At 42.3% G+C, this 141,462-nt stretch overlaps 15 protein-coding genes and 1 long non-coding RNA gene across 20 annotated transcripts; 9 read left to right on the top strand and 7 right to left on the bottom strand.

Annotated features, from left to right (window-relative positions):
* Window positions 1-2,270: 2,270 nt before the first annotated feature.
* Window positions 2,271-3,221, bottom strand: LOC134179589 (uncharacterized). Its single transcript, XM_062646525.1, has one exon. It carries the CDS (start codon window positions 3,219-3,221, stop codon window positions 2,271-2,273), a length of 951 nt encoding a protein of 316 aa, XP_062502509.1.
* A 2,404-nt stretch (window positions 3,222-5,625) lies between these two features.
* LOC134180437 (uncharacterized) lies at window positions 5,626-6,604 on the bottom strand. The gene is made up of 2 exons (XM_062647583.1): window positions 6,191-6,604; window positions 5,626-6,108 (listed from the first exon to the last, which is right to left on the bottom strand). Exons 1-2 carry the CDS (start codon window positions 6,587-6,589, stop codon window positions 5,872-5,874), a joined length of 636 nt encoding a protein of 211 aa, XP_062503567.1. The 5' UTR covers window positions 6,590-6,604; the 3' UTR covers window positions 5,626-5,871.
* A 9,131-nt stretch (window positions 6,605-15,735) lies between these two features.
* LOC134180426 (uncharacterized) lies at window positions 15,736-19,650 on the top strand. Its single transcript, XM_062647572.1, has 5 exons — window positions 15,736-15,902; window positions 16,519-17,064; window positions 17,354-17,450; window positions 17,512-17,574; window positions 18,964-19,650. Exons 1-5 carry the CDS (start codon window positions 15,816-15,818, stop codon window positions 19,431-19,433), a joined length of 1,263 nt encoding a protein of 420 aa, XP_062503556.1. The 5' UTR covers window positions 15,736-15,815; the 3' UTR covers window positions 19,434-19,650.
* Window positions 19,651-27,239: 7,589 nt separating this feature from the next.
* Window positions 27,240-27,980, top strand: LOC134180601 (mucin-19-like). The gene is made up of 2 exons (XM_062647789.1): window positions 27,240-27,385; window positions 27,450-27,980. Exons 1-2 carry the CDS (start codon window positions 27,245-27,247, stop codon window positions 27,675-27,677), a joined length of 369 nt encoding a protein of 122 aa, XP_062503773.1. The 5' UTR covers window positions 27,240-27,244; the 3' UTR covers window positions 27,678-27,980.
* Window positions 27,981-31,433: 3,453 nt separating this feature from the next.
* Window positions 31,434-32,520, bottom strand: LOC134179588 (WAP four-disulfide core domain protein 3-like). Its single transcript, XM_062646524.1, has 4 exons — window positions 32,287-32,520; window positions 32,104-32,224; window positions 31,837-32,022; window positions 31,434-31,655 (listed from the first exon to the last, which is right to left on the bottom strand). The coding sequence occupies exons 1-4, from the start codon at window positions 32,518-32,520 to the stop codon at window positions 31,510-31,512; spliced, it is 687 nt and encodes a 228-aa protein (XP_062502508.1). The 3' UTR covers window positions 31,434-31,509.
* An 8,965-nt stretch (window positions 32,521-41,485) lies between these two features.
* Window positions 41,486-41,998, top strand: LOC134179587 (uncharacterized protein K02A2.6-like). Its single transcript, XM_062646523.1, has one exon. It carries the CDS (start codon window positions 41,486-41,488, stop codon window positions 41,996-41,998), a length of 513 nt encoding a protein of 170 aa, XP_062502507.1.
* Window positions 41,999-45,115: 3,117 nt separating this feature from the next.
* Window positions 45,116-46,044, bottom strand: LOC134180582 (uncharacterized). Its single transcript, XR_009970019.1, has 2 exons — window positions 45,864-46,044; window positions 45,116-45,368 (listed from the first exon to the last, which is right to left on the bottom strand). It is a non-coding gene; the product is annotated as an uncharacterized LOC134180582 (long non-coding RNA).
* A 3,842-nt stretch (window positions 46,045-49,886) lies between these two features.
* Window positions 49,887-58,758, top strand: LOC134180336 (uncharacterized). Its single transcript, XM_062647471.1, has 2 exons — window positions 49,887-49,983; window positions 57,601-58,758. Exons 1-2 carry the CDS (start codon window positions 49,939-49,941, stop codon window positions 58,636-58,638), a joined length of 1,083 nt encoding a protein of 360 aa, XP_062503455.1. The 5' UTR covers window positions 49,887-49,938; the 3' UTR covers window positions 58,639-58,758.
* Window positions 58,759-58,805: 47 nt separating this feature from the next.
* On the top strand, window positions 58,806-61,316 carry LOC134180337 (uncharacterized). The gene is made up of 2 exons (XM_062647472.1): window positions 58,806-58,914; window positions 60,206-61,316. Exons 1-2 carry the CDS (start codon window positions 58,880-58,882, stop codon window positions 61,146-61,148), a joined length of 978 nt encoding a protein of 325 aa, XP_062503456.1. The 5' UTR covers window positions 58,806-58,879; the 3' UTR covers window positions 61,149-61,316.
* A 411-nt stretch (window positions 61,317-61,727) lies between these two features.
* Window positions 61,728-63,444, bottom strand: LOC134180290 (uncharacterized). Its single transcript, XM_062647417.1, has one exon. It carries the CDS (start codon window positions 63,420-63,422, stop codon window positions 62,013-62,015), a length of 1,410 nt encoding a protein of 469 aa, XP_062503401.1. The 5' UTR covers window positions 63,423-63,444; the 3' UTR covers window positions 61,728-62,012.
* A 1,359-nt stretch (window positions 63,445-64,803) lies between these two features.
* LOC134180179 (uncharacterized) lies at window positions 64,804-65,959 on the top strand. Its single transcript, XM_062647271.1, has one exon. The coding sequence runs from the start codon at window positions 64,912-64,914 to the stop codon at window positions 65,887-65,889; it is 978 nt and encodes a 325-aa protein (XP_062503255.1). The 5' UTR covers window positions 64,804-64,911; the 3' UTR covers window positions 65,890-65,959.
* Window positions 65,960-70,181: 4,222 nt separating this feature from the next.
* Window positions 70,182-76,898, bottom strand: LOC134180217 (deoxyribonuclease-1-like). 2 transcript variants are annotated; one of them, XM_062647321.1, is made up of 3 exons: window positions 76,481-76,898; window positions 72,620-73,199; window positions 70,182-71,153 (listed from the first exon to the last, which is right to left on the bottom strand). In XM_062647321.1, exons 1-3 carry the CDS (start codon window positions 76,893-76,895, stop codon window positions 71,141-71,143), a joined length of 1,008 nt encoding a protein of 335 aa, XP_062503305.1. In that variant the 5' UTR covers window positions 76,896-76,898; the 3' UTR covers window positions 70,182-71,140. The 2 variants fall into 2 exon arrangements, with proteins under 2 accessions (XP_062503305.1, XP_062503304.1); XM_062647320.1 differs by lacking the exon at window positions 70,182-71,153 and having other exon boundaries at window positions 72,365-73,199.
* Window positions 76,899-77,127: 229 nt separating this feature from the next.
* LOC134180140 (universal stress protein Slr1101-like) lies at window positions 77,128-88,517 on the top strand. The gene is made up of 5 exons (XM_062647230.1): window positions 77,128-77,218; window positions 77,287-77,362; window positions 83,175-83,270; window positions 83,322-83,419; window positions 88,080-88,517. The coding sequence occupies exons 1-5, from the start codon at window positions 77,207-77,209 to the stop codon at window positions 88,281-88,283; spliced, it is 486 nt and encodes a 161-aa protein (XP_062503214.1). The 5' UTR covers window positions 77,128-77,206; the 3' UTR covers window positions 88,284-88,517.
* An 8,324-nt stretch (window positions 88,518-96,841) lies between these two features.
* LOC134179586 (transient receptor potential cation channel subfamily A member 1-like) lies at window positions 96,842-110,423 on the top strand. Its single transcript, XM_062646522.1, has 24 exons — window positions 96,842-97,085; window positions 97,159-97,385; window positions 97,448-97,555; window positions 97,879-98,009; window positions 98,784-98,814; window positions 98,863-98,983; window positions 99,054-99,187; window positions 99,255-99,385; window positions 101,975-102,023; window positions 106,093-106,281; window positions 106,351-106,449; window positions 106,516-106,598; window positions 106,654-106,812; window positions 106,875-107,007; window positions 107,070-107,236; window positions 108,605-108,704; window positions 108,778-108,828; window positions 109,011-109,094; window positions 109,153-109,223; window positions 109,295-109,436; window positions 109,493-109,549; window positions 109,752-109,847; window positions 109,904-110,100; window positions 110,170-110,423. The coding sequence occupies exons 1-24, from the start codon at window positions 96,842-96,844 to the stop codon at window positions 110,276-110,278; spliced, it is 2,913 nt and encodes a 970-aa protein (XP_062502506.1). The 3' UTR covers window positions 110,279-110,423.
* Window positions 110,424-122,566: 12,143 nt separating this feature from the next.
* On the top strand, window positions 122,567-126,946 carry LOC134180232 (transient receptor potential cation channel subfamily A member 1-like). 2 transcript variants are annotated; one of them, XM_062647334.1, is made up of 7 exons: window positions 122,567-122,852; window positions 122,918-122,986; window positions 123,052-123,390; window positions 123,447-123,515; window positions 123,572-123,682; window positions 125,654-125,763; window positions 126,466-126,946. In XM_062647334.1, exons 2-7 carry the CDS (start codon window positions 122,969-122,971, stop codon window positions 126,671-126,673), a joined length of 855 nt encoding a protein of 284 aa, XP_062503318.1. In that variant the 5' UTR covers window positions 122,567-122,852; window positions 122,918-122,968; the 3' UTR covers window positions 126,674-126,946. The 2 variants fall into 2 exon arrangements, with proteins under 2 accessions (XP_062503318.1, XP_062503320.1); XM_062647336.1 differs by lacking the exon at window positions 122,567-122,852 and having other exon boundaries at window positions 122,867-122,986.
* Window positions 126,947-127,248: 302 nt separating this feature from the next.
* Window positions 127,249-137,345, bottom strand: LOC134179810 (equilibrative nucleoside transporter 3-like). Of its 3 annotated transcripts, XM_062646774.1 has the most exons (13): window positions 136,994-137,345; window positions 135,743-135,824; window positions 135,425-135,558; window positions 135,260-135,354; window positions 135,144-135,194; window positions 134,997-135,082; window positions 133,389-133,437; window positions 133,197-133,321; window positions 133,009-133,125; window positions 132,757-132,934; window positions 128,921-129,006; window positions 128,655-128,845; window positions 127,249-127,691 (listed from the first exon to the last, which is right to left on the bottom strand). In XM_062646774.1, exons 1-13 carry the CDS (start codon window positions 137,161-137,163, stop codon window positions 127,550-127,552), a joined length of 1,506 nt encoding a protein of 501 aa, XP_062502758.1. In that variant the 5' UTR covers window positions 137,164-137,345; the 3' UTR covers window positions 127,249-127,549. The 3 variants fall into 3 exon arrangements, with proteins under 3 accessions (XP_062502758.1, XP_062502759.1, XP_062502761.1); XM_062646775.1 differs by lacking the exon at window positions 127,249-127,691 and having other exon boundaries at window positions 128,660-128,820; XM_062646777.1 differs by lacking the exon at window positions 127,249-127,691 and having other exon boundaries at window positions 128,660-128,817.
* Between the last annotated feature and the right edge of the window lie 4,117 nt (window positions 137,346-141,462).

Here is a 141,462-nt window from a genome sequence, read left to right as displayed (position 1 = left end):
TTTTTTGATAAAGTACTTACTGTAAATATTTCAAAAAAGTACCAGAAACTGCAGTGGACTATAATTTTTACACCTGTTGTAGCAAAGTTTTCAGTATTCAGAGCCTTTGAAATGACCACAGTACTAGTTTTGTTGCCCTGAACAGCATGAAAGATTGTCACTTTATATATTTGTAGGAGTAGATTTTGTTACTATTTATAGTTAAACATTTTTGTCTTGTGAAAACAAGGACAGTTGATCTAATTAGGCATCAAAAGAGGGGAGGAGGGGAGTAACAAGAGTTTAGACAACACACACACACACACACACACACACACACACACACACACACACACACACACACACACACACACACACACACACACACACCCACACCCACACCCACACACACACCCACACCCACACCCACACCCACACACCCACACCCACACCCACACACACACACACACACACACACACACACACACACACACACACCCACACCCACACCCACACACCCACACACCCACACACACCCACACACACACACACACACACACACACACACCCACACACACACCACACACACCCACACACACACCACACACACCCACACACACACCACACACACCCACACACACCCACCCACACACACACACACACACACACACACACCCACACACACACACACACACACACACACACACCACACACCCACACACACACCCACACACACACCACACACACCCACACACACACCACACACACCCACACACACCCACACACACACACACACACACACACACACACACACACACACACACACCACACACACCCACACACACACCACACACACCCACACACACACACACACACACACACACACACACACACACACACACACACACACACACACACACACACACATTTAAATATAAACACATATATTTGTATATAATACAGATAACACAGATAACACATATCCGCCCTAAGGACGGAAGCACAAAGAGTCTAAGTCATAATAATTAGGTAGATAGTCACTAATCAGTCTTGAATTATACTGCCATAAACGAACAGATAACTGTTCGTGAAATTGCCTGGAAGCTTGGCCCAGAAACAAGCCAGATGATAGAAGAGACTTCTTGACAATTGATCTCAACACCTCCAGACTATGTGCAGCCCACACTCCGTATGATTCCACCACAAGAGGGTAAAACAAACAGCCATAACTTGAAACGTTAGCAAGACGGCGTTCATCTTTGTCCACTTCCCCAGCCTCAGCAGCAGCACCAGCTTTTTATGGCAGCATTAATAAGGTGAGAGGGAGTGAATGAATTCCTCACGGAAACGTCGAAATAAGCAGCCTTGCCTAGGGAAAAGTCGGGATGGAAAAAGTCACCTGGTCTTGTCATAGAATGAGAGGAACAGTGTTGTTCTCGACGTACATTGGAGTTGTCTAAGAGCAACCAGTGGAAGATGACGTCACATAAGGCATCATGTCGCTTAATCTGAAGAGGACCACAGTCAAGAGCATGGTCACCAAAAATGTCCAATTCATGAAGGCACGCACAACGGACTGAGTGTGGGGGTGCTGGAAAAACCGGAATTCCCAAACGCAAACACAAAGAAGTCACAAATTCACGCGGAGACATGGCCAGGCCTAGACTTGAGTTGGGGATTGCCCTCAACCAAGCCCCCGCATGAGGATATGCGACAGCACTGAAACGTGCCTGTTCTCGCAGACTAACAAAGCTGACTTTAATGCTGGATCTCAAAGCATCATCCAGAGCCTTCTGGAAGGAATGTTGTGTAGAAGAAACAGAGGATGAGACAGAACTAGTAGGTGGTAAAAGACTTGCAAGATGTTGCCGGCATTGCACTTCATCAGGGAAAAAGGAAGAATGCTGAGTCCAATCATTTTCTTCATGTACCAGCATGAACGCTGAGCCATTAAGAAGACGGAGAGACAACTGCCAAGAAGAGTTGCAGCTGCCAACGAAAGCTGCAGATAAAGATCTAGAGGCCTCACGAAGACCTAGACCACCCAAACGAACTGGAAGAGTTGCCTGTTTCCATGCCAGGTCAGAGACCGAAGAAGAGGATAAAGCCTCTAAACTGTGATGAAGACCACTGTCAAACTGCATCAATACATCATTGATCTTGAAGCCAGGAACCGTTCTAATGATGTGATTCAGCTTGCAAAGGCTCAAACAGCTGCGGAGAAGATGAAGCTCCACCTGAGGATCCTCTAAAGCTGTCAAACGGTCCTGCCAATCCAAAATCTTGTCCACTCATTGGGAAACAAATTCAGTAACGTATGAGGAAGATCCATATACAGGACAACCAAGGAAGTCAACACCACCATGAACCTGAGCACTGCACTGAATTTCAGTAGCAAATTTGGGAAAATTCTGTTCTCCAGAGGGCCAAAAGACCTCACATTTGTTCAAATTGATATGAAGACCAAAGGAGGGACCCTTTGATAACAAGACATCCAAGAGACAAGCAACTGAAGCCCGCTGGCCAAGGAAAGAGCCATCGTCCAAATACCATAACTTCAGCTTCAAATCTGGCAATGGACCCAGGTCATCCAAAAACTCCATAAGAACAAGGGAGAATAGTAGGGGACCAAGGGGATCCCCTTGTTGCACTCCTGCAGATGACTTGATCCAAGAATTCTCAAAATGCAATATGCCTTCACAATGGTAACACCACGAGGACCACCCAAACAAGGCTGGGAACTCTTTACGTAGACAACTCAAAAAAGAAGCTCGAGAGCATTCGTTAAAGGCATTTGTCATATCAATTTTCAGACAACACAAGTTGGGATCAGATCCATATCGAGCAATACAAGCTGATAGTGTGTGCACAGCAGCGTCTAAACCTCCTGGGACACTGACATCAACCTGGCCATAAGACAAAAAGGTGTCAGGTAAGTCCTCTTTCACAGCAGAACAGCACAGACGGCTGACAAGTCGACGTAGGACCTCACCAACAGCTATAGAGCGGACACCACCATGCTTCTTCAATAGAGCAGTGAGACGTGCTCCACGTAACCAAGGGGCTATCCTAGGGTCAGTACGACCAGACAAAAGAAAATTTACGAAGTTCTCCAAACACTGCTTGGCTGAAGGAGTTGTAGTACCAAGAATAGCATCAAACAAGTGCTGAGACTTCAGTTGAGAAGCACCAGGGCTGGATGCTCGAGGAAAAGCTTGAAGTGAAGCCAGAACTGAATCCATACTGACAGATAGTGAAGGAGGGATATCACCAGAACAGTTGGCAAGACATGCTCAGGGTGGCGTTGATAGATGTCTTCAAGAACCTTGCTGTCATGAGGGCTGGCTGTACCCAGAGAACCAAGGCACCGCATGGCATCTCTGTAACGACCTTCTCTGGCATAAGCAAGCACCCGTTTTCAATTAATCTGATCTACAGGCAAAGACTTGCAATTAGAAGACTGTTTACAATCAGCATGCAGTCTAGCCTCAAACCAAAGAGACTGAATATCACCAGAAGTCCACCGTTCTAGACGTGATAATAACAAGGATTTGACAACAACACGTTTCTTCCGTCCGCCTCTTGGTGGGCATCTCAAAACAGCTTTAGGGAACATGTGAAGACGAGCATAGCCCCATAAACCATGGTATGTGGCATTCCTGAATTCTGTGGCAAGAACTTCCGCAAGAACAGGACGAACAGAGCGTGGAATATGACAAGTAGTCTTGACTTGTAGCAGAGAAACCTGTTGCATCAAAGACTCAAACAAGACAGCCTCCAGGTGAACGGGACACGCGAGGCTGCATGCTGCCTTGATTGCTTCAAGAACTGGGTCTTCAAAATGGCTGATCTGATCAGTGAAAGGACAAGATGAAGAACCTGAGGAAGCACCAGACGCTGATTCACCAGTTACAGAATGACGTGAAGTAACGTCTGTAGGCGCGCTAGCCAGATCGTGAGTGGACGCCATTCCGGAGAGCCAGGAAGACAGAAGAGGATCTACCATCAAACCACCACATCTAGGGCGACCAGGGCCTTGAGACCGTCGACAAACTTTCCAATGGGCAGAATAGACGAAGCCACATTCAGAACAGAGACGCCGTTTGTGAGCAGACAAAAAAGACGCGGATGGAAAACGAGAGCGAGAGACGTGTTCCAAATTAATATGTTGCCAAAGGGAGTTGCTGTTGGCGTACGAACAATGGCATAAGGGGCAAGAGCAACTCTCCAACTCTGACTCACAGGTGAGTGCAGAAAGGAGATCGCGACGCTGACAGCTATCCGTCCCCCCCCCCCCCCCCCCCATCATCCGCTTCATCATCATCACTGTCAACTTCCTCAACCAACTTGCTGGACATATTGCTAGAAGCCAAGAAAACGAAGGAAACGGAGGAAACGGCAGACCAAATCCAAAAGATGGGCGCCGCCATTGCAAGGTCCCGTATATATATATATATATATATATATATATATATATATATATATATATATATATAGCCAGTATATTTGTACCATTAATTCGCTTCTCTCAAGAAACATTCTTGAAACAAACCCTCAACAAATGTCATTATCAATGAACGCTGCAAGACACTGCTTTTGTGGAACATGTGGCCGGTTACTTAGTTAGAGACAATTTATACACATTACATCAAATTTATTAATTTTATTGAGTAGTTATGACATTGATTAGCTTTATCCTTTCTTCCTCTTGGTGTAGAGCTAATATTATTATAATAACCACTAATGTAAGCAAATAATACTGTATGAAGGGAACTTGTCGTTTTTGAGACTGCATGCTTTCTTATTGTCACCAAGTCATTGAATCTTGTGTTGATGTGCCGTTAAACTAAACACTGAATTTTACATTGACTGTTCAGCTCCTCCATGCATGTACTTGCATGTTGTTATAGTGTCTTGTCTGCTCGCGGGTTGATCAGGTAGCGTTTGTTTACCCGTCTGTCTGTCCGTTTTTCTTTACTATCAGACTGCAATTTCTGTTTTTCTGTGTCCATCTATATGCCTGTAAAATTTTACTTTTTATACTTTTATCTTTTTATAGATACGGTATTGTCATAGTTACACATACTCTATAGTGCCATTACTGTTATGTCGTTCCTACATGAATAGTTGGTCGCACAGATTTTTTCTTCTTACGTCTGTCCTTTACAGCTCGTGGGTTAGTTACACTGCGGCTCTTTCTAATTGATTAATGAGCAGCTAAATCGTCAGTATGCACATGTTATGTCAAGACTGTTGTCCTATTCAGGCAATTTGTGTTTTAATAGCCTCGTGTATAGCGTATGCATCTAGTAGAGTAGCATACACATCGTTCACAATACGAAGTATTCGACTCTGTTTGATCAGAGCGATCACTCAATGCTTAATTAAACGTTATCGCGTTGCGGCAATAAAGGTCAGGCCGACAAACCCTCATATTCATACAATAACTTCACGGTGTTGTCAGCTTGTCCGTCTAATGTCGTATACACAATCCGCGCGTTTCGTCGCGCCAGTGATAAGCTGATTTGCAGATGCAATACCGTGCAAGCATTTCTGTTTGGGGGTCCCACGAGTGCCTAGTTTAGCAGTCTACTGCACAAATGTTGACATTGATGTTTCGAAATTTGTGTAATCCGTCAACAGCGAGTGATTGCTTATAATTGGAATCGACCGGTGGTCAAACAATCGAATGGTAACTCTCTGAATCGGTTATACATACAGAGTTACTTGCATTTACTTGAATTTTAACGTTCTCACTAAAACTGTTCAACCATTAAATATATCCAGACAATACATACTAAAGAATATGAAAGCTAAGTTTGCAGAAATTTTTTCACCAACTTTGATAAGATTTTTGGTCCCGTCCTCTCTGACGTTCGTTTTGCTCGTGGATTAGTAGTTGACGACGCACTGTCTGCACTCGCATGTCTTCGCAATCGGAACGTAGAAGGTCTTTTTGCTCTGCTCTCCACCAATGTCACACGTCACGTCGTGAGGTGCGGCCCTCGTCGCGCCCAACCGTGCCGTGCAGCACTGACACGCGTTGGCGAGGCTGTGCCGTGCCGTTGCCGCCGAATGAAACGCCTGAGAGACGGGAAGAGTGTAACTCTTGCAAAAACCGTAGCACATCTACAAGCAAGTGTATAATTAAGCAAACGCTATATAAGTGCTCGCTTTTAGTGCATGCGCATGCAGAGGCGAGAGAGCGTACCGTCGTTTCGACGATGCGCGTGCAGTTGCCGTGCCGCAATCTGACAATGTAGCGTTCCGGAGAGCAAACGGTCTCCATGGTAAAAACGGATCGAGAGGTGTTTGCCTGACGATTTGCGTTTATGCTCGGCAGTCTCGGTTTGCTCCTTTGATCAACTTTGGGTATCTTTCCCAAACTTTGGGATTGCGATATGACGGTGCTGACACGTTCGAGTGTAGGTTTCTTCTCTAGTGGCTTTATGAAACTCTTCTCGGCGTGTTGGTGCTTGTCCTTGACCAGATTCCATCTACTTTTTCCTGATAGTTGAACTGCTGGTTGGATGTCGTCCCCGGTGCTCTTCGTCGTCGCTTGACGGCAGCAGAGAGAGACGAAACCGACGAACAACCAGAGAGAGATCATTCTGAGAGGAACGTTGTTGAGAGACAATTAAAGAATGACGTATAGTACTCGTCTGGCAAGCTTTTCTAGCCAGTTTAAAGTGCATACAATGCTAGGTAACGGATGTACGTCGAGTAATGTCAACAGTACGTACATATATTAAGTAAACACGCTTGGCTTCGTTGGGTCCGTCTGTGTCTAGACGGTCTAGACGAGCGACTTTGTCAGCAACGAACAAACTAATTCGACAAAAAACTGTCTACAAATGGAAAACCTTTCCACTTACGCAATTTCAAAACGACCTCTACATCGTTCGATCGCATCTAATCAAACCTTTATTAGTGTTGTTTGCAAACAGCTAGATGTTAACGTTGATGCACTTGTGAATGCACCTCCCACTGTGCACTTAGATTGCACTGAAGCCAGATCGTATCGCTCTATTGGCAATTGCGAGTGCTGCCGCACAACGTTAGGTTTCTTTCGCTACAGAAGCCCGACACCATCAACTGATGCGTCAATATCGCTGCTGGGCTAAGCGGTTCGGGTTTCGTCCCTAGAGGATTGAAGCCTGCTTCTTGGAAATTTTGCATGATGGAGATTAGTTAGAAATCGAGCACTGCGTTAGTATATGTCTAGCATCTGTCACTAACCGCGGTAGCACTTGCCATTTCTGAAAGCGGCCGTCGTCTGAAATCTTGCATGAATACTTACTTGCTACAAGCAGTTAATATTTTTGTACTTATAAAGCACTAAAGTTGGTCATATTTATCAGGTCCTAGGCTCACGTTCTCCTTTCAATGCATATCGCTTAACTGATTAATTGATGCTAAATTAGAACGAATATTCATGCAAGCAGCCTAGAGCCACTACAGTAAGATCATTAGGCTCAGCTGGAAGAAAATGTTTGATGACGTAAACAGGTTAAATTGACTATATAGCTGCAGATCTATTTAGAATTGGTCCTGATAGTGATGATCAAGGGAAGCTGGGTATTGTCTAATCAGTATTCATTCCCTAGTAAGCATAACTCAGGTAATGGAAGGAGTCACTGCGAAGACTATCTGCATTAGAACTTTCGCATATTTATGAAGTTTTCATGCAAACATCATATACTACACTATACTACACACTGTAGGGTTATTTTCTCAATGGTTTAGCTTGGCATTTCATGAGAACTCTTGATATTGTTTTTGTTGTGGTTCACTTGATGTTTGACCGCTGCCTGCATGTCTAGCATTTTGTAAAAATGTTTATATACAAATCAATTGTGCATATTTTTTATCAAGAATGTAGCTGTTAAAGCAATTTGAATGTACGTTTTGATATTATGTTGCTCAAAATGAACAGGAGCGTTGGCCGACCTTGGAAGCATTTGGCATTTGGCGTCAGAAGGTCTAGAGAGGATTTCAACTCTAATTCTTTTCGTAAAATCAAAAACCTATTTATTTCAATTAAGATGCTGTTTTTCATATAAACGTAAGAATACTGTCGTAACACGAGCTGCATATATAGCTATACAGTACAGTCACATGCATTTGTGTAGCCTCGACGCTAGCCCATTTTCGCCTGACGTGGTGAAGTAACTCGCGCGATAATGCGTAGGGTTCACATGACTGAAAACGAAGTTGCCGCCGTAAGGCGAAGGTTGGCCTAGGGTCACATTATGACACGTGACAAACAATAATAATAATATACCGTAATAATAACAATATTTATTTCCATCACATCACACACAGTGATGCAGTTCCCACTGGAGGCATACTAATAACACACGTACAACACACAGCTAAATACAGTAACAAGACAAGACAAACTACCTCTCTTCAACCCTTACTAACTGGTGATGTCTTCTCATGTTGCGATTGGTTGTTGACACATTATGTATGCAATTTAATTAGCTTAGTTAATAAAGTCAGTTAGTTAATTAGCAATAGAATGGCGGACATATAAGAAATGGAGCGTGACATCGAAGCGCGAGAAAAATGAACGAAAACCTACGTCTGTGCGTGCAGACAGGACTGGTGCCGTTTTGTGAGTGTAATTTTACCTGTGCCTCCAAAGATTCTGTGACGAGACGTCCTCTCAGGACCTCTACAATCCACAGAGTGGCGCATGCACAGGCGCAGACTACATGTCTATAATCGCCGATAGCGTAGCAAGTGTTTGTCGATTCTTTCACATCATCCTTGCAGTTCAACGGAGTTGTAATGTTTTGCTGATCTGCAGCCGGCTGTCGTTTGATCTGTAGCCTACGCAGCTGGAAACATTTTTCCCAGGTTGCGTAGTAGTTACGGAATGAGAGGCGATGATGAAGAACCAGGAGGAGCTTACTTCATTAAAGTAATTGAAAAACGATTATTGATTAATTGGATAATGAGTCACGTGATTGTATTTATGCATAATATGTCCCTAGGCCTTTCGGTGGCAACTTTGTTTGCGGTCACGCGAACCCTCCGTGTCATCGCGCGCGTTACCTCCACCACGTAAGGCGAAGATGGCCTAGCGTCGAGGCTAGCATTTGTGCATGTTTAATTAATTAAACAAGCACCAAGGTGAAAACTACGCGCGTTTAGGAATAATTGAGCTATGATCTCCGTCCGTGTCCGTCACGCTAAAACAGTTGCCGCGGCCACGGTTTGCGTTCGATCTTTGCGGAAACTGCTACACGCGCCTACGACGGCCATCGGCACGTTGCGTTGCAAAATTTGGGTTCCCGGTCTCCTATCGAGAGATTGACTCTGAAGCGATTTGCCGTATTCGAAACGTCCGAATGTAGTGCTCGCCCCTTATAAGCAAGAACTTACTTGATGTCTGATGGCGTCGTTACTAAAAATAATGGGTCATAGGTATACTAGGGCGAGAAATATTTGTGAACATATCGTACGGGAACGTTGACGTTATAAGGACGTGTCGTCGCGAAACGTGGCACGTAGCTAAACGAGAGCTGCCTTGACGTTTGACAGCGTTGTCTGTTAAAGGGAATGAGCAATAGGTAGATCTATGTTTGCAGACGATGCTGCTGACATATTCATGCATGCATATATCCCCCACGGAACTTTTAGTGATACTGTTCAAATTGGCTATTCCATGCAGTAACTCTTCAGCAGGGGTATGGATGACATTTTCCAAGGAAAGAGGAGATATGGATTTAGTTTAGTTTAGGGAGACAGGGAGGGAAGGCAAGTGGGAGATAGGAGGGCAGGCGGTGGAAGAGAGAGGAGGGCAGGCGAGTTGGGAGAGTGGGATGGCAGGTAGGGGTGGGAGAGAGGGAAGGCACGCGGGTGAAGAGATAGAGGGTAGGCGGGTGGGAAATAGGACGAGCAGACGGGTGAGGAGAGGGGCGGAGGGTGGGTGAAAGAGAGAGGGGGATGGCGGGTGGGCAAAGGGAGGGCAGGAACGTGGGATAACAGAGGGCAAGCGGTTCAGAGAGAGAGAGAGAGAGAGAGAGAGAGAGAGAGAGAGAGAGAGAGAGAGAGAGAGAGAGAGAGAGAGAGAGAGAGAGAGAGAGAGAGAGAGAGAGAGAGAGAGGAGAGGAGAGGAGAGGAGAGGAGAGAGAGAGAGAGAGAGAGAGAGAGAGAGAGAGAGAGAGAGAGAGAGAGAGAGAGAGAGGAGAGGAGAGGAGAGGAGAGAGAGAGAGAGAGAGAGAGAGAGGAGAGGAGAGGAGAGGAGAGAGAGAGAGGAGAGGAGAGGAGAGGAGAGAGAGAGAGAGAGAGAGAGAGAGAGAGAGAGAGGAGAGGAGAGGAGAGAGAGAGAGGAGAGGAGAGGAGAGGAGAGAGAGAGAGAGAGAGAGAGAGAGAGAGAGAGAAGAGGAGAGGAGAGGAGAGAGAGAGAGAGAGACCAGGCAGATAAGAGAGAGAGGGGATGGAGGCCAGGAGGGTGGGAGGAAGGAGGCTAGGCGGGTGGGAAGAGGGAGGACATGCAGCCGGGCGGGTGAGACGGAGGGCTGGCGGGTGGAAGAGAGAGAGGAAGGCGGGTTGAGGAGGGAAGGCAGGCGGGTTGAGGAGGGAAGGCAGGCGGGTGGAGAGAAATGGTCGCAGGTGGGAGCGAAAGATGAGAGGTAGGTAAAAGCGAGGTACAGCAAACGAGCTCGAGCGTCTGGAATTATAACCGAAAACTTTTCGCAATACAATGACAGCTCTGGTGTCCAAACAGTTTCTAACTATGTACACGTTATCATCAGCTCTCAACATAGAGATGTGCGTAAAAAGGAATGATTTATAGTCTGCCCTATATGTCATGGGCAGCATGTTGGGATGCTACAGTACCTACATTTAAAGAGTCTCTTTCTCATGAAAGAGTATGTAACGGTGGACTACGTTAATAGGATTAATAGGACCTTTTAAACACAATGAATATAATAAAATTGGGGTAATTATTGGAAACTTGAGAGAGAAAGGAAGAGAGAAAGAGTAGAGGGGAAGAGAAGGAGAACAGACTGGTGAGTGAGAGGGATCTGGGCGGGTGGGATCGACAGAGGGCGGGAGGAAAGGCGGGCGGGTGTGACAGATGAAGCGAGGACAGGCGGGTGGGTGTGATGGAGGAAGGGAGGGCAGGCGGGTGGGTTGAGGAAGAAGGAGAAGATGAACAATCATTAGTTTGCAAGGTTTTATTGACTATTGCAGAATTTCTGAGGTCCTGGCTAGTCTATATACAGTAATTGCTCTATGGTACCGGTGTAGTCCGTCCAGCGTCGTCATGCTAACAAACGACCGTTCCAGCCACGGTTTGCATCCGATCCGATCACGGCCAAAATTGCCATGCGTGCCTGCAAACGGCCACTGGGACGTTGCGGAGCAAAAATTGGACACCCCGGATCCCTTTCGAGGGGTCGACCTTGAAGCAATTTGCCGCGTTTGAGTCGTCCAAATGTAGTATTTTTGTGCAAACTGAGAGATGTTTTGACGTCTGATTATGGCGAGAAAGTGTGAACATCGTGCGGACATGGACATTGCGTACAGTCTATTTGCGAAACATGGCATGCAAGTACCTAATTAAGTGAGAGCAGTCTTGATGTTTATATATATATATATATATATATAATGATATTAGTTAAAGAGAGTGGGCCATAGGGGAGGTCTGCTTTTGCAAGCGATTGTACCGACTGATATTTGGGAGCTTGTCGTAATAATACAAGTGCGCAACTTATAATAAATCAACTTATAATTAGGCCTAATGCAAGCATGCAGTGACCGGTTTGCTTCAGATGTTGAAATTGCACAAGAAGAGAAGGAATAAGACAGTGGTGACTGTAATCATGTCAATGAAAAACTGACGGTACATACAAAAGGATATTTCTTGGCAGAGAATTGGGACTTGCTCGGTCGACGACTGACTATACTGGTTCTTCTCTCTCATAACAACATTGTTTTAACGTACAACCTGACACACAGTTCAGTGACAGCTCTACTCTCTCTCTCTCTCTCTGTTTCACTTTAGTATTTTGATTCTGAGTCCAAACGATTCCAGATATTAATGATTTCTAACAAGTAACTATACACGTTAGCATCAGCTCTCAACATGACAATGTGGCGTAGAGAAGAATGGTCTTTGCATAAACTTATGTGTCATGCTGTTCAGCCATTGCAACTCACACTCAATCATGTGCAGCATACTGAGATGCTATCTACTGTCTTATGGGCGCGGGCGCGAGCAATGTAATGGTTCACTTCTAATTGAAAAACAGCTGTCAGGTTCAAACACAACACATATACAGTAAATTCAAGGGAATGTTTGTAACAGTTCTAAGGAGCCGGTCATTAGGTGTCTGGTGGGGCTGGCAAGTTTGCCGAGGTTCGCATAGCTTGATATGTGACCTCTGCAAAATATGCTTGCTAAAACTTCTGGCCCCACTGTCTGTCGGTTAACTTTAGATGACCTCATTTTGTGCATATACATGCAGTATATATAATCATATAGGTTTAATTTGTACAATAATGGTAGTCTATTTCAGGGTTCCAGTGCGGCCCAGGTATGATTTCTAACGTTGGTCATTTCCATTCAACCCACTGACAAAACAAGTACACAAATTTGCCAGCCCCTTCGGACACTTAATAATGACTGGTCTCTAAATTGAAATCTCCCACATCGCCAAACGCAATAGTGCTGAGCTATGTTAGTGGGATTGATAGCTGGATCCTTTCAAACACAATGATGAACAGAAAATGCTGTATACATTCTACACACGGGACAATCATAAGGTACGTCGTTTAACTAAAGAGGGCAGCAAGCACAGCGACAAAGGTTACATAGAGTACTGGTACCTTACGGATGCTGAAAGAGAGAGGGGGCGAAAGGGAGGGAGGGCGGAGACAGGGAAGACGAAGGAGGGTGGGAGAGGAAGAGGGAGAGGGAGGGAGAGGAAGAGGGAGAGAAAGGGAGAGGGAGGGTAGTCCCGTCAAGCTCTGAACTTTGAGTATTCATGAGCTAAAACAGTTGACGAGTGCGTAGCTAATATGCGGGACGAATATTCAGTGTATCACGTCTCAAGTATGCAGTGGGAATATTAATGCCTCGGAAACAATACGATGGCACGAAGATAAAGGATAACAACAATGAAGTCTCCGCAACATTTCTGCGGCTACTACTATAGTGTTATTTATTGTTGTGGTTACTGTTGTCTAATATAAATGCTTTTAGTGGGAGTTGGTGAGGTAAAAACTATTGTAATCATCATCGCCGCCACCATATACCATCCACTATACTATATAGTCTCGCGTGCGCAGCCATTTTCTTTCCTCTGTTATACTTAAGGCGGAAAGGATTGTGGAGTTGCCTTTGATGTTGCTGTTCTCCGCTCGTAAATTATCGAACGGCATTCCGGTAGAGTGAAGACGAGCCTCTAGTGCATGGTCTTTGGTGGTCCGGTTATCAAAATTCATGGTACACACCACAACACGCATGCAGTGCATATGCATGCATTGTATGTCGCCGCTGCTGTTTAACCGATCCCCGCATATCCCACCAGAGACAATTAGACACTATAGGCTGTTCCTACACCCTTTTCCGCTAGAAATATAATGGAGGATCCGGGCTACGCGAGACTACACTATCACTACGGTTACCATCATAAATTATAACCACCGCCACCACATCACCACTACCACTACCACTACCACTATCGCCGCCACTAACACCGCCAGGGCTACAGTGTACCTCCCGCCTCTGCAATTATCATCAATCCCTATCAACATTTATCTTTTGCAAAACTGAACATGTCTTGCTAGCATTTTGATGTCGAGGAAACTTAAGTTGCAATGCGTTTGCCCTACTACATGTACACTATCTAAATTTGATAACTTAAAGTGTTAATATTAGCAAATTAATTGTATATAATTTATATAGTTGCGAAGTTTGTGTACTTACGTTCTAGTCGAATTTCCATCCTACGTCAATCTAATGTAAAAGGTGTTGTCTAGATGCAGCACTACCAGTTAGTAAACGGTTTTCAATTCCCACCAGGAAACTGTTATAAATGACAGAGATGATAGTTCAAAGTTGTCGTACGAAGTTACAATCAGAAGACATCTGCTTAGTACTATGTTTTCTACTACATTCGTTTTCCTTTACACGGTACTAGAAATGGGAAAATTTCCATATTCACTACCGCTAAAGGTTAGTTAAACGTCGGTGTTTTGTGACGAAACATTGTATGCATATCAACATAAAAACTGTAATACAGTAATAGCTTTGTACAAGACCGTCTTGCTGTCGTATGGGTTTCTGTATGACACGAAAACACTGAAACTTATAATATATAGTTGTTGTACCTGCTGGTATGTGTTTGACATGGGTAGAGCAGCTAGTGACTTGTTTGTGAAACGCTATTGGATTTTAGCTCACCGTAGCAGAGGGTTTCTGTCCACTTTCTTGGAAGAGATTGTGTGAGTACAGATTATGTTTACTTCTAATTAGTGGGACAATGTTATTGCTATGTTAGTTTAGAAACTCTCGCCAGTCTGAGCTATGGTAATCGGCGAGCACATAACATCGATACATGGTTAGTCAACGTTTCGGATGCTTTTTCATTGTTTAATTCCAACAGTTGTAACTGTAACGTGTCGTCGTAAGTTGTGATTTTTGCGATAATATAATAAGTAACATCTTGCCATTAAACAGATTGTCAAAACTTGATTAATTTGGTAACACAAATACTGAATTAGGGAATCGATCTTTAGCTAAATATTGCTGTAAAAATGGCAATAGGTGATATCTAGCTATTCGATTTTTAGAACATAGACATACTTTGCCATAGTTTATTTTTAATTAATCTGAAATTATTCTCAACAACGACTAATAAACCTCTTGAGTCACAAGATCGAAACCACGATATGCATGAACACAGGCAGATTTAGCCCTTTGGCCAGCTAGAACCCGCATGTGATGACGATTTGACTTAGAGGGGGTTTGAGTGGAGCTATACGGAACAGAGATCGACGGGTCTTTATACAGTCATTGTAAACTACAAGAAATCCTCAAGTTCTTACAATGACATGCACGTTTATGATGTAGAGTAAATGTGGTTTTCAATTTTACGCAAACGTTGTTATTTTATTTCTTACCTAATTACAAATAGATCTCACGTGGTCACTTTGTAAATCTCTCTTTTCAAATCTTGGCTACACTGACAAGCTGTCTGTCAAATTTATAATGTACATCAGAGCTACAGCAAGACACACGATAAACTAGTTTAGATAATGTAGTGGAAACGGCAAAACCACAGGCACGACGTCAGGATCGAGTGCCTATTGGAAGATGCCTCTGCATGTACAGCGTATATACGTATCACGGTATGGGATAGAGGATTTCTTTGAATTATTTGTCCGAAACTCGTGGTTGCATGACGTCGTGCTTAGCAAATGTTGAAACGTACGTAAGATAAATTTGGGGCTGGAAGCCTGAATTGGAAGCTTCTAGAAAGAGCTTCAAAAGACAATCTCTATATACTATTCATGAGTACGATGTTGTATACATCATATTGACCTTCACGGCGTCGACACGACATGCAGTATCTAGACACAGTATTGTATACGGTTATTTAAGTTATTTAATTAATAAACTGATCAATAATTACAAAACCACAACAAAAGTGTTGCAAAAGTTTTGACATGAATCGAGTATACATAATAGGTCACGTGCAAACACAAGCCAATGTAACGCATTGGCTAGCGCCAGTCTCGTGCACATATAGCCGCTCGTCCATAGAGCCTGGCCGCTCGTGGTGTCCGCTGATTCGGCTTACATTGGCACAATGATTGTAAAATTCAAACATCGCATTGTTCTTGTATCTACGCTACTTTCTATGCTATACGTCGAGGGAGCAAAACCCAAACAACAGGTAAGTATTCTCTAGACTAGAACATTCAGTACTCGAGCCTTATTTTGTTTGAATTAACTCCATACTGCTTGCTATACTAATTAGGTAACGTAAGTTGATTTGTGTAGTGTTCTTCTAGCGAATGTAAAAGTCTTGCGTACAGAGAGGGAACAATGTACCGGAAGAAAAGGTCGAGAGAGACAGTAGAACTATTGTTCTCACTCAGTTTTTGGAAACGCCCATCACGCGATCAAAACCGCAATTGGAGATATTAATAATTAGAATTGTTGCGGCAAAACGAATTAGAATAAAGCGTGTACGTTCAATTAATGAGCATAGAAAGTCACTAAATTCTCTGAATTCTGCAGAGCTGCTGTATGCATTCCATTTAGGTGTGCATGTATATGGTAATACGTTTTAGCTTGGAACACGGCAACTACTTACAATATGTATACTTACTGTTGTCTCTTACCGCAAGAGATTTTTAGATAAAATATGTAGTAAGTAGACTTGCATTGGCAAAGCAACAAACTGTATTAGTAAAATAATTACGTGAAATTATAGACACAGAACTACTTTTCTGTTGTTTGTACTCTAGTGAATATTATATGCAATTTAATTGTCTGTTACGAATTAGGAATTTTCATCCGAGCATGACTCACTTACGCAGACTGTTGGTCGTCTCACGAGCGACCTTACCAATCTTCAAATGGCGTTTGCTGAGCTCAACCGTACGCTTCAGACCTTCATCGAGGAAATTGTAAGCAAGAAAACGTCTTTCTTCGGCGACGGGTCTTACGGATCTTTCCTAAGCGGTCCCACTACTGTCGTTATTAACGACTACGCTAAAGTGATTGGCAAGGCTGAAAAGGGATCGAAGCATTTTGCGGTCGATTCCATTGCGTCACTGTCGTCTGGTGTCGAAGTTCTCATTATCCAGATGAAGGGAAAAGAGGCTGGGAAATACATATTTGCTCGTATTTTCAGCGTCGACAGAGCAGAGCAGATCGTTTATGTCACGACGGGATTGAGCTTTAGGTGCAGTTCTTTGGGAAGTGAGAGATGCCAGATTGTTACCGTTCCTCACTATAGCAACGTGTACGTTAACAGTGGCGGAACTATAATGGGTAGTGAGTGGGATGGAGACAAAGGTGGAGTTGTCGTATTACGAGCAAGCATAAAGGTATATCAAAATGAGTACTGTACCATTTTCTCTTGATCTTTTATCTATATTTTGTGTAAGCCTAATGTCATGTATACACTGTAGAAACTCACATGCACGTACGTACACACACACACACACACACACACACACACACACACACACACACACACACACTCGCGCCCACGCACGCACACACACACACACACACACACACACACACACACACACACACACACACACACGCTCACACAAACGTACAGACGCAAACACACGCATCGTCATACATTAAAGGTCAAAACCAATTCAGGTGGAAGTTGCAACTTCTTCAAGCAAAATTTCTGCGTGTGGCATTGGATATCGTGGTGGAGCAGATGGTAAAAAACTGAAGCATCCAGGACTTCAGGGTCATTCTTTGATCGTTCTGGTCTTGGATCACATATTAAAGATATAATTGTACTGTTTTAGGAGAGAGTTACAATGGCACAGTTGTGGCAGCTATCCACTCTAACTATGGCGGCGGAGGAGGCGGTATGGTGAGTCCGGGTTCTTGTTGCATCGGACAGGCGCGTACCGTGGCATGGGCTAAATGGGCTATAGCCCCCCCAGTTTTTGTGGGCGTTTCCCATTTTGTCAGGTGAAAACTAGCGTTACGTCGCTTTTTGTAAACGTGCGCGTCTGTTTACAGTCTGGATGTTCGAGGCCGAGCATGCGTGTCTCACACTAGGCTGCAGACATCGGTTTCCGTGATCAACACTACTTCACTGACACCATGTCGTCTCATCAGCAAAACCAGAAGTACAAAAAACAGACGCGCATGGGGCTGGAAAGGGTCTTAGAGACAGCTATCCAGAAGTTTTAAGGCTTTTGCAAATATATCTGGTAGTTCCAGTCTCATCAGCAGAATCTGAGCGTTCCTTTTCTACTCTCCGTCGTCTAAAGACTTGGCTTAGGAGTTCTATGGAAGAAGAAAGACTTGCAGCTCTGGCCTTACTAACAGTTGAGAGAGAAGAGGTATTGAAGTTAGAGGAAGCTATTGATGAACTCATAGAAGAGTTCTGTGCAAGAGGAAACCGCAGGATGATTTTTCAGTAAATAGGTGCTTGTTTAGTCTGCTCCATACTGTATATATGTATACGAGTAAACGTAATACTTTGTGGTCTGCATTGTTGCTACTAATACAATTTTTGTCAAAGGGGCGTGTCAGTGTTCGGGTATTTCAGCCCCCCCACTTCCAATGGCCACGGTACGCCCCTGCATCGGAGGTGGCGGGCAAAGGTAATCAATCTCAAGCGACCATCTCAATCGATTATATTAGTGGGGTTTTAACGGTTGTTTTACCTAACTAGCCGCCCGAGCTCCCATTCATAAGGGAAAGAGAACTAGGCTAGCTAGACTATTTATGCAATGGTTAGCTATAACGACAGTTCAGTAAACACACAAGAATAAATAATTTGCCAGATTTTGTATGGATAAAAAGACTCCACGTGTTATTAATGTAATTATCTGTTTATCCTATACCGAGCTTGCTTATTAAAACTAAGACGTTTCAATTCAAGATTTGGCAAGCCAATTTTCGAGAATTTCCTGTACAAGGCTTGCAGAGGAAACTACCTCTATTAGACTAAGGTAAGACATTTATAGGCGACTTCGGTCCATTACAGATTGCTGTGGGCTATCGAGTCTCTCATTATGCACTGACTAAGTGCTCCTAGACAAAGAAACCGGCCAAAAACAACCAGACACGTATAGCAAAGCGTGTCGCGGATTTGCTTGAATTTCGTCATCAGATAACACACAGCCTAGAGCTATATAAATTTAGAAGGGTATTCATGCACACTGGGAAAACTTTCACATACTTATATGCCTCTGAATCTATTGTATCAATAATAAATCTATTTTAAATAACTATGTGATTAGGAGAAACTCCTAGCACACACAACTATGGCGGCTTGCAACCAGCACACGGTGGCCAGGCCTATGGAAACTGGGTTTCTCTTCTGGATCAGATACTGATGGGCAGCGGAGGTGGAGGAGGAGCTAGAGACCAGGATTGCTGCGCCAACCCTGGAAGAGGAGGAAACGGAGGTGGCATTGTCATGGTATTCACTCCGTTTATTGCTGGGAGCGGCGGGATTGTCACTGCGTGCGGCGAGAACGGGCTGAATGCTGGAAACAATGGAAAGAGTGGTGGTCAACAAGGAGGAGGCGGAGGAGGAGCCGGTGGTTCCGTACTTGTTGTATCTAATCCATCAGGGGTGTCTACGAAAGGGAGTGTTAGTGTCCAGGCGCCGGGTGGTGCAGGAGGAAGTTCGAGTGAATCGAGTTACGCAGCTCCGGGTGGGGCAGGATCAGAAGGAATAATATCGTTGCACTCCGCTACTGCGTAAACAGATCTCGACACTCTTTGAACTTCTTTCAGTTAGAGTATACGAAGCACATATAAGTACACTTTCATTTGATTGCGTATATGCTGTCTGCTCTAGAGAGGACTGTGGGCTTAATTAAGGAATGGCGTTCAGACAATGCATGCATGCGTTGTTACTACAATGTACTATCGTCTGTCACAAAGTCTAGATGAGTAAATGCTAGATTGCAATGTTATAAGTTTTTCTCTCGTTTTGTTTTGCTTGTACTCCCACTAAGAATGCACTCGCATTATGTTCTGTAATTCTGTTGCAAACTATACTTACATTCAGTTTAGCAAATAACCAGCTTCTTTGCCGTCACAAATTCAGAAAAGAGAAGAAGCTGGTCAAGCAATGCTTAGCATATAGAACGCCATGAAGACGTTGACGTTATTATGTATTGTTAAGCCAATCATACATGTATATATAGTTGCTAAAATGATTTTCATACAGATTTTTGATGCTTCTTCCGGGATATCACTAAAGAAATAAATGCTTAAATAAAATTTTTGTAAATTGCAATCTTTACATTTGAACTACGCTACGTCGATTTTACATCTTGCTGCTAATAATAGCAAATGTAACTAACTGCCTTCGACTAGAGAAACGTTGCAATGAGCATGTCACCGGCGTAGCGTCGGAGGCTGGGGAAGGCTATAGCCCCTCCAAACATTTTGGACATGTCACATAGCTTTAAGCACAACTATAACTTTAAGTTACTAAACAGTGACAGTCCGCTTAATCTCAGAGTAGTATGTTGACGACCGATGACGACGTTAACAATATCTCTGTGACAATAAAGACATCATCATTTCTGTTTGATAAAACCAGAGTCGAGAAGTCGTGGACACTTAAGTGCGCATGAACATCACTTATTTAAGACGTCGCTATCTGGCAATGGCAGAGTCAAAGAAGACCGCATCAAAACGGCATGCAGAAGCCTATCCATCAATTCTTTTAAATAATTCTAGTCAATTACGGTCCACAACCCAATTGACTGAAGAATGGAATCTCCTGCGGCTCCGCTACCTAATGATTTGCTTGCACTCCACGGTACTTTCTCTACAGGTTTGTTCTATCTATTAATTAAAACTATAGCTAGGCCTATATTGCTCGCTAGATTACGAAATGATAAAATTGGTCAACGTCGTTTGCACTGAATTGGTCTTCTAGATTCTATTATCATCGAGATGCCATTTCATTTTGAAGATTGCAGGGAGCCATGAAAACCTTTTGGCACGAACGGTAACAGTGTTTTCACTCTTTTATACGCACACTGACGGTACTCAGTCCCACAGTCTATTTGTACCCTAAAATTGATACTAATTTACTTAGATGTCTACAAACTGCGAGCTAGAAAAGTAGAAGATGGGCGTGGCTTTGCGTGTGAGAAATGAGCGTGGTTTGCGGTCTAATTAATCAGCCCCCCAAACTTGAGGACCACTCTACGCCAGTGAGCATGTCACGATCCGAAGACGTTGATTTTAATGCATTTTCCTAGTAGTGTAATAGTAAAAAAACTTGTAATTAGCTATATACCGTATTTCCTCAAGTAGTGCCTTGTGGGATAAAATTTTTTCGTAGTTCTAAACCTGGGGCGCATGGGGCACAATTCTAGCACGGCGCATAATTATTATTTCGCAAACCTAGAGACTGCTGCATTGTTCGTTTGCATAACATCACACTACACAAACAAACTACCTAATCTATCTTACAGTTACACTCCCTGGCTCTTTTCGCTATCACTTGAGTCGTATTCCTGTTCTGTTGCATACGTTGAATCCTCATCGTCACTCAGTGGTTCTATCTGGATGTTCATTTCATCACAATTAACCGCACACACACTAAAAGTGATAGACGCCCATGCATTTGACTGGGTTAGAATACTACCCCAGTGGGGCACTAATTGAGCATGGGGCATTATTATTATTTTGTCTATAGGCTTATCATGGGGCATTATTTGAGCATGGCGCAAAATTTGAGCATGGGGCACTATTGGCGGAAAGACCGTAGTCTAGTAGAACGTAATTTTATCTATGGACACGAACCAAGAATTATTACACTTCCAACTGTAGCTGCTGCACAGAGGCGTAGCAAGCACAGCCTTAAAAAATTGCCCAGCAAAAATTTAGCATTATTAATATCAATATTAGTTAATATAACCTATTCCTTTTTAGCAACATTCATGTCAATATTAGTTACAATTTGGTCTAAAAATGTCTGTTTTAATTTTGAGTCATGTATTGCACGGACGTCGAGACAGATGCAGCGCAACCACTAAGTGGGAGTCCATGAAAATCGAGTAATGTTAATTTTGGCGATTCACTCGTCAATGACCAAATCGCCAATTTAAACAGTGTCCAGAATTTCTCGTTCTACGCAATCATTTCACTATAGTTCATACTCTCAACGTAATAATAATGGCCATTGTTGATGATGACGGATCAGGATGCCCGGAAGCTACGTCAAGCCTTGGTACAAAAGATTGTTTTGGATATCGAGGTCTGGGGGCTCATGAGGCTGGCTACATATTCTTGATAGCTAAATTTATTATAGAATATGCCCTTTGACATGATTGTATAAGCTACTGTGCCATCATGCCGTGCGTCCCTGATGTAAGTCAATTCAAGCGCGTTAGAGTAGCACCTTATCATTACATGACTCTCACGAACACGCCTAACTCCATGCACACCTAAGTAGTATATATCAGGTTAGCTGTACTCCATTCTGGAAGTCGGACAAATCGGACCGCTTGCTACGCCCTTGCTGCATCGGTCGTTGCACAGCTATAGATGTGACATAAATTGTCGAAAAGATAAAGTGCCATACTAAATATTTTGGTAAACCGTTGGATGACTCTTGTGGTGACTCTAATTACCCCTACGAGGGTCACAGTAGTGTAGTCTGTAGACGGCTGGCCGGATAATTGAAATGCAGTGCATGCGCTCATTATAATCGTTGGTGTTAATTAGCTTGCCAATTGTGTGATAATGTCTTTGCAAGAGGTATCCAATAGCTATCGGAGTAGTGTGTTTAGTCCCCTTCTCACACTCTTCATTGGCTCTGACTACTTAGATTCAATTAAAGGTGGATGAAAGCACACTAGAAGAGTTAATTGTTTCGGTGTTAGCAGCGGAAAGTTTAGCACTTTAGTGCTTCTTCATCCTACAACAATAAAGCTGCCCCACAGTCTTGGGTCTATGCCTCCTCATGCATGATTCTTCATTTACATTTAGTCATGCAGAGCAAAATTACATCAGCAGAAAGCCAATAGCGACTTGAATTTCAGTAGAGCAGAAAGATTGAGAGTCGGCGGTTTGTGTAAGTGGCGAATGCTCGAGTGTGTTTACAAACAAGCGATTCCCGCATACAATACGTCATGACATCCAAACTCTATCAACAGAAGCCACAGTGATTGTGCTCTGTACTAAGCAAGTCCAGGCAATTATACATTGTCAAAGGAAGAGATTATCCCTAGCTTGCAATTTATTTTGAACCTTTCAATTGATAATAACAGTGATTTAAAAATAATGATTCTAGCTTGCTGTATAGTTCGTAGGAGAATGGTAATGTTGGACATTCCGATGTCTGCAGGATGTCGCATAAACCCTAGGAAATTAAAACTGGTACTACGGCTACGGACGGATAGAACAAAGGAATGAAATCATTACTTTACAGTGTATTGATTTAGAAGTAGAATAAACACACGTCACTAATACTGACACTGTGAGTTACTAAAATTAAACGGCTAGTTGAAGTCGTATCCACAGTTTATACAGGTTAGTACAATTGAAAACTAAAGAATAGGTCTAACTAAATATAGAAAGCTAGATGGGAAATTTGGAAGCGTCTAGATCTAAGAAAGAGACTGCTAGCATGCAACGGCTGCCCAACTAAAACAGCTCAACCAAGATTGCATATTCGAAACACACGCTTGATGGCTTTTCTGTAATTGTTCCATTTAAAATAAACATCAATTCCAGAACACTTTTTTAAATCTGATGCTAACGCTAGGTCACTTGGTCATACGATTGTATCTACGAAGAAGCAGTGGTGTATGTGGTAACTTAGGAATTCTTAGTGTCACCAGATCAGATGACTGTATGAGGAAGCAATGGTGTAGCCTATAGATAGATGGATTCTTATTGTTGTGCTAATTTTTTAAGCACGAGGGAGTGTCGCTAACACGCTCTATTCTAAAGCTTGAATTGTCGCTGAGACATTGACCTCTTGTGTGTGTGTGTGTGTGTGTGTGTGTGTGTGTGTGTGTGTGTGTGTGTGTGTGTGTGTGTGTGTGTGTGTGTGTGTGTGTGTGTGTGTGTGTGTGTGTGTGTGTGTGTGTGTGTAAATAGGTAGCAGAAACAGCTATTATCGCCGGCATACTCTTCACAAAGGAGAATAGTGCGACATCTTTCTGGTGTCAGTAACTTACCCCCTTTTGCCACTTCTTCTCCCTATCAATTTGTCTCTAGCTGGGCTAGCTGATGGTGCCTAGCTGCTGCTTTGAGATCCTTCCAAAGATTCTCTAAAGGATTCATACCTGGAGAATGTGGTGTCCATGTCGATGTCCATGACATAAATGGTATCGATGTTTCTCTTACCATCTTCAAATTTAATAATGCTGCAGTGTGACAGACATTGTCCTATATGTCGTTCCGACTACTCTGACAGTTCATGAGCTGATGGAAGCATGGTATCAGCAAGAACAGCCTGATGCTTTTCAGAATCTATTATTTCTTCAAATATTTCCAGGCTACCAACGCCTGAACTGAACATGAAGCTCCAGACCATCACGGTGATTGAGGTTGAACTGTGTTTCGCAGCTGAAACTATACAGTCCAGTCCATTTTATGGTTATCAGGTCGCCTGCGAGGTCTTACATTTTTAGGTGTTTGAAACAGCTAAATAATAATGGACCAAAGGACACGTTTCCACTGTCGCCTGGTTTAATTTCTGTGTGTCACTAGTTTGATGAGAGGCTTTGCACATGTGCTGCCTCTGCAAGACTTCAAACCGTGTTCCAGTAGTCTTCAACGTAAGGTCCTAATAGATGCATTTATATTGCCTCTTTCAGTCCATTTCCTGGTGCATGCAAGTCAACGGCTGTTCTTTTCTGGTTTCACAAACTCATCCGGTGCAGTCTAGTCTTCTGTCATCACGAAATGTGGTGTTACGTGGTTGTCCAGAGCATGCAGGGCCTGGCGTTTCTAACAGTTTACCTAAACTTTGCAACACTTCGTCAACGACATAATGTGACCTACCACATCTGAGCAATTTGGAAGCTTTCGAGTCTCTTTTCCTGCATGGATCCTAATCGCCTTTTTTGTGAACTGATAGCATATACACCCCTAACTTTCGCTATCTTTTCCATATTCATGTTTCAAAGTTGATGGAAGTAACATTTATATACGTATGTTATCCCTGCTGTCATAATTATGGTTAGTACAATAACTATTGTCAATTCCTCTCTAAACAGCAAATTTAATTATGTGTCATGATGAACATATATTGGCTACATATTTTACCTGGAGGGAAACATTTCATGACGCACAGATGTGTTATTACAATGTGCCATAAAGAGTACTGAGAACTTACGAGAAACCTAGAGATACGTGTATCATGCATTTTCTATGTGTACGAAAACATGAAGTTGGTATGGACTTACATGGTGTGGCCATAGCAGTTGGTATGAACTGCATGATGTGCACGTTCAAGGGACACCGACATGTACATGTTCCATGTTTTTCGTTTCCACTACATGCATATGAAAGCATTACAGTTGTCAAGACTACGTTGGAAACTGGAACTGACACTCACAACAGTTGATGACATGCACAGTGAGCAATTCGCGTTGTAAGCAAACTGTACAGCCTATACTTTACAATCATTCTCATATAGCAATATGTTTTACATTGCAATGGGTCTACGTCAATTGATTCGGGTGTCTCAAGTCTCCACAATCTGTTACTCGATCTAATACACTAAAGGACTATGAATATGCAGCTTATCATCAGCTGTGTTAACTTAACAGTATCAGTAAAGTACGTAATAACGTTGGCTTCAGTTTCTCTGCAGGGTATGGCGGTCAATGAGCTCATATTCATGACTCTACATAAATGCAAACTACGAGCAAGCAAGTTGATTTATAGTAAAAAGGATGACTTATGTTTACATCTCTGCAGGATTCTATTGGTCTTAGAATATCAAAAATAGCTAAGTAAATTCCATTTTGCTATTGTTGGTATATTTTCAGCTGTTGCTATTGTGAAAACCGCAACTTTTTTGGTAACAATAGGAACTGCTTCAACGGTCATGCCAACGTTACGGACAATTCTAGTTGACAAAGCTTTTGTATTATATAACTCAAATATTCTAAGAGTTTTTACTAAACATTAAATTGTTTATTTCAAATTATGTTTCTTTCGCTCTATATTATACATTTTGAATTCTCGTAGAAATATTCTCCAACAACAGACTATTATATCACCTTCCGTCGTTTTTCAATAAAGACTGGAATAGCACAAAAATTGTTAACATTGTTGGTGTATATCACTTTACTAAACACGTTGTTATCCGCATTCATTCCAACAATGACTATTGCGTAACAACCTAGTTATCTCACGCTTTCACGGCCAGAGATAGAGTCGCAGCCTTTCGGGCGCGAAAGCCCTGGCTTCTAGTGGTTTCAAGTGCTTCCTTGTAATAGATCTATTAGTCTAGGAAGAACAAGACTGATTGTCTAGTTCATGTACGAGTAGGTTTTCAAATGATTGCTGTCTTTCTTTCCACTGTGATGTCTTATGTTTGCACTGATTGGCGAAGATACGCCTACTTAGTAGCTAGTGTGTTGTTGGTTGTATTCACAGACTCGAGGGCTTGAGGGAGTTTCCTATCTTGCTAAGATATCTAGACATGATGTGTAACATATTGCTATAGCATGTTATACATCTGTACAACCATCTGTAGTTGTTCTCTACGAGTGATCGTTGAGGAACATATTTCCATAAACGATATTGTACATGTTGTGTATATATATATGCAGCTGTTTAAGGTACGACGTACCTGACATACCTGCGAGTACTCACAGACAGAAAACCGCGAAAATTACGCGCTCGTCCGTTTTTAGTTCTTGCGCACTCCGAGTTGTGTCTCTGCCGGTCGAAACTGCACTCTCGCACTAACGCCGCGAGTGTTTTGGAGCCATAGGGCCGTAGCGACGTCAAAGGCGATTGCATGTCAACAATGTCGTACGACTTCGTAATTTGACTGCTAGGACCCAGATTAAGACACACAGCGGTTAGTCATCGTTGTTATTGCGGTTGGAAGTCTTAAGGTGCTGCATTCATGAGACGAAGCGCTTGTAGGGTTAGTGTCGGTGGACAGGAGGTGCACCTATTTTCGGAAATGGTTGCTCGACAGTTGCTTCAAAACAATATACATTCATTTGACTATGCTGAATGTGCGCTGAGTATAAAAGCAGACGACGTCGTGTTGCAGGAATCATTCGTCTATACGAGCTGATTTGTCAACCAATTCGTTTGGAGATGAAACTGGCTATTTTATGTTGTGCTGTTGCTTTGCAAGCGTGTCTCTTCTGGTGTGGCAAGATGACACAGGCAAAGAGCACCGGTCTCGTCTCAGACAGGGTGCAGCGAGACTTGCACAGGGTAGGCGGAAAAGGAGGAAGCGGTACAACACAGATTAGTAAGGCGAACGAGAAGAAGAAGCCTCATTTACCCAGCATCAACGTAACATCTGGGGATGCATCTGCAGACGGCGTAAAGCGCAAAGTCATGGTCATACAAGCTCCAGTCCTGCAGATGAGTGCTGCTACCCGGTCGCAGTCTTCAATATCTCGTGGTGAAAGCTGCTCTCCTCAGGTGATAAGGATCAGCCTGCAGCATCTCGGATGTAAAAGACGCGTTTCAACGACGGTACGACTAGCGTGATTGTAGCTCTAAGGCCTGACGAGTTCGAGCATTTGTGTTGTCGTTTTAGATGTGCTATGGAGAGTGTGAGAGCTTTTCGTATCCCAACAAACGTAATTTCAAATATCCGGTCAAGCATAGCAGCGACCTCCACAACGTGTGCAGATGCTGTACACCCACACAGATAGAAAAGATTGCCCACACGTTGACGTGTAGAATGGGCAGTCGGATCAGTACGAAGACATTCTATGTTGCTAATATGAAGAGCTGCGCATGCAGGCCGTGTGGAGGGCACTGAAACGACGCGTGCTGTTTGTTGACTACAGCCACGAGCCTTGTAAAGTATACCTATTCTTTTGTATTCTAACTTGAATGACATGGGACTTGCGACGTTCTTCTGATGAAGTCATATAATAGAACTGGACACTTGATAGTCGTCTGTTTATACGTGACTGATTTGTATGTTTTGCAAGCCCGTAGAATGACTTGGCTGCAAGGTTTCTTTCTAACATTGGACATTGGAATAGAGGTTATCATCTAGACTGGTTGGATTATCTGTTTGAGTATTCTGCTTTAGTTTTTTGAATGGTTAGAAGCTACTGACAAATGAGCTGTCGAGTACGATAAGAAATTTGTAGCGCGCGCGTTTGCACGCACGCACGCACACACACACACACACACACACACACACACACACACACACACACACACACACACACACACACACACACACACCATAAACCTTAGACGTCAAACCGTCGTGCTGATAAACTTAGGTATACTAAGATATCGTCTTCCTGTTGTACGCATTGCTGCGCATAATATTAATTTTTGTGTAATGGGTAGTAAAAGCCTTTTCGGTATCAGAGAGATTTGTTCTACCCGCCAGCAACTATTGTTTACCGTCGAGCACAACGTGGAGGCGTAACTGGGCATACGGCAAGCACACGTACACTTACAAGTACTACAATACACACGTCAGCACGCGTGCACGCACGCACGCACGCACGCACGCACGCACGCACGCACGCACGCACGCACACACACACACACACAATCACACACACACACACACACACACACACACACACACACACACACACACACACACACACACACACACACACACACACACACACACACACACACACACACGCACACACAATGGAGAAAGGGACAAATGTCAAGCCCTCCACGTCATTCGACGTCGACCCTAAAGTCAGTTGCGGAGATAGCTCCTGCCTTTAGAGACGGAGCCTCCATGCGCTACTCGGAGGCTTAGGGCCAGCGCTACAGTCTACTTGGAGCTTGGCCGGAGTCATCCAGGTGCACTGACTATGGTGCAGCTCTGGGACCTAACACCAAGGCCTACAAGTACGTACTTGTCTGCTGCATGATGTTACTTGCATGATGTTACTTGCTTGATGCCAAGCCATCGGTCATGTCCACCCCAGTCAATGACCAGGTACTCATTTATACTCCTGAGTCAAGAGAAGCAATTGTGTGTAAGTTTCTTGCTTAGGGAAATTATGCCATAGCTCGCCATCACAGTGACTTGAATCTGCAATCCTGCAAGGGCTCGGATGTCTTTATTTTCCAAATGCACTCTCTAACCAATTCAGCTACAGCAACACACACACACACACACACACACACACACACACACACACACACACACACACACACACACACACACACACGTTTTCTTTCTCTCACCTATAGCTATCATTTATAAAGTTAGACAGTCATGAATAAAATTCATCACAGATGCACTTCTACTCTGTTTGTATTCGGCTTTCAGAGAAAAAGTCCTAGACATATCGCATGCTAAGAGTGCTTAATTGCTTGATTGTGTTGTAATCAAATGCCTTAAAGTGAAGCACTTTGACAGCATACCAGTGGCTGGGTTAGTATTTTCTGGGCGGGGCACAAAAACTTGAAATGTGGGCGCGTGCTTAGACCAATAGGTTTCTCTAAGCTAAATATGCCCTATGTAGCTATCTCTAGACTTCATTAATACGTGGAAAAGGTATGAAGAAAGACGAAAAGTCTTCTTGAGGGTCAAGAAGTGGGCTTTGAAGCAACGTCCTTCTCGTCTGCATTAGCATGCAGCGAATTCATACAATATACACATGGCAGACGTGAGCTCTGGCGTCTTTCTTGAGTAGGAAGAAAACCAAACGTGCACTGACGACAGGTCCTCAATTCCATTGATATCTAGGTACGGTACCAGTCTTTTTTGGAATCCTAATATATAGCCGAGTATTTACGAAGTCTCTCATCCTTCCTTCAATGGCTTTGAGCATTTGTAGTGACAAATCTATAGGTGTGGTTCGGCAGTTCTACATGCAGAACCGAAATCGAATAATTTTCGGTAACTGCATGTAAAGGAAGGATTTGTCAAGTTTTCACACTGGCACATTAATTGATAATAAAGAATATTTATTATGATATTTTTAAACGGTCATTTCTTACGTTATTTAAATAAATCATGCAATCACAGATATTATACATACCTATCTCGTCTTGATTTTAGACCGTGTTGGTCCTCTAAAATTTGAAAGGTTCTTGTTTTGTACTTCGGTGCTGGCTAAAATTATGTCAAAAAGGATAGCCTAGACGCTTGGTACACGTCATATGACATGCGAGAATGATTGCACACTATTTAGGCATGCGAGTCAACTTTAGTTTAGGTATACTGTGCTAGACTCGTCTTATCGTTGATTCTAGACTCAAGTACTTCGGCATAAGACAACAATTTAGCTAATGCTGGCGAAATCATAATCGTCTAATAGCCGCACAAACGCGTTTATTAAAGTATGTCGAATTACCAATTACTCTAAATGGCAGCATTCGCCAGCACTAGATTGTTTTTCTATCTTTACATATGCCTGTAGACTGTATGTGCAGAGAAAGCCATCTCTTCAGCTAACATGCATGCCCTTTGTTTATGCTCTATTTTCGATGTTGATAGAGAATTTCCACTTGGCCTTGGAGAAAGGAATAACGCCCACTTTGCCTGTAGGGATGTCAAACAGTTGACATCCAAGACTCAGAAAAACAAACTACAAACTTGCCAAGGTTGAGTTTATACTGCCATCTCAATATATCAGTAACTTTCGCAAACGATTATTGATATTAATTAAAGGTGCCCACTCACGATTCACCGCGCACGCGCAAGCACACCCACGCAAACTTGAAAACGTGCCACGATTTCGAGTTTTGTCATAACGAAGCAGAACAAGGGAACATGCACCACGTTCTATGACATACAGTCTTTATTCCTAGTATGAAGAGAAAGGCAAATCGTGTTCTTGTCCGCTACGGCAGTTTTACTTACTTACTTAATTAATTAATTAAGTAAACTCGTTTCGAGATTTCGAGAATGCTAACGACAAGTGTGTTAGGTTCTCTATCCTTACATTTACCATTTACCATCTTGACTCAATGAGATAGCTTGCTGTTGAACGACAATTCGCTTTCTCGATCGTTTCTAGTTGCACGTGACCTCAAAACCGATGATCACGTGATGGCATCTCAACTCGAAGCGTGAAAGAAGCCATGGAGAGGTGCCGGACGCCGCCGGCAACGCAGATCGTACATCTATCTTTACATGGTAGCTACAAGAGCTCGCTAGAATTGAGGAATAGCCTATGCCCGTAGCGACAGACGATGCGCCGGTAGCGATGTTTCTTCTACAGAAATTCAATAACTTCAAGTCAGATGTATGCGTTGGTACACTGATAAGCTAGTCTACAACTTCATACATGGTAGATGTCTGTCCGGATGCCATCGCGCTAGTGCGCGCTTTGTGCTCCACCGATTTTGGTTCACGTGTAACAAAGGATAACTTTGTCGTTCAACAGCAAGTTATCTCAAAATGGTAAATGGATTAATGTGTGCCTAGAGGCATGATTTCAAGTTTGCGTGGGTGTCTGCGCTTGCGCGGTGAATCATGAGCCGGCACCTTTAATTTGTTTAGCAAAACATGCAAATATAATAGTGACCGTTTCAGCAACGTCTACGTACTAGAGTAACGTGCACATAGCGACTGACTTCTCTAAACTCATAATATTGTTAGTCCGACGAAACACACGCGGTCACGGACGCAACTCAATTGAGTAATCATATCAATAGAAAACTGGAGTGACACACTTTATGTGACAACCAATGTTGCAACATTTCTGATTTCCCGGGCATTCGGTATCAGAGCTGCACTCGACTGGGCAAGTAGTGATGAGACTGGGATCAACTGGCGGGCATCGTCCGGGCATGCCTAGCACAGCGTGCAATATTGAAAAGTGACATCACACACACACACACACACACACACACACACACACACACACACACACACACACACACACACACACACACACACACACACACACACACACACACACACACACACACACACACACACCAATTAAGTGCGCGCACATAACAACCATACATACCCGGAACACATTGATGTCGGCGTGGACAAGGCGCCGTGACGCAAACGACCGCCATTCCTTCACACTTCTCTCCGTACGAGCAAATGTTAGATCCACACCGGTCAGCGCAAAACGGTTCCACCTTTCCGTCGGAGTGGTGAACTTGACACGTTTGGTTGTCGTCACACTCGAAACCAGCACAGGGATCTGCAAAAGCATCATTTAGAGATGAAAGTGCAGGGACATAAAAGGAATCTAGTTTTCGCTATCGACGGCATCGTTCGTTACTTTCTATTTGGCAGCACTGGCCCTCAAATCCTGGCGGACAAGAACAACGCGGTGGCGGAATCTCAGCTGGACACACAGTGTCCGAAAGACTCGTACTTTCTGACACATCCCTCTTGCCTAGCTATACAGTAGACAGAGACTCGAAACGATGTACTGTCTACCGATAAACGTTGTGCGACTGACCAGGCGAACTCTTGTTCCACCGTTCTGGCACTCGAACGGACAGCACTCGACTTTGGTGTTGTCGTACACTTGACACGCTTCGTACACACAGCATTTCGTCTTCTCGACGCACGTCTGCTTCCCGCACTTGCAGGATGCGCACGTTTTGGAGTAGACCGTGCAGCGAGAGGGGTAGGGCAAGATCGCCGCCAACGAGCAGACGAAAAGAGAAAGAAAGAAAAGCACGGTCTTCATGTCGGACGCGTGAGTTCGCTGAAACAGAACGACCGTACAATGGAGCGAAAACGTCAGTGCGGCGACCTAATATCATGTCGGATGTGAGTAGCACCTCGTTGATGGTGCTAATTCGTACAAGCCACCGGAAGGCTCCACCGCTGGTTGCCATGACGACGGTTTATACAGTAGGCATTGCTGCACAAGCAGACGGTTGTGGTTACGTTATCACCACACTAGGCACTCTTGACGGACTGATTTTGCTGCAATGTTGTCAGCGTACCCGTATACATTTATAGTTACGGTAAATATGACCAGGGGTTAGTAAAGTTTACTTTAGTTAATTGGTATTTTAGACTGTCACAAGATCGCCGTTCGTCTACTAGATAAACATAAATTCTGGCTGCTAGGTGCAGCACGTCACAGTTAAATGGTTTTATGCAGTTGATCCATTAAATAGAATTAATTATTTGTAGCCGGCACGCTAGGTTTTCAGGTGCAACAATTCTTTCTAGGGAGCCCATTGGCAAGCAGTACAGTACACGTGTACTGGTATTAGTTATGCTCATGCACAGCAGGCCCATGCATACTATATAGGAAGCAAATATAATGTGATCTGGCCTAAAATGCAAAAGCCGTGGTATTTTTAAGCGCACTATAGTTAACAACTAACTGAATAAAGGTCTTGCCAACAGCAAGACGGATTTTTCCACTTGGGCCCTAAAAATTCGATTTGCATGGCAACCCGTCATTATATTTATTCAAAACAGACACGCCTACGTACAAGGAGGTTTCCGGGCAACGCGAAAACATGTCTAACTACGCCTGTAGAGTAGAGTCTGGTCAGAATAATTGAATGAGTGGTTTACCACATTTACGTCACGTGCGTAACTTCGTTCTAGAGAACCCCTTGAACTAATCTGCGTTAGCATAATTATTTAAGATGTGCCTTCTATTGCTTGTACTACCGACCGCTAGGTACACGTAATACTTATTGTTGTGATGGACAACAAGTTGCTACTAGAGTTGTGAAAAGAATGTGCTTAATTAAATTAAGGTTTTTGATAAGAAAATTACTCGTACTTTACACTATAATACAACACGTGCATGGCAAAGTGCACGCATGCATACACAGCACGTATACTTCATGATCAACGAGATAGCCCACCCTAAACAGACAGATAAAATCAACTATTGACGAGAATTCATTCTGTCGTTTTTTTTTTGAAGTCTAGTAGCCGGTTATATTTTGGCAATTTGATATTCCGAGTGTAGCTTTGGACACTTTCTTATTCAAAGTTGAGAAAAGTTTAAGTGACGAAAAGCATTCGTCGCGTGTAAATGCCCGGCCCGTGTTCTCAGCGGGGCGTTTTCCAACTTGTGCTGTCTCTTTCCCATTGCTATATATAGCCGTTCACCGCGTGTTCAAATTCTTAAATAAAGTTAACCTTCTCTCTCTATTGCCAAACTGTCTTAAAGCTAACTCTCTGCTGCATGGTATATCTAGGGTATTATACGTATATCCTGAGATCTAACGCACGTGTTGATATTGTCACGTTGCCTTGAATTTTTAGTATTGACCGCGGCTCATAAAACCGTCAATTTGTCGAAATAAATTCTTCTTGTATTTACTGTATTATACGTTAACCTCTCAAGAATGACGTCGTGTCCATGCATGCATACTTGACCACATAAATCTGTCGCTCTTGTGAACGCATCTATAGGCTATCTAAAAGTTAGATCTATCTATCCAAGCAAAGGCGTCACGTACTGTATAGATTTATGGGCTAGCCTAGTAGAGTTGGTGCTAGCCCCCAGTTTTAAGGGCGTGGTTAGTTAAAATTATTATTTTATATAATCTCAGACTGTTTGAGAATCAAGCATGTCCTATTAAGTAAAACATCTTATAGTTTTGACATGTTACGCGTATATATGTTATTTACACGAGAGAAAAGACATCGACCTGACACTGCGAGCGGTTCTTCAAGTTCGCAAACCGTATAGATTTCTCATCGTACTGACAACTAATTAGAGAACTGAAGTAGAGTAGATGATCTTGTGTCGCAATTTGCTGCTCTCTGTGAAAGACATGTTCCTCTAGATATCTAGTCACGAGCCTCGTGTAATACAATTACTTAGAATTAGCTGTCGCCTAGTATGTAATATCAAAAATTTATAACTCGTAGACCTATATTTTGTGTTGAATTATTTATTAAACGGTATATAACGTTCTCTATGATGTCACGTGTTCGGCTTTATCTAGGAGCCTCATTTTTTAGTTCCTCGTGACGTCCTTACTTGATCCAAGCACATTATTTTTAGTCGATATGTCTGCATAAATATATAGAGTAACACAGAAACTGCAAATAAATTTCTTTGAAACAATGGATGAAGCTGTGGAAAGAAGAAAATCAAGTAGGCCAGGCAACACCCTGCTATCTCTAGCTAATATACTTCTGTCTTACAATCTTATCTACTCTCTAAGTGCACTTTAATTAATTAAGGAACATGAATACTAAAGAATTTGCCAAAGTAGTTCATTCGGCTGCTGTTTAAAGCCACAATTTCCTTTGCTACAGCAACAATTACTAGATCGAGTGCATCTGTTCTGTCTGGATGAATTAACATCTAAGGGTAGAAACGGGCTGTTCAATCTTTCTTGTGTCATGGTGGTCGTCTTCATTCTGCAAAGAAAAGAGAAGGACCTTTATCTAGGTAGGCTCGAGTGTCCATCCGGTCGTCTTCCCCACAACCAACTGGATACTCGAGCCTAGTATCCACGGCTTTGATCTAACTACTATTCATGTAACTGTATCCAGCATCCGCTTTCGTGACCGTTTGGGACACAACGAATGACTGCTGTATTCCAATCTATCGTTAGTCAAATGGTTTCCGGCCCAGACGACTACTATAACCCTAGCGCATGCGCGTCTAAAGTTAAGTTAATTCTACGCTTACGTCACACGTTATCATAAAGAATACTCACGTGAGTTTTTTGCGTACGTGTTGCAGTGAAGCATTTCAACTTACCAAGCTATTTCCTTCTTTACGCCGTCCGTATCCGTTCGTAGAAATACCGAATACAAAATACTCGATCGCTATAGCAGCCTCACTATTCGTGTCTGCTTCACAGTTCAGTCAAACCAAATCGATTAATTAGTTAATTACCCTATTAATTAAACGCATTCAATCACACGTTATCTGTAAAACGTACCGCTCACGTAAATTTTTTGCGTATACGTGTTTGCAGACTACAAAAAATTGTTGGAATATCAACTCACATTTTTATAATTCCTTCTCTACGCCGTCCGTACTTCCGTTCCTAAACTATGAAATGTCGATCGAATTACAAAATGCTTGCTCTAGCTACCAGCCTCGATGTTTGTGAGTCAAGCCAAAACGTCTAATTACCGTCATTAACCAATTAATTAAACGCCTACGTCATACTCTCTATTAGCTAATTAGTAACGTGTGGACGTGTTTCTTATTAAGCATTTCAACTCACCTATTTAGTTCCTACTTTACGCCATCCGTATTCATTCCTAAAAGACCTATCTAAAGACTCGACGACCGACGAAGGCTCTGCTAGCGACGACGCTGCTCCTGCAGCAGCCAGGGCTGAGCTACGCCGGAGTGTGAGAAAATCGCAAAGCTGGTCATGAGCAAGACGTTTCTAGGTCAACAATTACATCGTTGCTGAATGTTAATTGATCGATGTTGAGCCTCAAAGCTCCGGTATGCATACGTGTACGAACCGAGCGAGCGAGCGAGCATCGACCTGTAAGGATAGTAATCCGGCTATTTTGTGTTGAGTTGTTCCCGGTTGTCGGCGGATTTTTCACGTGGTTGGCTCCGTGGGCATGTTTCCACTAACGCCTAAACCAGTTTAACAAGTGGTTTAAGCTAAACTGGTTTACGGATTGACCTGTTTCCACCTCCACTAAACCAGTTATATTCTAAACCTAAACCGATTTCCTAAACCCATTTTGTAGTAGGTTTAATTAGCAAAGTGGTTTAGGTTTAACTGTCACGTGACAGTAGCTCGCTTGTCTAGGTGGCTTCTGACAACGTCGTTTTGATGGATATTGACTGTTTGCTTGGATAGGATTAACTTAGAGGATGTAAAGGTCGTTATCTAGAGAAAAGAAATCATCAGAACCAGAGAGAGAGAGAGAGAGAGAGAGAGAGAGAGAGAGAGAGAGAGAGAGAGAGAGAGAGAGAGAGAGAGAGAGAGAGAGAGAGAGAGAGAGAGAGAGAGAGAAGACGGTGTCCTTGGTCATCATCATGCAAATTTCTACTAGCAGACTCTCAATCAGTGACAACCAACAGTTGCTCTGACTTGGTGACACAGCAGCCCAATGCTTCAAAATAAGGCATTCCTAGATGGCTTGTCTTGTACATCCCGGATGTCCACGTTCCTAGTGGAAACAGTCACTTTCTTGAACTGGTTTAGTTTTAAACGCGTTTAGGCTAATCTAGTTTAAGGTGCAGCTAGTGGAAACACGGCCCGTGTGTCCTGTGCAGTGCGGTGTGTCTTGTGTCGCGCTGGTGGCGCTCTACGGTAACGTGACGTTACATTTGGGGGCCTGTCCGAGTTGATTTGACCGAGTTCACTTGTGTGGTTTAAGCGCGACGAGTTTGATCGTCTTTTGGAATTCGCTCCAGACGTCTTCTCCAGGTCATTGTTTTTTGAGTGTACTTTTTGCTTGTTCGACGCGTTGTTTGTGTCTGAACTGCATCTTTTGAGCTCTTGAGTGCCACGTGTTGCTGTGTGTCACGTGATTGTAGCCTGGCGTGTCCAGACGAACATTTGGTCGTTCTTACAACCTGTGGAGCAGAGCGAACGTTCACATGGAATGAAAAGTTCTTGACTTTAGGGAACAATTGGAAACCTGCCATTCTGAGTTGGAGTTTATTTCCTCGTCAGTTGGAGGAGGCCAACGGACATGTTGCAGAGAGTCAACAGTACCAGCATGAGTTGGAGGAGCAATTGACGAAGGAGAAACGTCAAGGTCGTCTCAGGGTGCTTGACGCGAAGGAAGAAGTGCGAGATTGTACTGAACGCACCATTGATAAATTACGTATCGAAAGAGATAGGCTGAAAAGTGAGTTTCAGCATGAACTAAAAGAGAAGGATACACAAATTGCTGCTTTGCGCGAGCAATGAGAAAAGCTGACGCACGACCCACAAAGTGTGGCAGCAGCAGTACAGGTAGACTTGGAAGAGGTTCACGAGACAGATCATTCTGAGTCGAGTGAAGGAGTTGTCTCACTGAGCAGACAGCAAGACACCTTGGCATCTCTGTCGTCCCTTACCTCTACTCTCAGCTTACCACACTTGCAAAAGTTTCCGGGAGACAAGGTGAATGATGATGAGGCAGTTGACCACTTTCTTCGCGAGTTCGAAAGAAATTCCATATTGGCTGGTTGGAAGGGCGAGGTCAAAAGAGTCTAGTTTCAGATTCATTTGACGGGGAGCGCTTTGCGTGTTTATGAGAATATCCCCTCAGAAGAACGTTGTGATTATGAGACAGCTACAAAGGCGTTCAGGAGGGAGTTGCAACCAGTATTGTTAGGGTCGTAACGACACACTGTCTTCCACAATCGTAGGCAGCAGGAGACAGAGTCAGTGACTGACTTTGCCCATGAGATCCAACGCCTATTTGAGAACGCTTATGTGGCTCACCGGCTTCCTTCCGACCTACGGGACCAGATCCTCTTGGGTCACTTTGAGCAAGGGTTACTGATACAATGGAAAGAGAGGCTTGGTCACTCGCTTGCTAGCTTTTAGGAAGCGCTTACCCAAGCTAGATTGGCTAAGGCTGTAGCCAAACAGCTGCTCCCAGACCAGATTATGGCTCACCCATCTCAGGAGATCAAGAGAGAGTCAATGCCAGCGGTGTCTAGTGGGAAGAAGACCCGGGTGATAGTCTGAAGGGCACTGTACGCTGTTACTCCTGTCAAGAGAGTGGCACATGGCCTATCAATGTCCCAGAAAGGGACAGGTTAGTCAGTCGTCATCGAGCACCAGGAAGAGAGGGGATGCGCAGTGTTGCCACTGTGGTCGTCGTGGCCATTATTATCAGATTGTCCACAGCTGACGCAAAGAAAACCTCAAGATGCCAAGAAGAATCCTGCAATGTTTCGAACATCCTCAATAACAAGCCGCAGTAACGCTATCACCCCTCCAGGTGAAGGGGCGGCGGTTGAAACTATTGACAAGACGATTGAACGACTAAAAGAAGAATGGATAAGGTGGGAGATGAGTTGCAAGAATTGGAAAAGTTTAGGTTACAGGAAAGGACAGTCTTACCACAGGATGCTTGTCCTCCTACCGATCATGTTGACACTATTCATACCGTGTCCTCACCACCCAGTCCTTTGCCTTATGCACAAGTGGGAATTGAGGGAGTCCTAGTGAATGACATGTTAGATACGGGCAGTTCGGTGACAATCTTGTATCAAGATAATTTTGTTGCTATTGCACGTACCACGTTGTTAGACAAGCCGGAAGTCCAGCTTCATGACTACAGTGAAAGGCAGATTCTTGTTGTTGCCTGCGTCAACCTTCTCATTGCAGCAGAAGGTCGGAAAATAACAGAACGAGTCTATATTGTAAAACAGACGAAGCCAACATGCCTGTTAGGCATTGCTGCCATTCGGAAGCTGAGGTTGGTCACTTTTGCCAACACGGTCAGATTTTCACCAGTGATCCAGTTGAGACAGATACCTCAAGCGGAGTGAGCACAAAAATCGCAGTCAGGCTTGTTACTCTAGTCCCAGTGCCGGATCAGAGTGGTGTGAAGGTGACTGGATCAGTACAGCGGTTATGTCTAGGGAGTCGTGATGGTGTACGTTTATTTGAACTTTATTCCCAGTGGATGGGTAAACGGGGATTGGAGGCGGAAGAGTCACTGGTTATTGCTAGTCAAACCGGCGATGTTCAAGTTATATTGAAGAATCCAGGTGAATTACGCGTAGACCTATAGGGGGCCGAAATTATTGGTACCCTTTCATCCTGCACGAGGTTGAGTCTACTAGGCACGTGAGGTTAAGAAGTACATGATGATCTTTCCCGAGTCCTCCATAACTGATCCTATGATACAGGAAGTACGAGAAGTTGTCCTTTCACATTCTGAAGTTTTGCTCTGAATGACACGAAACTAGGATGCACCAACAAAGTGGAACACGCGATAGAGACGGAGGACCATGAGCCTATCCGACAACACCCGTCTCGGGAGGCTTTTTCACTGCGGGAGAAGATCAGAGGACTAATCCAAGATATGGAGAGACGGAGCGTGGTCCAACTCAGTTCCAGTCCATGGGCAAGTCCCATAGTCTTGGTCAAAAAGGGAGACGAAACCTATAGATTTTGCGTAGACTGCCGGAAGCAAAATGCCATTACCAAGGACAGCTTCCCGCTACCTCGGAGTGATGATGTTCTAGACAGGAGGATCACGCTATTTCAGCTGTATGGATGCCGCGTCAGGATATTGGCAAGTACCCTTGGAGGAGGGTGCCAAGCGAACGACTGCGTTTGTCACCAGTCAGAGACTGTATGAATTTAACGTTCTCCCATTTGGGCTTTGCAACGCTCCAGCCACCTTTCAAGGCTAATGCAGATAGTGTCGTCAGGGCTGGAAACGTTTACCAGCGTTTATCTAGATGACATCATTGTATTTTCGAAAACCGTAGAGGAGCACAAGCAGCAACTCCGGCATGTCCTCGAGAAACTGAACGAGGCTGGACTGAAACTAAACGCAAGAAAGTGCCAGTTTCTGAAGAAAGAAGTTTCTTTCTTGGGATATTTCGTGCCTGCTGAAGGGTTGTCTACAGACCCAGAGAAAGTCGAAGCCATCCGGAAGTATCCAGTGTCTACCAATTTGTCTGAACTCAGAGTATTTTGGGCCTTGCGTCATACCATAGACGATTTGTGAATGACTTCGCAAAGATAGCCTATCCGCTACATGGGTTGCTGAGAAAGGATGTGCAATTCAGTTGGACGCAAAAGCAGCAGTGGGCATTCAGCAAGCTTCAGCAGAATCTCACAAGGACGCCTATATTGAGGTTTCCCGACTTTCTGAAGCCCTTTTATGTAGCCACCGATGCCAGCGGTATCGGGCTAGGCGCGATATTAGAACAAGAACACAGCGGGTCAATGCAGCCAATTGCTTTCGCCAGTAGGACACTGGCTCCGGCTGAAAAGAATCACTCTGTGACGAAATTAGAAGCGTTTGGACTCGTTTGGGCTCTCAAACGTTTTCAATCTTACATACTTGGGTACGAAACGATAGTCCTAACAGATCATGCAGCTCTGGCGCCACTGCTCAAAGGAACAAACGTTTCGGGCAGATTGGCCAGGTGGGCTTTGGTTGTTCAAAAATTCCAACCTACTATTTTGTATCGTCCTAGAAGCCACAATACAGGGCCAGATGCGCTGTCAAGAGTCTCACTGCGCAGGGGCCGTGCGGGTCGTTCTGAAGGGGAACAGATACACCATTGTGTTGAGGAAAATAGCTTGAGCCTGGCGCTTCAGTCTCATGTTTGTGTTTAACCAGAAGCCAAGCCGAACGAGAAGGTACAGTGGCGATGAAAGTCAGCAAGAGGGCGTTGGCAGACGGCCATCACAAGATCGAGATCCTATAGAGAGTATTGCAGAACCGGAACACCTGTTGGAGGGCACTTCCCTGCAAGAAGAGCAGCGGGTTGACACTCATCTTGCCGAAATTATTGACTACATCGAGTCAGGGCGCTTGCCTGCCGATGAGAAGAGAGCTCGAAGAATTGTGTTGGAACGAAAATGTTTGACATAGTAGACGGAATGCTAACGTACTGTGATGTGATGTCACCATATTGTCTAAGGATAGCAGTACCGAAACGGTTACAACCAGTGTTGTTGGCAGAAGCTCATGGGAGTCGATGTGGAGGCCACTTCGCAGAGAAAAGCTTATTTGGGAAGTTGCGCCAGCGGTAATGGTGGGATGGAATGAGGGCAGCAGTACGGAAGGAGTGCAGAAGGTGTGTACCATGTGCTACTCGAATGGGACCAGGTGTGAAAACTAGTCCTCCATTACAACCAATTCCGGTTGGAGGACCGTTTCACCGTGTCGCTGTAGATGTGCTTACCTTGCCACACACGACTCGTGGAAATGGCTACGTTGTTGTTTTCGTCGACTATCTGACTAAGTGGCCAGAAGCCTTACCAACGGCTGACCACACAGCAGAAACCATTGCACAATTGTTGTTGGGTCACATTATTTGCGGGCGCGGAGTGCCTGTAGAATTATTGTCTGATCGCGGACCCGACTTCCTGTCCCAGCTTATTCGAGAGGTTTGTCAGCTCGCAGGGATAAAGAAAATCAATACAGCTAGCTACCATCCACAACCGGACGGAGTTGTTGAACGCTTCAACAGGACGCTGACCAATATGGTGGCCAAATACCCTAATTCATGGCCCTCAGTGGGACAAGTACTTGAACTGCTGCTTGTTTGCTTATAGAGTGCGTCCACACTCATCAACAGGAACGTCGCCATTCCAGTTGTTGTATGGCCGAGAAGCACGCCTGCCCACTGAGACTATGTTGACGCTACCGCCTGTAGCCCAGCAAGTGGAACTGGAGGACTACACTTCCCAATTAACGGCCGGGCTAGCCAGTACATGAGACGTCGCCAGCTCTAGGATTACCTAAGCCCAAGAAGCCTACAAGACTCAATATGATCGATCCATATTTGTGCAATACAAAGTGGGCGATAGAGTCTTTGTTGAGATGCCCAAGGACAAACGAAGCAAGAACCGGAAGTTGGAGTGTCCGTTTCATGCTCCCTGTGAAGTGGTGGACATCAGGGGAAACGACTTTAAGGTGGTGCCAACTAAGAAGAGTTCAAGAGGACAAAACACGGTGTGGGTCAGCTTTGACCGAGTTCGCCTCTGTCTTAGAGAAGTAATGGTTGTTTGAGACTTTGTGTTAGTAGACTAGGAGACTGGGTTGTATTGTTAAATAAGACATGCACAAGGACGCGCTCTCCTTTTAAGTCGGGGAGATGTAAGGATAGTGATCCGGGGTTTTTGTGTTGAGTTGTTCCCGGTTGTTGGCGGGTTTCTTTCACTTGGTTGGCTCCATGTGTCCTGTGCAGTGCGGTGTGTCATGTGTCGCGCTGGTGGCGCTCTACGGTAACGTGACGTTACAGACCTCGTGGCTGTCGTCGACAAGAGCAGCAGCATGGCGGAGGGAACAATTTTCTCGTGAGGAAGACGCTTCATTTCGTCGCTGATCAACGTGAGTCGTGACGATTGCATGGACTGCATGATGGCGTGTACATGGAGCACCTACACATACATGGGCATCTAATTCCGTTGCAGGAGATTTTCTAGTGCTTACTAGCACTATACTTAAAGGAGCATTCCGGAGATATGCGCTAGGCTGCTGACTCCGCCTTCGCTCGCTAATGGGAAATCTATACTAGCCAAGTTGAGCATCTGGACGCTATCTCAGAGCAAACCCGACAGATGTACGTTAAGAACGTTTAAATACTTAAAAATTGACGGGCCGTTTCAAGGATTCCGTCCGCCATGTGAAGCTTTTCTTGCGCGTCATCAGATCACGTGAGCCTTACTGACGCAATTACGTTCCCGGAAATGGTCTCTCTGTGTTTCCGTCGCTCCAAAAGCGGTGGAAACCGTCATGCTACTTTCAGACTGTCTACAGACTGACCTTTTCGTGCGATTTATTTCCGTCCAGCAACATTCAAAAGAATTGGCAATTTGTGAGATTCTTTGGCGCTAGAGGCTGTCGTAGATCGTGGTCTAGCAGTTTACGAAGCACTCATCCCTACGCAGGAACACTTTCCGCAAACTCCCTCGATCACCGGACCTCGCTATTTCGGCTGCGTACTAAGTTGCGCAGTTCCTTGGAGTGTTCCTTTAATTAAAATAACATTTCGTCATGGTCAGGTAGTTGTGTTCTCCTGAATTCTTGTCTGCAAAGCGGTTATGACTATATGTAATTAATTTTTGGCTCTAACGAATATATGATTTGTTGGACATACACGTACAGCTTTCGTGCATGGCTACATTTGGATTTGCGAGACAGATTTGTGTTTTGTGATTATGGAATTGGTGTGAATTGACGTGTCTAGGATTTGATAGTGAAGGACACAGATCGTCTTGGCATTGTGTCATATGACAGAGTGTATAATGATTTACATCTCAAGGTATGGACAAAAGAGGGAAGTCTCAAGCTCATGCAGTTATTGACGAACTAAAAGATGGGTCTTCAACTAATCTCAGTGGTGGGCTAGAAAGAGGTTTAGAATACATTAAATGACTTGGCACAGACAAGAAAAACGTTTTGTCAGTTCTTCTAATGACGGATGGAATGGCTAATTGGGGAATCACTGCCCAAGCTGACATTCTGAGGAGAATGACAAGGGCAGAAAGGGGACTAGGTGAAGGGTTAGGTGGCCGGAATATTCGCTAGAATTTAAAAAGGTATTTCTTGTCTTCTATGGAGTTAAGAAATGCATGTACGTTCAGCTGGAAATTCTGAAGAAGTTGCTGCTATTGTTCACACTTTTGGCTTTGGCTCTTATCACGTAGCGTTTTGGAAGCAATCATGCAGTGAGAAAGGACAAGGCATGTACTATTTTATTGATAGCAACGAAAAGATATTCCAGAAGCCTTTGCTGATTGTCTTAGAGGACTGCTCAATACAGTTGGTCAGAGTGTGACATTGACAGTTGCTGCTATAAATGGAACTCATATTACCAAAGTCCACCACCGTCGAGCAGGAGCACTGACTGACACTTCACCCAAGTGTGAAGTCAAAATTGGAGATGTGCAATCTGAAGAAAAAAGTGATATTGTCATTCAGCTGCAACTGCCTCAGTTGCAAGTTCCTCAAGCAGAACCAGAAGTTGTCCTTGAAGCAGATCGATTTGTCGTATTTCAATGCTCTAGGAAGCATGATCGATAGAGAGAGATACATGCAACTAGTATCTGTGTGAGGAGACCAGGTGATGTTGCTGCTGGATCTGTGCATCCTAGCCTACAATTGACCTACAGCGGAACCAAGTCATAGCCGCTGAAGCCATGAAACGTGCAACAGAATTGGCTGATAGCAACCACCTAGAAGAAGTTAGAACAGTCATTGCCAAGGTAGGCTGTAGGTTTTCTGAACTAATACTGTGATTAGCTATTTGTTTGTTTGTTTGTGTGTGCATGCGTGCGCGTGTGCATGTGTGTGTGTGTGTGTGTGTGTGTGTGTGTGTGTGTGTGTGTGCGTGCGTGCGTGCGTGTATGTGTGTAGTGTGTGTGTGTGTGTGTGTGTGTGTGTGTGTGTGTGTGTGTGTGTGTGTGTGTGTGTGCGCGCGCGCGCGCGTGCATCTGCGCGTTTTCCATATACATAATGTGGTGTTATAGCTCAGTTGGTTAGTTAGAGAGTTATCCTAGAGAGTGAGAACATCCGCGACCCGGTCAATCATCAGGGGTGCAAGAGCTATAGGGTAAAAACTTTCCTGGGCTTGGGCAAGAAACTCACACACAATTGCCTCTCTCGACTCAGGAGGTTAAAATGAGTACCGGCATGGCCATTGACCGGGGATAAACAAGACCTCTCTCTGGCTTGACAACAACAATATCTTAATAGAATATAACGATAACACTATACTGCCGATTAACATTGTGTTACATCAGTACCTCTAGCACCATACCCTTAGATAAATTAGGGTCAATAAAATTGGAAATAGCAAAGAATTTCTACAGCTGTTAATTGAGTTCCAAAGTAAACAATCTCTAGTGTTCGAGCGCAGTCACAAGCTCAATGCTTCTGCGTAAAAGCAACCTTCAGCAATATAATGTTTATCAACTGTAGCTATAGCAAACAATGAAACCAGTATTAACATAATAAATTATGTTGTGTGTATAGTTTGATGCCAATTAAGTTCCCATTGTAAAGTTTCTTCATTGTATTATACTGGGTACATTGTTTTAGTGTCCAAATAACAAGCCCACAATTCGTCATTAGAAAAGTTGGAATGTGACCCACAAAAGATTTACAAAACATAAATTATTTAATTAATATGGGAATTAGCATGTTGCTCAGCATGTCATGAAAACAACACATGTGCACATAGATTTACCCATCCATCCCAAAATATATAGCTTTTTTATGTACACCTAAAACATAAAACAATGACAAAATTTGTGAACCATGTTCACAAAGAGGATAATTTAATTAAATAACTACCATTAGCACATGCAATTACCACCTACAGGTATAGTAAATTGCATTAAAACGTTCCACAAATTCTATGCATACTGTGATTTCTCAACACAAAACGCAACATCCGTAATCAGGGCCACTTACCAGAAGTCGAGAATCACGCTAGACCAGCCAGCTAGAAAGCTTTATCAAGCACCTCCATAATTTGAGTACGAGCACTTGCACTTGCAATCGATCTAGCCGCGAGTAGCAGTCGTGAGTCCATCTGCAACTTGGATCCTCTGATATATCGTGCGCATGCGTCATCGGAACCCATTCCCTTCAGTTCCCATATTGTCAACGGCGATTTCACTTCCGACGGCATATTTGACACAGTTGACGCGCTTCTCGTCGGTTGGGTTGAGATATCAAATGACAAGTGGAACATGCTAGGATAGCCCAGCCAACGAGTGAAGCTACTAGGCTAGCCCAGCTGAGGAAATTTTGATACAATTTACGCGTGCTACGTCCATGGGCTAGGAGGAGAACATGCACGCAATATGATATCGCAGCCCTGCCGACGGAATTATGACACACTTGATGCGTGTCGTCGGCTGGGCTGAGATGTAAATTAGTTGTGGAAACATGATATCTCAGCCCAGCCGACGAGTTAGCGCAGCCCAGCCGACGAGTTAGCGCAGCCCAGCCGACGAGTTAGCGCAGCCCAGCCGACGGAATTATGACACACATCACGCGCCATATGTTATATCTAGGACCCGAAGCCGTGAGAGCCTAGCACCTCGATAATTAGAAGTTATAATTGATTTATAATATATCAACGTAACCGTTTAGTGCAGCCTTAATTGAATAAATGATTATTGTTCGTTAATTCTGGGAAGTGGTGTTATATCGTTGACCTCAGGTGTTAGATTGTGACCTAAGTGTTGTATCGCTGATATAACACCTGCAATGGACCAATGAGCGCACCTAAAGGTCACGTGATATGTTATAAAGTGTGTTATCAGATTGATTAGACGATTGGGCAAAGATTTCATGGTATATATAAAGGAAATATTCTGCATTCAATTCTTAGTTTATGGGGCTACCAGACCCATGCAGAAGCTTTGTATAGCTAAACACGAGTAATATGTGCAGAAAATAATAGTCAAGTGTAGGTTATGTTAGTGAATATCTTGCTCGATATAATGCGTTCTAGAGTAGTCAAATTGATCAGACAATTGTGCAAGGATTTCATGGTATATGTAAAGGAAATATTCTGCGGTTACCTACACTAATTAGCATCTGTGGTAGTTATCGTATATGCAATTAATTAAATTTTAAATAAAAAGTAGAAATTATTGTGAACAATTTTGGCTACCTGACGCATGCAAATGCTATGTATAGACATGGGCAATTCTTGCTGAAAATGATAGTCAAATGCATGCCCGGATCCAGGAATTTTTGAAAGAGGGGGTTGACCTGGTAGCAATTATTTATAGCATTACTAATTTTTTTCTTTTTTAATGAAATTATATAAAATTGTTAAACCACGCCTATTGGAAAAGAGGGGTTGCAACCCCCTAAATCCACTAAACCCCATCTGGATCCTGGCCTGCAAATGTAGGTTATGTTAGTTCATTTTTTATATCGCCCAATATAGTGCGATATAAAGTCGTCAAATTGATCAAACGATTGGGCAAAGATTCCATGGTATATACAAAGGAAGTTATTTTGCATTCAATTGCTAGTTTATAGGGCTACCAGGCGCATGCAGAAGCTTTAAGACAATATTATAATTATGCTCTACTTTTATTAATTATTATTAATTACATAGATCTGTCTATCTTGTATCATCGCGTTTTCAAATTCTGCTTTACTACACCCTTTACTATAGCTGTTTAATTAACTAATTATAAAAATTAAAATAAGGTAGGTACGTGATTGAAAGTGAACATTTTATTGTATTTATTTGCCTTGAAAAAGGATCTCAAAGTCCAAATATGATTCTAGGCTTCTACACTGAGACTTACAATTAATTAATTAAGATTTTGCTGATTTTAGACAACAATATTTTTACACGCTAAATGAAATGTAAAACAAGAGATCGACTGACACTTACACTTGCAATCGACCTGCTAAAGCCTACACTACGCAGTGTCTGCGCAACGCTATATCGTGCAATGCTCTAACGTGCGCAATGCTATATCGTGCGCGTGCGCATGCGTCGTTGGAACCCATTCCCTGTTTCTGAGGGCAGTTACCATACGGCGATCTCACTTCCGACGGTATATTTGACACACAGTTGACGCGCTTCTCGTCGGCTGGGCTGAGATATCAAATGACAAGTGGAACATGCTAGGATAGCCCAGCCGACGAGTGCAACAAGTTAGGATAGCCCAGCCGAGGAAAATTTGACACAATTTACGCGTGCTACGTCCATGAGCTAGGAGGAGAACGTGCATGTAATATGATATCGCAGCCCAGCCGACGGAATTATGACACACTTGACGCGTGTCGTCGCCTGGGCTGAGATGCAAATTAGTTGTGGAAACATGATATCTCAGCCCAGCCGACGAGTTAGCGCAGCCCAGCCGACGGAATTATGACACACATCACGCGCCATAGTTTGCTGCCAGCCGACAAACGAACGGGAGAACGTAGAAAATAAGTGACTTTACTGAATCTGGTAGGGAAAAGGCAAAGACATTGCGATCCCGTACTAAAATCGCTTAGCAAGCAGTTGAAGGGTCTTCAAATTTTTACGGCTTCAACACAGGAAAACAAGTAGTCGGAACAGCCGCGCTGCAATGGCTATAGCGTCAGGTAACGTCTGGCAAGCATTCGATAAGTTAGCATGTCATCAGAAGCGAAACAAGTAGCGCGTTGAATTTGTGCTAGCTGCGAATGGCGGATTCGCTTAGTTAGTTAGATGTAATTACAAAGTATTCAGTGACGTCAGCAATTGTCTACAGCTCTGATTGGCCGTTTTTAGAAGTGGTTTTGATTGGAGCGAATGTTTCTGAACTTCCAAAGTCACTTACAATAGAGGTTTCCCCGGACTGCTTTCTTCTCTCCTCCCACTCTCCCCTCCCATCACGTGCAGAAAGCAGCATGGAATACCGAGGCTTAGTTAACTGGCTTTGGGGCCACAATTTGGGCCACAAAGTCAAATTCCACCGGTAACATTGTCAGCACCGAGACTAGTTATAAAGTCCCACGAGCTGCATTCCGCCACCAACACCCTAACAATTCTTTTAGTGCATCACCAAAGGAATACTAGCACCGTTCGAATCTGTAGTTGGATTATAACAAGGCTATCCAAGAGTTTAATTTCTGTTTGTCGACACACGTGTGGCAAACTTGGACTACTGTTAACTAAAACCAAGAGCACAAGCATGGCACAAGTAATACTGAGAACAAGAAGTCACCATCTAGAATTTGACGTCATAGCTGAATGCCTCGCAATGTCAGTACAGGAATTAGAACATGAATATTGCAGTGATAAAGTTTTGGTCAAAATGAAATCAGCACAAACATACTAATGAAATTAGACTAGATGGCTGACAAAGGGTGAGCTTTCAAATACAGTTATGTATGAAGACCGAAGAACTAGACTGTTTGCCACCTTCCCTTTTCTCTGATTGCACCTATAGTTCTCCAGTTATGGATGCTCTAGATACAAATAAACCATTATCAACATCGTCACCTACCGGAATGACTCTAGACTCGATTGACTATCCGGGGAATGACGAAGGCGGGGAGAGACTGGCTCGAGTCTAGAATGACTCAGCATGACAAGCATACTTGTAGGAGTGTACAGTGGTGTAGTATCACCAGCGTAGCGTGGTCCTCAAGTTTGGGGAGCCCGAGGCAACTAAATTATACCGCAAACAACGTCCATTCCTCTTATGCAAAGCCACGCCCATTTCTGCTTTTCTAAGCTTTAGCTCGCATGGCTCTAGTCGCGTGTCTTCGACGTCCCCGTATGTTAGCAAATGGCGGAGAAATTCGCGTTCGTTGAATGACAAGCTACCTTCACGTATTAGCGACATGTCAGCTCTTTGAACTCGATCGTGTGCAACTTCGTTTTACTTAGACTCGACCCAGTCTCTTTCTAGCTTCGCCCCAGAAGCAGTCTGGATTGCAGTCCCGGATGCCCGTCTCTCTCCGCCCTTGTCATTCCCCGGATTGTCAAAGAATCGAGGAACTCTTTTCAGGCACCAACCAACTGGGGTTGTTGATGGCACCAACCAACCATCAATATTCAGCTAACTTTCTCGTTCGGGTGCGTACCCTAATTTTGGTTTAGCTGGCAGTATGGCGGATGCAGTGGTATCATCTTTGTCTACAGTCATTGTGTTTAATTTATTGTGTGTGTGTGTGTGTGTGTGTGTGTGTGTGTGTGTGTGTGTGTGTGTGTGTGTGTGTGTGTGTGTGTGTGTGTGTGTGTGTGTGTGTGTGTGTGTGTGTGTGTGTGTGTGTGTGTGTGTGTGTGTGTGTGTGTGCGCGCGCGCTGAATTACTGATATTTAGATAGTACCGCCAAAAGCACAACTCTTTAAACTGCGCATGCTTCTCATCCTCACTGTCCCACACTAGAGTCTTACATCAATTATCGGATGCTCTCCAATATGGGACACTGGCATACGGAAACCAGAAGAATAGTTCTTATATTCCTGTTCAGGGTGACAAAATAGAACTTCCGCTGCTTTTCCCCCTATGCTGGACACACCCATCAAATATATTGGACTGCTGCCGGTTTATGCTTTCGACGGTACCACAGGTCACTGTTTGCACCTTAACATAATAGGTACATGTCTCGTCTACTCACAGTGATAACAACAGATCAGCAGCTTCAGGGGTGGCCAACTGGTGCTATGGTGCAACAGGTGGCACCAGAGGCTGGTCTTGGGCACCAAGCAAGCAAAGATTTGGCACCAAGGCTTGAAGCTACTCAAGCAGATGCTGACATCACGACTGTAACTGAACACAAGACATCATGATTGAATATACCATGATGATACATAATACATACATGACTTGTTGAGTTTGTATGTATGTGTGTATGTATAAATGTATGTACGTATGTATAAATGTATGTATGTACTGATGTATAAATGTATGTATGTGTGTACGTTTGTAGGTAGGAAGGTAGGTAGCCTTAAATCAGCCCAGGTGCGTCTGTGTGGGCGTGTCATTTTCATTGGGCACCAGGAATGCTGGTGCCACACTATAGCACCAGTCTTATCCCAACTTGGCCACCTAGCTTTGCACGTTTCTCTTCAGGAAACTGAAAAGAGGGGCGGGTCTTGTTCTCTAATATTGGACACCCAATTTGCTTGATGCGAGTGCAATATAGGCGAGAACCGTGATGAATTGTGTTAATGTTGACTCGTCTACTAACTGCCCACCGAGCACAGAAAATCTTTGACTTGTCTCTGTATCAAACAAAAGAAGTATTGGAGAGAAAAGTAGATCTTGAAGTGACTCCTTTGATGCATGTATGCTCAATGTAGACGCGAAATAGACAACTATCGCAAAATGCCATGTTCTAGATGTTAAGGTAACTGACGTGCGTATGACACGACGGTAGGGTCTGGCTACGTGAGGCTAATCAAGCCCATCAGCTACCGCCGTCTCTAGATCCGTTTGCTTGTGAATGATGGTGATGCTCATGACGTACTAGATGAGGGAAGGCTATAAAATAGTATTCTCAGCTTACATCTGTAGATTTATTCATTTGTTTGAGGACGGCCACTAGCTATAGATCAATGCTGAGATGTGATTGAGTAAGCTATCGCTTTCTTTAACAATAATTTGTTTGTCTAGCGTACGAGGGCGATCTCAGACACTGCTGAGGAGTCCACGAACATTGTGGAATTGGACTCAACGACCTCAACATTACATGTTGAGGGGAAAGCACACACGTACGTTGCTACAATATATTCTTTGCAACTATTCTTTGATACAGAGCCGAGTCAAAGGTTCTTCATGGTTGTCAGGCATTTACAAAACGTTTGCAGTCAGCATTAACACAATTCATTGTGGTTCTCGCCTTTATAATATTGCACTCACATCAAGCAAACTTGGGTGTGCGAAATTAGAGAACAAGACCCGCCCCTTTTCTTCAGCTTCCTGAAGAACAACATGCAAAGCTGCTGATGTGTTGTTATCACTGCGAGTAGAAGAGACATGTACCTATTATTTGAAGGTGCAGATAGTGAAATGTAGTACCGTCGAAAGCAAAACCAGCGACTGTCTGATATTTGATGGGTGCTTCTGATATATGAGGAAGAGCAGCGGAAGTTCTATTTTGTTAACGTGAACAGTAATATGCCAAGTGATCAAGCTGAATCAAGCGCGTTGTGTTACCATGTGACTACTCTCTACATTCATGTTTTAGATACAAGAAGTTTTCCTCTGGTTTCTGTACGCCAGTATCCGATATTGGAGAGCGTCCGATAATTGATGTAAGACTCCACTATACTACAATAACCCTTGTAAAAATTTAAACCAACAACCCAACGGAGCTCGACACAAAAGTCAAGTCAACATCCTTCTTGGCTCTTGCTGATAACTGCACTTAATGTCTGGATTATGTTACGGTGCACTCCTTTCTTAAAAAGGATGTCCCAGAGTTGATTGTGAAGTAGCAGTCTCCACAGCCGTCGACTCCCTGCTGTCGTTTGAACCAGGGTTAGTTGCAGGTGTTTTCAAAGACAATGTGTCTGAAAAAGTTTGTTAGGACTGCCCTTGGGTAACACCCATAGACTGATTTGTTGGTACTTGTTTTGTAGGATTCATTGGAGTAGCTGTGTTTGGCTCTTTGTGGCCTTTGCTGCTTTGATCTCAGTTGCTGGAGGAAGTGTTACTGCCATGTCTGGAATGTATTGCTTTACATGTCTCTTATGTTTCCCATGCGTGACACTCACTTGTTGGCTGTATTGGTCCAATACTCTCCACTGTTTGCTGGGATTCATATAGCTGTCTTGAACGATAACTACCATACCAGATTTTAGTTTAGGTAGCTGACACACACACTTCTTTTAAGACCAAGGCGGGTTTCCATACGATCTTTCACCTTAGACTGATGTCCAGGATTTACTATATGAGAGGTCTTGTAGGCTGGTAGTTGAGTGTGAAGGATCCTTTGAACAATGCTTTCAAACGTGTTGTGCTCAGCATTCCCTTAGTTGTACTGCAGATATCCATCAAGGTTTGTTGGAGGCAGTGATGAAAAGGAATTGAACACAGGACTTTATGCAGCCTCTCCACCGTTTTATTTGACTGAGGATACCGTGGACTTGCCTTCACATGCTGAATACCTAATTGTTTCAGAAAGTGGTTCGTCTCACTGCCAATAAACAGGGAATCGTTGTCTGGTACCAAGACTGAGGGCAAGTTGAATCATGCAAATACTTCCATGAGTTTGTTTATCACACTTGTAGCCATGTTATTCTCTAAGGGGAATACGCCAGGAAACATGATCCATAATTGAAATTGATAGGCATGATCCCGTCAATAGTCATGAAGTCCACTGTGCCAATTTGTTCCATACAGCTTTCAAGCAGTGCGTAGTGTTTCATGGACTAGACCAGACTATAGCCCCATTATTTGTAGGCGTGGTCTTAAGATTTCTGGGCTTCAAATACGTAATGCTTGGAAGGTGCACTTTAACCCAGTAGAGAACTGTTGTGCTGGACAGCAAACTGACACAACCATCATTTCTATGGATCCTATCAAACAGCGTGACAAAATTGTTTTCCTGACATTCTTTTACTCTCGTTTGTAACCAGTTGCTCCTAGGTCTGCTAGCCCAGAATCAGTGGTCTAGAGTCTAATAACATCTTAAAACTTACCTAAAGTCTACAATAAGCCAAGAAAGACTCAATGGAGTTGCACTACATACACTTCCAACTATAGAACTGACGTTGATTACAAATGAATGGATACGTTTTCTTAATTAACAAACAACCATTCAGAACGTCTTTCTTGAACATACAGGACATAATCAATGTATGTTTTGTGTTCCTCATGAGTACACATGATATACCATAATGCTATGATGTAGATATGAAATTCATCTGGTAATGAGACATTAATTAATGTATACCATCGTATTCACAGACTTTGAAACCTAGCTAAATTGTCCAAATTTGCACCCCTTTTTCCAGTCTGGATACGCCACTGATTTAAGGTATCAGTTAATTTTTAATGAAAAGCCAATAAGAAGTGGGCATGTTCTGTAGCGGTGTGAAAGCTAGCCTCCCATTTTTAGGGCACGCTAATGCTCCTGTTTCAAGTCGCTGTAGTTGTTGAGGGGATTTGGTCTCCAGCACCAGCATATATCACACCACTCTGCAAAAATATTTGCATCTTTTGTGATGCCTGGCCACCAAATACTGGTCCTTAATGTGTTCTGAAAAGCGTCTAGTTCAGGATGTCCCTTGTGAGCCAGGCGAACGACTGATCTACGAAGGACCTCCATAATCACAACCCTGTTACCCAAGAGCAAGCTAAGTATTATCTACAACAGTCAACTGGTCCCACGCTAGGCAGTAGGGTTCGTCTGATCGACTCTATTTATTCCATCGTTTGTAAGAGCTTTTTGCATGACACTAGACAGACGTGAGTCTTTCTTTGATGATTGTTGAATATCACTAATGCCAACTGGTGCTTCTTCTAGCACCATCATACTGATATACTCACCAATGCCCGACACTCTTCAGGTGTTGGATTTTGCTTGGGTAGTGGTGCTGTGGAGAAAACATCAGCGTATACTAGATGCTGCCCAGGCATGTATGGCATTAAAGCCACAAGCCACTGCTGCAGAAAATGAGGCACCTCATCAAAGGGCTTATTATGAATGATGTAGATGAAAGACTTTGATTTGTAAATACTTGCACATTTCATCCTAACACATACTGGCGAAAGCGAGTTATAGCAAACACTATTCCCAGCATCTCTCGCTCTCTAATTGCAAATATCGTGTCTCAGTCTCCATCAATGATCGACTTGCCCAAGCAACTGGGAGCCAGTGACCATGCCTATGATGCTGCCACAACATGGTTACAAGGTCTTTCAGGGAGGCGTCACTGCTGATAGCTGTTGGAACTGAGGCTGCTGACTGGAAATAAGCTAGCTTCTGCACAGATGCTCCCATAGCCCTTTTTGCCTCATTGAATGCATTCTCCAATGCCTGGTCACATACAATGGGTCCTTCTTGGCCAATTCACAAAGTGATTTGGTACCTTGTGAGAGGTTTGGGTGAATTTCTTGAGGTATGTAGCCATCCCTAAGAGCCTTTGCACGTCAGTAACTGATTGAGGACATGGCATATCTTGTATGACTTGACTCGCATCTTGTCATCATCTGGACAACAATGATGACAAGATGTTTCATATGTGTTTGACGCATCTGGCATTTGTTCCAGTTGATCTGCAAGTTAGCGGCATTCAACTGTTGCAGCGCCAATTTTATCCTGGCACTATGCTCCGTCTGATCCTTACCAAATATCAGAATGTTGTCTACATACAAGGACACCCTTCAGTCATCTCAGAATGTCTTCCACCACACACTGGAAATTTCAGAAGCACAGGCTATTTCAAATGGGAGTCTCTTGAAGCGGTACAGGCCACAGTGCGTACTGAATGTAGTACATTTACTGGATTCTGTTGTTAGAGAAGTTTGATGGAATCCGGACTCTGCGTCTAAGACTCAAAACATTCCAGTTCCATCTAATTTTGGCTGTATTTCTTCCAATGTAGGTAGCATGTGCCTTTTCCGTGTAATGGCTTGGTTTAATCTCCGATAGTCAACGCACTACCTCAATGTTCCATTTGACTTCTGGACTGGTACCAAGAGTGACACCCACTGAGTAGCTTCTTGAACAGATTCAATGACGTTTGCCTTCTTGAGGCGTTGTAGCTCTTTCTATGGCCATACAAAGGTTGAAAGCATGGCGCTGCACTGGAAGAGATGCTGGCGTTGCTTGAGGATCTATCATAATGTTAATGGGCTGAATCTTGACCACACTGACATTCTGCTTTGCAAGCAGCTGCAGCTGCAGGATGACATTCTGTTAAAAAAGAACTGTTTCTCCAGGAGGCACTACAAAACAGGTGCGCTGACAAGATCTATCTTCTGCATTGATCGTGGCATCTGCTATGCCCACGATTTCCACAGCATTACCATCATATGCTAGAGCGAGCAGGATTGGGTTATGTTGGTGCTACTATGTCTTGGGTGATGAGTGTTTGAGTAGCACCGGTGTCAAGAAGACGTGTGCACTCTCTGCCAATTTATCTTATTATGACAGTAAATGTATGTCTCAGCCTTTGAAGAATGACTGACTGTACATATAATCTTGTAGACATGATGAAGTGGCTCTGCCTGGTTTTGAAGAGTTGGTGTTTCGTATTCAGCAACTTGGGCAATGGGTGCTTTCTTTTTGTGTAGACATACTGCAGCAAAATGGTCTGTCTTTTGGCTATGTGAGCACTTTCCGTCTGCTGCTGGACAGTGCTGTTTGCCTCGCATATGTAGGCGACCACAATATTTTCATTTGGGGAGTTTGCCTTGGTTGCCTAGACTGGGTAGACTCACTTTGTTCACAGAACTCATGGAAGTTGGGAACGGTGACTCCAAGGGTCCATGTTCATACATTAAGCTCTGAGCAATAGAGGTTTCCTGTGCCACCGCTTTGCAACTGCATCTGCCAAGGTGAGTTTCGAATACTTTATCCATTCCTTCCTGACGTCATTACTCCCTATACCAGCAATCAGCTGATATCGGTGTTGGCCATTTACTACTGTGTCAACACTTGTGGATGCAAGAGCTACGTTAGCACGCAATCAGCCAACAAAGGAGGTGACAGATTCGTTATCTTGTTTTTATCTTCCGAAATTTGTGTCTCTCAGCTGTCGTATTGGCAGCTGGTTGAAAGTATACGAGAATGGCATGTGTCAAAGCTGTATGCTCATCTGCTCTGTTTCCAGTAGGCGCTTCTACTACGAATCCCTTGACCACTCTCCGCAGGCTCAGTCCAGCCAAGTTTAGGAACAGACTCTTTTGTCTCTGCAGGCTCCGTCACCTTGCAGATCGACATGTAATCATTGACAGTGTTGAGCCAAAGCTCAAACTTGGAGGCCACGTTGCGGCCGCAGTCTAGAATGAATTCTTTTGAGCTCGTCCCACTTTGGCAGCCATGCTGACTGCTAATAGGTAGTACTGCCTTTCTAGACTGCGCATGCTTCCCATCCTCGCAGTCCCACACTACAAATTACTACACGTGTGTACACGTGTGTGTGTGTGTGTGTGTGTGTGTGTGTGTGTGCACGTGCGTGCGTGCACACACACACTTTAGTTATGTCAAGGTGGAGTTGAGTTGCTTATTAATGAAGATGTTAAATATGATTTGATAAATTATGTTTGTTATCATGTAACAAATTCTTGATGTACATACGATAATTTTTACTTGTATCATGTACAGTGAAATGTGGCATAAATCAGAGCTTTTGATGGATTTTGACTACAGCAATGTCTCAATGCATTTGCAATTTACAATTACAAAATTTTATTTATCCTAATTATTATATTCTGAAAAATGATAAAGCTATGTGGAAATTAGTACAACAATTTGGTTGTTTTACTAGATATGTACATTCTATTGAAACCCAATAATTGACATGGAAATCCAAAGAACACGTATATATCTGTATGTGAACAAACATCATGTATTACACTGCATGTATAGAACAGTTTTTCTCATGCAATTGTCCACTTGAAATAGTGAAGTCTATATACAAAAACTATGTACAAAGTTGGCCACTGCTGACATGATGGCAATTGCCAGTATTTTATATGACATTTGTTATTGTGGTTTGTTATCGTGTTATGTGTAGGCACAGAAGAAGAAAAAGAAGAAAATCCGGTTGTGTTTAGTGGTTACATCTATTGTAATAACAGCTGGTTTGGCAGTTGGCATCAATATTGCTGTCACTAGACACTTGAAGCAGACATGGGAAGAAACATTCTACATGGATGCAATGCCTAATTCGACGACCCAAATTAAAGTGAATGGTGCAATGATTGGAATGGTGACCATGAAATTGCCTTACATTTCATATAGTGAATATACCCGTTTGTACTCGTTCTCACAGTCTGCACCATTCAGGGGTCACAGAAATATATCTGTATACAAACAAGGTCATACATTGTATTCTGACAATTATTTTTATCATCAGTTTTATCTAAATCGAGGATCTCGGATGGATGCCTCGTTTTCTTGTGAATGTTGTATCAATAATGGTGTTCAGACAAATGTCTCAGATGCTGGAGTGCAAGTGTTTGTATTGGAGACAAATCGCTGTTGGCCTGATTTCACCTCTCAGTGCATACATGAGACAGTAAGAGAAACTAAGAAGTTTACTAAGAGTGACTGCCAACTTGATGATGGAGAGTTTACTTTCATCAGCAATGCATCGACAGATTATCTGATTTTATACAGACTCTGGCACAGGTTGGCTATTTGCTATTTGCATGGCAGAATAGGTGATATAACTTATAGAGGAGATTTGACACAGTACGGACTTAGAGGGAACGAATCTTACTGCAGCCCAACATCCGACTCATTGAGTTGTTCTATTGCAATACCTGACAGCAGCGAAGCTACTGTGGTGCTAGATGTTGGAAACATCGCTTATTTCAAGTACACTGACTTTACGGAAATACTTCTGACTACTACATTGAATTCAAGTGTTAAAGTTACAGTAAATGCTGTTACAGCTGGCGTCTGTGTTGCTGCTGTGATTGTTGTTGTCGTTTTTATATTAATTGGAGGCAAGTATTGCAAGGGTTGCAGGGGGAGGGACGTTTTACGTGATGAACAAACGCGGCTGATGGACAGTGACACTTCTATCAATGTACTAGGTACTGATTAAAGTGTTTGAATCTCATTAAAAGTTAATGTGGTAAAGTAACTAATTTTTTGAGTAATTAGCTAATAATCGATGCATTTAAATATTTCTTTTGGTTTTGTGAGGTAACGATTATATAATTATAAGCAGAGCCGTGTAATTAATATAAACTCTAGCCTCTTGCATTACCAATTAGACAGTTCGCACGCGTGGGACCGTTCGGATGTTGAAAGTTCATTTGTAATTTGAGTCTGAAGAGCAGAACATGAAAATTTCAAAGACGGCGTGGAATTCTCGGTGGTAAGAAGCTGGAAATCTTGCAAGTAGTTTACTGTAATGTTTTTCAGCTTGTAGATATGTTTCGCGTGCAGACCAGAGTTATGTAGAGTTTGTCTAGCTCTCTCCCTCGATTACGTTGCCACGTCGTTTCCTACATGTACGCATTACCGTCCTGTATACTAGCTGATGGTTTGTTAATCTGTATGCTGCTGGCCTGCGCATGCAGTCTGTTGGTAATACCGACATGAACCTAGGCGCTAGCTTGCATGCAGTCTATTTACCTAAAAATAAAATTCTTCCACAGGATTCGCAGACCTAGTAGCTGGATCTGTGTGTGATGATGTTGGTATAAATTAATTGGATGTACGTGTAGGTAAACTCATTGCGTACGGATGGACCACCTATAGCTAAGGAAGCTCTAAGAGCACAGTTTTCGTCATAATATAGATATGCATGCTGCGCATATTTTTTATCTTACGTACTTTCGGATTCAAGATTTGTCGAGCTATTTCTAGCTATGGAGCATTATGATATGCAACTCACTACAAAACACAGAACATGCTTATAATCTGTGTAACGTTTTTCACAGCAGGGAAACATGCTAATCAATGTAGTGCAATGAGTTTAGAATGAAGTTTGCTTACCTCAGCAATAGTTGATTTGATATTTGTTGGTAGTTTGCCAGTTGTCACTCTTGTACTGTATGGGTAGCTTAATTAATTAACCATTTAGCTAAAGGTTGCTTTATGACTGTCATGCAATGACAAGCATTTGCTTAGACTCTGTATCCTATACCCTGTATCTATCTTATATACTCTCTATCCTATCTGATCAATAATTAACTAGTATTGTCTAAGACAAAACTATGTAGCAGGAGATGGCAGGCCTACATGTGCGGTGCTAGAATTAGGTGTAGATTTAAAGACTACTACAGTAGTATATATCTGAAAAAAGTGCTATAGTTAGTAGAGTATTTTGCGACATCATGCCATGAAGTTGATTTGGTTGTTTATAGATCAAGACTGTATGCGCTCTCTCTTGTAATACAGACTATTTTGAACCATCCTTGTGTGCCTTCTTCTGAAGCAATAGCTATTATATATAATTAAAATTATTATTTACATTTAGGGAATGTATTAAACAATTAAATTATTAATTGATTATATATATATATGTATACATAATTATTATTGATGGAAGTGTATGATGAGTAACTATGATGTTGTGGCGTGCCTAACAGAACTACTTTGGCTATTGACAAAGACTGTCTGTGAAATGGTTTAGTAGATATTAACTATAATGTTGTATATAGGCACAAATGGAAAGATTGGTACCTGTCAGTTGGGATCATTTTCGTAATAATCATTCTTGCAGTCATTGTTTTTGTTGCTGTCATGGAATTCCTCAAGCATAAATGGAATGAAACAATTTATGTCGAAGTAAGACCCAACACAACAACAGGAGTTGAATTCAATGGGCAGATGATTGGAAAGGTTACCCTTGAAGTGATGTATACTGCCTATAGTCAGTATACCACTGTCTATACGTTCTCTCGACCACCACCATTGAGCATTCACAGAAATATGTCAGTGTTTAAGGAAGAGGAACGAGGCCCTCTTTATTTTGACAATTTTGTTTCTGATAAATTTAATCTCAATAATCGGTCTCGAATGGACGTTTCATTTTGTGGAGATGGTGAAATGGAGGTGCTGGTATTGGAGACTGATGTATTCTTGCACAATCTCAACTATCCTTCGATACTGAAAACAGTGAGATGGCGTAAGACTTTCAATGGCAGTGACTGTCAGTTTGATAATGAAACAAGTAACGAGTTTAGTTTTACAACTAACGCGTCATCAACCTATCAGTTTGTATATCGACCCTGGCACAGCTTGCATCTGCCACTGGTCCTCAGTAATGTGATGTATAGAGGAGATTTGACGCAGTATGATCTCAAAGGGAACAAGTCTTACTGCAGACCGTCGTCTGACTCATTTATCTGTTCTGTTGCTTTACCAAAGACCCATAGAGCAATGGTAGTGATAGATAGTGGAAATGTTGATTTATCTCAAGGTGTCGAGTTTACTACAAGCTCTCTGAAAACTACACTAAGATCAAGTAAAATAACTGTGGTTTCTGTAGCTACATTTTCAAGTGCTGCTGTGTTTTGTTTTATTGTTGTGATTGTTGCATGTTGGTGGCACAAGCGTTTCAGAGGTGATTCAAGTGAGGAACTAGCGGGACTATTACCCTGAAGTATTTGAAGTGAATTGAATGCTGAATGTATAGTGTGTAGGTCTTTGCAGGTGACTGGCTGAATTATTCAATGAATGGTTTGCTATTAGATGTTTAGAAGAATTCACATTGTTTATAGTTGTAGTGTAACAGTTGTGGATGAATTAAACTACAGGATGATTCACAGAGTTGGGATTCTTCTAATTTATGGAGGAATTTTTATTCATAACATTGGCGTGCTTTAGACTATTTTATTGCTGTCGTGACTTGCTGTTATAAGCAATTGATTAATTTTTAATTAATGTCAACAATAACTGCACGCACACACACACGTGCGCGCGCTCGGGGGCACACTCACCTACAGTATATATTCGTAATTGCCCAGCGTAGCGGGGCTTCTAATTCGGGTCTCACAAGAGAAAAGGTGTGGTCCTATATGGCTATAACTTTTGGTGTGTGTGCGCGTGCGTGCGTGCGTGTGTGTGTATGTCCTTGTGTGTGTGTGTGTGTGTGTGTGTGTGTGTGTGTGTGTGTGCGTGCGTGCGTGCGTGTGTGTCCTTGTGTGTCTGTGTCTGTGTCTCTGTGTCTGTCTGTCTGTCTGTCTGTCAATACATATATTTTCAAAGAACAACACTACTACATTGTAGTCTGGCCCAAACGGCCGACGCCATAATTTAACTACGTGCGAATGAAGAATGTCCCAGTCTTGCCAACTTTCTGCTAATTACGCTAGCATACACCTTTGCAAAGCTACCGACATGCATTTACGCCACAATAACTTAAATTCATAACTGTTCTTTCTTCGTCTTCGTCTATAGACTGGAGTGACAGGCGGTGTAGGAATTGAGCTGCCTCTGAGCCCCAACGTCCGAAGTGTTCGAACACTAATATGGGATGCATTTGGAGGGGAGGCCCCAGACGTCCCTTTCTTTAGCGTATTTTTCTGATTTCTTGACCTCACGGGTAGCTGCGGCCGCACCGTCTTCCTGAGCTGCTCGAGAGATCACATGTAGTGCCCATGGGTGGGCCACCGAGATGTCCAGCTCAATGTCACAACCCTGTTGAGCGTCAAAGACAACGATGTCGGGGCGGTCGTCGCTATTAACGTAAAGATTCCTTGGTTCCCACTGATGGGACATCTTCAAATGCTGTAGACAGTCGCTCCAAACACTAGACAATGTCTCGTGAGTCCATATTGGCCCACCACCGGTCTTACATGTGAGAAGGTGATAGCCGTCTTTATCAATGTCTTTGTCGCATTCGCATACAGGGACAACAGAACCGAGGGGCATTTCAAGACCCAACCTCATGCGTGTTGCTAAGCGAAAATCGCTGGGTTTTAATGCAAGCTTCGCAGAAGAAGGTATTGAGTCAAGCCATGCGCCTGCTTCGAGTCCCTGTAGCGACCTGAACCAAGCAGCTGAGCGCTGAGATAGTGGGTTTGAGAGAATAGACGACACAATTTGTTCCGTTTGCTCCGATTTTAGCTTTTGCTGTAGCTTTTTCGGGTTGTTGATAAGTTCAACGAGGCTCTTATTTCCTGGCAGGGCCTGCAAAAGATGAGAGGCGATTGATCCGTTGTGACCTGGATGTTGGACTGCACGAAAGATATTTTTGACTAAGTCTGTGAGATCACCAAATGATTGAGGGAGGTGAGCTAGAGAACGGGCCCAACTTGATACAAACGCGATTGGACAAGTTGACTCCATAGAGGACATGCCAAACCCACCGTTCCGGATTGGCAATGTTGCTTGCAGCCACTGTTGCTCCCCTATATCGTGGCAACAGACCAATTCCCGGAAAGTTGCCTTCGTTAGCTCATCATGGAACCTGGTAGCGGGTTTCAGCAGAGTGGGATACACTGAGCGGGCAAGATGATTTATTCGATTTGTGTGGCAATAGCGTAGAATTAGCATACCAGACTGGGGGTCATCCAAGGAAGCAAGCTCGTCACATAGACCCTGTCCTCCTTTAGCAAATTCCAAACAAGTCTCGGTGACATAGTGTTGATGACCAATGGGAATCCCCAATATGATTGTTCCAGAAGACACAACTCGAATAGCTCTATCGAGATGGGGATGGTCTGGGAGACCATTGCACAGAAGCTCGCATTTTTCGATTGCTACGTTGAGACCAATTTCTTTTAAGCTAGACTCCGCATCGTTCAAGCATAATAAAACATCCTCCATTGGCCCAATAAAAAACATATCGTCCAAGTAGGCTAGGACACGGGTGGATGAGTGGTTCTTCTGGAGATCCAAAAGAAATGGATGCAAGGCGACAGAAAATAACATGGGTCCAAGGGGGTCGCCTTGGTGGATTCCTTCCTCGGACCGCAGAATGTGAGCAATTTTCCCGTCGTTGAAAAAAAACAAAATGACTGAAACCGGCATACAGAGAGCAACAAGTCGAGAAGCTGAAAGGAGCTCGACTATGCAGTGAGGGATAGATCCACTTGCAATCAGGTTACAGACAGTAAAGAACTTTCTGGCTATAGTAGACCTACTTGTAAGTGCCTTGAAATGATCAAAGTTCCATCCAGACGGGCCAGATCTGGAACTCTTGGGAAGTTTGGACAAAGTAGAAAAGAACAGTGGCTCAGAGAGACTGGTAGATTGAGGCAAGACTTCTGGACAGGGCACACTCTTCACTCGAGCAGGGTGCTTCAAGGACAGCTTTACAACCGTTTCTGCAGAGACTGGAGCAAGGCCAGGACTCAAAAGCAATTTTGCTGCTCGGGAAAGTTCACCACATTTAATCAGCTGAAGAACTTTCTTACGATTCGTTGAAAGCTTTGATTGCATTGATGAAGACTTGAGAAGAGGTCGTTGAAGATGTAAAAGCTCCTCCTGTAAAAGCTGTGTGTGTGTGTGTGTGTGTGTGTGTGTGTGTGTGTGTGTGTGTGTGTGTGTGTGTGTGTGTGTGTGTGTGTGTGTGTGTGTGTGTGTGTGTGTGTGTAATGCCAAGGACCCAGCGTTTCAGTAGACGGTCAGAAAACTCCTTTGGACGTGTTACTCACCAATGCGAGGCGCCTACGGATACCATAAAACTAGTTAATTCGGTGATCTTATTGATTTTACGGTCTAATATCTGTATTGCATGCCTCGAGATGTAATAGTTTTCACACATGGAATTAGTTAACGCATGCAGTAAAATTTTAATTTTTGTACAAACTGTCTTAATTAATTTAGGAAAAACGCATTTGTTTCTACTTTGCATTGCACTTACAAACCGAAGATTTGAAAAGGGTTGTTATCAGTGTTCCCTTGCGGCGGAGAACACACTTGTAAGTTGCTTAAACCACTAGCGTTTTATATATTACCTGGCTATCATTCATACCACCAGACTGAAACTATGCGCCAATAGTCTACTGGAGCAAGTGCACTTTTGAAAAATGGTCCGGTTATGGCACCTCCACTCTTGAATTGACTCTGACACGAAGTCTTTTTGTGGCACTGTCGTGTTATGCTCTGATAAATAGACCGTCCTGATTGGGTGCATTCTGGAATTCGTGAAACATTCCGACAGCATCTGAAACCGAATATTTAGGTACGTGGTCTACATATACATCTATCGCGCAGTCGCACTACTATATTGAGCTACTGGCTTCGCAGGGATCCGCACGCTTCACTCCGCTTCTCTTTCCGCACGTCTCTAGCTACCACGTTACTTAGTGCAGTGCGACACGTGACCCGATTTACTAGCCCCGCCTTTTTGACACTGTGGCTGCAGTTTCTGCAGGACAAGAGCAATCAAACTCTAGGCAACAAGACAGAAAGCATCATGTCATTCGCAACGTGTTGCAGTCGTCACCCCAAGACGCAGGTAGTTGCAATTATCTCTGTCATTCTGCTGGCGGCCATCATCTCAGCTACCGTGTCTATATCAGTACTCACACACCATTGGAAGCAGACCGTGCAACTAAACATGAGAGCGAATACAACGTGGGCTGTCACGTCGTTCGATAGCCAGATGATTGGAACGGTAAGGATGTCTCTCAATCATTACAGCGATGTCAGTCTACACACATTTTCGAGTCTTCCGCCACTTAACGCTCACAGGGATACGAGCGTCATTAGAACAGATTTCGAGGGCCCTCTTTACCACGACAAACCATTTTCTGACAAATTTTATGTCAACAACGGATCTTGGATGAGAGTAGTGTTTTGTGCAGTTGGTGGAGTACAAGTGCTGTTGCTAGAAACGGATAAGGATATAATTGGTCTGGACCATACCTGGATACCAAAGACTGTAAGAATGAATAAGACATTCGATGCGACTAATAGTGATTGTCGTTTTGGTGACGAAAGCAGTGCAGAGTTCGAGTGCCTATTTAACTCATCTTCGGTTTATCAATTTGTGTGGAGACCATGGAAGAGTAGTGAGTTGTATTTATACAACATTGTGTATTTGGGATCTATGACACAATATAATTTCGATCACAGCATCGATGATTGTATTCCCTTGCCCAACTTATTGAATTGCAGTGTCAGCATGCCTGACAGTTCTCAGTCTGTGGTAGTGATAGATGCGAGGGATATCAAGGCACCTAAAGACAATGAGTTTGTATCAATCACTCTGAGAAGTAAAGTTAGACGGAGGTTGCTACAATATGCTGGAATAGGATCCGCAATGGGGGCAGTGGTATTGATTACTGTTGTCATAGGATTTATTCTGTGCAAGCAAAAAGTCAGACTCTATCGTTCTACAAATAGTGAACGTAAAGAACTAGTTGATTCTAATACCATGGCTAGCAAATAATTTACTTGCTGGATAATAAGAATAGTTGACCTTGTAACAAATATATCAGTTGTTTGCAACTAATGTTTGCGTTCTTCATACATCTGATTTATAGTGTTGTCTATTGTTAGCAGGCTTGTCTTCATTATAACCTGAAAACAATGATGACGACTATACAGTGAGACTATAGACTGTCTTGACTCTATATAGCTTTATACAGTACAAGCTCCAATGCCCGGCTTCGCCCGGGGGGAGGGGGGGACACCACATGCCAGGTGCTTCTCCTTTCCACTTCATAGCGCCGCAGTTGACACACACGTTTGTCATAGAGCCAATACAACACGGAAGTGGAGGAGAGACAGGTCGCCTTTATAGGTAGAGATTATAGCATTAATAACAGACAGACAGACAGACAGACAGACAGACAGAAAAACAGGTCACCTTTATAGGTAGAGATTATAGCAGAAAGTATCTAAAAATGCGTTTGATGGTTGGAGAGGCAGAGGGGGTGTAGCCAGGTCACGTACAGATTGTATAGAGAACCGTTTACTGTCACTAATTAGCCGTGGTGTAAGTGCATTCACCGTTTAGTAGCAGCCAGACAGAATTCTCATTCATAGTTATATCCCGTTCAATTACCGTTTCTGAAATCCCGTTGATTTTTGGATTAGCGATTGGTTGAAACCATTTCGACTTGGACGTTGCTGCCGTTGCGAGGAACAGGTGTATCGAACTTGGCATCTATTCGACACGTGTCCAGTTTCAAAAAATCCCGTTGATTGGATTATTGATCCCGTTGATTGGATTATTGATCCTGTTGAAGCCATTTCGACAGTCCCGTTGCGGAGAACAGGTGTATCGAACCTGGCATCTATAATTTCGACGTGAATCCTGTAACGTGCAAGTCACGTGCAATACTTACCTGGCTAATCCGTTCCCCGAATATAACGAATGCCGACTCTCGCCATTTCGACAGTCCCGCTGAACGTCGTCTCTTCGAAGACGTTGCTGGCGTTTCGGGGAACAGGTGCATCAAACACGGCAGCTCTTCGACGGTCGTAGACTGGCAAACGACTGTGGGCGTATTTTTCAAGACCCGGATATCAGCAAAAATATCTTCTGTTTGCCAGCGTCGCCCGCAATAAACGACACGCTCGGCGCGTACCGTCCGACGTCGGGAACGGGCAGTCTAAATTCGGTGGAGATACGATGCGCCGTTCCGGAGATATTCGCGCGCGAGCGGAAGCGAGCGCGATCGGCGGGAAATGGCGTCGTCGTGGGATAAGTCAGGAAGACGATCACGGTCTCACTCTCAAGATTAATGAATTCGGCGTGCACGAGCCAAATTCGGCCGAGATCGGACTCGCCGCCTTTGAGAAACGCTCGTACGGACGGACACACAGACAGACAGACAGACAGACAGACAGACAGACACCTCTCCTTTATATATATACAAGCTCCAATGCCCGGCTTCGCCCGGGGGACAACCCATGCCAGGTGCTTCTCCTTTCCACTTCATAGCGCCGCAGTTGGAAGTGGAGGAGAGACAGGTCGCCTTTTTATAGGTAGAGATTATAGCAGAAAGTATCTAAAAATGCGTTTGATGGTTGGAGAGGCAGAGGGGTGTAGCCAGGTCACGTACAGTTTGTTTAGAGAACCGTTTACTGTCACTAATTAGCCGTGGTGTAAGTGTTTTTACCGTTTAGTAGCAGCCAGACAGAATTCTCATTCATAGTTATATCTCGTTCAATTGCCGTTTCCAAAATCCCGTTGATTGGATTAGCGATTGGTTGAAACCATTTCGACTTGGACGTTGCTGCCAGGTGTATCGAACTTGGCATCTATTCGACACGTGTTCAGTTCCAAAAAATCCCATTGATTGGATTATTAATCCCGTTGATTGGATTATTGATCCCGTTGAAGCCATTTCGACAGTCCTGTTGCGGAGAACAGGGGTATCGACCTCATGTGGCCCGTCCTTCGTACGGGCAAAATACTGTAATGTAAAGATAGGTCTGTGGACACGTCACGTGATATCTTAGTTGCGAGGTCCCGGATGTGCTGAATAAATTCGAATCTTGCTCTTCGCGCTTGTTTCGGCAAGAAACGACACGATCGGCGCCTAATCGCGTCGTCGTGGGAGAAGTCAGGAAGACGACCACAGTCTCACTTTCGACCCTTGGCATCTATTCGACACGTGTCCAGTTTCAAAAAATCCCGTTGATTGGATTATTGATCCCGTTGAAGTCATTTCGACAGTCCCGTTGCGGAGAACAGGAGTATCGAACCTGGCATCTATAATTTCGACGCGAATCCCGTAACGTGCAAGTCACGTGCAATACTTACCCGGATAATCCGTTCCCCGTATACAACGAATGCCGACTCGCGTAATTTCGACAGTCCCGTTGAACGTCGTCTCGTCGAAGACGTTGCTGGCGTTTCGGAGAACAGCTGCGTCAAACACGGCAGCTCTTCGACGGTCGTATCCAACGAAGTCACGACGCGTACCGACTGTCGTCATTTCGACGGTTCCGCTGAACGTCAGTAGACTGTAATGTTTTGGCGACAGTAGAGTGTAATGTTTTGTCAGTAACCGTTTACTGTCACTAATTAGCCGTGGTGTTAGTTCACTAAAGGCATATCAAGTGCGTTGACATCTGTGACGTTTGCTATTAATTAAGATAACGTAAGGTTATCGGCAGTGCGAAAGATCCTGTACAGACATCGGCACTTCTCTCCGCTGCAGGGAGTGCATACTGTCCGATGTCAGGAACGGGCCGGTAAATTCGGTGTAGATACGTAGTGATTAGTTGAAGTCACGTGCAATACTTACCCGGATAATCCGTTCCCCGTATACAACGAATGCCGACTCGTGTCATTTCGACAGTCCCGCTGAACGTCGTCTGTTCGAAGACGTTGCTGGCGTTTCGGGAAACAGGTGCGTCAAACACGGCAGCTCCGTATCTAACGAAGTCACGACGCGTACCGACTGTCGTCATTTCGACGGTCCCGCTGAACGTCGTCTCTTCGAAGACGTTGCTGGCGTTTCGGGGAACAGGTGCATCGAAATCGGCAGCTCTTCGACGGTCGCAGACTGGCAAACGACTGTGGGCGTATTTTTTCGAGACCCGGATATCAGCAAGAATATCTTCCCTTTCCCGACGTCGCCGGCAATAGACGACACGCTCGGCGCGTACCGTCCGACGTCGGGAACGGGCAGTCTAAATTCGGCGGAGACACGACGCGCCGTTCCGGAGATATTCGCGCGCGAGCGGAAGCGAGCGCGATCGGCGGGAAACGGCGTCGTCGTGGGAGAAGTCAGGAAGACGACGGCGGTCTGACTTTCGACCTGAATGAATTCGGCGTGCGCGAGCGAAATTCGGCCGAGATCGGACTGGCCGTCTTCGAGAGACGCTCGTACGTACGGACACACAGACAGACAGACAGACAGACACACAGACACCTCTCCTATATATATAGATATATATATATATATATATATATATATATATATATATATATATATATATATATATATATAGATGTGTACTCAGAGTTTCATCATCTCTGATTGCTTCATGCTCATAAATGCATGCATACGTGCACGCGTGCACACACACACACACACACACACACACACACACACACACACACACACCGATACAACATAATGCAGCCACAGCACAAGTGGATAAATATGTCTAGTAATACTTTGCTTCTTGAAATTGGTACAGTACCTACAGCACAGATTCTGCATTTAGATCAATACGAAAGCTGCCAACAGACAGATAAATGACAGACAACAGGTAAACTGGCAGCCAGCCAGTTTTGAAAACCAAACTGGGATCTTAACTGTACAACTAAGCTGTAGTTTGTTTGGTAAAAGTGCGTGTTATATAGACAGCTGATTGTTGCTTTGCATTGTTCCTTTGGAACTAAACTTTATTAGCTTCCATTGTGACAATACGTTTTGCTCAAAATAGTGGTACATAATACTGTTGACAGACAGAAAGCAGGCAAGCAGACAGACAGACAGCAATGCAGCAATGCAATTAATGCAAGAGTGTTACTGCAGAAGATGAGCAGAGTCCAGTATAGTGACTCAGTTGGTAGCTTATTGTCAACTTTTTTGACTCTTAGTCATAATTAGGGACCTCTTGGGTCCTAGTTGTCTTAGAACTTGCTGATTTTTAGCCTATTGTATTGTAGACTGCAGTAATGTCTTGTAAGAAACATATACATAATGACAGGCAGACAGACAAAAGGACATACATACATACAGACAAACATATATTGCAAATGTTTGGGCTGATTGTCTCAGTAAACTCCACATACCACACAGGGAGAGCCAAGGCATCGCTACTCAAATTCGGATGACAGACCAGACATTGTAACACGTGATACATCTTCTGGTATGAGCATTGACCTAGACATGTCTCTTGCCCATCCCTGGGAGCTCGGAGGAATTTTCTTCATTTTCAAAAATAGATGGTCTAGCTTGGAAGCGAAGAGAGGAAAAAAATCAAGAAAGGCTACCAACTGGCAACCAAATAATATTCAAGCCTCTAGTCATCAACACTTCGGTGGGTTGGGTGATGAGAGAGACAAATACCTTCGAATCTGTTCTCTCGGATCTCAATCCTTTGACAAAAATGATCGGAGCATCTCAGCACAATCTATGGATTACTGGCGAAAATATTCAGCGTTCAACTACAACGATGCAATGCTAGAGTAATCCAATGCAAGATGTCATCTTTGGGTAAGTCCATGCAAAAACAAGCTGCACTCATCTCCATTAATGAATGTTGTAGTAATTGGAACCCTCTTTGGGTTCTTTGGTTTTAGTTCTAAGCTTGTTCAGTAGTTGATCTCTGTAGTCTCTAAGTGATTCTGTATAGTGTGACTCATAGTTACATATTGTATGTTGCTAGATTCATGTTTCCAAATATATGTATTGGACAGACAGACAGACAAACAGACAGACACGTAGGGCCTGCGGGCTTGCTTGTTTGTTTTACAGTTTAATGCAAGTGTACTAATTTCAATGTATGAAATATATGTATTGGACAGACAGACAGACAGACAGACAGGCAGGCAGACAGACTGAAAGACAGACAGACAGACAGACAGAAATACGAGAGTCACACATCGCTATTTGAATTCAAATGATAAACCAGTCATTGTGGCTTTTGACGGCGAAATTCTTGCAACGTTGACCTGGATATAGCTCTGGCACCCTTGGAGCTCTGATATTTTTCCAAGTTCATCTGAGTCAGATGGTGCTGCTACAGAGAGAAGAGAAGAGAGGAAGCACGTAAATACACAAAGGAAAATTTATCACGTGGATCAACAGTCAGTTTTATTCCCTTAGTCATAGAAAATTTTGGATGATGAGGTGAAATGGGGAAAACTTTCTGGAAAGGCTGGCCAAGAAGTCACGTAATGAACTTAGTCAACCTAATGCTGCTGAGTTTCTAGACATTTGGAGAAAGAGATTTTCAAGTCAAATTCAAACGTGCAACGCTAAGGTCATAATGAGAAATCTGAGCTCTCACCAATGACATTATCTGTACTGTAGATTGCTCTACTCAGTTTTTCAGTCGCTAAGTTGACTCCGGTTAGTCTGCATTGTTCTCTTTTACGTGTTATATGTTTTTAGAAATGTAGTCCTAGTAAACTCTCGTAGTTGTATTTATAGATGTTGTTTGAAATAAATGTTACTTGACAGACAGACAGACAGACACCTCGGTAACAGTGCCCAAGATTTCAAGTGCTACTGGAGAAGAAGATTCACTGTAGCTCTCCAAAGGTGCAACGCAAAGGTTCTCATCCAGAAGATGAACCGCTCACGAAGCAAAGAAAATGACATTAGTGACATATATAGTGTCCAGTTGCATGCAACCTGAGTTGATAATGTTTTAGAGACCCGTCTGGATCTAATTGATATATAACGGACTTTCGTATCTATAGCTTGTAATAGTTCATATGTATGAAATATAAAGATTTGATAGACAGACAGACAAACAGACAGACAGACAAACAGACAGACAGACAGACAGACAGACATGTATTGCCAGGCAGGCAGGCAGGCAGGTTATTCTATTAGGATACAGTATCTCTACACACTACAATACATGATTTTTTTAATAATTAAAAGAAAGTGCTTCGTAAACAAGTTCAACTATTTCAATGTGTGAAGCACTGAATGTATCTCTCTCTGCTAACTACATTATCCTCCATTAGTCTGTTTGTTGACAAATTAGACACTTTTCTCAAGACAACTTTACTATTGCATTTTTGGAGAGTCACAGAAAAACGTCGTCACCAATATGACATAAACTCTGCAACTCGTCCTCCTTCAATGAGCCCTGCCTTTCTTCCCAGTTCATGGCAGGCAGGCAGACAGGCAGGCAGGCATGCAGACTGACAAATGGCCTGACTTGCAGTATATAATGCAAACATATACACATACATGTGATGACATAACAAGCAGAACTGCTAGAAGGCACTTTTAATACTCGGTATACATAGTCTTAACCCTAGTATAGATTAATTTAACAAGATATTTAAAATGATGTTTACAAAATGCAAATGTCAGCAACCTATCTATAAGGCAATACAAATTCCACAATTCCTTATTCTACACTATGTACGCAAACACTAAACTACGCAATTTCTTTAGCTACAGTACCTGCATGACTATCCTATGTGTACAGCTTGCGCCAGCAACAGAAACAACAGTATAACATACCCCTTTGTCGTAGGCAAAGAATAGAATTTCTTTGCTGCTGATTTTTCATCAGTGTGCAGTGTAGACAAAACATCTGTTAACATTGCTCCCGATCTTCTATCAGTGTGCAATGTAGGCAAAACATAGAAATCTGTTGCTGCTGATTTTCCATCAGTGTTCAGGCTTGTCATTAAACTGAGTTCAACAGGATAATGGTCACTAACCGATAGTGCTTCATCGTGTGTCAGGTTATAAAATTTATCAAACTTGAATATGCCGACACTTCCATTAATAATCAGCGCTTGAAGTTGGTCACCTGCTACGACAATTCGATCGTACGCACAGCTCGATTTAGTAGCAACGTTAGTATCAGCATCCATGTCAATTAACCACGTAAATCGAGAGTCTGTCCAAAGTTGAATTCCTGGCCACTCCCGCAATGGGACATACGAACAATCAGCATTGAAATCACCTAAAATCAGTGAATCGTTAATGCTCCACCTCGCGACAGACTCGTTATAGACATGGACAAGAGCTGAGATTTCGACAGGAGCATTGTCTGGATCAACATGAGAAGAAATCAGAGAAAACTGGCCAACTCCTAGAAAGCAAATATAAATTTAGCATACACTTTGATAAGTTACAAGTGTGCAGATGAACAACACAAGGAAAAATTAAAATTTTAGATTTATCACTATTCACGCAATTTAACAATCCTATTAATTACTAATATACAATAAAAGTTCAAGATTGTATTGTGACATTTAGGAAGTGGTAAATTAGATGATGGATCACTTGCTATGTGTGTAAATAGGTATTGCATACCTGTAATTAAAATAAACGCTGCCAGAACTTTCAACTATAACATTAATTAACAAAACTATTTAGAGATTTAACTTAAGTAAACTCAAATCAAGATTTCACTGCTACAAATATAGGCAATCATAAGCGATTAAGTAGATTACAAAATATCTTACAAGTATTACAGCTGATGTAAATGTGGTAATTATCACGAAACTATACAAGTCTGCATCATGCATATTGCATAGGGCAATCTAGGCAGTTTATTACAACTATAGTGTATTAACTATAACATATTCCAGTGATCTACATACCAGGCTAATTACTGCTTGCTGCAACAATGTATGTTGCATGGAAAGTAAATAAGTTGTTAGCTAGATGAATTTCATATGTGCATACATTAGTTGTGTGACAACCAGCAGAATTATGTCATCATCAGTCATCATCCATCATATTCTATGCATTACCAGTTTAGTACTAGTTATGTTGTTTGCATTTCATGTACGTGTTTATACCAACTAGATAATGGTTAATAAATATTGTGTGAACACACATCATATGCCGTCACTTTAATCGTTTTGTGCTTATCTGTTAATAAATCTTACAGAAATAACTTCACAATAAATAGTACACAATTTGTTGTATGCAGTGCATGCAACAGTGTCAATGCCTAGTTCAATCCAATCCCGTATGTCTTCAAATAGTGGCCGCCCTTGAATGGAAGCCGCCCTCGTTTAGAAGCCTCTAGTAGTCTGTAAAGTGACTGGTCACGCCCATATCACATGCTTTTGATGCTTCCGTATCAATCTCAACGCATTACCTGCCTATCAATTATATTTTTATCAACACAACCTACAGCAATACCATGGTACTTTTCACATGCTTCTCAGCCCATGTATGTCTAGAATGTAGATAACATAATAGTCTTGGCATTTACAGCTAAATGTACCACAGTTGACCACTTCAAATGTGTCCAATTATGTCAACAGAAAGAAAAGTGACGTTCAAGTACTAACTGTTCAAGTACTAACTGTCACCGTGTGAAGTGGAGTACAGTAGTGTGCGTAACATATGCACCCAAATTTCTTATTATTATAAAAAAGAAATTTGTTGAACTGCGAAAAAAGTAATTATAAATCATTATACCTGCCATCCAAAACTGACTCCCTTTCAATAAACGATGCATGGTACTGCTCAAAAGGCTCGCAAAATGACAGCACTTTATTCTAGTCTCGCGTAGCCAGCCCTCCCCTTTCCTATTTTTGATAGGCGAGAAAGGTTTGGCACGGTTGCTTTGAAGTCATAAAGCAACCGCACCAGACCCTCCCGCCTACCAAAATAGAAAAGGAGAGAAGCTGGCTACATGAGACTAAAGGCTGGTTCACAATATGGGACAGAGAGCAATCTGTTCAGTTCCATCAAACCACATCAAAGGCAGGCACCCTTCAAGACGTACAACAGACAGGTTACTTGTTGATGAACGGATAGAATCGATTCTATTTTGTCTGGTCCACTGGAAGTTGACAGACAGAACAGGAAATGATTTGGCACTGTTACCCAATCAGGGAAGCGCAAAACAAGGGATGATGTAACCATGCAGCATGAAAATGGTAATTATCGGAACACAGTACACCTACTGTGAACACAATGGAGAGCTGTCAGTCATATTGTGAACCAGTCATATTGTGAACCAGCCTTAACTTCCTTTATGTCAAAATCGCATTGTAATATCTCCATTGACTTTTCAGAAATCAACGACTGTGCCCTAGTCTCGTATTACCAGACCACTGCAAACCACAAGCAAAAAATTACCCAGAATTCACCCAGAATGGTACTAAAATGATTTCAGAAATACCCTTCTAAAGCCTGGTTCACAATATCAACGCTGACGCTGATGTTGACACTGATGCTGATGCTGAAATAGAAATGAATCCTATTCCAGCATCAGCGTCAGCTTCAACATCAAAGGATGCTGCCTGTGTCAAGGCTGTGTCTTTTGATGTTGACCCTCAGCTGAGAGTCAGCGTCAATATTGTGAACCAGCCTTAAGCCAATCAGCATCTTAGATCCAGAATATTGGCTCTAAATTCTCATTGGCAGTAATTGGTTATGCTAGGTGCACTGAAATCCTCCTGTGCATGTCAGAGGCGCTAAGTGCACGCAGGAGGCGCTAAGTGCACCCCAGAGTCGTGAATACAGACTTGGGGCATGCATGCATCTTAATTTTAGTTTCAACTCCAGTTCTTCAATCTTTTCAAGCTTACAGTCTTAATTTTAGTTCAACTCCAGTTCTTCAATCTTTTCAAGCTTACAGTGACAGAACATGCAAAGCAGCATCAGTAGACCATCACCTTTCAAGGTTTTGACAACTGGTCGAGCGGTTATAGACTAGCTAGTAATCTGCTGCAGAATCAATTAAAGAGCCGTTGTTTCATGCCGTCCACCAAAATTTCACTTCAAATACGGCAGACAGTCTCTTCTTCGTTCTTGAGATCCATGGCAAAATGATATGCTTGTCATGCAAAATTGAAATATAGGGTATCTTTCCATCTCATTATTGAACTCCCTAAAAAGCCTAAGCAGTTACATTACCATGTAGCATAGCTTTTGATAAGTACTGTACTTCCGAAATCATTTTAGTATCGCTTTGAGTCCAGTAGAGTCGAGCGCGAAGTGCGCTCTCTGGTCTGGAAGTTCGAGGCTACATCATTACTACAGTACTGTCTGTTGCCCATAAGTGTGAACTTTGAAAATCATCAATATCTCTGCTGTTTAGTGGACTTTCTCGATGATCTCGGTATGGTTAGAAACCGCTAGGTCTGGCATTTCTGTTTATCAAATTATCTAAGCCTTTCCTGCAAAGAAAACGGAAGAATAATACTTGTGCATATCAAACAAACGGGTGGAGCAATGGCTATTATCCAATTATCTTGTAAAACCAACGGATAGCAACTGGAACCATTCAAGATAATTGGTATATGGTCCAGCTCTTAGTGCTCTAATGAGCACACCTGATGTGACCGCTACTCATTACTCACTTACCTTATGGAGAACAGACAGTAGACAAATAAATCACTTTACCGTTGTTTCTTCCTTGCATCAACACGACAAACGGTTCTCGCTCGAATACATCATGCTCGTCTTGGTAGTGAAAAGAATCGACGATTTGAAAATGTTCTCTCTTATAGAAGAACGCATATTGCTCTTTGCTGGTAGTCCTCCCAAGTCTACGGCTAATGGTGGCGTTGTAAGTGTCCGTTCCGTTGTTGACTAACTCTAGAAGCGTGACGATAGCTGTCTCTCTCTTGTCTCTCACCTCCTGAATGAGGAGAACATCGTACCGCCGTACGATTTGGACAATAACATCCAGAGTTGGAGCATCTGCCAGTTTCGACTGACCAAAAACTTGGATATTAAATGCTCCCAACCGAACCGATGACTGACTAGTCATTCGTGGCAGTAACAAAGCCGTCAACACTGCCAGGCCGATAGTCATCGTTTTTATCGCACAAACACCCACGCAACGGGCGAGTCCTTGGATTCCCGACCTTTAGTGGCGGCCGGAAATGTCACTAGCATTGATTTTACGTTTGTGGAACGTTGGGTGTATCTTGTCTCCAGAAAGTAGAAATACTTTTGACGACGCCATCACTCGCCCAATGAGGGGCAGGTGAGAAAGGCGCGCGTAGGCTCGAGTGTCCAGCCGGTCGTCTTTCCGGAGATAGCGTGCTAGGTCTCCACTGTCTTTTCACATTCAGGAGCTTTAGCTAAACCAGTCCGCTTGCTAAACTTGTCATTGCTACTACGATGAGTGATAAGGTGTGTATCAACTTAATTGTAGTGTAACTAAAGAGTGCATTAATATTACCTATCTAATATTACTAAAGGGTAGTTCACAAATGACCAGACGTCGCATTCTTCTGGCTGTTGATGGCAGTGAGTTTGCTAAGAAAGCATTCGATTGTAAGTGCAAATATTGCAAGCTCTTTCTTGTCTGTTTTCCGCTTTTCTCTTTAATTGTTTTCCAGGTTGTACAGGGTCTGATGTATATGTAGCATGATTATGCTACTGTGTACTTGTCTAGAGCTTCCTGTTTTGCATAAATTTATTTACTCTAAAGATGGTAAATTAGCAGTCACAATAAAACTAGCTGTCTTGTCTTGAAACGTGCAACACTCGACTGAACACCAGATTTTCAAGAATGAGAGACGTTTTACGGTTTACAACCACTAATTGCCAAATAGAATTTATTTTTATAGTAAACATATGCTTGCTGTAATCTTTGTGACAACATGCCTGCATGATACTTTGTAATTAAATATCTGAACTAAGACTGAACTTATGATATCTTTAGTATCTGTGCAGGCTTGATGTCTGTTTGTCTCTAAGTCAGTCTGTTTATACTATATAGCTCTATGTCAGTCTGTTTATACTATTTCTATGTCAGTCTGTTTATACCTTCTGTTTGTCATTTCTAATTGTTTTTGTTAATTATATTGATGATTTTGTCTGATGAACGTATTTGTAATAAATGATTTCAAACTTGTAATTTGTTTTTATAAAAACAATATCCTTTTTGCAGATGTTAATATAATTACTTTATATGGTTCAGAAGATAGTCTTGCATTTTGTAATAATAGCAATAAGAAAAAGCTCGAGAACTGAAGAATTTCAAATCACTGGCTTGAAGCAAGGCTGTGTACACACTCACTCTTACACTGTTTCTTACACTGTTCTTTTTGTAATCTGGCTATGATTTATGGGATATCAGCTGTAGGCAACTCAGGTGTGGAAATCAGTTATCATATCTTGATGGTATAGTCTTTAATCTAAGCAGATTTTGATTACAGAGATTGACCAACATCACAAGAAATCACCAAACTTTAGTAATGCAAATGACAACACTTCTGCAGCCCAGTCAGCAAAGGAAATGAAGAGTCTAGTCGGTAAATAACTTCAACGAACATATGAATGCTTTGGCCTCAATCAACATCAACATCAAGACAACCAAGGTTTTTGCTCAACCTGCTATCAGCAACCTTTTTTTGGATTTCAACATCACTATTTAAACATTTTATTGGAACATGTAGACTGCATCGCTTACCTTGTAAGTATTCTTTTGGCAATTTCTAGCAGTCTGGCAGCCGACCGTCAAAACTGCCAATCTAGAGGTCTGGCACTTCCTGGTGGTAACACTAGCTGCCGACTGCTTCTTTCACAGACCGTATACAGGATAGAAGCAGACGCTACTGCCCTTACAAATTTGCCTCAACTCCGGTTGGCAACGCTGACAATTATGGTGAACAGTAAACTTCCGGTTGGGTGCTCCCACCCCACCAGTTGCTTTGTTCCCCCTCGCCCTAGAGCCTCCATTTAAACCAATCAGCACAGTATAGAAGTGCAAAGCCGGGTTGGGGGGTACTGGAGTCACGCCACTAGTTTTGGCACGAGCATTGAAACATGGGAGTAGGATTCTAGCAGACTTGCGTGGGTGATGACACGAAGATGACGCACCACTAGACTTGGACATTCCAAACTTTAGCAAAACGTTTTCTGCTTGTGACTGCCGGACTGTGCACGCAGAGGCACATCAGAAGCATTGTTATTGCGCATGTACCATTGACACCTGACTGCCAGACCACTAGCCACTTTATTCTTTTTACAGTGCAATTATGAGAAACATGTAGAAAATCAAAAGTAACCAGCACCTATTGCATATGGAGGACTTAACGATTGTGTCTTTATGAGTAAAAACTTGTGGCAAAACAAAACTTGTGGTCTAGATCATGCAGTGGTTAATTGTTTCCACTCTGGTTTAGAGTTGCAAAACATCAGCGAAAGTTCAGGTCAATCTTGAATGTCAATTGGCAAGGTCATATCACAGACGTAACTATATATTTTTATAATCAATCGTATTAGATGGTCAGGTCATGTGCGACAAATGAGCATCACTAGATTACCACGCCAGATCCTGTACAGTGAACTCAGTACCGACGAATGACCACAACACTGTCCACTTGGAAGCTCTAGAGACCAATTGAAAAACCTAAAAGCTACCAACATTGACCCTAAATACCTGAGAAGTAAAAGCAGAAGACAGGAGTCTTTGGCAATTAAGATACAATTTCTTCTGCTGCTAAGGAGTTTGAGTCAAAGAGTTGAAGAAAGAGAGAGGACAAATGATAGATGCACAAGGCTTGTCTTTTAGAACCAAAACCATGCACCTTCCACTTTGAAATACAACATGCAACCACATGTTCTATAAAACAATTGGACTTTTCAGTCATCAAAGGAACATCCACAAAGTCCAAGCTATGATGAACGAAAACTAATCATTCCATTGTAGAAGAAACTGATTTCTTAGTGACAATTAAGGCTCAGTCGACAATAATGACATACTTATATGGTGGCTCCATTAATGAATGAAGGAGAGAGAGGGAAGAGGAGAAAATAGAGAAATAAAGATATACTATAATTTTTATAGGAGAACTATGTCACACTGTATTTATGCAACCTATTAATTTTAAAATCATAGCTAGAAATTTGTAGAACTTTTTGAGACCTTCTTTTTCAAAGTAAGGCATTTGAACTTAAGCAGTGGGTTCAAACATAATTGTCAAGAATATGTTGAGAGAGGAAGCAATTGCAGAACATGTGCAGTGTTTGCTTAAATGGTCAAATGTTATTAGGTGGGTTGAGCTTCTTATTACCACAAGGAAACGGAGCTGATTTGCTTTAGTTGCATTACAAAATAGCATGCAACATTATTTGAAATAGTTATTCCTGTTTCCGTTTGTATTTTGCCTGTACAATGTACCATTTGTGTAACATTATGCTTGTTAAGGCAACAACTCGTTTTGTTGTTTGATTAAGTTGCTATGTATCTAGAGAAATGTACGATTACGTGTCAATTACAAGTAACAGCCTACTATATATGCTGTAGGGTTTAGGTAGGGTGTGTGTGTGTGTGTGTGTGTGTGTGTGTGTGTGTGTGTGTGTGTTTGTGTTTGTGTTTGTGTGTTACTGTGTGTGGTGTCTGTAGCTCAATTGGTTAGAGAGTGCATTTGGGAAATGGAAACATTTGGGACCTTTGGGTCATGAGTTCAAGTACAGGATGTGCAAAGGCGTAATTCCTTTAGGCAAGGAACTCACATACAATTGCCTCTCTCAACTCAGGGGTATAAATGAGTACCTTGTCATTTACTGGGGTGGACAAGACCTCTGGCTTGGCAGAACGTCATGCAGCAGATGGGTACATGTGTGCTTGAGGTTCAGTCCTGAGGCTGCGCCAAAGTCAGTTCCTTGTGGATGGTCTGGCCAAGCACCTAAAATTTAGTAGGGTACGTCACCATGGCTTAAAACTCTGAGTAGTGCTGGAAGCCTCACCTAGAAATAGGCTGGGTGCTATCTTCAGTACCTATCAAAGGGCATGACCATTTGTCCATTTTGTCCATTTGTGTGTTATCTAGTAAAACCTGATGGGACACATGAGATCACTGATAATTTGGCTGTAATAGGTACTTCAAATAGTGAGTTGCAACAGATGGTGAATGCTTTCCATGATGCTTATATGAAATGGGTATGAGGATCAATTCACACTGAAAAATAAAATCCTGAGCATTGGTGCTGAAGAAGCAAACATCTTGATAGCTGGGTGTGTTCTGGAGGATGTTTCTGAATTTGCTATTGGGGCAGCATTGTGGCTAAGTCTGTGGATTGTCACGCAGAGGTTGTTGAATGTATTTAGGAAGCTAAGCAGGACATTTTGTTTTTGGAAACGTAGAGTTTTCACTAACCGAGGATTTAGCAAGAATTGAAAATTGTGAGTCTTTAGGTCTCTAGTGATGCCAGTTTTATTATATTGTTGTGATCGATACAAGACAGTGTCTCGCCAGTACAGTCAGTACCATCAAAATGACAGCTGGAAGAGGGAAGGGATGTTTGCAGGGAGAAGACGACATTTATTAGCATTAGCAAACATAGTTTGGGATGTTTTCCCACACAAGATCCATCATGGATCTAAAGACATTCGTGGTCTTGATGGTCCCAAAGTTGCTACAGAACAATACATTATCTCATATCAGACATCTGTTAATACTAAAGAGTACATGGTTCTTTGTTGGTGTTGGAGGTGAATGCCTGGTGACCTTCACACAAGAAATGCTAATGAGACTGGTTGCAGCAGGTGTTCTACTAATTACTGTTTATCTTCAATCTCATGTACACTCTTACTTTTTTTATAAAGGTCAGCTCACAATTCCAGTTTTTATTAAGTCAACTTGTCATTGTAATAATCTACTGTATTACCTGTGCGTCTGTGTTATTTTATTAAGTTCAATGAGGTTTATTCTACATTATCTGAGTGGCAATTATATTGAATAGTCTACCAATCATGCAGTAACTATATGTACATGCTGCCATTTTGACTCTAACAAAGTGATAATATGATGTCATTACTAAATATGTCAACATCAAACGTTTGATGACGTCATTATATTTGATGACGTCATATTGATAGTTGGCAAAAATTCTGGCTAGAACGCTGCTTGGGCAATCACTCAAATAGATATTTGAAGACTGCCCACTTTTTCATATATGCTCTGTATCTATCTTGGCCATAACAAGACTGAACAAGATTTGAAATCTGCCCAGGAAGAACCAAGTGAAATTCAACATGAAAGATTACAGTGGCTTGGTCACTTAGAACGGATGAAGGGTTTTTTGTCCTCAAAAGTTGTTGCTGAGAAGCAAGTTGCATAATGTGAAAGTCTTCAGCATGGTCCAAAGAACATGTGGGTTGATATCATACAACGAGACCCGGTGTTTTGAATGTTGATCTGTCACAAGCCAGTGCTCGCACTTCCTGGCAGAAAGTTCTGCGATGCTGAAACCAATAGTGAGTATTGGTGGAATTCCAGGTCCAGGTCACTGAGACGCGTGTGTGCGTATGTGTGTGTGTGCACGCGTGTGTGAGTTCAAGTCACAGTGATGGCGAGCTATAGCATGGTTTCCTTGGGCAAGAAACTCACACACAACTGCCTTTCTCGACTCAAGTACAAATGAGTATCTGGTCATTGACTGTGGTGACAAAGGCCCCTGACTGCTACAAAGTTTATCAGCCATGCACTTGGGGTCCCAGTGGGACTTCGGGTGCCCACAGTTGGCATCACAGTCAATGCTGCTGTGAGAACTTGGCTAGGCTCCAGAAGATTACCTAGCACGGCCCATAGCTCTTGTGCACAGGAACCCAGCCATCTGGCTGTGGGCATGACCATGTATAACAGCAGCTTCTTATCTATTTGCTGTTTGTTTGTGTGTGTGTGTGTGTGTGTGTGTGTGTGTGTGTGTGTGTGTGTGTGTGTGTGTGTGTGATTTTGTAAACTTGCAAATACATGAACACAGATGATAATTGTCGACTTGTTGTTACTTTTGTAGTAGGCATTTAAATATGTTTTAGTTTTTAATATTACTGTACTCATCCCTGCTATGTCATTTTTATTTGTCTGTACTCATACCTGCTGTGTCATTTTTGTTTGTAAGCAATCTTTGCGATCTTACATTTAATCATGTGGATAGTCACAAGGCAATTATTACCTCACATGATATTTTGATCATAACTATCTACTATAATGATATGTGGTCTTTATGATATATGATTTTGCACTATAATTTGGCATGGGTCAAATGCACTAAGTATTTGCATAAGGTCAAAATAGCGCAGATTGATCTGCAGACAGTTTGCATAACATGTAAGTTATAGTTCTGTTTTGTGTAGGGTATGTAGAAAATATGTTTCGTCAAGGAGATACTATTCTTCTTGTTCATGCATTCGAGATGCCAATACCTATAATCATTGGATTTGAAGAAAGCGGTAATGTTATTCACTAAAGTTTTGCCTTCATTGAATTTACCTGTTTTATAGTGGTGCTGGGAGAAGGATTTGAAAGGCAAGTTCAGCTTGCACAAGATAATGCTACCAGGCTTCTTCAAGAGTATTTGGCTATGTGCGAATCAAATCAGGTAATATGTAACAAGTTTGTGGGCAGTCAGAATTATTGTTTTTATGCTGCATTTGCTTTCTAATATGGAATAGTGTTTTGTTGTAACTGATTGAATAGTTTCCATGGTCAGTCATCAGTGTTCTCGCCAGTACTGTCAGTACCGTCAAAATGACGGTTGGGAGAGGGAAGGGACGTTTGGAGCGGGGAAACAGCATCTATGGACGGTTGAGAACAAAATTGGAAAACCTTAGCAAACATAGTGTGGGCTGTTTTCCTAAAAGATTCGTCACAAATCTAAAGACATTAGCGGTCTTGATGGTCCCAAAGTTGCTACAGAACAATACATATTCTCATGTCAGACATCTAGTAATCTTAGAGAGTGCATGGTCTCCTTGTTGGTGTTGGAGGCAAATTCCTGTTGACCTTTTACACAAGAGGTGCTAATGAGACTGTGATTTCTACTAATTACTGTTCATCTTCAATCTCATGTTTTGCACACCCTTACTCTTTTGGGTCAGCTCATAATTCCAGTTTTAATTAATTAAGTCAATTTGTCATTGTAATAATCTACTGTATTACCTGTCTGTCTGTCTGTGTTATGTTTATTAAGTTCAATGAGGTTTATTCAACAATATCTGAGTGGCAATTAGATGCTGTCATTCTGACTCTAATAAAGTGATGCCATTACCAAATATGTCAACATCAAACATCTGATGATGTCATTAATTGACGTCATTATATTTGATAACGTCATTGACAGTTGGCAAAAAATCTGGCTAGAACGCTGAGTCATCATGGATATGACAAATAGTGGCACATGTTTTAATTAATTAACTAAGGTTTGAGTGGATAGGCTGTGACCATATTATAGGCTGTGACTGTATTGTTGCAAATAGAAGCCATGCTTATTTTTTGTATAACCCAAATTGGAAGTCAGTCTAATATTTAAGACAGGCTTATATTCAAGACAGGCTCATATGTCATTCGAACATGTTAGGGTATAGACATGACAGCCATATACCACTTGAAAAAGCAAGATTCATTGTCATGAGATGCCAGTTTCAAGAGCATCAGCTGAATTTTGTTATTTTTTGTGTCATTGAATGCTGCACCCACACGACGACATGCCCATGTGCACAGGGCTGCGTGCATACGTGTGCTGCGAGTCTTAAACAAAAGCTCAGCTTCTAAATGCGACCAGCTTGTACACATGCAGCACAAGGTCTTTGATTTTTGGCGAGATCAACTTGTATTTAATGTCAGCTTCTGTTTGCAACAATACGGTATGTGATTCTGAACAGTTGTGGCTGAAGCTATAGATAGATTTTTATTATTGAGGACAATGTAGTAGTGTATGCATTAGCCTCGGTTCCAGGCGCTTTCCTGTGTGTACTACTGCTCATGACAGGTTTATGGGGTCAAAAGTAGGAGGAGTGAGCGGGTAAGCATCTGGGGGCACTGCTAATACAAACAAGTTCAGGGACGTGAAAGCTATTAGATCCAAATTATACCTTTAGTCTAACTGCATTATGTTGCACAATGCAATTGTAATACTATGTAGGTAACTCATCAGTCAGTTTCTTTGAATAGCATCAAAGCAGTCAGGAAAACAGGCTAACCACTGAACGATGCAGTGAACTTCATCTGCAACAACAGCAACGACGTGATCGCGGAATCGACTCTGTTGGAGGGCGTTTCTGCAATGACAGCATCTCTGGAATGCCAAACACAACTCTGACATCACCACGTTGAATCTGTTTGTCTTCAAACAAGCTAGCGCCTAGCTATCATTGCAGCTGTTTCACAGTGTTCTGTCAAGCTTGCTACTTGGTCTCTCATGAGAGAAAGCAATGGCTTGGATGGCAAGAGCAGTCTTCATTACCAATGACCCGCAGTGTTGCACACACTTGGCATCATGTGGAAAATCATAGACTTGCCATAGCCAGTTGGAAAACATGCGAGAACGTTGTCTCTTCGGGCCAGATGACATGCAGAGGTGCTACAACGGCTTCTGAGCTTTGATCACGGATCAGTTTATGTAGTAGAGGGGTAGCTTTGATTTCTAATTCACTCGGGAAGACCTTTATTGCAAGAAACGCTGCAGCTGTCGTAATACAAGCCTAACTCTATGCTTAACAATGTTAATTAGCATGTCTAGAATTGTAACCGTAAACTAAGTGTAGACCAATGAAAACCATTGCTCGGGAGCGAGCGGGAAGTTTATTGGTGCGGAGTGTTTTATATTTAATAGCTTTCCCGCCCTTGAACTCGTCTGTAGTAGAAGTGCACCCAGATGCTTTCCCACTTGCCCTCCTACTTTTGACCTCATATACCTGTCACGTGGAGTAGTACATACAGGAAAGCATCTGGAACCAAGGCTATGTATGCATATGCTGGTCATGTTAGAAATTTTATCAATGCTGTGGATTTGTCATTGAGCCTTTTCTGCTTTTTGATGGTATCACATATAGCAATAGCTCAATTAAATTGAAAAAGCAACAGTGGAAGCTAAACTTATCTCGGTATTACAATTAATACCAAGAGGTTGTGTATTTACATGTAAATGTGGGCTATCATTGCTCACTCCTGCTGTACTAATACAATAGGATGTCACTTGTCTGAACACTAGTTAATCGAACACGTCAGTCTACCGAACAACTTGTACCTCGGACTCACTTTAGCTTTGTGAGCACAATTTGGCAAAACGGTAATGCGCTGAGCATCAAAGTACACTTGTATTTCTCATCTGTGATATGGCAATGTCAAAACACAAAAAAGCCGCACAAGAAGAAGCTAAACAAGTTGTGTTTTGACTTGCCCCTTGGTGTGGTAAGGGTGCTCTAATAATAGTACATTTATAAAGTTACTATTATACCACACTGAGCCTCAGAGTCCCAGATTTTTATGTGGTTGTGTCAAGTAGGCATCAGTTATCTAAACTATTCAGAGTTTTTGAATGGGTTAGAGAATGGAAGTGTTCGGATAAGTGACATCCTCCTGTATAACAATGCCACAGCCCATTTTATGACACAATATTTCAAGCACATTATGTTCTGTACTTATTTAATTAAGTAAGTTTCTTATTTGACTTTAGCTAATTAAGTCTCTTAAAGTTCTACCAATAGGTGTTTGCATGATAGGCCTTCTATCTATTGTATTTGTAGGAATGATCGTAGGTCTTTAGAGTATGGCACATTAGACACTGGAAGATTCTACTCAATTGAACAGAATCTAATGTTGATGGAAACTGGTAGAGTGATCTTGGTTGTGCAATTTCCTTATCTTTAAAGTCTGTATCCAAACAAGATGTAGACAAATTCTGTAGCAACAGTACTGCCTTCAAAGTCAAAAGTATTTATATAAAGTATTTATATTTATATATCCATAAGTCTTCATCTTAAATTGGCTGACCTCTGTGGGAAGTGCAAAGTGCAAGTAAATGAGGATGTGTGGTGCCCTCTACCAATTAAGTACTACCAGAATTATGAGAGCTGGCATAGTTCAAAAGAGCTATTTGTCTTCTGTAGATTTTGGTGTCATTGAATGCTCCTACCTATTTTACCAACTTCTACCGGTCTGATACGGGTCAAACAAATTGCTGCTCGTGTGTTGACTATGATTGATAATCTGGAGTTTAGGTTTCTATACATTGTATTGACTGTTGAAACTTTTTGGTGTTAGTGCAACATCTTTAAATCTTAATTAGTTAACCAAAATTACACCGTGTCATCTCAAGGTATCTAGCCAGTCTGTGAGTTAAATATTGTACTTTTTTGTAGGTTTTCTCTAACTATTGTGTTGAAGCTTTAATGAATAAGTATGGTTCTGCTTGAATGTGTTCAATGTATTGTGGCTTGCCAATGTTACTTGAAATATAATAAGTTGTTTGCAATTCTCAAATTTAATCTTATGATTTTGGAATTATAGAATATGTATTGTAGTCTTTCAAAGTGCTGTCATATATTGTGAAGGCATAGTGTTTGCGTAATTTTGCAGACAAATGCATTATTAATTAAGACTTAATATCAAGAAGACATGTATATGCAGTAGTTAGAGTCTTTTGAAAATTGAATGAGCAATGTGTTTTGCTCTTCAGCCTGCAGTTTTTGCAGCTCTGCTAGATAGTACTTGTGTTTTTGTGGTTGTTACATTTGTCTTCTGCACATGCACATATAGCCATCTAGCTTATTGCAGATGACTGTATCACGTACTTGTCAATCTAGCTATTTTTTACATTTAAGTATCGAGTGTATTGCAAACTAGAAATGTTACAGTTGTTCAGTGTATTTTTGGATGCTTGCGATTGCCATTATACATCACTACTAGAAACAGTTGTAGTTTGAGGTAGAGATTGCAGTATATAACTAACACTGAATGTGTTTTGTTTTATTACTTGCTTGCGTGAAGTTAGGATGGAAATGGCAATTGACAGCAGGACGACTGCCTGTTGCATAACCATGGCGTATCTTTTGAGCAAACAAACTGAATTTAAATATGATACAACTTTCCAGAAAGACATCACTAAAATATAATGGACTTTTATGATAGCGAAATTGTATGACGTGATCGGTTGTAGTCATAGGTAGGCAGAACAGCAATTTGGTGGGTGTTCATGTGCAACCCAAGTTATTTCTATTGCTAACTGTTGCTATATAGATCTAATTGTAATGTCCACTTAGATTTCTTGCCAAGCAATTATTGAGAATATGGAAGGGTCTGCAGGTAATGTCATTTGTCGAGTAGCTAGAGATCGAAGCGCTGACTTGATTGTAATGGGGTGCCGAGGCCAAGGATTACTTCGTCGAACTTTTCTGGGCAGTGTGAGCGACTATGTCATCCACCATGCACATTTGCCTGTGAGTGTTGTTCCACCAAAACAGTGAATGGGAGGAAGTTGTGAGACTGGACATCATGGTTTTGAAATGTTGTGTAAGACAGGTGCTTGTGCTTTTGTTCTAATTGTACTGACTGAGTGGTTAACATTCATTACGAAGTACCACAGCAACTCTGTGGTTGTATAGTATCAGTCAGATAGCTGCAGTATTGCTTGGCATTGTCTTACAGTTTGTATTTGTTGGTGGTCTCCTTTAAAACTTTCAAGCAGCTTGAGACGAGCAGTTCAGAAGCAGAGCTGATTTCGGAAGTAGTTGCTCTTGAGACCAATAGGGTCTTACTTTTCCTTTTGCAACATTGCCTTGACTTGACTTGTTGTAAGATCAGATGATGCAGGCTTTGCTCTTTTCAAATAATCAGATTAGTTTCAAAGAGAACTACTAACAGTAGTATAACTGTTTCGAAAAGACAAATTTGGATGTTTTACTTTAGCGTTTGGCTATATCGGGGTTTTGTAGACTGGTATTTGCTCTTCCAAGCTCTTCAGGGAGAAGTCATTTAAGGGCATCTAAAATTTTAGTATTACAAATGCATGCGAATTATAGTAGATGTAGTCAACAGTAGGATGAGGTGTAATATGTTAGAAATTCTTGCCTTGTTTGTGTAGAGTCTTGTTGGTATGCTTGTATGTTACGTCTTGTGTTGCTGTTGCGAGGGAAGTGCAACTGTAATTGTGTTGCAATAATATATATATATATATATATATATATATATATATATATATATATATATATATATATATACTAGCCCACCATCCCGTTCTCTGCACAGGCAGATTAGATTATTAGGTGTTAGTAAATTAATTTATTGTACACACACACACACACACACACACACACACACACACACACACACACACACACACACACACACACACACACACACACACACACACACACACACACACACACACAACACCTGGACCAGGACCTGGAAGTAGGCCATTGTGATGATGATGCCTTCCATCTTGTGGACTCTGGCCATGAAAACGGCCTGAACTAATGACTCAATGTTCCCCTGTTATATCGAATTGCATCACACTTGTGACATGCTATGTCTTGTATTGAGGTCTTCTGAAGGATCTAGCAGAAGTGTTGCAGACGTAAAAAGCTATTTATTGCTCAGCTGACTGGTCAGAATTGAACGTCACAATGTTAAAAGGTTTAATAGTGCAGGCGAGGCATTACTCCATAGGGAGCGATCTCTGGCTATTTAATTTAACCCGTTCTTTCATCAATGTGGAAACGTTTCATGTCCGACTTAACTTTGTCTTGCCAACGCAGTTTTGGTCCACGCACTGGACGTCTATTTGGCAATGAGCCTAAAAGAATTTTCTTTGGGATTTGTTCCTCTGTCATTCTTGCCAAATGTCCAAGCCATCGTAGGCTTCGAGATGAAACGATATTTTTTAATGTTTCAGGCATCTCAAACTTTGACCTTACTTGATCATTAGTAATATGGCTGGACCACTTCATTGTTTTAGACACGCCTAGGATATTCCTAAGGCACCTGTTATGAAAATTAAATTCCAAGAACTATCGTCTTGTAAATTAGTCTCTTTGTTTCAATAGACTGTCCATAAAGATTGAAAATCACAAATTCCAAAAGCTCTGGAAGCTCTGCCAATCCTATCTTTTATATCCCTGTTAACTTCAACGTGACATTCCCAAGTATTTAAGGTCGCTAACAACTTGTATGGCGTCGTCTTTGATGATAATAGGCATCGACTCCCACTAATCCTCTGATTTCACTCCAGCCACTAACAGCTTGGTTTTCTGGATACTCATTTTCCGTTCCCATTCTTCTGCTATCAAGATTATGAGCTGCCTCTTCTATGCCTGCTCTTATTGTGCTCACTACAACACACACACACACACACACACACACACACACACACACACACACACACACACACACACACACACACACACACACACACACACACACACACACACTTCTATATGAGAATTCTGTCCAGCTGCTAATTCTTAAGAACGGAGTAAAAATGCATGTGAACGAGATATCTCATTCACATGCATTTTTTCTTTTCTCCACGCCCAGGGCGTTATTACCGGCGTGTGTTAACTATACATTAAGTTATGAGAATTCTGCCCGTGGCTGCTGAATGAGATATACTTTCGTGAACAACGTTAGATTAATTTACTAACAACTATTAGCCAATCATAACTGCCCGTGCGGAGAACGGGATGGTGAGCTTCTCTAGATATCTACAGGTGAGCTGTTATTATTATTTGTGTACGCGCGTATCTCCGCCGCCCCGAGTTCGATCTCCGCCGAATTTCGCTCTTGCACGCCGAACCTGGAAACGCCGACGGTGACGTGACTGGGATTTTTTAGAGAGCACGGTGTCGAAGGTCGTCTCCTCTAGCTAGCTAGGGTCGACCCCGCGTAACAGTTCTCGACGACGCGAACGCTTACACCTTTCCGTTCATTCCAACACACGCCCGCACCAATCCCGTGTGGACTGTACAGTAGGCGTCGCCTAAGTAGAATTCATTTCCACTTAAGTAGAATTCATTTCCACTTAAGTAGAATTCGTTTCCACTTAAGTAGAATTCGTTTCCACTTAAGTAGAATTCGTTTCCACTTAAGTAGAATTCATTTCCACTTAAGTAGAATTCATTCCACTTGAGTAGTAATCAGTTGACTTTAGTAAAAATGATTCTACTTAAGTAGAATTCAGTGGTCTATTTTCACTAAAGTAGAATTCGTTTCCACTTAAGTGGAATTCAATTCAACTGAAGTGGAAATAACAAATTTCACTTGAGTAGAAATGGATTTCTACTTCAGTAGAAGTGCTGATTTCTACTTCAGTAGAAATGAATTCCACTTAAGTGGAAATGAATTCCACTTAAGTAGAATTGAATTTCACTTAAGTAGAATTGAATTTCACTTAAGTAGAATTGCGAATTATGGCACAAGTGGCGCGCCGTAGTCGCCGTCCTTCGCAACGCTTCCGGCGATTGACGATCTCTGGCTGATTGGAGCCGTTCTTCCAGCGCTAGCGTTTTCCTTCAAATTCTGATTGCATTTGCACCGAATCCGACCTACGCGTTTCCGGCACCGAGCGGTACACGGAGAGAGTGCCGATTTCTACCGAAAAACGCGAGATGAGCAGGATTCGAATGTATTCAGCATGTGGGGCAAGCACTAGGCGGGTGAGTAAGTAACTGCACGTGACTTCGAAGATTTTGCCGCCCGGATATTTATTTACAACTACTCTGAAGAAATTTGTGCGGGAGAAAAATTCGTGCGATTTTGTGCGATCACAAGCCCATCGCACAAAATATATTCCACATATATTTTCCCTTGCGCATGATCTTATCTAGTGCGCGTGGCCTTATTGTCACAAATTAATTCCGCACAAGTAGCGATATTTCTAGCTAGAAAAAGCACAATTTTTCTCCCGCAAATTTCTTCTTTCAGGGTATTTTCAATAATCAATAATCTAATCAGCCCGGGCGAAGAACAGGATTTCATTTTCTTCTCAATCCAACCCACTTCTACTCGCACTCGAATTTCTCTAGCTAGAACGACGCATCGGAGTTATTCGGATCTTCACCAAATTTAAACTGCCCATTCCTGACCTCAGATGGTACGTGTTGTTTATTACCGCGGTGACGTCGATAACAGCAAGATATTTGGCGAGAAGTAACTGCACGTGACTTCAACATTTTGCTGCCGGCATGGATAAGTAACTCGTTGCTAGTTTTTTTAAAACGGAACACTCGGTTACATTTTCATTGATCTTCAACGGAATATTAGCTAACAATCAATAATCTAGTCAGCCCGGCGAAGAACGGGATCTGTAACGGCAGTATTTCCTCGGAAACGCCGCTTTTGAATAAACGCCGCAGGCTCTCGCTACTAACTTGAATGAATAGAGAAGCACATTAGAGTGCTAAACTCTCGGTCGGGATATGTAATCACATATATATCTCGTCACGTGATAATGTTCTGGATAGTGAGGTTTAGCCCAACCCACTCGTCTCAGCTACGGTTTCCAGTGCATTAGTTTAGCTAGATAGACAAAGTGTAAAGCGTCTCCAGACTTACTGTTCGTATGTATACTTACAGGTCATGCAGTCGCTTCGTCCGATAAACAGACGCGCTGTCATGGACAATGCACGTTCCTCTTCGCAAATTCCGGTAGAGCGCCAAATTTCGACAACACTAGTAGTGATTTTTGCAACAACTCCGCGGCCGCTCAGCTACGCACACCGAAAATTCAAGCTGTCAGACTGCAGGACCACTATGCAGAAACACTGTGGAACAAGCAATATGTTACAAGTCAGGTGCAGCTAGCTATACCTACACGTACACCGCATGGCGCCCGAATCCACAACTTCGCTCTCTAAACGCCTGGTTGTTGGTGGGAAAACATTCACGTGCAAGTCTAGACTAGGCGTTGTTTCTATGTGCTAAACCCTTATGTAAAGCAAAGGACTAAACGCCATGAACAGGATGGACGCCCGATGGCCGACTTCTCGCTAGCAACTACTGTGCCAAACAAAGAGAGGTGGAGCCTCATGATGACACCACGTTCGTTATTGGTCGGTGTGACCGTCTATTGGTCGGAATACTAGCTTCATTTGTATCTGCGCTAATCGTGTGTATAAATACGGTCGTACGGTCGTACGGTTGTTGGTCAGACGACTACTATACCCTTAGCCCGGATATCCGGGCCTCGGGTAATGAACGCCGCAGGACAGGTAATTGATATTCATTAAACATACCTCGCGTATGCTTGACACATGCCTAGTCGTCTGAACCGCACAGCTGAAGAGAAGCTCTCGATACGAGACTGCCCATACACTTAATTAGAGTAGTACAGTACGCAGCGCTTCAGGGAGAACGAGACTAGAGGGTAGGTACTACAGTATTTCCCGCGCAATTATCCGGTTGGGGCAACCAATTATCCGAGTCAGTCAACCAATTATCCGATTGGGACAACCAATTATCCGACTCAGCCAATCAATTATCCGGTTGGGGCAACAAATTATCCGACTTAGCCAATCAATTATCCGCTTGGGGCAACCAATTATCCAACTAGTAATTTCAATTAGGAGCAGTGTAGTTAGAGAAGCGCTGTTTCGTACCTAACAGATTACCGAATGCGTCAATAATTCAGTCATTGCTGGGCATAGCAGTAGTGCTTCTTGCGTCGTATAATGCTTGGTACTGATGTTGTCCCCGTTTCTCCTGCTACCATCAAACGCGGAGGAAAATCCATCAGCAACGAAGTAAGATCTTTGCTTATAAACGCGCATCAGCGGGGACTATCTTACCGAGAAATGGTAGTCCTCTACGGCGTTAGAGAAGATACCGCTTATCGAATTTGCAGCCAACGCCAATATACCACCAAACGACGAGGAGGACCGAGGGGCACAAAATTCAACCAGGAAGCTGTAGAATTTTTGTTGAGTTCAATCGAAGATTGCCCAGACCTGACTCTAGCAGAAATGCAAACCTTACTATTACAGCAGAAGTCTCTAGAGATATCAAAGTCTACCATCGTTAGGAAGTTGGAAGGCCAGCTCATCACCTTAAAAAGATGGAACTGGTTCCAGAGAGAAGAAATTCTCTAGAAAATAAAGATGCAAGAAAAAGGCACGCAGAATGGTTGCAAAGGGAGCATGAGCAAGGAGCCAGATTCTGTTACGTGGTGAGTGTGGGTATGGCATGTACACAGCTAGAACACGAGGTAGGTCTGTGAGAGGTCTTCCTGCCAAAAGAGTAGCTGACAATCAACGAACACCCAATATTACGTTAATGTGTGCCATTTGCCCTGGTCTAGGAGTCATACATAGTACAACAATTGTAGGTGGAGCTAGACAAGATTAATTTGACCAGTTTGTAAGATCACTCTTTGAATGTGACTTTGGTGAATCAATGGTACCTGGTCTTGGCCGGAATCGGTACATAGTCTTTGACAATGCCCCATGCCATCGCGGTGTGGAAGCAAGAGTTAGAGAAGATATGCCAGAGGACTGCAAACTTGTTCGTCTTCCTCCCTATAGCTGCACCCTCAATTGATCGAGAACTGCTTTCAGAATCTAAAGGCTCATATAAAGAGAAAGTTGAGCGAACACGGTCCTGTTGTTGCAATGGAGGGTCAGACTCTTGTCACCGCAAGACGGCAACTTCTGCTACGTTTGAGTCCTGACGCACTCAAAGAAGTAACAGGGGCTTCAACTCTGAACGCTTTCTATCATGTACTTACTGTCAAAGCTGCACAAGCAGCAAGATTAGAAGATATGTAGAACATTCTTAATATATACTACGTATTGTTGTCTGTTTGTTTTGTGTATGTGCATGTTCTTGTCTGTATAAGTACTGTATGTAGTCTCTCGTTTGTGAGGGACCTGTACCTACTAGCTAGTGGTACCAAGTGAAACATAAACACATGTTAATCGCTAAAGTAAATGTTATGTCTACAGTATTTTAGTAGAACCATCACAATGACAGTCATGATGTTACTGACAGATTGAGCTAGGTGAGCAGAACAGAAGTATATAACTAGACTACAGTAGATGTCTGCCTCTACAAATGCTCGCACGCAGTAGACATGCAGTGACACGTACTCTTGCAAGATTTTACGTCCATGGTTGCAGCCTCCATGCATCACATAGCAGCAAAAACATAAGACATCAAAACTTCTAGGCTAACACCAGGCGTTGCACGTACACGAGTCGCTTGTGTGTGGTCTTCAGCTCGTAGTTACATTAGAGCTTATATCGTCATGAATAGTGGCGTTTTGGCTGCAGTACCGTGCAATAAATGCTAGGAGATCTCCATTCATGCGGCAGACCTCAGAGTATTCTCCAGCTCGCTAGGCGATGCTTCAGAACCGGATGAACGCGCGAGGCGACAAGTGTCACTGTCGGTGGTGCAGCGGTTCCTCCTCTCAAGTCAATGAGGTTGTTGCGAAAAGGTCTGCTAAAAAAGACGGCAGAGCAGAGCTGTTCAGTTGCGGAAACAGCCGGATCGATCGTGACATAGCGTTTCCCACGGTGCTACAACAATCTGCCTGCGAATGAGAGAGTTTCGACTGTGAGTCATAGCGCTGAACAACAAGCGACGCACCGTGAGAGTCTGATTTGCGAAATACAGTTGGCAGAACGAAATCGGATAATTGGTTGTCGCAACCGGATAATTGATTGACTGAATCTGATAATTGGTTACCCCAACCGGATAATTGCGCGGGAAATACTGTAGTAGGTAGACGAACCTCGAGTGGCGAAAAAAGACAATCAGCCTCAAGACGAATTGGTGTACGTGTACACGGAAAAAGGGAGAAATAAAGATCAACCTAGCCTCGTACCCAGGCCCTCTTGCGCGCCCGGAGAAGTATTCGCATGCGCGCATAAATTAGAGGTTTCACCTCGTGATTCATAATTGCGAAACTTCCTGGGTCTGGTGAGTCTGGATGTTTATTACAGGGTCAACTCGCGTGATGGTCATCACGTAGTACCATTTAGCCTGTGAGTCATAACTGCGCTAACCGTAACAACTTCCTTGGTCTAGGGGCTACGGACCGCTAAAGTAGGGTCAACTCTTACCGCCAATACACCGTACGTCACCTTGACCATTTGAATGGCATTCGCATCCGCGCTAGCTTGCCATCTGAATCTCAGGCTCCTTGTGTGAGGGAATGGCCTACTGTTACTTTTCGATATCCTCAGTCTCTGTCCCCCACTAGTGAACTATGACTCTACGGTGAAATAATTCGCATGCACAACGTATGACGTCTCACCTTAATTCACAGCGTGTCGAGTGACATAATAGCTCACCCGAGGCAGGCGGTTGCTACGCGTGCTAGCTAAGAGATCGTCAGGCGTTAGTCACTCTTTTTCAGCCCAATTATCGCGTGCGGGCACCGCCCCTGTCTGCTCTTCTCGTGCGCGTTACGAGGGGCTGTGCAAGAGACTAGGTCCAGCCTTTCGAAACGAATGAACGCCGCGGCGTTCTTTCAAGGAAATACGGTACTTTTGGATACTTGATACCTCGAAGAACAAAATATAATTAAACGGGATAGATAGACAACATAAATTTGCATACGACGTTAATTGAATTAATTAACTAATAATCTAATCTGTGCCCGTGCGGAGAACGGGCTATTTAGCTAGTGTATAAATATGTCTTTATTTTAATTTTGCATGCCATACTGACTGTGACTCCACTTGGCTGAAAAGAACCGTTTCAAGGAAACGTCCTGATCCGCAAAGTTGTTTGGCCTTAGAGTGCAAGTTCGAATTGCCGCTTGTTTGCAGCCATGTCTACATTCACGTAATGGATGCACGAGGATGCATGTAGGATGCATGAGGATGCATGAGGATGCATGTGTAGGATGCACGAGGATGCATGATTATGCATGTAGGATGCATGAGGATGCATGTAGGATGCATGAGGATGCATCTAGCGTTCAATTAGATTGTCTGCTTTGCAAAACTTAGGAATCAGTGTGGTTTCGCGGTTACGTTCAGTCTTACATTTGCGCGGTCTGACGCTCACAGCTCGATCGACGATGGACGTGAAGCAAAACAGGAGGACCAGCGACACCCTGCGTCGAGCTCTGGTCACTGTCGATTCCCTCGTTACGGTTTCGACTCCTTCACTCGACGTAAATCAAGAGACACATTCTCATCTACAACAGAGAGGATCTACACGTACAACTTCGATGGTAAGCTCGTCTGACACCTCTCTCCATAAATTGGCGTCGTTCGGCTATGTTGACGAGCTTGTCAAACGACTACCGAAGACCTCCAACGGTGCGTCTGCTGCTTGCCTTCTCTAGAAGAGTGAATTCAGCCTCCTTTATGTGTTTCCTGTTGTTAATGTTAGATGAGTTGAACGCAGCTGACGAAATGGATCGAACGATTCTTCATCTTGCGGTTGAAAATAGGCAGGAGGCTATCGTTCAGCTTCTAGTTGATCTAAAATCGCGTGGATCTGAGCGCAGCTCTAGGTTTGGTTCCAGCAAAGTCAATGTTGATGCTACACGTAAAGACAACAAGAAACGAACGGCACTGTATCTTGCTGTTCAGACCAAAACAAAGAGTCTAGTGGAGGTAATTTCTAGTTGCAAATATCTTAATTAATGGCGTAACAAAATGAACGTTGTTGTTTCAAGTTGGTCCTGCAGTTATCTGTCGATACAGTCAATGTGCCTGGACCAAACGATAGGACACCACTGCATGTAGCGGTTTTGGATTCTGAGCAAAATATTGTGAAGCTTCTGGTCAGAATGTGTAATTAATTTGAATGTGTAATTAAATTAATGACAGTGTGATTGTGGATCACTAATCTAGAGCGTAGTCTGCAGTGAGTGGTAGGAAGGCACAGACGAAAAGAACAGCTGCATCAGTACCATGGTGGTTTTGTATAACAACTGGGGTTTGCTTTCAAATAGGATGGTTTGAATATTTAATTGATGTTATGGACTTTGGGAGTGGCTAGTTACAACCACATGCCAAACATAATTAGATAACTCTCACTTTTACATTATCAGCGGAAGCGAACCTATGAATGTCACGTTGGGACCCATTCCATCCGTAATGCCAGCTGAGGGCTGGATGTACAGAAAGCACAGAAGGAGGGAATAGCGAGTTTCCTGTCAACAATAAACGTAAAAAGTCATTGAAATATGAGGAATTAGCAGAAGGTGGCATGACAGGGAGAGATCTCAGTGAACAGTGGGGAGTGGAGTGTACAGTGTCTACCTCAAAGAGGGCCATTGATATACTTTCGTATAAAGCAATGTTTTTTCTTTTGAATACATAATTATGCATTCAATGTCATGCAATGTCATGGTGTCTCTGTATAGTCTATAGATGCACAGAAACAGACAGAACAACTGTTTTGCATGCCTATCTAATCTTTGCGTAGAGGAAAGTGACTTTATATAATTAGATTAGAGGGACGCCCTGTTATGGACACCATCAATCATTGGAAGCCGTGCAAGAAGTAAACGAAGTAAGACTGAGCTTTGTTAAAGCCCACAGTAAGAAGAATTAGTAAAGACTGTGGTCAACTTTGTAGAGAAGAAATAAACGCATCAAAGTGCATATATGGCAATTAGTAGAAGAGACGTGTTCCTATTGAATACATTGGTGCATCTGCATGTAATGTTTAATGGAGGAATTAAGTCAAATCAATTAAATGCACCTGATCAATGAATTGCTTGGTTTATCATTTTATATTAAATTAGAAATAAACTGTGCTTTGAAATTCAGCATCAACGTCAAAATTTGAAAATGTTCCATATTGGATGCAGGACTCTATATGTACGATCACTTGTTGTAAAACACATAGCCGAAAAGTTGTTGCCTGTCAGTTGACAGCACTGAATTCAATCTGTTTCTTGTAATTACTGTATGAGTGCATTAGATAAGTAAATAAATAAATAAATAAATAAAAGAAATAAAACACAGAGATTATTCTGTCAAGTTGACATTTTTGGTATATAGGAATTATGATTCTTCGTTCAAATGTGAATGTGTAATGGAGGGTTTATCATTTTGTTCTGACGTTCTGCCTTTTATTTAGCTGCAACATGGTGCTGATCCTTTGGCTAAAGACAGGGAGGGTTCAACACCAGTGGGAATGGCTGTAAGGTTTGGTTCATTGCTACTGGTTGACATCTTCTTTTCCTACAGAACTGATTCAGGCAAGTGATCGTAACAGAAGTAATTATACGCTTAGTTGATAAAACTATGTGAGGTTTTCTATATATTTAGGACTTCCAGTTGCAGAAATGTTGGAAAGTGTTTCTGGTCCTACTCACAGCTCTTTGTTGCATCTTGCTGTGGAAGGCAGCAAGGTTGACATTGTTGTTTATCTGCTGAGCAGAGGTATCAGTAGACGAACTAAGGTAAATACTCAATCTTAGCCTTTGTATTGGTTTGAGTTAATTGCTTTGCAAATGGTTTTTGTTTCAGAATGGGTTAGGTTTGACAGCTGCTCACATTGCATGCTGTAAAGGGAATGTTCCAGTTTTGCATCAGTTAGTATATGCTGATCCATGGCTGTGCAATGCTGCCAATGACAGTGGCTTAACGCCTGTGCACAAGTGAGCTTTGCTGTATTAGTCTTGACTATAGATATGGTTGGATCTGTATTTGTTGCATGCATTTGCTTATTCATGCATGAGTGTGCACAGACATGCAAAATGGCACGCCATCTGCATCAAAATTAAACAATGCAGGGTTCTAGCCAGTATTGTTGAAAGGCGTAGCAGTATGGATGTGTCACATGAGTTTGGCATGTGGGCGTGGCATGTAGGTGTTGTCTGAAAATTTATGAAATAAAATTTTACACTGTTTTGGGGACTGGTTTAGGATCATACCTTTTGTAAACCGTTTGTTTTGGTGTACTGACTGAAACTCAGCTTCTACAAATCACATTGAGACAGACTCATAGTAGGGTATGGATTACATTCTTAATTAACTTAATTAGTAGGCAAAAATCCAATTACAATACTATAGGTATGCAATTAGAGACTCATGATTGACAAGTCTCCACCTTCTCTGTCATTATCACTGTTGGTAAATGTTTCACAGGTATGAACAGAGACACTATCTATGCCTAGCCAGTATGTTGAAGGCATAGCGGTAGTCTCTGAAGGAGTAGCGGGCTGCTACGCCTTAGCATGCCTGGCTAGAACCCTGCAATGGAATATGACGACAAGACAATGAGATACCATAGACCAGAAAACTGTCAACAATTTCAATTGCTGATTTGGCAATTGACAAAAGACCTGCTAAAGTTAAATTTGTTAATACAGTATTTGTTTGTAGTAAACCCTGGGCATATAGAAAAGAAACACTTTTCCGAGTGTCTACTAAGGCCACGGGCTTTAGTTTGGTTTCAGGCGTGTACATGATTGCAAAATGCTGTCGTTTGGCCAGTCATCATCTAAACACTTGAAGACAGAAATACGCAAATGCTTGCAATTATCCATTTGCAAGATCAAAGGTACTGTTATCTGTGCAGCATCATCATACGCACAGAAACTAAACACTACACATGCAAACCAGAGTTTTGGCCTGATGTGCGTCAACAGCATCAGTGTCAGTTATTGCAACGAAGAAATGAGTCTGCGGTAAGCATTCTTACTCAACACTCATCAAACACACATATACGGAGACGGATGTTTCTGCGGACATCATTTTGTTTATTCTGCTCATGTGTATCTTGGGCAAATACTTGGTTACGGGCGTTTTTCAGGCTGAAAGTTCTGACCTGCTGCATATGGGCATCCACATACGGGCATGGGCATTATTTCGGTATGGGCGATATTATGGGTGAATACAGTTGGCCATCCCGCTGCATATTCTCACTATATGCATACCTAATGCACAAAAATTTGTTGCAAATTGATCCATATGCATTACTGCCACAGCAGATCGGCTGTAGTCATTAATAGCTCTATGAAGTTTTTATCCAAGGCCTGGATATCCGGGCTAAGGGTACAGTAGTCCTCTGGTGTCCAACTGGACGTATGACAGTATTTATACTCAATTAGCATAGATGCAAATGAAGCTATTTTGACCAATAGACAAGAAAAGTAGTGTCATTACTGACCGATAGATGAACATGATGTCATGATTAGGCTCCACCTCTCTTTGTTTCGTAGCTGTGTTATGAGAATTCGGCCATTGGGCATCCATTCTGTACATGGTGTTTAGTCCTTTGCTTTACATAAGGATTTGGAAACAACTGCCACAATTGAGTCTACATTTGCATGTGCATGTTTTCCCAACAACAAGAAGGCGTCTAGAGAGAGAAGGTGCTGGATTCAGGTGCTATGCAGTACATGTAGCTGTACCTGACTTGTAACATTTTGCTTCCACAGTGTTTCCGCATAGTGGTTTCTGCAGTCGGACAGCTTGAATTTTTGGTGTGTGTGGCTGAGCGGTGTTGTTGCAAAAATCAGTAGTGTCGTCTGCAACAAAAATTTGGCACTCCACAGGAATTTGGAAGGGGAACGTGCCTTGTCCATGACAGCACGTCTGTTTGTCGGACAAAGCGACTGACCTGTAAGTATGCAAGTTTGGAGACGAGTTACACACTTGTCATCTTTTGTTTACACGAATGCTTGGAAACCGTAGCTGAGACCAGTTGGTTGGGCTAAAACCTCTGTATGCAAAAATTATCACGTGACAAGATGTGTGATTGCATACACTGACCGAGGGTTTAGCACTGTAGTGCTTCTTTATTCATTAAAGCTATATTTGTGGTCATCATAATTCTTGCATCATCTAGTGCCCTGTATTGGTGAAGGTTTCCTTAGACTTCCACTTAGATGTGTTCTATCTGTCTCCACATGCCCATGATACTAGCATCAAAATTTCAGACCTACGGTGAGGGAGAAAGGAATATACCGTGTAAATCTGGATAATTTCATACGTTGATAGAAGGCATATGTTGCCCAAAATATTAGTGTTTACCAAAATTTTAAAAATACATGTTTTGAACCATCTTGCCAAATATTATTGTCGCAAGATTTTCATGTCTACAGTATGCGGCATAGCAAAGACAGTGTTTGCATGTATTCATCTAATGTTTTTCTACTGATTAGCACTCCCATGCTCACTTGCTTTGACCCTTGTGTGTGATAATACAGTAGAATATGCTGTGAGATTTAATTCTTTTGCAGAGCAGCAGAATATGACAACGTTGATGCACTGAAGTTTCTACACAGCAAGGTTGGTTTTTATCACTAAATTTGTAGTTTGCTTTCCAGATTGCTGTTTAATAGGGTGAAAATTTGTACTGAAAACTTCATTGTACAATGCAATGTTGGTTAATATGGCCAGAAAATCTGATAATACAACTATGTAGTCTGCATGTAACCACACTTGTGTAATTGGGCTAGGTCTGTTGTTTTACAAGGCCACGTACACAATTATCTTTTTTGACTGACATGAGTTTGAGATGCTGTGTAACCGGTTATTTCTGTGATTGTGATATTTCTGCGAATTTTGCAATCATGGAGTGCACAAATAAAATCTGCAGATATTTAGGCCTATCCTTGGAGTCTCCGGCAGTCACTGTGCAGACATGCACATGTGTATACCAGTACCGTATTGTAGTTGAAACGCAGAAATTTAATTTGCAGTAATTACTTTTGTCTAGATTCTCAATCACAGTAATTTGAGACCACAGAAATAACCGGACCGGCGGTCATGCCTACAGTAGCAGACAAACATTCCAGTTAGAGGGGAACTCCAATGGAAATACGACCTGATCTCAAAATGTAGGCTTTATCGTGAAACTTCATGCTGTGCTACTTTCAGGCAAACAGTTGCTTTGGTAGAGGAGAAAACGGGTTAGGTACACGAAGCGTGTGCCAGGTTGACACGTCATTGGTGCTAAGTTCCGCCTGCACCAAATGAATTGCATGCGTAGCTCAGTTATCTTGCCACTAGACTACAGGAAAACTAAACGGGAATGATAGCTATAGAGTAAGCGGACACACCCTTTCAAACAGTGGCTGGGCGAAGTGTTACAAGTACAGAATGGCTTTAGTTGAGCCTTAAACTTTTAACCCAGAGCAATGATGAAGACGGTGTAGCTAGTACTGTACACGTAAGTTGTTTACACCCTGCACAGTGTGTAGACTTGTGATCATGGCAATATACCCCCTTTGTCATTCCTGGGTACTCAAATCCTCTATCGTGGCTCATGAGGCATCTAGAAGCCATGCTGATCGCCAAAGCTGAGCACACCGGACTGCTACCTAAATTTGATGTTAACATAGGGCTAGACAACGACAAGAAGGGGCGTGTCTGCCTATGCAGGTCTCTCGAAGAGAACGTCTGTACAGGGACTATTTTGTTCATGGGACTATTCTGTTCACGGGTACTATTCTTGTCATATTTGCTCCTATTCTGTTTATATTTGCTTTTATTCTGTTCATCGGGGACTATTTTGTTCGTGTAATTTGAACTCACCCTAGTGTGGTCCATTCTGTTCAGGGCGACTATTCTGCATGTTCACACTAGCCATGCAGTGTTCATGGCGACTATCCTGTTCACGGCGACTATCCTGTTCACGGCGGCTATCTTGTTTATAGTGACTATTCTGTTCACGGCGTCTACGACTATTCTATTCACAGCGACTACGTATTCTGTTCACGGGTGACTGTTCTAGCTGTTCACAGCAACTGTTCTGTTCACAGCGTATTCTGTTCACGGGCGACTATTCTGTTCACGTGAACAGGAAGTCTCCTTGTGAACAGGATAGGCTCCGCTATAGCGGGGACTATTCTGTTCACGGCGAGTATTCTGTTCACAGCGACTATTCTGTTCACGGTACTATCCTGTTTACGGCGTGACTATTCTGTTTACGGGCGACTATCTTGTTCACAGCCGGCGACTTTATTCTGTTCACGGTGACTATCTGCATGTTCACCAGAGATTCTGTTTACTATAGGTAGACACTTTTGCTCATTTATTGTCATGCAACAGTCGATTCATACGTGCAACACTTATCGTACTCTAGCTCTGCTCAATTTATCTATCTATCTAGGACACCTGGCTGTACCGTACATGGCTAGCACATTGGAAGAGTCTACAATATCATAGTGTTGTCAGCTAGCCGCGTACCGTACAACCAGGCGTCCTAGCTAGATAGATAAATTGAGCAAGAGCTAGAGTACAGTAAGTATTGCACATATGGACTGTTGGCAATGAGCAAAAGTGTCTAGCTAGTAAATGAACCTCTCGTGAACATGCAGATAGTCACCGTGAACAGAATAGTCCTCGGCCGTGAACAGGATAGTTGCCATAAACAAGATAGTCACCTGTGAACAGAAGTCTTCATGAACAGGATAGTCGCCCGCCAACAGAATAGTCGCCGTAAACAGGATAGTTGCTGTTGACAGGATAGTCGCCTGTGAACACATAGTCACCGTGAACACATAGTCACCGTGAACAGAATAGTCGCCGTGAACAGAATAGTCGCCGTGAACAGAATTGTTGCTGTGAACAAAATAGTCGCCATGAACAGGATAGTCCCCGCTATAGCGGAGACTATCCTGTTCACCGGGGACTTTTCTGTTCACGTAGACAGAATAGTCGACCATGAACAGAATATGCTGTGAACAGAACAGCTGCTGTGAACAGCTAGAACAGTCGCCCGTGAACAGAATAGGTAGTCGCTGTGAATAGAATAGTCATAGACGCCGAGAACAGAATAGTTGCTGTGAACAGGATAGTTGCCATGAACAGGATAGTTGCTTGTGAACGGGATAGTCGCCATGAACACTGCATGGCTGGTGTGAACATGCAGAATTAATAGTTGTTGTGAACAGAATAGTCGCTGTAAACAGAGTAGTTCCCGCTATAGCGGGACTATCCTGTTTACCGAATAGTTTGCTGGGTGGGTTTAAATTGCGTGAACAAAACAGTCCCCGGTAAACAGAATAGGAGCAAATATGAACAGAATAGGAGCAAATATGGACAGAATAGGAGTCACCGTGAACAGAATAATCCCCGTGAACAGAATAGTCCCTGTACAACGTCTACGCTTCCTTGACATGCTTGAACCTTGTGCATGTTTTTCCTTGTAAATTAATAGATCGAAGGCTGACGCTAATTACCATTGAGTTTTATTGCGCTAGTCTCATCTACTGTGATCTCCTGTGAGAGGAGAGGGTCAAGTCTGGTGGGAGAAAACAGCCTCTAGCATCCTACTCTTGTTACAAAGAGCTCTTCTAAGTCCTTAAAACACAATTAAGCTCTCTCTATAGCTACCATTCCCGTTTAGTGAGCATGTAGTTTACTGGCAAGATAGCTGAGCTATGCAGGCAATTCATTTGGTGTAGGCGGAGCTTAGCGTCACTGACGTGTCAGCCTGGTGCATGCTCTGTACCTAACTCGCGTTTTCTTCACTACTAAAGCAACTGTTTGCTTGAAAGTAGCGCAGCATGAAGTTTCACAATAAAGCCTACATTTTGAGATCAGGTTGTATTTATGTTGGAGTTTCCCTGTGAGGAATGCTCTTTAGAAGAGAAAACCAACCAATGTGACAAATTAAGGTTTAGGCATCATGAACATAGCTATTACTTGGTTTAGACTGACTTATCTCAAACATAATATATATTTTTGTGTGATTGGGTACTTGTAATTAATTGGACAACTCATGCCATATCTTTTCCGTTATTAATCACCGCCAGCCTAGCAATGCAACAGCAAAATGTAATTGACTGGTCCACAACTGTATATTAATCTGTCAAAGTAGCTGTATATTGACTGATCAATATGCATTAAGAAAACCTTATGCAAGTCATCACGTAACACTGTAAATTGAACCAAATTGTAGAATTAGTCAATTTACCTTTTAAAGTGATTAGCAATTTCAAATAGATTTAAAGATGTTTACATCTTCTCATGCAACACTCTCAGAAAACCTTTGCTTGCTGTCCTGTTTCCGATGTCTCTTCTTCTCCTTGGTATTGTCAGATCATCTTCGTCTGCATCAAATTTGGCTTCTTTGCCATTCAGCAACATCATGTGGAGTACAAAGTTTTGGCTTTGCTCTCAATAATTAGCCCCGGCATCGCCTTGGTTAATTATTCTCAAGAAGCTGTCACACTCTGGTGATTTATGAACACCTCCCAACCATAATTTAGGTAATATTAACTGAATGAAGTTGATTTGCTTATTGAATGGAGCAGTATATATCTAACGAGAAAGTAAAGTAAAATGTGCTGCATTGTAACATTGAGATTGAGCAGAGAATAGAGCAATCATTTTGCTGGTGGCATTTTAGGGTGCCAGTTTGTCAAGACAGACATTGAATGGTGTCTCACCTTTACTTATTGCCTCTGGTTTTGGTTCAAGCAATGTTGTTCAAGAATTGTTGTTCTGTGGCGTTGACTACATGGAAACAGATGAATGTGGTATGAATGTGTTGCAGTATGCTGTTGGTCACACAACAACGCTAGATGTTTTGATGAAGGTATGTACTATACTAGAGTGTTAATAATGTATACCGTGATTCTTCAACTTCTATTTAATTAACTGACAGGTGCTTCAAGACAAGCCTGGTTTTGATAAGCTTATATCAGCTAAAGACATTAGAGGTGCTACTGCTCTTCATCATGCTGCACAGTTTGGGCAAAAAAAGGTTTGCTTTACACAGCATTGCATTCATCTATTTTTCCCTATTGGTATTCTGGTCTTACTTGTATAGAGCGTGTCTTTGCTTGTTGATTATGGAGCTAGTTTCGATGCTGTTGACAAGAATGGTGCAACTGCGCTGCATTTGGCTGCAGGGTTAATCTCAAAAATTAACATCTGTACAGTTATTGTGAATTTTATGTTGCCATAGGCGAGGGCATGTTGGTATTGTCAAACTGCTTTCTTCATTTGCACCTCGACTCATTCATGCAGTTGATGGATGTGGTAGGACACCACTTCACATAGCTTGTGTTTACGGTCGTGAAAACATTGTAAGGACTTTGATAACAGATGGAGCAACATTGACTATGTATTAATTGGCTGTGACTGATTCAATACATCATTACCTTATATGCAATATTTTGCTTATAGGGATCGTGATGGACGAACTGCATTTCATTGTGCAGCTTTTAGTGGGTGCTTGGATTCTATGAAGGTTCTTTTAGCAAATTTTCCCATTATTGAGGAGTCTTCCATTGACGTTAACAGCCCTGATATTGAGAAGGTTGACAATTTGTCATGATATTCTGAGTTAAGTAAGTAATGTGAAGATTTTTATTGTGTTAGACCACAGCTCTGCATTTAGCAGTAGCCAAGAACCATCCTGAAGTTGTTGAGTTCTTGCTTGATTATGGTGCAACCATTACAGATGACTACATCGGACAAAATTGCCTTGATTTGGCTATTGACTTGGAACTGCCGGATTGCTGCTTTGCCATTGTGAAGCATAAAAGGTATAGTATTATGTAATCAGATAGCTAACTTACTTAGCACTTGAACTAAACGTGTGCAGATGGTGAATATTACGGTATTTCTTTGAATAGTGGTCACGGCCTCTATTTTAACAAGGTTGCGGAACTGCATCCTCTAAACGAGGGCAGTTTGTATTTTGAGGGCGGTTTGTATTTGAGGGTGGTTTGTATTCAAGGGCGGCCTCTATTCTTAAGTCACCTAGAGACGTTGGTACTTGAACATCACATTTTTCTGTTCACGTAAGTGGACACTTTGAAGGTAGACTCGAGTGTCCAACGAGGTGGTCTCCCCCTTCCCCCGAGGAGGAGAAAGACCGATTGGAGACATTCGCCACTCAAACGAGCCGCCGACTCTCTATCCTCCAATCAGAGAGTCGGCTGTTCAATGTTTGGGCATCCTCGATCGGGATGCATGTCACTATTGGCTCTTTGCTGTAATTTTGCTCTGACGCAAGTGCCTGCAGTGTCGACATGTGTCATCCAAGTCTACAAACAACAAGTCGACTCTTTCTAACTCTTCTTGTTGTCTGTTTCTTGTTCTAAGAGCCCTAGACTCAGAGCTTACCACATGCAGAGGCTGGCCAACCAAAGGTCAACTACAACGTACGCAAATTATATCTCTGCAGGTCACCCTGCGTTAATTAATTAATTGCAAATACCACGCTTTGTAGATGGACTCATTCAGTGCATACAACGTACGACATCCTGAGCGACTAGAAGTTGTTTTACATGTGCTGCCTATTCCTCACAGTAAGAATTGAGAAGACAACATGCAGGTGTAGCTCACAGGCTAACAAAATGTGATATCAGATGGTAAAAGCAATTGACTACTCAGTTACAAATGCATTAGCAGAGAGCCAATAGCAACGGATGTTGCTATCAGCATTTATTGTGAATGCACGTGCATGCACAAACACTAACCAAACGTGTAAAATCCTGATTGGAGGATAGAGTCGTTTTCTTTTAGTGGTAAATGTCTCCAGCTGGTTTTTCTCCTCTGCCGGGAGAGATGACCGGCTGGACACTCGAGCCTAACAGCAGCAGGTTTAGCTGTAAATGCCACAACTATTATGTTATAATTGATAGACGAGTGCACGTAATAGGATGAGATTGATGCGGCAGCATCAAGAGCATATGATATGGGAGTGGCCAGTAACTTTGCAGACTAGTGCAGCCTCTATTTTTAACAAGTCTCTTCAGCTGTGGCTTCTATTTGAGGGCGTCCTGATTCAAGGGCGTCTTCTATTCGAGGGCGGCCATTATTTGAAGAAATATGGTCTTAGTTAGATTGTAGATGCATATAAAAAAGATATGGTTCCCAGCTGTTATAGCTATAGATTTGGACCGTAGGTGGGAAGAAACCATGCAGCATTATAAAAAGACAGCTAAAGGCAAATCAAAGTCAACTCAGCTTCAAAGGATGGTGGAAACAATGCCCGAAGTTGCAAGAGTATATCTACTGTTTCTTTAGGTGCTTATAATGCTACATTTAAATACATGGTGTTTTGGTGTATCTATTGCAGACTGTTATGGACCGTTGTGTGACTACCACTACATACAAAACGACTGTAAAAGTATGGCTACAACATTGTGTGCATGTGTGTGCATGTGTGTGTGTGTGTGTGTGTGTGTGTGTGTGTGTGTGTGTGTGTGTGTGTGTGTGTGTATGCATGTGCGTGTGTATGCTTTACATGTTTGTTACATGTTCAAGACATTTATGTCATCACTGTTGATTGTATATGTGATTTTTAATTAGAGGAATTTCAACTTTACGTACATGCTAGGCATCACTGATTCATTGTCCCATATACATGCAAAAGCATCAGTTCGTCTTCTCAAAGTATTCTACACTAGATGCATTGTTTAATATTAAACCATGGTATTGCTTGTCCTGTCAGGCTATGGTGAAACTGAACAACACAGCTCTTTTATCACATCCATTGTGTGTAGAATTTCTTAACAGCAAATGGTAATTAATTTTATGCATGTGTGTCTTTTATTATAGTCATTTATGGAATTTCATGAAATTTAATTGTGTAGGCGGAAGTTTGGAGCAGCCATTGTTGTGGGAAATATTGCAATGTATCTTGTTTTCTTGTTACTTCTGATGACTGTGGTGATATTCTTTCCTGCATACTCTTCACATCCTCTGGAACATCATCACTATCTGGAACGTCTTCAAGTGTGTTTGTTGTTTTACAGTGACTGTATGGTATGACAAGATTTGGTTTACTGCAGGACATTCTTCATGGAGTACAGAAGGACAACAGGACTTCTCTTAATGATTCTGAGATGGTACAAATTGATTACATGCAGTTATGAAAATCAGTTTTGTTTTATTTCAAATGTCGTCACTTATAGGCTTAATTGCATGATTTGGTCTTGTGCATGACAGTTGTAGTAAATCTATTGTAATAGACCAGGAAAATTAAGCTTATTTGATAATGTTTGAAATAAGGCTGCTTTATACTATATATTGGGTGTTATGATGATGCAGCAATTGTTTTGCTACGATAATCAAGCACTGAGAATTGCTTTGCTGGTAACTACTTTGATCTGCTTGTTAAAGGAGCTAATACCAATGTGGTACCGAGTGAGTTACTGCTCATGAATTAGGTTATTGCATTTTATCACAAATTGACTGCATAGGGTCCTGCTTATTTTATGACGCTGCCGAATGTTTGTGAGATGGCAGTGTATACAATGACTATGTTCTTATTGGATCCATTTCATTTGTACTTTCATGATTTTGACATCCCAAATGAACCTTGCCCGACTCTAATTTGGGAAGTGACTGCTGTGACTGTATTTATGAGCTGGCTTGTTATGCTTTTTAACATTCGAAGGTACGTATGTTTGATCAGTGAAAGTTGAGAATGAAATTATAAATGTGCTTACTCATTGCTGTTGTTTAGGTTGCCACATATAGGAACTTACATTGTGATGATGCTATCTATGGTGAAGACCATGCTTCAGGTGATTGTAAACATGGTTTGTTACCTACTGCATAATGCTAATGAGTGATAAACCGTACCAACGTTTTTTGGTATTGTTACTGATGCTAAATGTCAAAGGAACACTCCGGAGAACTGCGCAGCTTTTAGTGCACAGCGTATTGCACAACCGAAATAGCGAGGTCCGTTGATCGAGGCTGCATTCGCGAAGTGTTCCTGCGTACAGATGAGTGTCTTCTAAACAGTTAGAATACGATCAACGACAGCGTCCATTGCCTTCAATGCCAACGAATCTCACAAAACATCGATTCTCTCAAATTTTGCCCGATGGAAATAGATCGCAGGAAGAGTCAGTCTATAGACGGTCTGTAGGTAACAGGGTAACACGACGGTTTCCACCGTGCTTGGAGAGACGGAAACAACAGAAAGACCATTTCCAGGAACGTGATTGTGTTAGTAAGACTCGCGTCATCTGGTGGTGCACAAAAAACACTTCACTTAGTGGGCGAAATTCTTGAAATGGCCTTGTCAGTTTTAAGTTATGAAACGTTTCTAACATACATCTGTCGGGTTTGCTCTGAGATAGCACCCAGATGCCCAACTTGATTAGTACTTGTATGGATTTTCCATTGGCGACCAAAGGCGGAGCCAGCAGCCTATCGCATATCTCCGGAATGCTCCTTAAGTTAGTTATTGTTTATTTACATGTTGATATTAAAATTTGTCCAGACATTATTAACTATTATTACAATCGTACAACAATGTTATGATAAACTGCTTACGTACCAATGCTACAGGGGGACTGGAATGTACAGTAGGCCTTGTATAGTACTACACTCTGCAGTACATTAGCGTATCTATTGATCCTCAGTTGCACTTATTATGGGAAAACTCTTTTATACAAGACAGCCACTACAGAAGACCAGGCACAACTTGACATTTTCTAACAAGAAGTTTGGCAGCATTAGCTTAATTGACAGTGTGTTTTTATCAAATGCATGCTCTATATAACATGCAAGCTACTTTACCCTATAGAAAATTTTTGTGTGACTTGCCTACGAAATGCATGCGATAAGGGTCGACTCGCACATATGCATAGCTCATTTACATACTTGGGACTTCCGCATGACAGTTGCCAACGTTTTTGGATTTCTGATTATACTTCTAACCATACTGTTCATTTACCAGCCGATATTTGACAGTTGCACTCTACCTTAGCAAAAAACGCAGTATAAAAATTCTTTCCACAAGAAACATTGTAACTGTCTTTGCGTTCTTTTTACACTGTGCTTGTCAGTAATTAAGCTGCATTTTCACTTGGTTTCTGATGATTCTCTTGCTCAGGCTGTGAATCACTATCATGAGCGACCTCACCAGTAGGCCTGTACTCGGAGATGTCATCGTTTTCTAATAAAACAGTTGCAGTAACACAGACAAGAAAGCAAGACTCTTGTCTAAGTACCTGTAGTAGTTTGGCTTTCGAATCTTCTCCAGAAGGCTCAGTCCCAGCTCCATTCTATATTTCTAGCATGAAGAAACAATCGAATTTTCTGTTTTGAAATGAGTTAGGTCATGCAGTGTGATAACAGCTACTGGAGCTGGTTTAACACAGTACCTTTTCTATAGGGACACGTCTTTGACAGTTACTGGACTGTGCTGAAGACATAGTCCTCTGCAGCCGCATACGGTACACCGCCAAAACAGATAAACCTTTGAACTGCCGGTTGAGTCCTTGAGTGCCCGCGTAGGTGAACAGTGCGTGACTGTGATTGGCTACAGTGAAGGTTTTAGTTCAGCTTTGCCTTTTGAGATTGACGCCGATTTGTTGATTTCGATCTTCCTCAATCCAGCTGCGGATGTTGCAGACCGGTCACATCTTTGTCAGCCTTTGGGTGGCAGCTGATTAGTCTCTAAACGCGTTAATTGATAGTATATGGTCGATAAATGCATCGCTTGATAGGGTTTGTGGTTGCTGCCATGTTTTGAACTTCAACATGCCGCAAACTGGGTAACCATTCAACTACTACACTACGAATAGTTGGAAACCCGAAGCCCAGTCATGCGCTGCAGGTAACTGATACATCTAGTAATGATGCTACTTTGTATGTCTTCGTATACGACATCTATCCGAAGCAGTGTACGTAGACCAAGTGTTGTGGAATTTGTGCAGAACTCATGATTAGGCATTGCGAGGTAGCTAGTCGCTGCATGCAAAATTGCAATTCACATATGGTCACAACATTTGCATGCGGAACTCGTGCCTAACGCATTGCAAGCTAGTCTCTGATTGCAAAATTGGCCAATTATCATGCATAAACGACATTTGCCAGAGACTCTCATGTGAATCTCATGCGATCGCATGAAGATTTTCTATAGGGTAGGATTAGCCTACTGTGACTATATGAAAATGAAAAGAAATGAAATATGGAGAATGAGTTAGGGAGCCAGAAAATGGAATGTTTACACCATTAGTTTTCTCATCAACAGGTAGGATGGGAGAGAAGCCAAAGTTTCTACAAAACTGTACGTGGCAGAAATGTTATCCATAAAAACAAGCAAGACATACAGAAGAGTTTTCGAATTAGTAGATGTTGTTTGTCATATTCTCTTTTATTTGTTTTGCTATTCTGTGTATTCCGGGTAGGAAGGTCAGGTAAACTGAGACCCTTTAGATGCGAAAACATTGAACGTATTTGCAGTAAGCTCAAAGGAGTAGTAGTTTTGTGTTTAGAGTTAGAGTTAGTTTGGCATTAATGCTAAGTAGTTCTTGTAGCTTTCTTAGTTTGTTGTTATGATATGTCATAGGGGTTATTGTTATTATTATTATTATTATTATGTCATCATCACCCTCTAGGTAGAGTAAGTGGGGTCTTTACCCTCAACTGGGCACTCACCGACCCAGCAGGTAAGTCCCAGAGGTACATATTTCCGTCTAATCTGTATGGTGCTAGTAACCGGCTTATCGATCATTGATTGCGTGCCCTACGAGGATTTTGCCAGCTCTGAACAGCACACCCAGTAGATATCAATAACTGCCAGGAAAGCACTGATCCTCATTGACAACGATCACCATGCCTGATCACAGAAACTTCCCATCGACGGAAGCAAGTCAACTCTCACAGACATAGCCAAATAGACAGTGAGAAAGAACCAACAGACTTGTTTCATTATATTGCTGTCGCCACTCGGGATTGAACCCAGGCCATCATGGTCAGCGTACCAGAACTCTAACCACTAGGCTATAGTGGCTTGTTTAGTGTGCCGTGCTCAACCAGATCACTCCGGTTCGTATCTTGTCAGCGCCGGAGGCAAACCCTGCCTCAGAGGTGCTTAAGCCATCATGGCTGTCTAAACAGAAGACATGACTGACTTTACGTAGGACCCAACTGGATCCAAGAAGCACTGTTTCTGTAAGTGCTGCAGGTTGTGATGACCTGGAATAATGTCTAGCCATCGTGCAATACCTGTGTGCACTGTGCCCAAAGCTCCCAATACCACTGGAACAACCAGTGTCCGACACTGCCACCTGAGGCTTACCTCCACCCGCAAGTCACTGTACCTCGTCAACTTCTCAGCCTGTTTCCTGGAGATGTTGCCATCAGCAGGACAGCCGATATCAATAAGAAGACAAGTGTTTGTCTTCTTATTTCTGAAACAGATGTCAGGACGACTGGCACCGATCTCCCTAGCAGCAGGGATGACTGTATCCCACATCATAGTGATGTTGTCCGTCTCTACAAGCCTATTAAAATGATGCTGGTACCATCTGCTTTCCATTGGAACCCCAAAATGACGACAAGTGTCCCAGTGGATTATATAGGCTACCTGATTGTGTCGATCAGTGTAGTCCATCAGTGCCAAAGCACTACAGCCACACTGTGGTCAACTGTCTCACACTGCACAAGCAGCAAGTGTGATTTATATCTTGATGCAGAATGTTGCGCTCATAATACCAACTCCAAAGCGCTTGGTCTTGAGCAGGAACAACCAGTCCCTTGGTTGCAGCAGGAAGATTCGATGACTTTAGTCATCTGTAGGGTTCTTTCATGTCCACAGGTGGTTTTTCAGTAAGACGCCAATACTGACCATGCATAGGTTTTCTGCCCCAGGACTGTACACGAAGAGAACCGCTGCACGTGCGGAAATGTTTTGAATCTGTCTGAGGCACTTGCTCGAAGACATCATCAGACAGAATGGTTCCACCTACATGCAGGCTCTGCGACTTGTTGTCTTTAGAGAGATTCCCCTGCAGCTGTGCAGTAAACTGATGGGCCATGCTTTGGATCGAATGAGAGGACCTCCTAGCATCACACTCCTGTACCATTTGCATGAAGAGCTGAGAGCTGCTACGAAGGTAACAGCCCAGCCCCACAATGCAAGACCGATATATTGACTTGATCTGTTGTAACCCTCATCTGCCCTTGGTGCTCGGAGCATACAGACGGTCATGTATGCCGCAGGATGGTGGACACCATGCATAGAGAGAAGTTTCCTGGTCCGTCGATTAAGCTGCTGCAGGTCCGGGGTCCTCCAATGAATGACACCAAAACCATAAGTGAGAACTGGCAATGCAAACTCGTTGATGGCCAAAATCTTGTTCCGACCGTACAACTTGGTCTGAAGAACCATTTTCTCTCTGCGAAAGTACTCACGACGGAACGTCTCCCGCATAGTGCTGTGCTAGATACCGTTACTCTCATCCACACCCAAATACTTGTAGACTTGTCCTGGTTGCAGACAGTTGATGGTGTTGGGAAAGAACGAATTGTGTGTAACAACGCATTGTGTGTAACAATCCTTTCAGCTGATCAGGATTTTTGCCAAGCAGCACAGATCATCCATGTAAAGTAGAGACTGACAAGCTGACATTTGGCAGTCTCACCACACCCAGTGCTCATCCAATAGCCGTAACCAGTTCTTTGTAACTCCGCGCTGAGAAGATTAAGAGCCATACAGAAGGCAAGAGGAGATAGTGAGTCGCCTTGGAAATACCTTGCTTGATTCACATGACCCTTGTCTTGAAGACACCGTTCCCGTAGGAAAGTACCATTGATGTCTTCCAACTTTTCATCACACATGACAGGAACCTGCACAAGACTGGACTAATCTTATACAGCTGAAGACATTGGAGTAACCAGCTGTGTGGCACGCTGTCATAGACTTTCTTGTAGTCCACCCAAGCCATGCTCAAGCTCCTGTGCCTGGGCTTACAGTCCTCGGTAAGCAGTTTGTTAATCAAGAGCTGATCCTTTACACCAAAGGAACACTGCTGACAACTTTTCTGCTCCAATACCATGAGGTTTCCTTGAACCAAATGCCCTGAAATCCTCTGTCTTGTCTGACGACTGAGGTGATGGCTCGTAGAAGACAGATAGACAACGTGATAGGTCGGTAATTTTTGGCCTGGTCAATCTTGTCATTCTTTAGGTATCAGGGTGGTTGTTCTCTGAGATAACCAGTCGGGCACAGAATCCGGGTCCTGAATCAGGAGGTTGTAGTTACGAGTCAAGTCATCATGAAGACACGTAATGCGCTTGACCCATAACCATAAACCTGATCTGATCCAGGAGTCTTCCAGTTCCCTATCCTCTTGAGACAATGTGACCTTATTGCCTGAGATAGGTGACCTACCAGTTTGACGCTCAGCCAGAAGGCAGAATCATTACGACAAACTTCAGTTTTTAGGATATCACCCCAATACTGCTCAATCTCTGACTCGGATGGTGAGGAAGTGATCTGGATAGTCCGCTTACCCAATTCCATGTAAATCCGCCCAGCATCCTGTTGAAACAAACCTTTCTGGCGAAGTCTCTTACGATTCTTCTCGAGCCTCCTAGCTCACTCAACCTTGGACTGCAGTTCCATTTTCAGTTGATTTTTATAGTGACCTCACAAGTTCCCAAAGGAGGAATGCTCAATTGATGCCGGAGCAGTTGGAGCTCATGTAACAAACGAATGCTCGATGAGCCCCTCCTAACTTCCCGCAACAGAGATATCGCCCGCCGAAGTGCAAGAATCTCCATATCCAGTCTTCGTCTTCATGTCGGTGTTTGAGAGTTGGTTGACTTCGCCATCTTTGAGCCTCGCCTTTTGGACACTAGTGAAGCAGCAGTGTACACCAGGTAACTAACTGATTTCACTCATATCAGGTTCACCCTCCACTAAATTGAAGATTGCACTTAAGAGCATCAATAAGCTTCTTCACAGAGATCCTTGGAAGGCATTGTCTCTCACAGACAGGAATTCGCCTGACTTTCTGTAGCTCATCAAGAAACTCCCGACAGACTACAACAGCATCACCATCAAGTGAAAGACTGCCCTTTGTCTGGCAGTGAACTGAACTGATTCGAGAAGTCAGAGTCTCCATTTTTTCTCATTGAGAAGCTATACTAGGATGTGTGGTCATCAGATCACAGTCCACACAGTCACAGGGGGATGGTGATTTCTTAGTAGTTCTGCACTGAACTGAATCCAAAGTGCAGGCTATAGATGTGTAGTCTCCAGACAGAACAATGACTAGCTCATCAAAGGAGCCGTTTCCCGTGATACAGAATTGACATGCGAAGGCGTGTTCACTGAAACGTCAGTCAGAAAACGCATCTAATATCAACATCTGCACACCAGCACAAAAATCAGTTGTAACAGATGACAAACCTGAGACCTGTGTTCCATCCTGTTCGGCCTCGCACTTGATCTCTTCCGACTCTGATTCAGTCAGTTTTTCAGAAGCTAGGGGATATCGCTTCTGGTCTGCCAAATGCTGTTCAGAGACATCAGTCAGAGAAGGATTCAAGAACCACAGCTGACTCATGAATTTTCTGAAACCAGACAACTTGCATGACAACCACGCATGGTAGTAACAAATGTAGTACTTTCTTGTTCATATGTCATGTCCACTTCTGTCTAGTTGGGTTGCCACTTCTGCTAGATGAGATAGTAGATTCGGGCATAGGTAGTCTCGCTAGCGGGGTTTGAAGCCAAATTCAAAGCAGACGCAGAACAAGAGATTGTTTGACTATTTGCCCTACTTGTACTACCATTTCTGGTCTTCCAAATGGCCATAGAGATTCCAGGTGCCGACTCTTCGAACCCTGCTCTGGTTTCCCGACAGAGAACGCACTTCTCAGTTGGCTCTGTGATGAGCGATACAGAAAACAACCTTGACTCCATCAATATCCGGGTTGTTATTATGTTGTCATCACCCTCTAGGTAGGGTGAGTGGGGTCTTTGCCCGCAACTAGGCACCCACCAACCCGGCAGGTAAATTCCTGAGAGGTCCATGTTTCCGTGTAATCCATATGGCGCTAGTACCTGGCTTACCGATTCTTGATTGCGTGCTGTACGAGAATTTTGCCAGCTCTGAACAGCACACCCAGTAGATATCAATGATTTCCAGGAAAGCACTATTCCTTATTGCCAACAGTCCCCATGCCAGATCTCAAAAACTTCCCATTGACGGAAACAAGTCTACTCCCACAGATGTAGCCAAATAGACAGTGAGAAAGAGTCAACAGACTCATTTCATTATATTGTTGTTGCCACTCGAGATTTGTCGCCACCTGGGATTGAATCGAGGCCATCATGGTCAGAGAACCAGAACTCTAACCACTAGGCTATAGTGGCTTATAACATTGTGTCATCATTACCCTCTAGATAGAGTAAGTGGGGTCTTTATCCTCAACTGGGTGACCACCAATCCAGCAGGTAAGTCCCAGAGAGGTATAAATTTCTGTGTAATCCATATAGCGCTAGTAACTGGCTTATCGATCATTGGTTGTGTGCGCAACGAGGATTTTGCCAACTCTTAATAGTGTGCCTAGTAGACATCAATGACTGCCAGGAAAACACTGATCTTCATTACCAAAGGTCCCCATGCCAGATTACAGTAACTCCTCATTGACGGAAACAAGTCTAATCTCACAGACGTAGCCAAATAGACAGTGAAAAAGAACCAACAGGCTTGTTTCATTATATTGCTGTTGCCACCCGGGATTGAACCCAAACCATCATGGTCAGAGAACCAAAACTCCTGTGTTGTTATGCCCCTTCATGATGGGCAAGTGGGGTCTTTACCCCCATCTGGGTGCCCACCAACCTGGCAGGTAAGCCCAGCAGGGTACATGTTTCTGTGTAGTCCACACTGTGATCACAATGACTAGCCAATTTGATATAGATTGCAGGCATTACGGTGACCGCGAACTTGGTACAGCCTGCCTAGTGGATATCAATGACCACCAGGAAAGCGCTGAGCATCGTTACAGTCAATGGACCGTTTGCCAGACCACAGAAACTCCCCAACGACTGAAACGAGTCATAGTCTCATGACAAACCTAGAGAAACATAAGAAAGAAAGGCAGGCAAGTTTCATTGTTTACTATTTGAACCCCAAACTATCCTATACTATAATGTACCAACCCCAACTTCTGTTTAGATGGATGGATGTCTGTCTGTAACGCGTCGATTGACACGACGCCGGTCTCAGATTGTTGTGAAATGCTGCTGTCCGGTCGAGTTGGACTTTGCCTAGACTGCCGCCGACGACCAGAAACAAGACTTTGGCAGCCTGAAATGAGATGCGCTGGAGTTTGTTTGTTCAATTAGTCGAGTATGCGGATATGACGTGCACTCGCCAGTCACTGGACCATCCTCTAATTCCCAACTGGTATCAGACAGTGCTACTCACTCTCTATGTAGGGATGCAAAGGATCTAAAATGGCGACCCATACAAAATTATCCAAACGCATCCTAACCAGATCTCATAGCTCAGTAAAAAGATCTCAGAGCCACCTAACGCTCGACTGTAAACGTTCCGAGTGGTAGCTAGACTACTAGCACTGACACTAAGAGTCTCTCAGAAGCTGTCTATTGGCAAGTAAAAAACGCGATTTATTCTTTCACGTTTCACTTTTGTCAGCCAGGCTAGCACCTCACTCGAATCAGCTACAGCAACAAGGGTCATACGAAATGATTCACTCTTGTCCGAGGAATTGCACTGACTCAACAGCTAGAACTGTGTAAAGTTTACCCAGTATCAGTCAACTGCTGCTGCATAGTTCTACGTAAGGCTTCCACAATGCCATGTTGTTCTGGTCACGTGTGTACATGACAGCTCCATGTAATTACCTATTATTAGCTGGTGGAAACTATGGTTTGGGACCTTAGCTGCCACTTCCACAGTGTGCTTACAGTTACATGTAGTTGAACATATATACATACGACTATGCTCAATGGGGAGCTGTCTCTGTGCATGTGAGCATCTATGCTTTGTGTGTAAAGATGTGTGGGAGTTGTTTATTGATGCAATCAATGTTATTACATAAATCTGACAGCTGCTAAAGTGAATGAAACATGTGTAAAAAACGTTTTGAGAAAATGACGGGTATGTGGGGATGCGGATGTACTTATTCATGCTCATCTCCTCATCACAATTTTTTACCTAAATTTAATGCTTGCGGCAGTTTCAATCTAAAATGCAGCAGTCATGTGTAACACTCACAGTACTCAATTGTGATGTAGGAGATGAGCATGAATAGTACATATGCATCCCTACATACCCATCACTTTCTCAAATGTTTTTATACTTGGTATATAGTAGAGTGCAAGATGCACCCACTGCAGTCAGAGTTTATGGATGTCTGTCTGTCTGTCTGTAACGCGCCGATCGACACGACACCGGTCTCGGATCGTCGCGAAACACAGTGGCCCGGTCGAGTTCAACCGTCCGAGACGAATGGTTGAGTTGGATTTTGCCTAGACTGCCTCTGACGGCCAGAAATGAGACTTTGGTGGCCTAAAATGAGATGCTCTGGAGTTTGTTTGTTCGATTAGTCGAGTATGCGGATGTGACATGCGCTCGCCAACCATTCTCTAATTCCCGACTGGTGTATTTGTTTAGAGTGCAAGATGCATTCACAGGCTGAGTCAGTGACCCACTGCAGTCAGAGTTTAAGCCGATGTCACAGTATATACTATCCGCCGTATATTTCATCTCCCCGGATAAAATATACTAGGATATTCTATCCCCCGAATGGAATATTCTAGTGTATTCTATCCCAATGAGAAAATGCTTTGTCCTACCGGTTAGAGTATTCTAGGATAGTCTATCCCCGTAATAGAATATTCTAGTATATTTTATTTCCAACTAGAAAATGTTTTACCCTACCCAGTTAGACTATCATAGGACAGTCATCCCCCGGTTAGATTTTCTTTCTCCACTGGTTAGATTTTCTTTCCCCTGGTTAGATATTCTGTTCCCCGGTTTAAATATCCTAGGACATTCTGCTCATCCCCACTAGAATATGGTAGCAGGGTATTTTATCTCAACTATAGTGTCGCTTCTACCTGGTTGAAATAGCGTAAGATTTTCAATAATAATAGCCATAACAAAGCTAAAGTACAGACAATTAGCACATATGACCATTTCTGAAATTTCTTTGCAACTTGCTGTCCTAAGGCACACTTCTCATTTACATTAGCACCCATTGTATTGTTACAACACATCATGGCGCTCTTAATTTGCTTATCAATTCCAAAATATTCATATCAAATTGTCCATGGCGATAGAACGTTCCTGAATAATTTGCACAGGAATGTCTGGTGTCCACTGCTTCCGCAGAACACTCGCACGCGTGTACTGATCTACTGTAGTAAATATAACCAGTTCTGGCATTTCAAACATTATATCATTGACGATGCACGTTCAGGCTCAAATTCTACTCGAGAGGATACTGTACACTAGGACATCTATTCGGGCAGGATAAAAAACAATCACAATGGTATATAGTATCCTAGAATATTTTATGCGGGAGGATAGTGTATTCTGCCTGGGGATAAAAATGTGGTGGGATGAATTATACTGGGCCGCTTTTGCGTGTGTGCGTCTGTCCGTGTGTTAGGGAAGGTGCATTTTCTTGGCGGAAGTGACATCATTCTCCACGAGTAGATCGTGACATTATTATGTGTGAAGAGTCTGAGATGCATGGGGATGCTAGAGACAAAACTCTGGCTTGAGTGAATACAACGACAACAGCAAATTTATAGAGTGCAAACTGCGATGGCTGGAGTGTGTAAGATCCCTAGAGTAATAAGATGCGTACGTGTATTATACATTCTAACTCATGCTGCAACTGAATAAGTGTTGTACAAAAGCTAACCCACACAACAATTATTGTTCTAACAATTTAGAACGTTGAAAACTTGCCAAATAATGGATGACTGGTGAAAGTTTATTTTGCATTTTCTTTGCCTAGTAAGTGTAAACGTGCAAAGATAGATTGCTACCGCCCATAGGGCGAGGTAGGACTAGTGGATTATTATTATGTGTTGTGCTCAACAAGATCAGTCTGGTTTGTAAGGTCTTGTAAGGTCTGGAAGCAAACCTTGCCTCAGAAGTGCTTGGACTATCAATTGTGGTTGTCTAGACAGTAACCATGACTTTATGCAGGATTCGACTGGATCCAAGAAGCACTGTTTTGTGTAAGTGCTGCAGGTTGTGATGACCTGGAATGATGTTCAGCCACTGTGCAGTACCTGTGTGCTTTGTGCCCAATGCTCCTAACACTGTGGAACAACCAGTGTCCAACACGGCCACATTTGCAGCCTACAAACCCCACAAGTCGCTGTACTTCTCCAGCTTCTCAGCCTGTTTCCTTTTGATATTGCCATCAGCAGGACAGCTGGTATCAATAAGAAGACGTGTTTGTCTTCTTATTTCTGAAGCGGGCAATATGAAGATTGGCACCAATCTCGTTAGCAGTAGGGATGGCTGTATCCACATCATAGTGATGTCGTCAGTCTTCACAAGCCTATCAGGATGATGCCGGTATACCATCTGCTCTCCATTGGAACCTCAAACTGACGACAAATGTCCTAGCAGATGATGGAGGCCACCTGATTGTGTTGATCAGTGTACTCCATTGATGCCAAGGCATTACAGCCTGCCACAATGTGGCCGACTGTATCCAGGTCTGGCCTGCATAAGCAGCAATTGCAAATGGCACTGACATCATGATGCATAATGTTGCGCTCACAATACCGAGTACAAAAAGTTTGGTCTTGAGCAGCAACAACGAGTCCCTCAGTTGCAGCAGGAAGATTCGATGACTTTAGCCATCCGTAGGTCTCTTTCATGTCCACAGGTAGTTTCTCAGTGGGCGATACTGACTTATGATTATTTTTATTATCAGTTAGAGAAAAAGCAAAGATATGCAGAGAGAATTCTAGGAGTTGCACATGCTTTGTTTACTCCAATCATAGTTTCTGTCGCTGGAGGATGCAGCAATTGATGGATACTTTCATACCAAGGTTATGGCTTTGTTAACTGCTGAAAAAGATGACTCTTTGTATGCTACAACAATCAACTGGATCTATTGCAGCCTCAGATTTGCTCTCCTAAGATCAGCCATCATGTGTATCAGGGGCTGTAAAAACAAACAACAACATTCTGCTGGCAACAGCAGAGGGTCGCTTGTAATTCATTGGGGACATAAGTTCAGATCTTTACATATATTTCTGACGTTTTGTTACAGTTAGCTAGTAACCCTCTTTTTAAAATTTTAACTTATGTATAACTTATTTTGCCTCGTCTATATGGAATGTAGAATATCTATACAACAATATACTACCATTATTATCATTACCATTAGGTGAGTAATCTAATGTATTATATAAAACTTGTGTGTTCATGTAGTCTACTGATTGCTGTATTTAGTTCATAGTTGTGGTCTCGCTGTTTGTTCTTGGATTTGGTCTTGCCTTCTATATGCTCTTGAACAACAATGTAATTCCACTCTTATCACAACTATTTATCTGAACTCTCATTGTCATTTTTTTATTTTTGTGAAGCCAAGCTTTTCGAATGGAGGTTTGTCTATGATGAAAGTTGTGCTGATGGTAGTTGGAGATTTGGATTATGACAGTGTTTTGCCTGCACGTGTTAGCCGTGAACACGAACACATCAATGCATTGTACGAGACCCTGAGGTCTCACTTTAGTGAGTTTTTATTCATCAGGAATCTTGCTAATGCTACAGTTCATGATGAGCATGGAAATACTCTGCTGTCATGTGCTGCCAATCAAAGTGCCACACCTGGCGATGATGTTGGTCTCATACTGCCACCTTTGTCATATATCATCTTCTTTTTATTTACTTTACTTATGCCAATTGTTGTTCTGAACACATTGGTATGTAGATTTATTCTGGAAAGTGGTTCTGGTTTAGGCATTGGTGTGTGACATAGATTGGTTTGGCTGTGGGTGACATTGCAACTATAAAGGAACAGGCTGGCTTAAGGCGAATTCGAATGCAGGTAAATTTATCAGTAATGTAGTGTCAGTTGTGTTAATAATAGTGTTTGCTTTATAGATAAAGCTGCTGATTGACTTGGAAAGTGCATTGCCATCTTGGTTCCTTAACCGTGTCCAAGTCATTCACAGCTCACACTCCTCAAAAGACGAAAACACTTTCCGCAGCTGGGTAAAGTATATTTTGTTATTTGAATGGACACCAAAATTGCCTCTAATGAGCTCTGTTGGGAACATTAAATAATTGTTCTGTGAAATAAAATACATATTCAGTAGAAGTTTAGACACTGACAAACCTCTGCTGTTAGATTAGGGAATATCCTAGAGTTTCTGTGCCTAATCTTTATGCAAGTTGATATTCTGACCATTTCAGTTTTATGATTTGAAATCTTCTAAATGGAACAGTTTAAATACTAGGCAGTAAGAAATGTTTGACTCATATCTTTATTTTATTGTCGTAATCCTAAATTGTACAAAATGCTAAACTAAAAATTTTGATCTGTGCAAGGGAAATGGCCGGATGCAGTTTTTGGTCACACAGTTCATGGGCTGCTATTGAAAATCAGTACTAGTGTATGCATCTCATGACTCAAAGAGAGTGTTGCTATTTTGAAGCTGCATAAGTAATGTGAGTTTTAGAGTGCAACTGAATAGCATCTAGACAGAGTAGTGTTATATGCCTCTTAGACCAGAGTTTTAAGTTTTCAAAATGACTGAAGCACGACTCCATGTAGAAACGATGTCAGTCTTCCATTATGTGAGCTGGATATTTACCCGCAGAGTTTACAAAGATGGAGAGATACAGAACTTGAGAAGGAATAAAAACATAGGAATGCTTGACAAGAATTATTGCCAAATGTAGTGAGGCTTCTAATCTGGGTTACACAACAGAAAGGGCAGGGCGTGGTCTTATCTATCGAGCTGTTTGTGTGTGTGTGTGCACGCGCGCGCGCGCGTGTGCACGTGTGTGCGTGCATGCATGTGTGTGTGTGCATGCATGGTGTGTGTGTGTGTGTGTGTGTGTGTGTGTGTGTGTGTGTGTGTGCATGTGTGTGTGTGTGTGTGTGTGTGTGTGTGTGTGTGTGCGCGCGCGTGTGTGTACACGAACGTCAAATTTCTTCTCCCAATGATCATATTTTATTTTATTACCTAAGTCAAAAGAATTGTTTCTGTGCCTGACTACAGATCAGAATAGGAACGATTTGTGCAAGCCTCATGGAGTTCCGTCGCCCTGTCCTCTTGTATTAGAGCTGGGAATTGCATGTACTTGACAAACGAGAACAACTTCAGAAGCTGACTAGTAACCAATATGCTACCTACAGTCAACTATTCACACGTCTCGTACTACAGTATGATCAATCATTACTACATTGTGCTGTATCTAACACTGCATGTAGATAGTCACTGTTTGCCGATATCAATTTATATGTCAAAAAATATAGCATACCACTGTCATTACAATGGAACTCAGTGCAAAGCTACACGGTACATTTCAATTGTCTTGATCACGCTCACGAAACGATGACTACCTATCAGGCCTAGCTAAATACGTAATCTAAATTATTAGGAAGTTTGCACGTTCACTTTCATGGCAGGGTTTCAAAAATACATATTGTCTATAGCTATGACGCTGCATTTCAGTAGACGATCAGAAATCTCTATTGCTACCCGTTGGTCACCAGTGCAAGGCACCACCTACAGATACTGTGCAACTAGTATAGTAAGGCAATCAAGTTTTGCAATCAAGCTATTACACGAACAAAGATTATGATTATGCATACTGAGTGTTACAAGAAATTAATTCAAGAAATTAATTCTTACTGAATTATGGTTTTTAGATTTCCTGAGTTTCTTGATTTGTCAGGAACTGTTAAGAATAACTAGTTTTTTAAATTTTGTACTTTGTGTTGCGACTTTACGCACTGTTTTGGACTGTACACCAACCATACTTACACTGACAATACCAGGTCATAATCAACATTTGACTTCTGGCCTAAACTACAAATACACCACAACCACATATTGTTCTCATGCATCCATCCACATCTTTTCAGAGATGCTACTTAAACCTATCATTCACCCCAAACAGTAACAATTAATGTGCTACATTGTGTACGTGTTATAATCAACAAATTTGTATCAGGTGGTTCGTGCTACTAAAGCTGCAGAAGAGCCAGCAGCTGATCAACAACAGTCTTTTCTTCATCTTCAACTGAATGAAGTAAAACTTAATCTGAGTTTACTAGAGGATTGGTGAGTACCATGAATGTGCAGGAATTGCCATGCATTTATTGACATACTATATTCGCCTGTAATAACACCCTGGGCGTTAGGGCATGGGCGTATACTAGGGCATGGGTGTTATTTTGGTCTCGGTCAGATAGACATGGTCGCAATATGCTGCCGTTTGGTCAGTCATCAACTCTAAACACTTGAAGACAGAAATACCCCAAATTCCCATTTGCATGCAAGATCAAAGGTACATGCAGTACTGGTATCTGTCTAGCAGCAGCAAATTAAACCAGAGTCGTTGGCCTGAATCAACAGCATCAGTATCAGTAATTGCAACGAAGACATGAGTCTATCAGTAAGCACTTTCACTCAACATTGACATCAGCTCATCAAACACACACACACACACACACACACACACACACACACACACACACACACACACACACACACACACACACACACACACACACAGACACACACACACGCACGCACGCACGCATGCACACACGCACACGCACAGACGGATTTTCTGCTGACACCATTTTGTGTATTCTGCGCATGCATATTCTAGCGGTAAACATGGGCATGGCATAGACTTGGGCATGAGCGTTTTTCGGGCAGAAAGTTCTCACCTGCTGCACATGGGCGTATAGACGAGCATGGGCATTATTATTTGGCCGAATATGGTATTTTACTATTTGAACTGATGGGGTTCTGTAGGCTTGGTGACATTGAAACTACTATGGATAACCATCTCATGCTTGTGAAGAAACTGGCTGAATGTGTTAAACACATACAATTGAAGGAGGTACCATCAATTGCAGAGGGACGACAACATTTAACATCAAGTGTTAGTTCGACCATTGACATAGAGCAGAGTGTGAGGTCTAAGTTAGAAACTGTGGGTGAGGACAGAGATGAAGTATAGCATAAAGATGCAAGAGACATACATGAAATGATACTTTGTCAATGAGAAAGTATAGACTTTGTTAATCAAGTAAGAAGTTAGTCCATGTCTAGCATTGTCTTGAGTTTGTAGTTAGATGTGCAACGACCTGGTCTAGTGGATACAGATATAGCAATAGTATATGGTGGCCTTGTCAAGTTTGTATCTTGAATGCATCTAAACACTTAGGTGTTGTATTGCCATTACTAATTGTTACTTGACTATGTTCTTACGTTTTAACATGATTGAAGGAGCTCTGAGTAATCAATCATACAAGTAGTGCTTGATTTTTGTGTGCTGTGGCATTGAATAAGTGCTATACGTGTATCAATAACAGACCGCAGCTATTGTCAGAACTGATTATAAAGGACTCATAGGATGTTATCCAAACTGATTGGAGATTAGGATGTTGATGTCGATCTTGTTTAAATTTTAGTCAAAGCATTGAGAGACAACAAAAAGTTAACTGGTTTTGCATGCCCTTCAATTAATGAAATGATGCCATACGAATAGATGGAACATATTTCATAGGGACTGATTTTGAAAATTGTATTTTATTATAAGTTGTATAGAGATTTAAACAAATGGCAGTGTAAAAATTAAATTGTTTATATTAGTAGAAGGTTCTAAATTGTACAGTAACAGATGAATTATCAAATTATTTTGTGAAATGCAATTAGAGGTAGGCAAGTACAGATAGCTATTTAAAGTGTCAATATAATATCAGTAATGTTCACATTCGCGGGCACTAAGTAATAGTTATCAAAATTGATCAGTTATTAATATTTGCATTCTCCAGGTGAAGGAAATATGAGTAAATCATACTTGCTCCAAGACATTCCGACACGTATTCCAAAATTACCACCCGTGTGACTTGACAATTGGAATGATGATCTGCACAATTATTAAGGAAACCAGACTTCCCAATAGGATACCTCCTCCGTAGAAAGCTGCCATTATTGACCCAGCTGTCTCCATACAAGCATCCCCGCTAATGCTCCTGCATGATACAAAGCTTCGTTACAAACAATATCATTGTCAATGTTAATGTCTTGGATATAAAGCTATTTTACGTAGTAAACACATCTTGTTGCTCATTCTCCCTACCACTCAGAAGTAAGAAGGTTGGTTAGTGACTAGAATGGATGCTGTGCATTCATGGTGCAGTATACCATGTATGGTTGTGGCCAGTATGAAAATTTTGTAGAGTTCTATAATATATCTTGACTTTTGGCATGCCAAATTCTAGAATGAATCAGACACGAACCATTCTGCATAATCAAGAACGTGAGCTAATTGTAGAGTACTTACATTATTCCATGTAGTATATTGTTACTATATACGTGTACTGGTATGTCTCCTCACAACACTTTAAATATAAATACTTGGAATAGGAATTTCATTAGCTAAACTGGTTTGATCCGATACTTTAAAGGGAGGTTGATATTTATTCGATTTCACATTTACATGGTAGAATGGCACATTGTTTTATTTTTAGTATTTTGTGACGTTTTTATGCTGGTCCCATGCAAAGGCGATATATAGTACACAAAAAATAAATTGTAGATGAAGCAATCATGCAGTAAGCTGCAGGATATCCAGAAACAGAAAAATTATTTCCAAGTGAACACCATCTAACTAGAAGGAATTACATAATTATGTGTTGTGTTAAACAGTCACATTTATTGCAATCAGTGGTTTGTGTTTTCTACTACTTGCAAGTTTCACTTAGTGCATGCTTGAGTAGCTTATGGTTGAGGCAGTCCCCTAGAGGCAGACTTTCAACTGTAAGTAATTGTCACAAGACTACATGCGTAAAGCGTAAAATGTAGTCTCACGTATACCTAGCTTGCTCTCCCACTGGAAGCAGCGTACGTCATACTGGGGGTCTGCCTATGCCAGACTAGGTAAACTGTCAACCTTACTTATATAAACAAGTCAGTGAGTTGATATGATCACTTACTTTGGTCCATACATCATTGCTAGTGTAACAAAGTAGCCATTTGACAAAGACAAGATGGGCATCAGTGTTAATGGGTAGATATCACTGTTCAGCAAAGGAGACTCCATGCCTTCATATCTCATCATCAACCATGTAGGTAGGAACAGCAAGCGTATGCAACACACTGCTAAAAAAAGCCACTGATTTTTTGGCTATAGAAAATGAGCAGCTGTTTATGGTTTTAATTAAACATACAGTGTAGCTGTCAAGAGCAACAGCTAATGTACCTTGTGTATGCAGCGAGGAAACAGTCTTCCAACAGCATTGCCAACGTTGTAAAGAAGAAAGCAGCCAACAGGTGTGAAATAGGTACCTATAGATAGCCACAACTGTTTGTAGCAACAAAAATTATTGAAGGCATAAAAGTGAAATGAGTTAATGCCGAGAAAATGAATATATAACAGGTAGAAAGGAAGGACAAGCTTTTACTAATTATTACAAACAGAAGTATATACTGTCATGGGCAGATGGACAGACTATATTGACAAAAACACCACAGACCAACAGACACTATGGGTAGTTCTCCGACCTTTCAAAAATGTAAGAGGATATACCTTATACAGATTGGAAGGATATTATCACTATTGGCTTTCAAACATAATCAACTGTTGGTTGTACAGACACAGAAGCAATGTTACATTACATTTCTGAAGTAGCCAACCATGGTCTCTTCATCTGTAAGCATAAAGGTGCTAGACCATAGAGAACAGTTTATTTTGGTGGCATTACATGTGTGTGTGTGTGTGTGTGTGTGTGTGTGTGTGTGTGTGTGTGTGTTTGTGTGAGTGTGTGTGTGTGTGTGTGTGTGTGTGTGTGTGTGTGTGTGTGTGTGTGGTGTGCGTGTGCATGTGCGTGTGCGTGTGTGTGTGTGTGTGTGTGTGTGTGTGGTGTGCATGTGCGTGTGTGTGTGTGTGTGTGGTGTGTGTGTGTGTGTGTGTGTGGTGTGTGTGTGTGTGTGTGTGTGGTGTGTGTGTGTGTGTGTGTGTGTGTGTGTGTGTGTGTGTGTGGTGTGCGTGTGCGTGTGCGTGTGTGTGGTGTGTGTGTGTGTGTGTGTGTGTGTGTGTGTGTGTGTGTGTGTGTGTGTGTGTGTGTGGTGTGTGTGTGTGTGTGTGTGTGTGTGTGTGTGTGTGTGTGTGTGTGTGTGTGTGTGTGTGTGTGTGTGTGTGTGTGTGTGTGTGTGTGTGTGTGTGTTTCAGCATATATGTCACAGACTAATGGTGACTCAGTGCAGTCACCTTATTCTAGAACACCGTAATTAAAAGAGTCAACGCCAAGCTGCTAAAGCTAATTTTTCTAAAATCAACTTTGCATTGTATTGCCATAAAATCTGCATGACAATTGCTCATGCAAGTTGCAAAGAGTATTGCTAAGAGTTTGTCCATTAAGCAACGATCTTTTTGGAATAAATTTAATGACTTCCAGGTTGTGAGTTAACCATACTCCATAGGTTTCCACCACCAAAGGGTAGAAAAGACCGCCTACTGCATGCTGTTACATTTTCATCGTGTCTGTCGTCTTTTTCTGATTCACCAAACTTGGCAGCTGCACCAGCTTCATTAGCAGCGATGATTATCTGAGAAGGATTGAAGGAGTTCCTTATAGACACATCAAAGTATGCAGGTCTGCCCTGAGTAAAGTCGGGGTGATAAATGTCCCCTGGTCTGTCAAAGGACTGAGTTAAGCAACGCTGTTCACGGCGAGTACCAGAGTTTTCCTTGAGCAAGCAGTGGTAAAAAATGTCACAAAGAGCATCCTGTCGTTTAATTCTCAATGGACCACAACCAAGGGCGTGATTGCCATGTTCAGCTAGCACATAATTACAGGTCCATCTTATTGAGTTGGGAATATTTGGAAATACAGAAATTCCAAGGCGAAGCCGTAAAGCTATAACAAACTTTGGGGTCATGGCTAGGCCAAGACTGCAGTTAGGAATTGCCCTCAACCAACCCCCTGAATGAGGAGACGATATGGCTTTAAGCCTTGCTTGATCTCTTAAGCTTTGACACTTTCTTTCCGTGGTGGATTTGAGATTGTTCATTCCAACACTTCTGCAAATCATGTTGTGTCCACTTTGATCATATACAGCCATTCATGTGTGGAGGTAAGGTTGTCAGACGTTGTCTACTTGAATTTCGCTGGGAATGAGAAGGTCAAGACTTTCGTCACCAACAATAGAACTAGGGGCTTCTTCGTTGTGGGCTGAGGCACTAAGTTGTGTAGCAGTTGATATGAAAGTTGACGCGATGAGTTGCAACTTCCAACAAAGGCTGCGGATGAAGCTCTGCTAGCTTTCCGAAGACCAACACCATCATATTGAATAGGGAGAGTTGCTTGTTGCTAGGCCTGATCTGAGATAGAGTAGATTGACAACCTTTCAAAACTGTGTTGTAAACCAGTGTCAAATCTGATCAACTCCTGATAAATCTTATAAGGTGACACAGTTCTTATGACATGGCTCATCTTGCATAGGCTAAGGCAGCTCTTGAGCAGGTGTAATTCCACTTGAGGGTCTTTCAAACATGATAACTGATATTATAGAACTAACACCATGTCAACTCATTTGGACACAGTTAATAGAACGGGAGTTTGAACCGTAGACTGGGGTACCAAGAAAATCAACCCCATTAGTGACCTGAACAGTACGTTGAACGTCATTATCAAACGCAGGAAATTCTTGGTTTCCGGATGGCCAAAAAATCTCACATTTTTCAAATTGACGAGTATTAAAGCCAAAAGATGGTCCCTTTGACAATAATGAATCGAGTAGAGAAGCTATAGCAGAACAGGAGCCTATATCAAGATACCACAACTGGAGTTTGAGTCCTTCCAAAGTCCCGATGTCATCCAACAATTCCAAAAGAGCCAAAGAGAACAACAAAGGTCCCAGAGGGTCACCCTGTTGTACTCCCACTGATGATTTCATCCATGTGTCACCAAACGGAAATGGCCTGCACAATGATAGCTCCATTGTGACCAACCAAATAGAGCCAGAAATTCAATTTTCAGATCTAAGAAAGCACGGGCAATGACATTCATTAAAGGCGTTGGTCATGTCAACCTTCAGGCAGCAGAGATCAGTATCCGACCCATAAGAATCAATACAACTTGACCAAGCATGAGCAGCCACATCCAAACTCCTAGGTAATCCAATGCCGACTTGGCCATTAGGTAGGAATAAATCAGGCAAGTCTTACTTAACTGCCCAACAACAGAGACGACTAATAAGATGCTGTAAAACTTCACCAATCGCTATATACGTCAGCCTTGCTTTAATGTCAGCATCCACATTAACAAGTAGCTGTTCTGATAACAAAATCTTTGATACATGTGGCTCTAGCTGTTGCTTTTGAGATCTAGTGATGAAGTCTAACCTTCTTTGAAACAATGCTTGAAATTTATTGAACAGACATGTAGACTCATCAGTGTTGCTTGTATAATGTTCTCAGATTTGTTTTGCATGTATACCATCCCAACTTTCTGTTTGGTCGTCCTGTTTGTTTTGACCTTACCTATAACACAATGCAATTGAAATTTGTCATCATCAGTACAAATTTCGCCGGTTCAGCTGATGCATGAATTTGAGAAGGATCTCAAATATGACGAAGCATTCGTTGACAGTGGTGCTTTGTTCTTCCCACTAGCAGTGGAAACGTATGGTTTTGGACTCCTGCTAGTCTGGATACCATAAAAATGATTGCGTCTGACTGTGACTAGTATTACATTTACACAGGGTACGCTAATTTAATTAATGCAACAACTGTCTGTTCGTTTGTGGAATTTTATTGCTTGTACGATAGATTATACACACACACACACACACACACACACACACACACACACACACACACACACACACACACACACACACACACACACACACACACACACACACACACACACACGTTTTATATATGAACAAAGCATAGAAATACATGGTACTTAATTTTGCAAATTTAAGTACCATGATCTAGACCGACCCCAAATTGACAGCAGCCATGGAAAGACAAGAATAAAGGACAGACAGTCAACAGCTTTAATATGATGTAGACATGCATGCACTTACAGGTCCATGCAGTGCCTGATGATGTGTTATAAGTAGTGTTTCTAAATAGGGAGTCATTTCTGTGCACTTGACACCGATGCTGGCTCCATGCAGTGGATCTCACAAGAGACCCTACAGCAGGATAGACAAATACAGTAGCCAAAGACGTCAGCAAGACAGCTAGGGCAGGCTTCCGGATCTAATAATGCAATAAAACAAGTAATACTAATAATAAGTTTTAATCAATTAATTGCGATGCAGTAAATGTGGTACCTGCTTGAACACTTCCCATTTCTTTGGTTGTGTTGGCTGCTTTCTTTCTTGGCCATCTCCCACAGAAGTGTTAATGTTTGAATTCTTGCTATTTTCAAAGTGATGAACGGCAAATGGCTAATTGCAGCATGCATACACATCATACAGTGTGAGCTGTTGCATGTTTCAATTTAGTTAAGTGGACTTACCAAATTATGCAACAATCTAAAGAGAAACAAACAGAACGCGATAAAGACACTCGATGAAAGGAAGTATCCAAGAGCACTTCGTTGCTTTTGACTATCTGATAGTACTGCTCTCGTGCCACCACTGCCTGTTAATTCATGTGACAATGTATATGCAATTTATGCTGCACATGATAATTCATATAGAAACCACACCAAGTAAAGAGAAAACTTGGCAAAATGACGTTATCATTCCAGCAACTCCCTGGAAGACAATATATGCAGTAACGTAGTTTTAGGCAAAATGTGCAGACTGTATATGATAGCAATTCCTTGTTGGCTGCTGTCTTTCTCATCATTAGGGTTGCAATAGGACCAGTTGCAAATTTCATTGTACATGCATGTCTATCTATATTTGACTGTGCTGTATATGTACACTGTACTGTCAATAGTTTCATGGTATGTGAAGTATTGGAGCCGATTCTCTGCATTAATTGGAACATGCAACGAAAATCAAAAATAAATTCGATTGAATGTGTTATTGTCTAGTGCTATTTTTGCTGCAATGTTTGTGATATTTAACATAAACTGTGAGTTTCATAATCAAGGTCATAACTTGAAACTAGCTGCTGTGATTATTAATATTATTTGTAGGATCTCAGTGAAACTAGAAAGTGTGTGTGTGTGTGTGTGTGTGTGTGTGTGTGTGTGTGTGTGTGTGTGTGTGTGTGTGTGTTGGTTTGTGAGAGATGTTTCCCGTAAATAGATCAAGAAATACTTGGGACATTTCGACCCGTAGGTCGTTATCAACCAAAAAACATCTACAACTACTGTAAAAGGTTTAAGAATTTAAGTGTCTGCTTTCTGCACTTTCTGTACTTCCTAGACAAGTCAAGGAAGCCATTTGGATTTAGAGAAAAGGAAGGCTAAATCAGGATGATGGATTAAGAATAGTTAAAGATCAGTGGTCTTCCTTATTATGACGTCTTAAATTTTAAGACTTTTTACAATAGTTGTAGATGTTTTTAGTTGATATTAAATGACCTGCAGGTCGAAACATCCCAAGTATTTCTTGATCTATTTCACAAACCAACACATTATGTCCTAATACCGTACAACGCTATATTACATCATATATATATATATATATATATATATATATATATATATATATATATATATCTTTTTTTCCAAACTCAAACAATCCCCCAAACATCCTCAAACCGACAAGTCTTAGATTACACTAGGTATATCCCAACTATCAACATCCTGTACTTCAAGCTGAACTCTCTTACGAATCATTCTTGAGTTATGTTTCCATAATTGAATAGAAAGTTGCTGTATCATATTTTGGAAAGCCTGGTGGAATTTAAGGCCAGTGACTGCTGAGGTTTTGGAAGCAACAGCTTTCAGATATATATATATATATATATATATATATATATATATATATATATATATATATATATATATATATATATATATATATATGTCTCCTGTTGTCTGTACCAATGGTTCATGCAGTTATAATAAATATACACTATATGCTTAGCAACTATATGCATGGCTATATTATAATTTGTTGTTACATGTCTTGAGTCTTACTACAATTTACTAATGTAGGCATTGCTACTAAGGTTGTTTGCTTAATTGCATCAAGTATTGGGGCATGGTGTGGTGTAGTGTGGTGGTAGTAGTGGCAGAGATGGTAGTGTTGTTGTTGTTGTTGGTCGTACGTGGTGTGGCGGTGACATGTGTGTGTGTGTGTGTGTGTGTGTGTGTGTGTGTGTGTGTGTGTGTGTGTGTGTGTGCAGAAAAGCTTACTTGTCCTGCAAGAACCGCCTGTGTGTACTTCGGAGGCATCATACCAGCAATACCAACAATACCACCAAGAAAGAAAGCACCTGCCGCTAACACAAATTGATGTATTCACTCAAATGCTTTCTGTGTATTATTCTTGAAAGCACTAACCATTGACTGCTACTATCGTAACCATAGTAATTCCAAAAAATTGATATCTCCCTAAAATCAAAATAGTAAACATTCAGATCCAGCTGTTCCATAACCTCATTAACATATTGCCATACATTGTGATGTGTCAATGTACACAAATACAACTGTAGAAAGTAGTAACAATAACATTGATAACAATGCAGAGTATATCCGTATCTTTGCTGTAAACCTGCACATTATAAAATATGAACTAGGCTTAGACTAATCTTGTTATTGTATGTTGCAAATTATTTATATACCGGTGAGTAATGTACACATTCACAAGTAAGAATGTGACATTAGATGATTGTGCTGCAGCTGAAACATAGCTTTCGTAAGTGTTTTCGAGATTGTCTGAGGTTGAGTTAGCAGACCACAGTTTCAAATCAAAATACTATTAATTTTAAGAAAAGTCATCAGTTCAGATAATATTTGTACACCCTTGGATTTTCCTTATTTAGGATTTTTCACTATCAGTAGACCAGTTTGTAATTGTTTATACACACATATCTCCTCGATCCAATGCAACAGAAAGTATACTATATATGTATTCCTAATTGACAAATATTCATACGTACCTCTCCAGCCATAATGAATACAGTCCACGGAAGAAATGATCCAATACCAAAGGCAAAAAATATGAAATAAGTCGACGAGAACCTAAATCGAATGCAGTGTAATCAAAATCATGATATTTCAATCTGTTATCCCCAATAATAGATATATGAAGTGTCACAAACTATTAAGTTAATTAAGATCTGTAACAAGACAATTAGCTGCAGCATGCGTTTTTCACCATAGCAAAAACTGGATACTCGTATAAGTTTTGTGCAAGCCAAGATGATATAGATATCAATGGTTACGTTAGGTGGCCCATCCAATTACATGCAACAACGCGGTACACATAGACAATGCACTACTAGTATACATTTCGCTAAACAAGAAATTAAATAAACTGCGTCTTGAAGACCTGTATCGATACAGTTGATTGAAACTCGTATGTACGTATAACATGGCATACAAACCCTGTAATAATTCTCTCGCCATGTAGATTATGCCATAAGTATATACGAAGCACAAAATCAGACAGATGAAACTTCCAGCATCTATAAGCAACTAAATCACGTTTATCTAAGTCAGGGCCGGATCCAGGAATTTTTGAAAGGGGGTTCACCCTGGTAGCAGTTATTTATAGCATTACTAATTTTCTCTTTTCTAATGAAATTATATGAAATTGTTGAACCACGCCCATTGGAAAAGAGGGAGTTGGAACCCCATCTGGATCCGGCCCTGTAAGTACATTAATTACTTAGCAATGTCACTGCAACTTCAATATTTATATCATGCACGTACAATATGCATGCACATACATATTGCACATGTTAGTTGACTCATATATTCGTCAACTAGATGATAAGAAAAACTATGATAGGATGAGTCCATTAATTTTTCAAGTGTATCACATCAGAGTAAATTATTGTCGATTAATCGAGTTATCAGCTCCACCCCATGCATGCATGCAGTTCTTCTATGCGTGTAAATGGGGTGCATGGTCTTTTCTAGCAAGTATAAGATACTATCACTTTACAAACGTTAGGTCAATTCAAATCAGGTCAGTTTGACAAAAATTCGATTTGGCAATATGTAGAAGGAATAAATATAGTATGAATAAACTACTAATTCTTTGTAATAAAATAAATAATTAATTTGTAGATTTTAAATAATTAAACGACTAAAAATTAATTATGTTGTTAGATAAGTACATTACAAGACAAATACATGCAATTGTAACTAATCAAAGCCGTACACTACTTGCATCCCTTGTTTACCTGTCTCTGGGACCTTCATGATGTGCTAGCAGTTGCAGCTTTTCCGACGTTGTGTCGACGTCATTAAAGTTGAAGTCGTAAGTGTCATTCACCAATAAATTTGAAGTGTTTGACCTAACAGTGCTGCTTGTCGTTTCTTCCACACTGCTAAGAATGTCATCAGTCTCCATTTTATACTGTCACGTGAGCCTGGCATGTACGTAGCAGTACGTACGTACAGCGTATGCAGCGGACAACCGCTACCTTACCGTCCCCCTTAAAAATTACAAATTTTGTTAATTAATAATTTTTAAATTATTAATTTTAAGGATTTTGTTTAGTTAAGGAAAAAGTGTGTCCAGTTTCTTAGATTTCAGGGGCATCGGCACCGTGGGAAGAGGGATATCACCTCTCCAATATTGGGATTGGGAGCATCGCCCTCCATTATTGGGATTGGGGGGCGTCGCCCTCCAATACTGGACATCGGGTTTGAGACAGAATTTCGGGTGCATGTAGACTAGCTACACCGAGGTTGGTGTGTCGTTGCACATGCAAAGTTCACGTGGTCAATTACAACCTCTCCGCGTTACCTAGAATGTAGAAATAATATCGTATTAAGCAGAAATGTATCGCACCGTAATTAGTCACAGCGTCTCTTTGAAGTAGGTCTATTACGTAGTCGCGAATACATGTACAAGTTACACAGAACCGTGTTAGGTCACGTGATAGGCACCTCCTATTGGCCACGTGACTGTTATCTTCTTCCCCAGACATCGTCGTCGTCGTCGTGGAAGGGGTCGTCATATAGGTCCAATCTTGTTGGTGGCTTTACCATCCTTCTCTACTTTGTCCTCTATCCTACTGAGACCGAAGAGAAGGATCTGGTTCATGAAGGTGGTAGCCTACCTGCGAACTTAGCAGAGGACTAGATGATAGCGGCCCTGTTGAGCCATCAGGTGACATTTCGTTGTGCCCCGGGTTAGTAGGCGGTACCGTCCAATGGCTGGTAGCAGACTCCAAAGGCTCAGCGACGGCGATTCGCAATGCTGATTTGCTACGGCTGTTGACCTGCGCAGTGCTCTCGATTTCGTCGGTATACTTCCGCCCCTTGATATCATGCACACCTGACTGTCAATGAGTTGGGGCATTCGTGGTGTCTGACTACTGAGCGGGTAGCCACTTCGACGTCCCTGGAAGTAGTGACATCCTTACGGGTCTCCTGGTTTCAGCTCGGGTAGTGGCTTAACTCCAAGTTTCTGATCGTGGTAGTACTATTTTTACGTTTGTTGTTGGAAGTGTTGTCTTACTTGAGATGGATCAGGCTGTGTCGACCGTAGGAGCTGCTGTGATATGGGAAGCAAGTTCTGTAGACGTCTACTCATCAGAAGTTGTACTGGGGACGCGTTGATCGTGAGTCCTGCGACCGGTGTGGAGCGGTGGTCCAGGAGCGCCTTGTCCTTATCCACAGCTATCTTCCACATCCACTTTACTGTCTGGATTGCTCTTTTCGCTGCACGGTGCTCTGCTGGTGGTGCGGCCTGCATGTGATATGATGAATACCAAAGTCTAGACTTTGCAAAACTTCTTGAATTCTTCAGAGCAGGGTTGTGGTCCATTGTCGCTGCGCAATGTTTCCGGATGTACTTGTACAACGGAGACTGTCGATAACCCTTTCAGTTTGTCTACTTCGATAAACTTAGAATAATAGTCGACCAATAGTAGATACTGCTTTGACTTAAACTGAAACAAATTGAGGCAAGTCGGGGACCGTCAGTGGTTGAAGAGGTTCTGCAGAGGGTCGGGTTTACAATTCGGCGCAGTGGCAGCAGTTCCGACCAGTGTTCTCAATGTTTGCATCCTTAGTTGCACAGCCAGAAGAGGACCTAATGAGCTCTCCTTACACTTGACCATCCCTAAGCGGGATTCATGTATCAGTTCTAGCATGCGCGGCTGAAGACTGGGAGATATCACGATCTTCATTCCCTTGAAGATTACCCGTCCGATATTGCAAGCTGGTCTCTGGAGTCAAAATACGGTCTAACTGCTGGGTGGGCATCTTTACGGTGTTTCGGCCACTCTGCCAGTAGCATCCAGTCCAGGCTGTTTGCAGCTAGTGGCGAGCACATCACCACCCTTTTGGATGCCATCAAAGAGTCACGTACACCAGATGCACAGGCATGTTTAGACAGCTTACACGTTTTATTTCGCTGTTACTATCAGGGAAAGTGGATGTAAGCATTTCTCCCTAGTTGTCAGGTGCAAGTACCATTGACTGCCTTGAATAGAAATCTGAATGACGGGATACGACCGATAGCATAGATTGGAGAAGTGATTAGACGTTTAGTCAGTTGGATCTGCCGTACAGCAGTCAAACCTCGTTTACCTAGAAGAAGTATTCGATCTTACCTTTACTAATATGGTCAAGTTAATTGGAGTAAGTGGAAGTGGTGGATTGGCGGCAGCTATTCACACTTTGAAGTCTTACATCACTACCAATAGCACGAGGAAAAATCTATAGATATGCTGATTATCCTGTCAACTGCTGGAGCTCAACAAGCTAGGAGACGTACCCACTAGGTCCGATGCTATTTCCATGGTATTATTACTAGAATTTCTGGACTGTATAGGCAATGTTCCTGGCATAGATCTGCAACTAAGGTACCTGGATGATGGTACATTTCGCTGGTGATCGAGGTTGCATCTCTTCTCTATTAGAACTGTTCTTAGCAAAAGGTTTTGATTCGGTCTTCACATCAATCTGGATAAATGCGAGATTTACTGGCCATCAAGGGACAATACTTTCCCTCAATTTCCTACGTACTGAAATTCCTATCCATAGGTTTACGGACGGATTGGAATTGCTTGGCTCACCAGCCTATTGGTCAGATATTTTATTTCACAGTACGGTCGCTAAAAACATAGACAAATTCCGTCACATCTGAACGACATAGAGACGACCTCCAAGTCAAATTACATCTTTTGTGCAGTTGCTTGACTGTTTGTAAGGTCAATCACCTTCTGCGGACTGTAACACGTGCTTGGTCTGACAGACAGTGAGTTTTCTCGTTTCGACAGAGGTTTGAGACATTCTCTTGAACTAATCACTCGCTCATCCATTCCGGATTCCTCGTGGCTCCAAGCGACACTATATCAGTTTGCACAGTACGTCTTGGTCTCAGAGAAGCACTAACCTCATTAGCGGGTGCATGCTTTCATAGGAAGTTGCAATACCATCCAAAGTTGCTTCAGAGTCTCTTAAGAAAGACAGGCAATTTGAATACCAAATTTGCTGAAGAGGTAGTTTGTCCTGATTTTCAAGTTCAAGGCAAAAGTGAAGCGTACAGTGTTCTTGGAGAGAAATTAACTGCAATGCACACTTTGGATCTTAGCACAGCTTCTCAGCAGAATATTCAGATCCAGATACATTACAATCTTTTCAACTCCTTAATGATTGAAAAATGGGAGTTTAAGAGACAAAGCTTGTCTGAACACTTCTATAGATAGGACTAACTGGTATATGTGCGCGTCCATGCACTAGAAGAATTGACTAGGGCAAGGAAAACCGGCGAATGAGCCTGCATATATAATATTTGCTATCGTGAGCTAGGTAGATACCGTACACTTGTGTTTAGCCAAGAGTTAATTGCTGTTAGTACTTCATACTATACAGAAAATGCAGTTGTTCTAAACGTCACCTAAACGTTGATCAATTAATTTAATAACAAAACGCCTTTGTCCACTAGATTCAAATTCATATTACACGGACATGATGTGACTCATGCATACGTAAAGTCTTGATGTTTGATTAGAGAGATTCGTATTAAATCCACAAAATTTAAGATCACACCTAAAAATGATGGGGCTATAGCCCCGTACACACTACACCCCTGGGCACGCCCACGTTCTTTGACGGGAATGGTAAAATTAGTACATGTCGTGATGATTGCCTTCTAGTACCGAAGAAGTTCGAGCAGCGCGAAAATTAATTAAATGTCATGTCCTTCGCATCGGTCTCGTGCAGCCACAACAGTGAGAGCGTGCCGATTTGAGACGTCTAGATATACTTAGGAAAGCCGAAACCAATTAGTCGATCGCCTTACTTATTAACAGATAGTCTCCCGCTGTAACGGAGACTCCATTTCCCAGAACTAAGCTGTACTTTGTTGAGGGGCAGTGAAGAAAATAGGGGCTGTGAATTAGATCTTGTGAACAAAATAGGAACGAAATAGGGACTGTGAACAAAATAGGAGCTGTGAACAAAATAGGTGCTGTGAACGAAATAGGTGCTGTAAACACTTACAGTCACACCCGTGCCCTGGCTTCAGAAGTGGGCTGTGCGTAATACACCAAAATGGACCAATGACGTCACATACACGTTACTTTTTAGCCTTCGAATTATATATACTAGCTGATTAGCCCATTCTTCGCCTGGGCAACTTCTGTTAGTTAACACAAATTCCCACGTATGCATAATTGGGGCATCATACAAT

The sequence above is a fragment of the Corticium candelabrum genome, chromosome 5 (assembly GCF_963422355.1).
Source record: "Corticium candelabrum chromosome 5, ooCorCand1.1, whole genome shotgun sequence".
Lineage (NCBI taxonomy): Eukaryota > Metazoa > Porifera > Homoscleromorpha > Homosclerophorida > Plakinidae > Corticium > Corticium candelabrum.
The sequence above is the reverse complement of the archived record's forward strand: the minus strand, read 5'-3'. Positions and strand labels throughout refer to the sequence as shown.

What these genes read in the sequence shown, in the direction of transcription:
- LOC134179589 (XM_062646525.1), bottom strand. Translation starts at nt 3,221, where the DNA reads ATGGATTCAGTTCTGGCTTCACTTCAAGCTTTTCCTCGAGCATCCAGC.
- LOC134180437 (XM_062647583.1), bottom strand. Translation starts at nt 6,589, where the DNA reads ATGATCTCTCTCTGGTTGTTCGTCGGTTTCGTCTCTCTCTGCTGCCGT. An exon ending in CGCGCATCGTCGAAACGACG is followed by an intron (nt 6,109 to 6,190) that starts GTACGCTCTCTC and finishes ACTTGCTTGTAG; the next exon opens with ATGTGCTACGGTTTTTGCAA.
- LOC134180426 (XM_062647572.1), top strand. Translation starts at nt 15,816, where the DNA reads ATGATTGTAAAATTCAAACATCGCATTGTTCTTGTATCTACGCTACTT. An exon ending in GAGCAAAACCCAAACAACAG is followed by an intron (nt 15,903 to 16,518) that starts GTAAGTATTCTC and finishes GTTACGAATTAG; the next exon opens with GAATTTTCATCCGAGCATGA. An exon ending in CTATGGCGGCGGAGGAGGCG is followed by an intron (nt 17,575 to 18,963) that starts GTATGGTGAGTC and finishes CTATGTGATTAG; the next exon opens with GAGAAACTCCTAGCACACAC.
- LOC134180601 (XM_062647789.1), top strand. Translation starts at nt 27,245, where the DNA reads ATGGTCATACAAGCTCCAGTCCTGCAGATGAGTGCTGCTACCCGGTCG. An exon ending in AAAGACGCGTTTCAACGACG is followed by an intron (nt 27,386 to 27,449) that starts GTACGACTAGCG and finishes TTGTCGTTTTAG; the next exon opens with ATGTGCTATGGAGAGTGTGA.
- LOC134179588 (XM_062646524.1), bottom strand. Translation starts at nt 32,520, where the DNA reads ATGAAGACCGTGCTTTTCTTTCTTTCTCTTTTCGTCTGCTCGTTGGCG. An exon ending in CCAGTGCTGCCAAATAGAAA is followed by an intron (nt 32,023 to 32,103) that starts GTAACGAACGAT and finishes ATGCTTTTGCAG; the next exon opens with ATCCCTGTGCTGGTTTCGAG. An exon ending in CCGACATCAATGTGTTCCGG is followed by an intron (nt 31,656 to 31,836) that starts GTATGTATGGTT and finishes ACGCTGTGCTAG; the next exon opens with GCATGCCCGGACGATGCCCG.
- LOC134179587 (XM_062646523.1), top strand. Translation starts at nt 41,486, where the DNA reads ATGAGGGCAGCAGTACGGAAGGAGTGCAGAAGGTGTGTACCATGTGCT.
- LOC134180336 (XM_062647471.1), top strand. Translation starts at nt 49,939, where the DNA reads ATGGCACCAACCAACCATCAATATTCAGCTAACTTTCTCGTTCGG. An exon ending in CAGCTAACTTTCTCGTTCGG is followed by an intron (nt 49,984 to 57,600) that starts GTGCGTACCCTA and finishes TGTTATGTGTAG; the next exon opens with GCACAGAAGAAGAAAAAGAA.
- LOC134180337 (XM_062647472.1), top strand. Translation starts at nt 58,880, where the DNA reads ATGAAAATTTCAAAGACGGCGTGGAATTCTCGGTG. An exon ending in ACGGCGTGGAATTCTCGGTG is followed by an intron (nt 58,915 to 60,205) that starts GTAAGAAGCTGG and finishes TGTTGTATATAG; the next exon opens with GCACAAATGGAAAGATTGGT.
- LOC134180290 (XM_062647417.1), bottom strand. Translation starts at nt 63,422, where the DNA reads ATGTTATTTTCTGTCGCCTTGCATCCATTTCTTTTGGATCTCCAGAAG.
- LOC134180179 (XM_062647271.1), top strand. Translation starts at nt 64,912, where the DNA reads ATGTCATTCGCAACGTGTTGCAGTCGTCACCCCAAGACGCAGGTAGTT.
- LOC134180217 (XM_062647320.1), bottom strand. Translation starts at nt 76,895, where the DNA reads ATGACTATCGGCCTGGCAGTGTTGACGGCTTTGTTACTGCCACGAATG. An exon ending in GATGCAAGGAAGAAACAACG is followed by an intron (nt 73,200 to 76,480) that starts GTAAAGTGATTT and finishes TTTGCTTTCTAG; the next exon opens with GAGTTGGCCAGTTTTCTCTG.
- LOC134180140 (XM_062647230.1), top strand. An exon ending in CATTGGATTTGAAGAAAGCG is followed by an intron (nt 83,271 to 83,321) that starts GTAATGTTATTC and finishes CCTGTTTTATAG; the next exon opens with TGGTGCTGGGAGAAGGATTT. An exon ending in CTATGTGCGAATCAAATCAG is followed by an intron (nt 83,420 to 88,079) that starts GTAATATGTAAC and finishes ATGTCCACTTAG; the next exon opens with ATTTCTTGCCAAGCAATTAT.
- LOC134179586 (XM_062646522.1), top strand. Translation starts at nt 96,842, where the DNA reads ATGGACGTGAAGCAAAACAGGAGGACCAGCGACACCCTGCGTCGAGCT. An exon ending in GATGGAGCAACATTGACTAT is followed by an intron (nt 106,813 to 106,874) that starts GTATTAATTGGC and finishes TTTTGCTTATAG; the next exon opens with GGATCGTGATGGACGAACTG. An exon ending in ACTATCTGGAACGTCTTCAA is followed by an intron (nt 109,437 to 109,492) that starts GTGTGTTTGTTG and finishes GGTTTACTGCAG; the next exon opens with GACATTCTTCATGGAGTACA.
- LOC134180232 (XM_062647334.1), top strand. An exon ending in AAAACACTTTCCGCAGCTGG is followed by an intron (nt 123,683 to 125,653) that starts GTAAAGTATATT and finishes AATTTGTATCAG; the next exon opens with GTGGTTCGTGCTACTAAAGC. An exon ending in CTGAGTTTACTAGAGGATTG is followed by an intron (nt 125,764 to 126,465) that starts GTGAGTACCATG and finishes GGGGTTCTGTAG; the next exon opens with GCTTGGTGACATTGAAACTA.
- LOC134179810 (XM_062646774.1), bottom strand. Translation starts at nt 137,163, where the DNA reads ATGGAGACTGATGACATTCTTAGCAGTGTGGAAGAAACGACAAGCAGC. An exon ending in AGGCGGTTCTTGCAGGACAA is followed by an intron (nt 133,438 to 134,996) that starts GTAAGCTTTTCT and finishes ATTGTCTTCCAG; the next exon opens with GGAGTTGCTGGAATGATAAC. An exon ending in TTAGATTGTTGCATAATTTG is followed by an intron (nt 133,126 to 133,196) that starts GTAAGTCCACTT and finishes TGCTGCAATTAG; the next exon opens with CCATTTGCCGTTCATCACTT.